This window comes from Callionymus lyra, chromosome 4, assembly GCF_982586985.1.
Source record: "Callionymus lyra chromosome 4, fCalLyr1.hap1.1, whole genome shotgun sequence".
NCBI classification, from domain to species: Eukaryota; Metazoa; Chordata; class Actinopteri; order Syngnathiformes; family Callionymidae; genus Callionymus; species Callionymus lyra.
In genome coordinates, this window is record NC_141821.1 from 38,530,750 (window position 1) to 38,673,032 (window position 142,283).

The 142,283-nt window shown below is 33.4% G+C and overlaps 6 protein-coding genes across 13 annotated transcripts; 4 read left to right on the forward strand and 2 right to left on the reverse strand.

The window, feature by feature from the left end:
* The first annotated feature begins 6,689 nt into the window (after positions 1–6,689).
* LOC148082935 (calcium-binding protein 2-like) lies at positions 6,690–10,516 on the forward strand. Of its 2 annotated transcripts, none has more exons than XM_087788323.1 (7): positions 6,690–6,757; positions 7,614–7,749; positions 9,002–9,032; positions 9,152–9,295; positions 9,390–9,499; positions 9,781–9,928; positions 10,488–10,516. In XM_087788323.1, exons 1-7 carry the CDS (start codon positions 6,690–6,692, stop codon positions 10,514–10,516), a joined length of 666 nt encoding a protein of 221 aa, XP_087644449.1. The 2 variants fall into 2 exon arrangements, with proteins under 2 accessions (XP_087644449.1, XP_087644448.1); XM_087788322.1 differs by having other exon boundaries at positions 6,690–6,751; positions 7,605–7,749.
* Positions 10,517–11,222: 706 nt separating this feature from the next.
* Positions 11,223–24,421, reverse strand: tdrd7b (tudor domain containing 7 b). 3 transcript variants are annotated; one of them, XM_087790169.1, is made up of 20 exons: positions 24,303–24,421; positions 22,811–23,017; positions 22,590–22,728; positions 21,044–21,224; positions 20,086–20,168; positions 19,702–19,910; positions 18,886–19,197; positions 18,539–18,822; positions 17,280–17,472; positions 17,107–17,218; positions 16,831–17,033; positions 16,575–16,709; positions 15,578–15,661; positions 15,138–15,272; positions 14,947–15,057; positions 14,328–14,476; positions 13,939–14,141; positions 13,609–13,792; positions 11,897–12,057; positions 11,223–11,838 (listed from the first exon to the last, which is right to left on the reverse strand). In XM_087790169.1, the coding sequence occupies exons 2-20, from the start codon at positions 23,015–23,017 to the stop codon at positions 11,630–11,632; spliced, it is 3,294 nt and encodes a 1,097-aa protein (XP_087646295.1). In that variant the 5' UTR covers positions 24,303–24,421; the 3' UTR covers positions 11,223–11,629. The 3 variants fall into 3 exon arrangements, with proteins under 3 accessions (XP_087646295.1, XP_087646296.1, XP_087646297.1); XM_087790170.1 differs by lacking the exon at positions 24,303–24,421 and adding an exon at positions 23,762–23,822; XM_087790171.1 differs by lacking the exons at positions 21,044–21,224; positions 22,590–22,728; positions 22,811–23,017; positions 24,303–24,421 and adding an exon at positions 20,282–20,302 and having other exon boundaries at positions 11,225–11,838.
* A 762-nt stretch (positions 24,422–25,183) lies between these two features.
* On the forward strand, positions 25,184–38,777 carry LOC148082937 (dynactin subunit 1-like). Of its 5 annotated transcripts, XM_087790178.1 has the most exons (32): positions 25,184–25,311; positions 26,989–27,054; positions 27,129–27,323; positions 27,641–27,725; positions 27,805–27,833; positions 27,920–27,940; positions 28,840–28,863; positions 29,353–29,439; positions 29,647–29,805; positions 29,877–29,900; positions 30,352–30,549; positions 30,766–30,970; positions 31,039–31,117; positions 31,373–31,532; positions 31,609–31,713; positions 31,788–31,979; positions 32,046–32,162; positions 32,251–32,403; positions 32,486–32,646; positions 33,334–33,502; positions 33,577–33,645; positions 33,717–33,929; positions 34,695–34,856; positions 35,335–35,466; positions 35,536–35,661; positions 36,330–36,472; positions 36,537–36,703; positions 36,785–36,903; positions 36,973–37,168; positions 37,625–37,698; positions 37,769–37,858; positions 38,439–38,777. In XM_087790178.1, exons 2-32 carry the CDS (start codon positions 27,013–27,015, stop codon positions 38,574–38,576), a joined length of 3,834 nt encoding a protein of 1,277 aa, XP_087646304.1. In that variant the 5' UTR covers positions 25,184–25,311; positions 26,989–27,012; the 3' UTR covers positions 38,577–38,777. The 5 variants fall into 5 exon arrangements, with proteins under 5 accessions (XP_087646304.1, XP_087646300.1, XP_087646301.1 ...); XM_087790174.1 differs by lacking the exon at positions 29,353–29,439 and having other exon boundaries at positions 36,782–36,903; XM_087790175.1 differs by lacking the exon at positions 29,353–29,439.
* A 1,887-nt stretch (positions 38,778–40,664) lies between these two features.
* On the forward strand, positions 40,665–50,471 carry fam113 (family with sequence similarity 113). Its single transcript, XM_087790172.1, has 9 exons — positions 40,665–40,797; positions 42,493–42,571; positions 42,633–42,712; positions 42,770–43,002; positions 43,061–43,211; positions 43,316–43,574; positions 44,906–45,037; positions 45,129–45,260; positions 50,189–50,471. Exons 1-9 carry the CDS (start codon positions 40,795–40,797, stop codon positions 50,305–50,307), a joined length of 1,188 nt encoding a protein of 395 aa, XP_087646298.1. The 5' UTR covers positions 40,665–40,794; the 3' UTR covers positions 50,308–50,471.
* A 402-nt stretch (positions 50,472–50,873) lies between these two features.
* On the reverse strand, positions 50,874–69,266 carry rpgrip1 (RPGR interacting protein 1). The gene is given in 30 exon segments (XM_087790252.1): positions 50,874–50,903; positions 50,954–51,210; positions 51,277–51,404; positions 51,459–51,543; positions 51,689–51,878; positions 51,941–52,035; positions 52,093–52,129; positions 52,190–52,274; positions 53,365–53,493; positions 53,577–53,614; positions 53,688–53,863; positions 53,955–54,070; positions 54,442–54,826; positions 55,190–55,529; positions 56,415–56,572; positions 56,951–57,068; positions 57,128–57,289; positions 57,353–57,403; positions 58,118–58,235; positions 59,966–60,166; positions 60,259–60,332; positions 62,528–62,674; positions 62,760–62,783; positions 62,878–62,983; positions 63,463–63,600; positions 63,666–63,771; positions 63,935–64,140; positions 64,195–64,312; positions 64,508–64,561; positions 69,179–69,266. Coding segments are annotated over 30 exon segments (3,960 nt in total).
* A 5,701-nt stretch (positions 69,267–74,967) lies between these two features.
* On the forward strand, positions 74,968–84,305 carry LOC148082940 (protein O-GlcNAcase). The gene is made up of 16 exons (XM_087790173.1): positions 74,968–75,136; positions 77,539–77,590; positions 77,877–77,974; positions 78,182–78,312; positions 78,381–78,552; positions 78,729–78,827; positions 79,045–79,314; positions 79,378–79,467; positions 79,541–79,980; positions 80,054–80,228; positions 80,822–80,878; positions 80,947–81,032; positions 81,109–81,213; positions 81,800–82,081; positions 82,372–82,531; positions 82,990–84,305. Exons 1-16 carry the CDS (start codon positions 75,046–75,048, stop codon positions 83,124–83,126), a joined length of 2,445 nt encoding a protein of 814 aa, XP_087646299.1. The 5' UTR covers positions 74,968–75,045; the 3' UTR covers positions 83,127–84,305.
* Positions 84,306–142,283: the final 57,978 nt, after the last annotated feature.

Sequence of the window (142,283 nt, forward strand, 5' to 3'; positions counted from 1 at the left end):
AGGATGACTGTCATCATCCATGATGGACAGTAGTTTGTTCAGTGATCTCCTCTCAGCAACTGTCACCAGTGAGTCCAGCTCCATGCCAACAACAGAGCCTGTTCAACCTGTCCAACCTGTTGACACTCCTCTTGGACACATTTCCACCCCAACACACCACAGCATAGAACATGACACTGGCCACCACAGACTGGTAGAACATGCAGAGGAGCTTCTTGCTTCTTGAAGATGTTAAATTATCGAGGCCTCCTCAGAAAGTACAGTCTACTCTGAACCTTCTTATATACATGGTCTGTGTTGCGAGACCAGTCCAGTTTACTGTCCATACACACCGAGGTACTTATAGTTGTCAAGTACCTCCACCTCGTCGCCTCTGATGGACACTGGACGTGGCTTTGTCCTGGACCTCCCGAAGTCCAAGACCAGCTCCTTGGTCTTTGAGGTGTTCAGCTGCAAGTGGTTCCTCTCACTCCAGTTCACAAAGTCACGTATCAGACTCCTGTACTCGTCTTCGCTGTTGTCCCTGATGCATCCAACAATGGCAGTGTCGTCAGCATACTTCTGGACGAGACTCAGCTCTGAGTTGTAGCAGAAGTCTGAAGTGTTGATGGTGAAGAGGAGAGGGGCCAGTACTGTCCCCTGAGGTGCTCCTGTACTGCACACCACAGTGTCAGACTTGATATCCTTCAGCCTGACATACTGTGGTCGATCAGTAAGATAGTCCATAATCCAGGAGACCAAACCAGGGTCCACATGCATCTTATTCAGTTTGTCCTGGAGCAGAGTGGGTTGGATAGTGTTGAAGGCACTAGAAAAGTCTAGGAACAGGATTCTCACTGAACCGCTTCCTTTATCCAAGTGGGAGTAGGTCCGATGCAGGAGGTGAAGGATGGCATCTTCCACACCAACTGCTGGCTGGTAGGCAAACTGCAGGGGGTCTTGCGCGTGCTGGACTTGTGGCCTGAGATATTTGAGGACCAGCCGCTCCAGTGTCTTCATCAGCTGCGAAGTCAGTGCCACCGGTCTGTAATCATTCAGCTCGCTCGGTCGGATCTTTTTAGGGACTGGAACGATACAGGAAGTCTTCCACAGAGTTGGTACTTTCCCCAGCCGTTTATTATTAGGGTAACAGCGGACAGTCTTAGTAGGGGCGACAACGTCCAAGCAGAAATTTAAATAATCTGTTAGACAGTGTGTCTGTCCCTCGATGTCCTCACCATGAGACTTCAGCAGCACATCCCAGTCTGTTGTTTCAAAGCAGTCTCTGATGGCGTCCTCCACAGCTGGTGTCCACTTTCTGATTGTCTTGGTAGTCGCAGTCTGTTTCTGCACCAGAGGAGTGTACTGTGACTGAAGGTGGACCAGGTTATGATTGGACCTTCCAAGTGGAGGGAGAGGTTTGGCTCTGTAGGCGTCCTTCAAGTTGGAATAAAGAAGGTCAATTGTCCTGTTATTCCTGGTGGGACAATCCACAGCCTGATGGAAAGTAGGCAGAGTAGAGTCCAGGTTGGCATGATTAAAGTCTCCAGAGATGATGATAAACGCTTCAGGATGTTGATTCTGAAGTCGAGCTGTCATTGTGTGGATCTTCTCACAGGCAGATGCAGCCGCAGCGCTCGGAGGAATGTAAATGCACAGCGCGATCACGTGACTGAACTCACGCGGTAGATAATATGGACGCATACTGACAGCCAACAGTTCTAAATCTTGACAACACACGACTTTCTTTACAGTAACGTGTCCCGGACTACACCAGCGTTTATTCACGTACATGATCAGACCTCCTCCTCTGCACTTCCCACACGCGCGCGTCTCTGTCCGCTCTGACGGTGCTGAAACCAGGCAGGTCCACGTGTGAGTCCGGAGTCAGCTGCGTGAGCCACGTCTCTGTGAAGATCAACAAGCTGCTCTCTCTGTTGATCCGCTGGTTGTTGAGGGCAGACAGCTCGTCGATCTTATTCGTCAGTGAATTGACGTTCCCCATCGTGATCGTTGGGATCGTTGGTCTGTGACGTCTCCGATTGTCCGTTAGCTTAGCCTTTAGCCGCTTCCCTGCGCGACAGCCGCGATACCGGTGTAGGTACAATTTTGGTCCCCCCTACAATATCGGTCCCCCCACGTCCTACGTGATGACGTCACACGCGTCATACGCGAACGTCTCTTTAAAATATTTTTTATGGGTTAAAGAAACGTCAACAGAACGTTTACATGATACTTTTAACCACACATAAAACATTTATATTGACAAAAAGACGATCTTCGTCAACATAATCACTTTCCGTTCTTTCATTTCCTGGTCTGACGACACACGTGACTTTGAGACCAACGGAAGGGTCCGCGCTACATGTGACGAAGCCGCTGATTGGCTGAAGCTGTTTTACTAATAATAAAGCACAACTGTATAATGAAATAAAAATCATTCGAGTTCCGAAATAATTCGCTTTTCAAAAAAAAAAAAAGTTAGAATATTCCCCTTTCAATAACTTGTCTGTAGTTCGGATCATAAACACCTCAGTAATTATTTAGGTTTCGATTTTTTTTAAATCAATTAAATCAATTATTAAATGTACATATGCCCACTTTATTTAACAAGTCATTTTTTTAATTGTCATATTTGTATAATGTATGCACTACAAAAAAAATCGTGTTTTTTTAACACTACTGGCAATAAACATTTTCTAATTTTCATACTATTGAGATTTGTTGTCATATTATTGAAAAACGGTTGTTTATTTTGCAGTTGCCAAAGGAGATCCTCTCAGAAGTCCTCCTTGAGGTTATCCTACTGGTGGGAGATGGTGCATACCTTACATTGAGCCTGGTGTGCACCACTTTCAGAGACACCGTTTCTGCAGATTTCTTCAGAATACGGGCACATTTTCAGTGGCTTGATAGTAAGTACAACATGCATGTATTCACACATCCTATCCAACTCCTTTTTCTTACGACTTTTCTTTTTTACATATTTCCTGAGGCATTAATACCTGGAGCACAAATGCTGCATCCTTTAGAAAAGAGTTCTACAGGATGTACACAATCGACTCCTGCAGAGGGTGTGGCCTGGAATTCAAAAACAGTTTACCAGGTAAACGTGTTCGTAAGGTCATTCTTTGAACATAAAAATGGATAACCTTTATATTCATTTCCATAGGTTACACTGGGACCGGAAAAAGGGGAGATCTGCAGGCCTTTTACTCAGAAGGTTCCGAATACTGCAGTCATTTTTGAAGTCTAATGCCATAGGCAAAAGTAAGTTGTTTGTAGATTTTCATAGTGTAGAGTAGTTGCACTCCCTACCATGTATCTCTGCTTTCACTGTTATTTTCCTATAGGCACACATCCAGTCTCCATTGTCCATTCTGGTAAGGTGGCTTTTTTCCAATTGTTCCCGAGTTGGAGGATTAAGGTGAGTATTGTGTCTGAACATTGGCTTCCTGTAGAATTTAGAATATAATTTAAAATTCTTCTCTTAACCTTTAAGAGCTCTGTATATCCTTCCTTTTCTCACTATATCCTCCCTCACTCTTCTCTTTATCCATCTGTCTACCCCTCCATCCTTCCTCCCAGCCGGTCAAAGCGGCAGGCCGTCAACAATGAGTCTGGTTCCGCTCGAGGTTTCTGCCTTCTAAAAGGAAGTTTTTCCTCGCCATAGTCCACTGCACGGTGTTTCGCTTCTTGCTCTTTGTTGAATTGCTGGGATCTATTTTTCCTTAATTAACTATAGTCTTACTTCAACTGTGAAGTGTCTTGAGATAATGTTGTAATGATAAGACACTTTAAATAAAATTGAATTGAATTGAAAGCTTGTATTTTCTTTGACTTGAAGAGGCGAATAAACGACCCGTTACAAACTCTTTGTGTTGGAGCGACGGAAGTGTCGTGTTTTGATCGTTTTATGAACCATTGGTGGTCAGACAGTTTATTACTGTTTGTTGAGTGTTGTGACTTAGAGGCCACAAGCTCATGAATATACTGAAAGGCCGTAATTATTAAATGTTGTTGTCATTTTATCATTGTTTCTGTCATTTATTTGTGTTGCAGTGTAAATAAACAGACTTAACTGTAGAATTGTACGTATTATGCAACTGGTATAATCAGCCTAAACATGTTTCCCCATTGTTCTACAAGCCCGTTTACAATTGAGAACAAAAAGCAATATAGGAGGGTTATTATATTATATATATATATATATATATATATATATATATATATATATATATATATATATATATATATATATTATATTCCAACAGTATTATGAAGAGAACAAATCTCAATAGTGTGAAAATTAGAAAATCTTTATTGCCAGTAGTGTTAAAAAAACACGATTTATTTTATAGTGCATACATTATATAAATATGACAATTAAAAAAAATGACTCGTTAAATAAAGTGGGCATATGTACATTTAATAATTGATTTAATTGATTTAAAAAAAATCGAAACCTAAATAATTACTGAGGTGTTTATGATCCGAACTACAGACAAGTTATTGAAAGGGGAATATTCTAACTTTTTTTTTTTTTGAAAAGCGAATTATTTCGGAACTCGAATGATTTTTATTTCATTATACAGTTGTGCTTTATTATTAGTTAAACAGCTTCAGCCAATCAGCGGCTTCGTCACATGTAGCGCGGACCCTTCCGTTGGTCTCAAAGTCACGTGTGTCGTCAGACCAGGAAATGAAAGAACGGAAAGTGATTATGTTGACGAAGATCGTCTTTTTGTTAATATAAATGTTTTATGTGTGGTTAAAAGTATCATGTAAACGTTCTGTTGACGTTTCTTTAACCCATAAAAAATATTTTAAAGAGACGTTCGCATATGACGCGTGTGACGTCATCACGTAGGAAGTGGGGGGACCGATATTGTAGGGGGGACCGAAATTGTACCTACACCGGCGCTGAAGTTCTATCGGGATCTCGTGGCGATCTCCAGCCCGTGCCATTGACTTCAGCAATAGTAGATCCTCTCTTGAGTAAACAAGACGATTCTCCCCATGTTCAAAAGTATCCATTTAAAAAGTTATAGTAAAAAAAATTAATAAAAACAGAAAAATTATAGAAATTGCTGCTGAGCTACTGGAGAGGCAGCCGTCCTCGTCGTCGCCTTTATGACGAGATATATTCATTTATAAAGTTTTAAGTTAAGTAAGAAAGGTTTCTGTTTGAGAGTTATTTATTTTTACAAGTTAATTTTGCTATTTTGTATAAAAAAAACAACTTGTTTTTCATGTGATTATCATTTAAAAATATGCATCTAATTTAACTAAAGTTTAAATAGTTAAAAATGGTTTCACCCACAAAAAAAGAGGTAAAAAACCCCCAGAAAGGTTGAAGGTCGGCCGGTTTTTCAGGGAGTTGGCAAACCTAGGCCAAGACCAAGAGGAGCATGACACCCGTCTCCATTCTGTTCTACAAAGAGTGGAAAAGGAAGACATCAATCTGAATGTGGAAAAGTGGGAACTCTCCAAGAACAAGGTGGTTTTCTTAGGTCACATAATTTCTGCATTAGGTATCAGACAGCTGCCATTACTGACAAGATTGAGCCCAAGAATGTGACTGAGCTAAGGAGCTTTCTTGGAATGGTAAACCAGATGGGAAAATGTATCCCTCATCTGTCAGAAAAGGACAAAGTACTGGGGGATCTCCTCTCCAAAAATAACTGTTGGATATGGGAGTGGACCAGGAATAAGCATTGATTGACTTTGTTTTGATGGTCCAGAGAATTTATGGGAGCTGTACCGCCTCTTAGTAGAATAAATAAGAACTGTTGCATGTATTCACTTATCAGAATCATAAACGTTAATTGCCAGTTTTATAAACATACATGTTAAAAAACGTGTTATTAGTTATTTGCGTATGCTTTAAAATATATCAGTGCGATCTGTTTATTTTCCTGACGACGCTGACAGACATTACATTGATTCTCTCTTCCATATATTTCTCGCTAATTAACTCACAAATCTCTAATGTTTTGACAGCTTTTCTAACTTTTTATCCTGGAGGTAAAACTCGTTCCTCGACGTGACGTCACCAAACGGTGGCATATAGGAAGTAGCAGTCACGTGATTCAAAAGTCATTCCGTTCAATATTAATGTGGCAAAATATATATTTCTGAGGCCTGGGAATGACTGGAAACTGAATATGGGGCAGTTTGTGTTAAAATGTTTTTAAAAAATACAACACAAAATGGGATCGATTCAATGCTACCAATCTTGATTATAAACATATACATTAATATATTTAAATATATATAATTATGCGGAAGTTTATAAATATTTGAAATACTGTTTATATCAATCAAAGAGTGGCATAGGGGGTATGCATATAAACAAATATTTATCTGCCTAATTAAGGTAAAACAGGTAGATAGGTAGATTCATACTGAATTAATATAACAAGATCTAAAACTAAAGACGTCAGAAACAATCCTTTAATTGGAAGGTTGGCCAGCGTAGTGGACCTGTTGTGCTGTGAGGTCAGAGGTCGCTGTCGCATGTTTGCTTCATGGTCATTGGTTCCATGTCCTCCAGGTGATTATCACCTGATAATCTCCCCCGACGTAGCCGCTCTGCAGGACAAGCCTCTTCTCTGAGGACGACCAGCAGGTGAGACCAGCGGGTCAACTTACACCAGATCTTCTTCTCATCATCCACCTGTGGTCTCTGCTTCTGTTCCTGGAGCAGCATGTCCAAACCCGTGGAGAGGAACCCTTCCACTGCATCTGCTGAGTCAGCAGCTGATGATGGGTACGTGTCGATCATTTCACGTTCCTTTTTTCAAGGTCAAAGATTTGTTTTATCCAATAAACAAAACTTAAAATGTAATATAACAAAATTTTGTTGAGACGCCTAGCCTTAAAAAATAGTATAAAGTGACAATATGACGTTTATTAAGCTGCAAATAAATGTCATGAAGTATCATATACACATCACATTTACTGTCCTCAATGGTGTGGTCCACCTTAAGAGGTGAAATTATTGCCAAACCTGTGGCATTACATTTGTTTGTCTTTCGTCAATAATAATGCTAATACAATTAATAGATCTTTTATATAGATAAAAAATTGTATCCTACAGTCAGAGATCAGACACAGTCTGGGAATTAAACTTATTAAATGTTCTGAAAACATTATCTTACGGTTAATGTTTCGCACCCACCTGTCACACATCGAATGTGGTAAATGACATTAAGTACTGATGCCATAAGAGATAATCTAAGATATTTGATTTGTCACAGTATACTAAAAATAATAGCAAATAATGAGGATAATACAATAATAATGAAATAAAAATAATAATTACTACAAGTGCACACACTACATAAGTAAAGAAGTGGGGGGAGTTAAACCATTATATTTATTTTATTAAATAGCTTGCTGTGCACCATAACAGTTGACACACACAATTTAATAAATAGTGGTCATCGCGTGGAATGGAGTTCTAAGTAACCTAAAAAAATCTAATCTAAATCTATTTTTTGATTAAAGTTTGTCTTGGTCCTGATCATACCTCATGTTACATTTAATATTAAACAATAAGTATTCAATTTAGGGAAGTTGATCTAAAGGTCACACGTCACAAGTCCTTCTGATTGTTTCAGAAACGAAAGCTCGTCGAGCTCAGCTCAACCTTCTCCGTCAGCCTCTGTGGAACAGCTGAAGAAACCCTCCAAGAAGAAGTCCAAAAAGACGTCAGACAACCGCACCAAAATTTACTTGTCTGTGCTCAACACTGTCTTTGGAGCGGTGAGACCTCACAGGATCTTGATTGACCTGATCAATAACATTTGGCTGTTAAATATAAATCTGAGGAGGTATTGAAATAATGGTAGAAAATTCCTGTTACATTTTTTCAAGCACTGTTAATAATGAGAGTTTTCCAAAATGATTTTAATTCTTATGGTATCTTATAGGTATCTCATACCTTATAGGTATCTCATTATTAAAATATATGTCTTTTTAGTCTTGTCATCTAATTGGTTGAAAGTCATTTAATGTGAGAGAGGAATGTCCAGACCAGTGAGAGGAGGGAGAAGAGAGGAAAATTGTGGCCCTCAAACTCCACGTCAGAGCTTCAATCCTGACCTGCCTGGCTGGTGTTAGAGAGGATTAATGTCACACTGAGTTACTGTTGACGACTCAGAGTCAAGAACCAATCAGCTCCTCGTCTCGCTGTTGTTTTTCCTCTTTAATAATCATACAATATCAATATCAGTCTAATTGAACACATGGAATTCGCCGATGTTTCTACTTCTCTTCACTCAGGGATATAATAAGACATTTTTTGGGTTTACTTAGCAGCTCTGTGTAGTTTGGGTACCTTAATATTTTTCTACTTAAATATTTTCATAAATTTGTGATGACACATCAACTTAAAACTAGTTAAATGACTCATTTACCGTGACTTGAGGTGTTTTGTGTGATTTTTATTTTCACTGTGAACATGCTACTTATCTACTGGTTGTGGTGGTATGTTATTTACAAAGCCGTCATAACGCATATCATAAGTTTAGCAAGTGCTCATGGGAAATGTGGTTAGGTAATTTCAAGCATTTAAAGTCTGTTTTTTAAAGCAATCAGAATTTCTATTTCTTTTTCAAACTGTTCTTCTAAATTCATATTTTCTACACCTTTTCTCCTTTCACATTAGTTTTAGTTTCCATACTTTTAAAACTATTTTCTCCTGGTCAAAATGTTGCTCTTATTCTTAATCGTTTTTTGGTAGAACCCTTTTTTCTATCATAGTGCTTATAACATGTTAGCTTATAGCATCACCAGTTTATCTTTGTTACAAAACTCTCTATTAGTTAGCATTACGTCACAAAAATTAGGTCGGAACGCACACATAATCAGCTCCTGGGGATGTGATATTCTTGTGTAACGATGAAGACTATAAAATATAAAATGACATTTTTACTGTGAAAATGTGAACGTAAGTATTTGAGGCAGGTAAAGAAAACTTCAGGTCTCCATATCAGGTTAACTTGTGTTTCAACAGGAGAGAGAACTTGCCCAGGGAGAGCTTGACGGTAAGTTCATAGAAACACACAAACTCTATAATGATACAAAATGTTTGTGAACTTTTCAAAACAAATTGCTGATATGTAAGTTTCCAGTTTTAGCTCAAAGTGTGTTTTTTTCCCTCTAGAGTTGCAGGAGGCGTTTAAAGAGTTTGACTACGACCAGGACGGATACCTGAACTACAAGGACGTGGCCGAGTGCATGAGGACGATGGGTTACATGCCCACAGAGATGGAGCTGCTGGAGATTGTGCAGCAGATCAAGATGAGAAGTGAGTTTTCTATTATGTTCAGTTTTAGTATTGTCAGTATCAACATGATCTGTGCAGGTTATTGTCCAGCTTATAACGCTTCCTATGTTGACAGTGGGCGGGCTGATGGACTTTGAGGACTTCACAGAACTGATGGGACCGAGGATGATGGGCGAGACAGCCAACATGCTGGGACTGAAAGAACTACAATCAGCCTTTTTACAGGTCAGTTTTTCATGTCTAGAAACTTCCATTGTTAAGATTAAATGTTCTTCTTACTTCTTTACTTATAGTGTGAGCATGTGGACTAATGTTTATCTTTGTTAATACATTTATCATCTTTTTATATATTCTTGTGTTCATTTTATTTAATTATTTGTATTCAATTATGTATGAGTATGTTTTTTTATGAACTGCTGTGACAACTTAAATGTCTATCATGTGTAAAGAATGATGGTATATCAATCAATTTATCAAAATATCTTATTCTCTTCTCTTTGGAAAAGTTTGACCTAGACGGAGACGGAATGATCAACCAGGACGAGATGAAGGAGGCGGTGAAGTCTCTGCTGGGAGAAAAGCTGAAAAAAGGAGAGCTGGAGGAGATCTTGAAGGAGTTGGACATCAATGCTGACGGAGCCATAGACTTTGAAGGTGACACAAATGATCATTGCTGAGGTCTGACGAGTACTGTCAAACTCAAGCCATCTTTTATCAGTATAAGTTGTGGGCCAAACTAAAAGTGCAGTTACCTAAAGGGACATTCATTAATTGTGGCTCTCAATTATTTGTATTATCTCCATGTTTGTTCTCCTTCAACAAACAAATTTTATACTGTGACATCCATCATCCCTTTCCCTTCTCTCAAACACAAACATCTTTATAAGTAAAACATATCAATATGAACATTAATCTAGCAACCATCTAGCGGGCCACATCAAATTAATTGCGGGCCAGATCTGTTAAGCTCTGTAGTCAGAGCTGTTAAATAACAGTGTAAAAGGAGGAAACTTGAAATTTTGATAATGCTCAACAAAATCTAAATAGTGAATAAAAACATGATATATAAGATAATTTAAACTTTTCTTTTTTTTAAATAATGAGTACTTTAAATAAATTTTATTTTTTACCAATAATTCCATATTTTCACGTGAAAAAGAGTTTAATAAGTAATAGTTCCTTAAACTAACTCAATATATTTTACTCCCACCAGAATTCGTCATGATGCTTTCCATACGCTGATCCTCCACTGTCCACCTTCACATTTATATAATGAGTCAGCTGCAAGTTGACTTGTTTAGACCCCACTGTGTCAGACGCAGACCTTAGACTTAAATCATGAAATGTCTTCACACCGACAGCGAATATTTTGCTATTTTAATAAATAAACTCTTAAAATTGTGTGTTTGTTTCTTTAAAAACCAAAAAATTAGATTTGTTGAATAATCTTTATTCAAAAGCTGCTGAGGACAAAAGTCGTCTGAGGTTAAGTAAAACTTAAATAAGCACTCATGTCACCCTAAGACTGTCAGTGTAGTTGAAACAGTGCCACGTATTAACGAGCTAAATACTTTGTTTCATATGGAATTCTATCAGTGCCATCAGAATATTGATTGAAGTTAACATTTCAAATGTTAACATTTAATTGTTGCTTTTTAAGGATTGAACTGTGTTTTATTTAAACATTTAAATCAATATGTTTTTAGGTTTTTAAAAATATTTGGATAAAAAAAATATCAAATGAATAGATTTTTTACATATAGAGTTTGATATTCTAATTTTAACAATTGAACATTTTCTTATTTAATATTAATTTATCGTAAATAAATAATTGAATTAAAAAAATAAGAATAAAACATATTGAATGTATTTATTGTTTGAATTAGAACATTCAACTCTATGTGAAGAATGAAAAATGAAGTAGTTTTGCTAATTTATTCATTCAAATATTTAAAAATCTAAAATTTCAATTAAAAAAAGATATGTTTCAAGAAACAAATTATTGACACTGATATACTTTCATGTTTTCTACTTTTTTAATACAACGAATGAAAATAATTAAATAATAATTTAATATCACACATTATGTTTCAGGGTTTCAGCAGCGAGTCACAGATACACAAATGGAAGCTGTTGTTGGTTGTTCATTTGCAAACAATAGTTTTTAAATTTTAACATTTATTGATATTTTCTAACCAAGTATAGCATCTCTATTCTGCTGTCTGAGCTCCACCATCATCCAAAATAAACAAATCTAAGATGAAGTGACTCACGTGATCCTGGACCTACTTCTGGAAGCTTCTTGTAAACTCACTCAACATCGTCATTGCACTCGCTATCATGGAAGCTCATTATCTACATCTCGTCGGAGAACTCGGCCATGAGGTCGTGCACCCAGATGTCCTGCTCCTCCTGCGACGTGTTCACCAGGTAGACAGTCAGCTTCTTGTCCCACGCGTTTTCCGCCTCCTGCACCGCCTCCAGCTGGGCCACAAGAGGCTTCTTCTCCACGTGGTTCCTGAAGACGATGGACGCCTCCTCAGACCACTGTTGCAGCTTCACGCCTGCAGGCACATGCTGGTCTTAGAGACATGTTTCACTCTTACGCTGGAGACTGCTCACCTGCCAGCTGGGCTGTGATCGCCTGGAACGGCAGCTGTCTGAACTCATTGATAAGAACTCGGAGGTGTGTGCAGTTCACCAGCTCGTGTTTGCCATAGTCCAGCTCGTACACCGACACCAGACCGTTGCTGAGGAACCCCTTCACTAGAACTCGGTACCAACTGAAGACACAGATTGACAGAAGGAAAATGGGACTAATAGCCAGACCCAATCTAATAATCAAATTTAATATATTCCATCATCATATTTACAAACCTTGTGTTGCCTCTGGTTCAAGATGAACGACCTCCAGCACTGCATAATTATTTCTGGAGGCCAGGGAGGTTATTCACTTTGACCCAGAGACAAGGGATACCACAAACAGATTTGTTTTCGGCCACCTTGACCCAAAAAAGTAAGTAAGTAATTGTAATTGTAATTTGTAAAGCACCTTTCACAGACCAGGGTTACTCAGTTAAAATACATACTTTAAAAAGCCAAGACAACATAGAGAAAAAGCCTGCAATAAAATAAAAAAAGTCTGAAATTACTGAGGTCAGTCGGGTCTGAGCCTGGCTTTTTGATTAAAAGGATAAAATAAGATAATCAAATCACTTTTGAAAATCATTCCTATTTTCATTTCATTATTTGCACGTCTTACTTTATTTAAGCTAGTACTGTGCTTTAAAAATAATCGTTTAACCTGGCATCGTTTGTATACGTTTATTATTTAACTCTTACAATTTCTGTATACATTTATAAATATATATATATATATTTTCACATTTTAAGTTTGAACCTCAAAAACAGACTATTAAATAGATAAAAAAGGTGACTTCCATTTTTTGCCTTCGTTATGAAATATTTTTTAATCAAATATAATATTTTTACTTTAATTTAATTGCCATCAAAATGTTGTTGCATTGTATGTGCTATTGTATTTAGCTTCACTTAAATCTTCATAAATTGTGATTTCTTTATTCTATAACAATATATTAATTTAATTTATCAATAATTGTATGACTCTACATTTTTCACCAAAATCCATATTGAATTCTTTTCACTGCCACTTTGTTTTTGTTTTTTTCTGAAGATCTTTAATATAAAGATGTTGCTAAGGAATTGAACTAGACCAATTAACTGCATAATCAAGACTTTTCTGATCTTAAGTTTAACTTTATTTAAAGAAATCTTTTTATTAAATGTTTTCCCGGTCATCATTGTGTTCTGCGTCTCATTTTCCAATTCATTTTGTTGTTTCTAGTTCATTCTGCTTCTTTACATACAACTGTATATTGTCATTTATCTTCAACTGTGAAAATAAACATTTCCCCACTGTGGTGAATGATGAATAAAGGATTCACTTTCTCAGTAATATAAAAATATTCTCAATTCTTTAAACATTTTTTGTAAAGAAATGTTTTTATCCAAATCAAACTCATCATATATTATTGTGTATTTTCGCTTGTTTTATCATTTAAAGATTATATTATTGCATCTCTTTTTCTATCTTTTACAAAACATGTTTAATAGAAAATATACCTTTCAGAGTGAATTAGTTCAATGACACAATTGAGTATATAATGTGGTAAATCGTTTCCCACTTCACCTCTATAATCCTCATATACGCATGAGGAAAAATGATTAGTTACTAGTCAGGTTTGATCAACATTAACTACTAACTTAACATAAAGTAAATATATTCGGTTCCACAAAGCAACAGGAGGTCTCACTTGTTCTCCACTTTAGCAGCATATATCTGGTTCTTCTCCGCACTGAGGGATGATTCTTCTGTTTTGTTGTAGTAGAGGATCATCTCTCCCATCAGCACCACCAGCTTGTACATGTCCCTCCAAGGCTGCAGCACAAAATGTCCCGGATGACAAACAACCGACACGTACGCGTCCATGTTGCTGCCTGAGGGGAGACGAGGAGTAAATTAATGTTAACAACAATCAGCCGTAACATTATGACCATCTAGAATAACAAAGATGTGGTAAAAGTCGTACGTTCTTACATTCGAAGTTACATGTTCACAATCATAAGTCAGTTCACTTCCTCACCTGCAGGGGGCAGCTCTAGTAGTGGAGGCACAATGAGTGGGGCTGAAGACTGAGGAGCAGGTCCCAGTACCCCCTCTGTATTGGTACCTCCTTCTACACCAACTTTGGGAGCAGACTTTCTGAGGTGGGGCTTCACTGGCAGCGACCCTGATGTCGGACTGCTGAGCGGAGAGGCGGGAGTCAAGGCTGAGATCTTGACTGGGCTGTGGAGGATAAGCGAACATGATTCCCTCTTTTATGGTGAAACATCATGCTACAATACACCAGAAGCTTTTAGATGCAGCAAGAAAGAAGAGACTCTCACCTCTCATGACTTCAGTTGATTTAAAAAAACATAGAAATTAGTCAGAAAAATAAATAAAAACTATCTCTCTCATGTCCTCTCTTACCTGTGGCTAGTCAGGAAAACATCTGGCCGCTGCTTAAAAAGGTCAGACTCTGCCAGTTGATAGTTCAGACTACTTGTCAAGTCGTGGAAGTTTTTGTCGGGGAACAAATGAACATAGAGGCAGTTTTTGTTTTCCTCCATTCTGGAAACCTGAGGATGAAGTTAAAACCATCACCTAAAATTAATGATAAATGCATTATTTGACAAAAGTTTTTGAATACTTAATACAAGATACTGAATATGGAGATACAACTGAGTCCGCTATAATTTAATCAAATGTAGCTTTTTTCAATCATCTCTAGAACTTGAAGTGTCTTTCTCTAAGTGCAATGGGATAATGGTGGCAGTGAACTCAAGAGAGTATTTAATCATTTGTTATTTTTCTCAATACACACTTCTTGCTCTGTCCAATTATTTTGTTTGGAGCATAAATCGGGTATCTGACATGCTTCTTTCTCTTCATTCTGATCATACAATTTTTTGAAATTGTACTTACTGCCTGTTTGACCTCTATAAAAAATATCTTGATTTAAAAGTAAAATAATGATAAATCATCCATTACTTCCCAAAGTGAAGTAAAAAATTATATAACTAGAATTCTCTCTGTTGCTATAAATGACCTTAATGCTGCAGTCGGAGGTGTTGAGGACTTTCTCTCTGAGCCACTGGACAGATTCTGGGGTCCAGGATCCGACACTGACTGCCATGTCCTCCAGACAACATTTGACTGCCTGGACACCAAATGACAGTTTCTTCAGTTTCTTGCATCATTTATAGTGTCCCTGTACATGTGTGGGTGGGGGGGTCGAACCTGTGACGGGATGGCCATGAGATCATGCAGGACGTGATGTGGGATCTCTCTGAGCTCAATCACCTCCACTGATGCCTGAACGCCCACGTCGATGTAGAGAATGTCCAACACCCGGCTGCCATGAAGGTTTGTAATCTGAGCATTTCAAAAACATGAACACACTGGAATAAAAATCAATATTCATGATGGGTTATAAATTAGATCATAAAGCCAAGAGAAACTTTTAGTGGCCTTTCAAAATAAAGACACTGTATCATAATATCTCATCAGTTAACATTTTAAGTAAGTATATATTTTAGTAGTATTGTTTTGATTGTTTAAGCGCTTTGTGACCCTGGTCTGGAAAAGCGCTCCATAAATATAATTTACTTACTTAATTACTTACAGTTGTTTGACTTTTCAACCCATCACTAAGGGTTAAACAAGGGTTTGGTTTTTACCTCAACACGAGACCATTTTCCTTTCAAGCGGGCCAGACAGATCTTCCCACAGAAAGGCCTTGACACCAGAAACTCGGATGTAACCTGAAATAAAAAGTATATGTCAGTGAAATAATGTTAGCGTAGTAATGAGTGGATGATGCTCCATAATTGTGTCCTGAATTGTAAAGGCCACTATATGGCGCTCTAAACAATGTCATATTTACTAATTCAATGAAAGGTTTTTTAACCTGATATTTTTCACTTTTAAAAATGTAATGTGTTTTAAGAATATGAAAACAAACACATTTTTCGGCACTGCATTGAACTTTTTCAACAGTTACACTCACACGAAAAGAATCTCCAGACAGAGAACGTATTTTCAGGCAATCATGGCTATTCTTCTGTATGTTGTGCAGCCATACGTTTGCTACCTCATATTTTCACATTTTAGATGACCATGAGATCTTAGCTTTTTCAGCAGCATAATCTTCCTCAGCAGGACTGTTAAGCTCCTACTTTAGTTCCCTGTCAGAAACCTTGTCCACGCTTCCTGCTAACTAGCTAGCTAGAAGATAATAAATCGAAAACTTGTGAATTCAAAGATTAAGGTAAGTTGTAAGTCGTATGTTCAGGGCAAATGGTTAAAAAATATCAAAGAAATTTGAGATCATATTATAATAAATTCCATTCCTCCCTTCTCTACAATTTTCTGAGGCACCTGAATGCTCCCAAGCGGCACAATACAATATTTTTTCTTGTGGTTAAATTATTTTTGTTTTTAGATGTTGTGACACCTCATTTTAACTCACCAAGAAACATCCAGTATCTCTTCCTGTTGTAAATAAGACCTGTGGACCTGTCAACATTTTACGTAGATCACTAACGACATTAATCCAGATTATCAAGATAATCTCAATCTGTTCCGTTGGAAAGTGCAAGCAGGAGATCAATGACAATTGTGAGAGGAGCGTCACTGATGTTTGGTGGTTTGTGAGTGACCTGTAAACATGCTCACCTGTGACAGGAAGTATGATTCTATTTTGTCCAAAATCTGGTTTAGTCTGGAGAGTCCTCTAGAGGGCAGCACACAGCAGACGGTCCCGTGAGAGCCCACGCTGCTGACCGTGACGTTGGTGTAGACACTGTTGCCCTGAAGAGAACTACTAGTGAGATTTGAACACACACAAACACACACACACACACACACACACACACACACACACACACACCCCCCCCCACACACACACACACACACACACACACACACACACCAGTATTGGACTGGCCAGAGCTTTGTCATGCAGGGCCTTCATACAAGCAGCGTTAATGTTGACATCATCATCCTGGGACGTGTCGTACAGCACCACCAAAGGTGTCGGTCCTCTCTTCAAGATCTCAGCCAGGAGGATCCGCCCACTCGCCATTGTTTCAAACTTCTTCAGGACGTTGACGTCTTGACAGAATGGTTCAAGACCTGCAAATGAGAGAGCCGACGTGAAGGACGAGCGACAGCTGGAGCAGATCCTGTAGTTGGCGCCAAGACTCGCCTGCCAGGGAGCACTTTGTTGCCTGGAATGGAAGCTTGAGGAATTCCTCATGCAGGGGGGACACTTTAGCTCTTTGGACCGTCTCTGAGAATCCATGATCGAGGTAATAGACCTGTGGAGTGCAAAGATTTAGTCCAGACCTGACCAGAGAAAAGTTCCTCTTGTTTCCTCACCATCAGCTTCTCTGCCATGACCTCACACACTTGTGCCCGCAGGACCTCCTCCTCCTCCACTCTAACAGCCACCAGCTGACCCACTGACAGAGACGAGGCAAGAACCTTCTGCTCTTTCTGGTCCAGATTGTAGAACTTCCTCATTTTGTCCTCCATGGATTCCTGAGCCAGAGAGTAACATTCCCCGATGTACCTGTTGAGGAGTCAAAATCATCACCAATTAGTGAATGCTTCAGGGGTGATTAAGCCAAAAGAAAGAAGAGAGTTCAAATGATGGAAACAATTTAAAAAATGAATAAAGAGGAAATTAAAATTAGGGGCTACAGCTGCTAGGAACAACCCTACAGCATTAAAGAGAGACCAGATGTGCCTAGCACAAGACTGGAAACTCCTGTCAGACATAGACAGGCAGCTGGTGTTCCCTCCAGATGTAGCCACCACCACCCTGAGACCTGACGTGGTGCTCTGGTCCCCTTCTCTGAAGAAGGGTTACATCCTTGAGCTCACCATACCCTGGGAAGAGGCAAATCCATGGACGAGGCATACGAGCGAAAACATCTCCGTTATGCTGCTAGGGGACTTGGGAATCAGGGGCCAGAGCCAACGTGCAGCCAGTAGCTTTGACTAAAGAGGAACTACCTCAGTTGGGCCCCCAGCTTGCAAGCCATACACCCCCCAAGATGTTGGCCACATGACAACAAAGCAGGTTAGCTGACTGATTGGGCATGGGATGCAAGCTTGGGCCTGATCAGCCAGTGGCTGGCCGCCTTTGGTGAGGGTGTATAGTCATAAAGGCCGAAACACCCAATGAGCCAGAGGAACACTACTGAGGATGCGTCCCATAATTTCCCTTACCAACTTACGATCCACCGTCAAGTCCACCAGTTCTTTTTTTTATGTGCCGGCACAGAAATCTACATCTCATCCTGTGTTTTTTGAACAAAATCGCTTAAGCTAAGCCAATTTTTATTATACTATTATATACTTTTAAATTTATGAATTCAAATTAAAGATAATTTAATTAATTAAAAAAAAATCATTAAATAACTTTTAAAGTTCAGTAATTTAATTAATTCATGAAATCATAAAATCAATTTTTAAAATCAATTTTAAAATCCCCAAAAATGACTGTCATCAAAAACAGTAGATAATCATACGTATAGTTTTACTCTATTTTTAGTTGACCTCATAGGACCGTCAGAGTGACGCATATAACCCCCAGGTTAAGAACTGATTTGGGAATATTTGGAATAATGTACCTGAGTACCACTGCATTAGTGTTGGTGGCCTCCACCACCAGCACAGACGGATACTCCTGCTTAGGAATCTGCAGAGATGGAACCTTCTGCTTTTCTTCCACCTTATGCTTCAGCTCTTCACCGACAGAGGAGTCCCTTCTGATCAGGGCGTCCTCCTTACCTCCTCCCTCACTGCTCCTCCTGTACAATATGGCCCTCTTGGGGTTCTCAGGCATCGGGTAGTCGATGGTGCAAAAGTCAGAGAACAGGTGTAGGTTTTCCAGGACATGAGGGGGCAGTTTAGTCTGGAAATATTGTAGATCATCAAGAAACAATTCGTAATGTGATATTGAACACATTTTGCTCACTTTATAGGTGTCCTGGAAGAGTTTGGGAAGGGCATGAGCCCAGAGACCATTGGAATATTTCATCATCAGTTCTTGCAGTTTCTGCCTCAGGTCTGGTTCCAGAGAGGGGGGGCTCGAAGGCATAGGAGTCTTGGGTGGGTGAGTGGCAGGAGGGGTCACAGTACTGACGGGAGTGCCCTGTAGGGTTTTGGCTGGGTTTGAAGTTTTAACTGGTGTAGCGTCTGAGTTGAGGTTATGGGAAGGGGGCACAGTCTGAGTGCCAGCAGGATAGAGAAGGAGTTCTGATTGGTTACTGCTGCACGTCTTCTCCACCTGCAGATGAAAATACAACCAAAGTCAAAGGTGGAATAAAAAAATAAAAAAGATTTACTTGTGTTACAGTCCAAGGTTTTTTTTGTACTTACACTCTCACTGTATATACCTTAAACATATATAAGTAAAAAAAACAAACTATTACTAATGTAATTTCTGATAAACAAGAAAAGAGAAAAGAACTTAACTGAAGTTACAGTAATTATGTTACTTACTTAGATACTTGTTAAGATTTACAATTTCATATATTTTATGTATTATTTTGTATTATTATTTAATGTGTTCTCTCATCTCGGTTTGTTCTTTAGTTATTGTGCTTGTATTTATGTATAAAGGAAGGGGCCCTTAAAGAACTTTACATTATTTTTCTTTAGTTAAAGTTATTTTATTCATGTATAAAAATAGGGCCCCATGAAGAAATAACTTTGCTTAAAATAATGATTAAAATAATAAACAAACAAAAAAACATGTTTATATGTATATTAATTTGTTATCAAAACGTACGGTACATATGTGCGTCCAGGTCTCCAGGTCCTTCAAGGCCTCAGAGGAAAGGTCCTGGTGGTACAGCTCTTTGTAAATCTGGGGCAGTTTGGACACCCAGAACCCAGTACTATACTTGGATAGAATCTCCTGGATGCAGGCCTGGACCTGCTGGGGGTCATAAGCTTTTGCTCTTCCTGCACTGGTGACCTCATTCTTGTTCGGAGGAGCTACAATGAGACGAGCAAATAATGTTTAATTTTGAATACTGTCTGTTGGTGCATTGGTACTCACAGCTCCCCACAGAAGAAAAGCTAATAAGACGCCCACATGACTGACGTTAAAAAGGAGAGGTTGATATTTACCAGCAGGATCCTGTTAATTTAATACAGTGAAGGAACTCACGGCTGGTGTGTTGGAGGTTCCTGGAAAGGTGGGCGTGAACTTCCTTCTGGAAACGTGCTGGAAGAGTCATCCTCTTGTCCGGCCTACAACAAATAGAAGATTAAAATAATAAGCGTTATTTGGCAGTGTAAACAGTACTTTACCATTATTTTTTTCTCCATTTCAATATCCATATGTGTGTATTATTTTAGTATACCTTCCTTCTTAGTATAGTGGAGAATAGCTCCACCTGTCGCGCGGAAGAACAGGGTTTGATTCCCCGATGGGGAATATGATTTATTTTATTTTTTCTCTCCATCCATCCATCCGTCCGTCCGTCCGTCCGTCCGTCCGTCCGTCCATCCATCCATCCATCCATCCATCCATCCATCCATCCATCCATCCATATCCATATGTGTGTTTTATTTTAGTATACCTTCCTTCTTGGTATAGTGGAGAATAGCGCCACCTGTCACGCGGAAGACCAGGGTTTGATTCTCCGACAAGAAATATGATTTTTTTTTTTTTTCTTTCTTACAAAATAAAATGTTATTTTTACAAATATGTTAAACATTGATTTAAATATGCAACATATTAACTGATGTTAACTGTTTAGTGGTTAATACTTCACAACACATTTGCATTTAGAATAGATTACATTGAAAAATACATGTGAAATTTAACATGTGAAATATATTTAAACGACACCAGACTACATTCTCAAAAGAAATTTCAGTGTCAAACGCATAAAACTGTGCACAGAGGCACACACACCACACACAAATGTACACAAAAATGCTGAGTCATGCTCCAGGGGTTTAGATGAGTTAATCTACAGGAGAATAGACGGCATTATCTCTCTTCTTCAACCTGTGACCAGTATTTGTGGTCCGATGTTGGCCCCGCTGTTGTGGGTGCATGCGCTGTTATGTGTTAACCATTTAATTTACATTGTATTTGTTTTATGAATGTGTCTCACCTTTCTGCAGGAGTTATGGACTTCCTGCCAGTATTCTTATTCTTGCTGTGATACGTCCCTGTCTGTCCATCACTTGAGTCTCTGAACTGTCTCAAATCTCCAGCCCCTCGACCTCCAACACCACATCGCCCTCCTGCCCGTCCGCGATGACTTGGCTGTCTCAGAGACGTTTGAGGTTTGGCTGCCACAGCAAGAAATAACAAACAATTGACGTGTATTTTTACCAGGAAATCCATGTCTAGATGACTTTAATTAAAAATGGTACCTTACTCTTATAAATTTTGTGTATGACTTGGGTCTGAACAGTAATGACTCTGATCTCAGTACTAATAACTACATAACAATAGGCAAATACTTTATTTAGAGTTTGTGCATTATCCTGAATGAACAGTTCTAGGATTTACCATCCTATGAAAGTATAGCAGTGCCTTCAGAATATTTGATAGTTGAATTTAAGATTGCAATGTTGAAATTAAAATATGATCATTGTTTTTTAAGCATTTTATTTTTTTTATTTTTTTTATAACTGAATCGAAAAATAACTTTATTGACAGCATGCATTTGTTAAGTTGTTTTTAATAATTTAATTTTAAAAAAAAAGTAAACCTCATTATTTCTTTTCTAGACAGAGTTTGATATAATTACAATCCGTAACCTTCTATCAATTAAATTCAATATAAACATATTGGTACCACCAGAGAAAACTCAATTATAAATGCGACAATAAAAAAAAAAAAGTTTTACATTTCAATTGATTAAAAAAGGGTGACGGTTGACTATTCAATATTCTCATGGTACTGATAATACTTTCATACCATCCGTACTCCCAAACTCTTCCAGGACACATATAAAGTGAGCAAAATGTGTTCAATATTACGTTACAAATAGTTTCTTGATGATCTACAACATTACCAGACTAAACTGCCCCCTCATGTCCTGAACAACCTACAGCTATCAACACTGAAACACTATATTTGAGTGTTGAAGAACTTCAACAGTTAAAGCAATATGCAGCAGAAGACAGCAATATAATAAGCCATGCATCCATACACTTGTACACAAAAGTCACGTGGACATGATCTTGCAGAACACAGAGACACTCACATGAAAGAAATCTGCTGTGTCACCTCACCAGCTTCAACACACACGTGTGTCTGTCTGGGCGTAAATATAAATAAACCCCGAGCAGTCTCCAGAAGAAAGGGGTTCTGCAGAAGCCGAGGGATCAGCTGATGGATCAAACATCTCTGCTGGCTCTCTGATAATAGCTTCTCTCTCTCTACGCTGCTACTTCCCATCTCTTCCTGCTGCGTCACATGATAAAGTATCTTATACATTTAAAAAAAAAAAAATTATAATCACAATCTTAGGGAGCATTCAGGGTGCCAATAGAAAAGAAAATGATGAGGGGATATTTGCGTGAATCTGGCGATTTCATATGTATCATAATACAGGAACAATGATAAAATATATTGTGATACTGTAGGAACAAGGATATATTTGTAGTATTGTCCGAGTCCTTGACAAAGTTTAACTTAACTCTTACCGTTTAGGACAAATGGGGCCGATGGTTTCACCCTCATCTGCGTGTTCACCAAGTAGGGCCGCCCCATTTTCTTGGAGTTGCGCTGTCTGGCGACCACCTTGGCTAGATTGGGATTCTCGTGAGAGGCGAAATAGGTAACCTACGGAACGAACAGAGTTTAAGTTCTCAAGTGCAAAAGTTCCCTGGGTTTTATGTTTTCTTCACACAGACATGTACTCTACCTCTCCGGACCTCTTGTGCTCTATGTGGACCACCGAAGGAAGATTAGCAAGAAGACACCCAAGATGGTTGTATCCCATTTTCTTATGTGGAATCTGCTCCCCGGTTAGCTCCTTGTACTCCGTCTGAAGCTGAGACAAGGACATCCCACCGATGTTGGCCAGCAGTATGCCTCTCAGCATCTTCTTCAGCAACTCGGACTCAGACATCTGTGGAGAAATATGATTGACGAAGATTATATCATTTCAAAGTTAAGGTTTGCTTGTTGAAAAACGTTTGCGAAATAACTGAAAAATAATAGCACAGATTCAAAAGATTTTCTCTTTCGAGAGGTTGTTAGTGGTAATAAAAAACTGACAATTATTTTCTGAGAATGTTTTAAATTACTGTCTGAAACCCTGACTCTGATTCTACTGTGTACAATGTGCGAGCGAGTACTGATATAAGTCATTGCTGTGAATTATCATTTAAGTGCTTCAAAAATGTAATTGAAATAAATATATGTTACTAATATCGGCTAAACAGGTCTGCATTAGTGAATATTTCTTTTTTTGACTAAGATCAAAACAAAACAAATGGAACAGAGGAACTACACTATTGTGTTGCAAATATCAGTCCTAAAGAATTCAAAAGGCCCTTGGTACCTTCAAGAATCTCAGAAAGACCAGTTGGTGGTAGAAGTAAAAATGCCAGGTTTGACCACAGTACTTGTAAAAGACTTCCGATATATATCTAATGTATTAAATGAAAACAAACATATAGAGTGACATTTATTATATATATTGAAACGCAGTTAATAAAGAATGGCGGAAAGGAAACTAAAAGTAAATGACGTCACACATCGACTCCACACCCAATAGTAAACTTCTTTATCGGACTTATCTCTACTTTATATGATACCGAGGTTGAAAAAGCGTTCTTTAAAACATTTGCATGAAGTGGCGAAGTAGTACCTGGTGACGGTAAGTAATGTCATTGCGTTAAATCCTTCTGACATCTCCGGGACACGCCGATAACATATAAAGCTATTTAAGACACATTACCGGAAGAAGCGATTTTTCCCTTCATAGTAAAATAAGTCGTTCATCCTCTAAGGACGGTCATAGTTTAGTTTTAGACTTTTGTATTCAGGCAATTTTGTTTTTAAGACTATAAGATCAAAATTGTTTCTTTAAAATATTTGACTGTTTATTATTTCACAACCGGGAAGGCAAATAACAAACATTATAATACTGTTTAAAGATACTATAGATATGTTCTCTATCTTGTGAAAGTTTTGAGATAGAGGGTAATATTAATTGCAAAAGGAGCAAAGTACAATTGACCCAGCAATTGATTTTGTTGTGACACCTCATCCCGGATATGGTAGTGAAGACGCCTGTCACTTCACGCGAGTCTTCACTTTCAGAGAGAAGATTAAATATTCGATACAAACTTTAAACAACCTTTTTGACTGCGGTTTCATTCAAGTTGAACACAAAAACGTGACTCTACCTTGTCCAACACGGGCTTCCGAGTGAAGTTTGTCAAGTCAATTGGGTGGTGCCTCCACGGACCAGAGCGGCCAAAGCTCCGTGCCTGATCTCAGTGCCGGCAGACCGGTCGACCTCTCCTCCGCCTGCTGATTGGTCCGCAGGCTAATTACATGACATGCAGAACGCGAATGCCGCGTAAGAAAAATAGTGCCTTGTTTTGTCGTTATGCTAATGCATGTGATGGAATGTTTCGTGCCTTTTATTTTATTTTATAAGTGATTACAATTTTTAAAGTGTGTTTTGTGATTTTTTTCCCCCATTTACATCGCTCATTCAGACAATACAGTGTACAATTAGAGAGTAAAAAAGTATAGGTAAACAGATATAATCTGTACCTTTTGACAGCCTACGATCATATACTTAATCAATCAACACGAATATGTTTGGAAGTATAAAACTACAACAAGATATAGCTTAATACTAACCCTTGCTATTCATTATACTATGGTCTACTGTGTAATTAAACAGTTTAAAATATCATGTCAAAATTAACGGCACAAAAGATGACGATTGTCAGCGAGACACCTCGAACACTTAAAACTAGATAAAGTTGGGGAATAATCGGGCAAGCTTTTAAAAAGCTTAGCTTTCCTAAATAGAATTCAATATAACCTTTGAACTCTGGGGCCATGAATGAACTGCCTCTTTGTAATTACGCATTTATCTATTACTTACTTACTTACAAGATGACAAAGCATATGATGTTTATTTTATCTATTGCACTCTTTTGAGAGGCGTGTAATTTTCATTTATAAGTAAGTTTAGTGAATCCTTGAACCAAGAGCCTCTTCTTCAATTTCAGGTGTTTTAATGTAATAATGAAAGGACACACCAGGGGCACTAACGCTCCCCAACCGGAAGTGACCTGCGAACAACGGATTTGACAACCTGCAGTGTATAGTTTGCTAGCTATTTATATTTAAGGGATTCACGCTAGAACATCTAGTGGTTTCTACTTCGTATGTCTGGTAAGAGAATATCAGTTCCCCGTGTCATCCTTTTAAAAAGTAATTCTTTAATAATGACAGGTAGCGACGGCCAAAAGGGGTTAGCCATATTAGCATTAGCCTCCCTTTTTACTACGACTCTATTCCACTTTTTAATCAATATTTTGTATTATAAGCAATTTAATATATGCCTTTAACACTCTGAAATACAACCTTAAAGAAAGGAGATCCTAAATGATCGACATTTAGCTTATCTCCAAACGTGTGTTTCTTTCTGTTGTTAAGCCTTAAACACTAACTAAGAGTTACTGCAGAACTATATTTTCCCTGAAAATGTTCTATTTTTTAAGTGATTTTACCTGCACAAACACAAACAATGCATGGATAAAACGTGGTTTCCTTAAGCGTTATTTTGTGAGGGAAGTTTAATTTTGTATTGTCCGCTTTTAATTTTGTTAACTTGTGGACATGTAAACATACAAATACACACATTATTGCGGCAATTCTATCCTCCAAATGTGGGAAAATCTTGAAAAACAGATTTCACTCACATGTCTTCTGATAAATTGGATCACTGGTGAAATGTTCATTGTCTCCTTTTTCCTGTCAGCACAAAGGGTCTGTTATGAAAAAGTAACATGATCTCAGAGTAATGTTTGAGCGAAATAACTATAATGATGCAAATACAAAGAAGCACACCAAGAGGGAAAACATGTAAAGTTTGTTAATAGTTATTGCTTAAAGAATGAGTTATTGAGAAGCAGGATACATTGAATTAGGTAGCAAACCAGTATATATGCAAATAGCTCACAAAATTGATCGATTTTATTTTTGCAATTTTTCATTTTAGGCTGCTTATTCATTTTCTTTTGTTTGTATAATTACTTTTTGTTTTGTATCTATCTTTCTATCTATCTCACCCCTTATATAAATTTGACTCCACCTACTGCATCATTCAGTTTTCTGTGAACAAATGGAATGTTGACAACATTTGGCTCCAGCTTCAATTCCGTTTAGTCGTCTTTCCTCTGCTTTTTATAATGGCTCTGAACAGGAGACATTCTTACACTCCACGGGTGAGTATTTAACTTAATTTAAAAAATAATATATGACCATCTTTATCTGGATAAATCAGGAAGATACAGCGCTACTTGAAGTGCATGGATAAAAGCGAGGAGTCTGACTTACCTGACTGCTTAATTTATCGGACTTCTCTGTCCCAGGTTACTTTCCAATGGTTCAGCTGCATTATCAGCGTGCATTCACATGCTTCCCAAATCTATTCATAACAAGGCGCTCTGCTTCAGGCCCAGTTTGGTCCTCAAAGAACATCTTTGTTACCAGTTATCATTTTCTATCATGCGCTCTGAATTTCTGGGACATATGACCGAGTGTGTCGGCATGTTTTTTTATTTTTTATTTTTTAAAGCCAGTTTAACATTCACTCATCATCCATTTTTAAACTCTAAATGACTGCTGAAGAGATTCCTGTCTCCTGTCATCTTCATTACTATTATAACATCCCCTTTACTAAAGGATGCTTTGTATTTGCAATGTCGCAAAAGATAACCAACCAAATCGGTTAACTTCCTATCTATGAAGAAAGTAAAATAAATAGTAATATTAAAAACACCCTAATGATGAGTTTAATTCTGTATTTTCCTTTTTTTCAAAATATCGTTTTCCTTTTATTTTCAGCTGACCAGCCCCTTGATAAGCAAAATGAGCAGCAGTGGATCCATAGAGAGCGGTAAACCTCCAAAGGTGTGAACCCAAAATGCATGTTATTGTGAGCTGCTTAACCTTTACTTTCTAAATTAATCGGCCTCTTCCCTCAGATCGGCAATGTCGTGGAGGTGACCGGTAAGGGCCAGCGTGGCACTGTGGCTTATATCGGTGCCACCCTCTTCGCCTCTGGTAAGTGGGTGGGCGTTATCCTGGATGAAGCAAAGGGGAAGAATGATGGTACAGTCCAGGGGAAGCGCTACTTCACTTGCGAGGAGAATCATGGAATATTCGTCCGCCAGTCTCAGGTACAATATGTTTTTTTATTTTTTTTATCGGAAAAACACATTTTTTCCGTTCTTCCTTATGTCGAATCTGGCTAGAGATCAACAGTTGTTTGGTTTGTTTACTTTTGTTTCTTTGTTTACATTCAATTTAAAGATGCAAAAAAGTTCAATTATATTTAATTTAAATTATATTGCAAACTTCAAAACCTTTACTATTTATTTTAAGCTATGTACTTTTGTGCAACCTCAAATTTTATCCACCTATTCATTTTATCCGCATTCGTAATATGCTCACATTTGAAACGAAGCCTGTTTAAACTTTTTCTTATTTTTATCAGATCCAGGTGGTTGAAGAAGGTTCCAGTGTGGGCACCCCTGAAACTCCAGAAACATCGTCCTTCATCAGGACACCCAGACCCAAAGGTGTGTAAAACATCACAACAAGATGAAAACATGCAACTTTATCGGCTATTTACCTTTTTTTTTTTTTTTTGTTTCACAGACATTCCTGAGACTCCAAAATCCAAACAGGTACAAACCTCTTGCTGGTTGAGCTGAGTATAGTGTTGGTGTGTTAGTGTTAATTAATGCTGTGTGTTCTGTCATTACTGTTCCAGACTCCACTGAACATTAAGAAGGTAGAAATGTTCAGTATTGTTCATTCTCACTCTCACAGGGAGATTAGTGGTTTACAGATTATTGATAGTTTTAATAAACAAGATTATAAGAAATGAGGTAATGCCTATTTAAAATAAATCATTTACATTAAGAATACAATTTCAGAAAAATATTAGATGCAAGAGGCAGCAATGTTCTGCACATTTTATATTTCTGCTCATTTTGTAAAAAATAAAGCTTTAAGTTGATTCACTCATACTTCCCACTAGTGATGGATGGATGAAGCATCATGAAACAGGTGATTATGTATCATGATACAGTGTCTTAATTATGAAAGGCCACTAGATGGCACTCTCTGATTAATAGTCTTTGGTTCTGAGCTACTATTTGAATGAAACCTGGCATCATTTTCAAACTTGTGACATCCAGTGGTCTTTCAAATTGAAGACACTGTATCATCCTCTGTTTTATGAAGCCTTATCAAACCCACTATATACCAAAACTGACTTAATCCCAGATCTACCTTCATCTTTTATTGGCACTAACAACTGTTTATGGAAACATAGGGATTACTAGTGTTTACCAGAAAAATAAAAATATTTTTATCACTGTAAAAAGTTTTATTATCTCAATCTGTCAACCACTAGGTCAGGTTAATTTTCTCTTTTTAATACATCTGCACGAGATATGGTTCCTCCACCATGAGTGTTTGTAGTGTCCCTCTTCTCATCAGCATGATTATATTTTCAAAGATGTAACTGCAGTCTAATGGAAGGTGTTTTTTTACTCACTACATTGTCCTGATGGTTTTGGTAACTCACAACTACCCTGCATGACCCGTCCTTGTCCCTGTCGCTCGCTTGCTTCCACATTAACTGTATTAATCTGCTGCTAACCTATCATCTCGCGACACTTACAGTCTTCAACGCGTCGATCCGGCAAGGTGAGCTTGTCCATGAAAACTGGTTTGGTCAATTGGCATAGGAACTTGTCTCCAGAACTTGTATTTGTTAAATGATTACTTTTTTAATAACATTCCTAACTGTCCAATAAACAGGTTATTGGGAGCATTGAAGGAAAAATTAAAACCACACACAAAGAATATTTCATTTTTCACTAATTTTAAACATTAGAAAGATGTATCTTAATTTAAACGTATCTAAATGATTTTTAAATACACAAGTCTTAAATTCAAAGTTTTTAAAAGTTAAAATTGCATATGAATATATTTAATTATAGTAAACATTAATTGTTAAACAATTGATTCAAACTATTGTAATGTAAGTGAGAAAAAAATTCAGAAACTTTTTTATGTGCCATGACAATTTATTTATTTATTTAATTTTAGCATATACAAGATGTAAATATAAATTTTGGCTTTACTTACGGATGAAGCCTAATTTTAATCAAGTCTCTGTGATGCTGCTATCAGTGGACCACGCCCTCTCGCCTGACCCCTGCCACCTCCCTACCAACGCTCTTTATCCGCTCTCCTGCTCATCCTAACATGTTGCTACGGGTATGATCCAGAACCTCAACTCTTCTTAAAGGGCTATATGGTCACTGGGAAAATAAATCTGATTTTACATTTGCAAAGGGACCTTCAGGTGTCAGTCACAAGGTGTTGTTAGTGATATTAGTTCAACAACAAATCTAACCAAGCCTCTTTTTATTTAAAACATCTTTGTAAGTGCAACACTTCTTATTTCCGTTTCGTGTCCTTCAGGCGTCTCGTGAGAATCTGACGTCTTCACTTTCTGGTGATGTCAGTGAGGCTGGTCTCTCCCCCCAACAGGGAGCCTTTGGAGCTCCTGTGGTCCCCCAGCCTAGTGGGACACCTGCGGCAGCATCACTAGCCCCAACTGTCCCTGCAACCGCGAGCAAGGTACTCTGATTTAAATATTGATATAATCTCCTAATTATTGTTAAAACAATTTTTTTTTAATACTTTGACAGGTTGGACCTTCCATTTCCAAGCAGGTAGTGTTTCTTCTATGGCTGCAATGCCTGGCCCCACATAGTGTTCTGATCTTGCATGAACTTAATTCATCTTGAAAAGTTAAATGTATGAGATATATCTGGGATATTTTGCTTCTTGTTTTTCATCCTAATTTACAAAATGGCAATTCTGCAATCTTGTCATTACAATCATTTCATTCTAAGCCATTCTCTTTTGTATAAATACATTTTTACCATACATATGGAAAAAAAGTGTTTATACTTTAAATTTCTATTTCTCTCTCGTATGAACAAAGAAACATAATATTTTGGAATGGAAAGATTTTTATAACCCCGTGGCTGGCTTATGTTCGAAGTCTATATGCTCACACTGACTGTTATAGGACCTAACTCTTCCACCGCAAATATTTGGTGATTTAGTAGCTATTTCTTGTCATTCAACAACTAAACTGTGCTTGTTTCTGACTACAAGGAGGAGGAATCACTGCGTGCTCAGGTCAAAGACCTGGAGGAGAAGCTTGAGACACTTAAGATGAAGCGTACTGAGGACAAGGCCAAACTGAAGGAGCTGGAGAAGCACAAGATCCAACTGGAGCAGCTGCAGGAGTGGAAAAATAAAATGCAGGAGCAGCAGAATGAACTGCAGAGGCAGCTGAAGGAAGCAAAGAAGGTTGTGACATTTATGCCTTCCACATATTTAGTGGACTTGAAGTAGGATTTGAAGTGTTTCATCTAAATCCAACAAAATGTAAAAAAGAAAAAGTCAATGCTTACATGGTTCAATAGTAGTTTTCCTGAGTTGTCAGCTACGTACAATGGGTCATTAAAAATAATATTTATAAATCAATGTTTCAGTTTCCGTTAACTATTTATTTTTTGTTGTCAGGAAGCACGTGAGGCTCACGAAGCTAAAGACCGTTACATGGAGGAGATGTCGGACACAGCTGATGCCATAGAGATGGCTACACTAGACAAGGAGATGGCAGAGGAGCGGGCAGAGTCCCTGCAAGTGGAAGTAGACACTCTAAAGGAGAAGGTTGAGGAGCTCTCGATGGATCTGGAAATCATCAGGCATGAGATCTCTGAGAAAGGTTTGGCATCCACTAGAATTTCTGCTTTGCATCTGCAGTGTGATGCTTAGGTAATTCATTTCCTTCAGGTTCTGATGGAGCCGCATCCAGTTACCAAGTAAAGCAGTTGGAGGAGCAGAACGCAAGACTGAAGGAGGCCCTGGTCAGGTCTGTAATCATCAATGTTGTGCCAAAACAAGCCATATTGGCTGAAAACAATGAGATGTGTGCTAGTCAAAACAACAATAAGCACTAAGTAGTAGTAAATGGAAGGATCTTTGAGTTTCTGTCCTCATTTTTAGGGGGAACATGAAAGTAAAAAAATGCAACAAATACTTATTTGTCTATAGTCAAGTCATAGTTTAAAAAGTACAAAAAATGGTTTGAGCACCATCAAGTTGTTGTCTTGTATGATATCCACAGAATGCGTGACCTGTCAGCCTCAGAGAAACATGAACACGTGAAGCTACAGAAGCAGATGGAGAAGAAGAGCTCTGAGCTGGATACCTTCAGAAGCCAGAAGGAGAAGCTGCAGGAGGAGTTGAAGCTGGCAGAGACGACAATGGCCGAGCTGAAAGAGCAGGTGAAGCCCATGGAGATAAAAACTATTAATGTTGACACTGTTGCAAGAGACTCATGGTCGTCTTGGTCGTGATTAGGTGGACGCAGCTCTGGGCTCTGAGGAGATGGTAGAGACGCTCACTGAGCGGAACCTTGACTTGGAAGAGAAGGTCAGAGAGCTGCGGGAAACTGTAACAGATCTGGTGAGCCTCATTTTTTGTCATTTGTCCTGCATGAATTAACAGTATAAATATACAGCTCTTGATGATTTTACCAGGAAGCAATAAACGAGATGAACGACGAGCTGCAGGAGAATTCTCGGGAGACTGAGATGGAGCTCCGGGAGCAGCTGGACCTGAGTGCAGGCAGGGTACGGGAGGCAGAAAAAAAAGTTGAGGCAGCACAGGAGATGGTCGCAGACTACCAGAACACCATCAACAAATATAGAGACCTCACTAACAGCCTTCAGGTGAGCAGAGTTTCTATTTTCTAGCAGTTGAGGAGTCATGTGACTGACTCTCTTTTCTTCCACCAGGATGCCAACAAAGAGCTGATGAGTCAGCAGATTGCCTCTAGTGAGACAGTTCAACAGCCCGCTGCAGAGCTGTTTGACTTCAAGATCAAGTTTGCAGAGACCAAAGCATATGCAAAGGTGGGCCAATGAGCACTATTATCTCTAAACTAAGGCAGCCAAGAGGAAGAGAAGGTCATAGTTGTTTTCTTTGTGTGTTTTTATCAAGGCCATAGAGATGGAGTTGAGGAAAATGGAAGTGGCACAGTCCAACAGGCAGGTGTCCCTGCTCACCTCCTTCATGCCTGATTCATTCCTGCGTCACGGAGGTGACCACGACTGCATCCTGGTCCTCCTTCTCATCCCGCGGATCATCTGCAAGGTAGCAGCAGTTCATTTTCCATCCTCTCCAGCCATCTGTCACTATTGCTTTGACTCCATCCAAATATGTTCGCTCACTTCAGGCAGAGCTGATCAGCAAACAAGCTCAGGAGAAGTTCGACCTGAACAGCATCATTGCACCAGGAACTGCTCTCCGAGGACCACCAGGAGAACAGCGCAGCTTCGCTTCTGGTCTGGTTTACTCCTTAAACCTGCTTCAGACTACTCTGCATAAATACGAACAGTGAGTGAAAATCGTAAATCTAACTCTTAAAATCAGTGTTTTAGAATTCATAGTAGGACAATCATAAATTGAGGTGAAAAGATGGCTTATAATTACTTTTGTTGACATTGCTAATCTATGTTCTTTCGTTTGTATTAAACATCTTAGTACGTTACATATCAACAAGACCACTGACCTATTTTGAGTTGGCCATCTTGGCGGGCCACATAAAATGACTGTCATGAGTGTCAGATTAGGCACCTGGGCCTTGAGTTTGACGTCCATGCCCTAAAACATTGTCAAGCACAGACCTGGGCAAAGTGTGAACCTTATGTGGTTCTCAAGAGGTCAGAGATCATTATTTATAGTTTTTAAATTTCAGGATGGGCTTTTTGTTTCAGGACTTTTGTCCTCTGCCTTTGTGAATTCTGTGAATATTTATTTCTCCTCCAAAAGATAGACAGTAAGTGAACATAAAAAAGTATTTTGGGAAAAAGAGTTTCAATTTATAATGCTATAATATACAAAGAGGAAAATTTTAGAATATTATGCTTGATTTATTTTTTCTGAATGCCCCCTCACAGCCACTGTATAAAACATGTTTGCCCACCACTGGTCAAGCACTTCAAAGACTTTTAGGTTGCATAAATGATGGCTGACATCCCCACCACTGTATGAATCTAACCAAAGGGTTTTGTAAATTTGCAGAGCACTGAACTCGTGCAGTGTGGATGTTTTCAAGCGTATGGGAACGCTGTACACTGAGATGAGCTTCCATGAGCGATCGCTGGATTACTTCATTGACCTGCTACACAAAGATCAGCTGGACGAGACTGTTCAGGTGGAGCCACTCACCAAGGCAATCAAATACTATCAGGTAACATAAAATCTGACAATACTCACTCAAGGGTGACAGCTTCTCTGTTAAATGAATATCATTGTGTCTTCCAGCAACTTTACCATGTCCACCTGTCAGATCTGAATGAAGACTGCACCATCCAGCTTGGTGACCACATCAAAGTAACCTAATGAATTTAATACCTCGTGTCCATTTTTTTGTATCCAAGACTAATTTCTTATTTGGCCTGCAGTTTACCCAGAGTGCCTTGGAATGCATGGGTGTGGAAGTTTTCCGTATGCGTGCATTTTTGTCAGATGGTCAGGAGAGTTCTGGTCTGGCAGTCCTACTTAAAGATTTGGACACTTCGTGCTCTGATATCCGTCAGTTCTGCAAGAAGATTCGCCGCAGAATGCCAGGAATGGATGTAGTTGGCGTTCCAGCTGCTCTTAGCTTCAGCTCTGAAGTAAGTTTGAATTCGATGGATGTATATCAGAGCCATAAGAATATTGAATGGTTGAATTTAACGTTATAAATTAAGTAATGTGTTGTTTCAATTAATTTAAAGGTTTTCTAAAACATTACGTTATTTATATTGAATTATTCAAATTTAAATAACTCATTTCTATATTAAAATTTCTGTTCAGTTTTATTTTTTAAATAAAACATTAAAATATTTATTAATATTCTTTTTTACACATATAGTTTGATATTCTAATTAAAAAATAAATGTTTTGAATGCAATATTGTTTCATTTGTAGAATTTTAAATTCAAACATATGTTTTCATAACCCCAGACAATAATGAATCAAAAATGCTATGAATACAAATATATATTGAATTGAGACAATGTTTTAATAATTATAATTTTCACTTCTTTTTGTCAAGGATTAACTTTCAACATTTAAATGTTAATTTCAACCAACCTACTGACCCAACTACATTCGCTAACAGTAAATAAGAAAAAACCCAAAGTTCTGTTTCGCACGATAAATTCTCTCGTGTGTCCTGCTGCTCCAGTCACCCCTGTCTTCTGTGATGGTGAGAACAATGCATTGTTGACACACTTAAATAATTGAATGATAAAAAACCCAACAACATTTCAATCTAAAAAATGTTTTACATTTTAAATGTTAAATTCGACCATTCAATGTTCTGATGGCACTGATATACTTTCATAGAAAAAATACTTGGATCAAAAGCGAGGTTCAAGGGTTTGTTTTTCTTGCAGGTGTCAGAGTCTCTGACTGAGTGCAGGAGGCAGCTGACCCGTGTGGTGGCTGTGCTACAAGAGGTGGCAGCAGCAGGAGCACAGATGATCGCAACTGTGGCTGAACAGGAAGGACTCAACACACTGAAACTTGAGGACATAGTCTGCAAAGTGGTGGAGCAGGTGACCCAATTTTTCTGAACTGTCATCTCAAAATCCAGATACCATGACAATAAGATTTGGAATGATCTTCCTCTCATCTTAAGATATTTTTATTTTTGCAGGCCTTTTCTTAATTTTCTTTGAAGTATGTATTTTAATGGTTTATGTTTTTTCTATTATTTAAGCGCTTGGGACCCTGGTCTGAGAAAAGATGCTTTAAAAATAATAATTACTTACTGTGGGATGCATACTAAACATTTTAACCACATTTTATTAAATGTACAAATCGTTATGGATGCAGATGTAGAAATATTTGTAGGTGAAATCCATCCATCGTCTTCCAAAAACTCTATTTTAGCTTTTAAAGGGGAAGGATAAAAACTGGTCTTCAGATATATATATATATATATATATATATATATAACAAATCAATGTTTAAGGAAATACTTATTGAGCATAACAATATGTCATTAAAAAGCTTAAATGTGTTCCTTTGAAGGTCTATGGTGCTCAGGGTCTGAACGCTATGGAGAGTCTTCGTCAGTCCTGCAGCTCCGTCATTTCAACGATGAACAAGATGGCCACTGCCATGCAGGAGGGAGAGTACGATGCTGACAAACCTCAGGGCCAGGTACCTGACTATTTATATGAAATGCAGTATAATCCGTAATGTACTCTTACGCTTTGCACATATTTCCAGAGTGCTCCGGTGGAGATCCGAGCTGCCAGTGTCCGGGCAGAGATGACTGATGCTGAGGGACTTGGAGCAAAACTGGAAGACAGGGAATCAGTTATCAAGGAGGTTAAGAAGTCACTGAAGATTAAGGTAGAGTAACTTTATTGTTTGGACAAAGCGTGGCTTGGGGGCCACATGCAGCGTTTTTTCTTACCTTAATGTTCAAAGCTTGCTTACTTAGTTGTTTTAGGTCTGTATTTTTTATTGTTTGTATTTCTTTTTATTATTCTTTTTTATCATAGATAAGCATATATGCATTTATATTTATGATATTTACATTGTATTTTCATGTTTTGTTTAAAGTTTTTATATGATTTATGTTTAAAATAATGCACAAAATTGGCCTGCGAAGTGAATTTATGTGACCTCAAGGATGGTTGTCTTAAAATCAATTAGATGAATGTCAATGTTGATATGGTGAGCGGTCAGTATCTAAGGTAAAGAACAGGGATTTTGGATGTCAACAATAGGATTAAAACCGACTAAAAGTAAGGGAATGTGTCTGGGGGAGAAAGGACAAACTGTGAGATAAATGGGATAATTTAGCCTCAAAGAATGAAAATGCAATCTCAAATTCTGTCTCTTACTTCCTGTTTGACATTCCTGCTACAGAGAATAAAATAAAGCACCCAAAATGTTTTTGTTAACTTTACCTCAAGTTGATCTAGGTTTCCCCTTCATATTGAGACTTTTTCTTATTAGAAAGTCATTATATATAATGTCGCCACGTTTAATTATTTGCCTGTTTTGCCCACTAGGGAGAGGAGCTGAGTGAGGCCAACGTGCGTCTGAGCTTACTGGAGAAAAAGCTAGACACATCCACAAAAGATGCAGATGAGCGGGTGGATAAGATCCAGAACAAATTGGACGATAACTTGATGGTTCTGAAGAAGAAAGAGAAGTAGGCGGACGAGACTAAACTTCTTCTCTCTCTTTTCTGAATCATTTCTGTTGTAATACTTCAGGGAGTTTGAGGAGACCATGGATGCCTTGCAGGCTGACATTGACCAGCTGGAGGCTGAGAAGGCCGAACTCAAACAACGTATCAACAACCAATCCAAGATTACCATTGAGGGTCTGCGGGGGCCTGCAGTGGCAGGAATTGCTTCTGTTGTTCATGGATCAGTGGGAGGTGAGATTTAAGATCCTTCAGCGTGATGCTGATACAGTACATGTAAGATTGTAATGATGCCCTGGATTGTCTGTTCAGCAGGTCCGCCATCCTCCATGACTGGTCCTTTACAGGTGGTGGACTCTCCTCTCCTTCGGCAGCAGGTGGAATCCCAGAGACTTGGTATTAAGTATCTGAAGAACGAGAACAACCGACTAAAGGTCATTTGGTTCTGCTGTCGGCACTCCTTTTTACCATAAACTCAAACTAACATTGTTCTGGTCCTCTAGGCCGAGAAGATCCGAGCACAGCTGGCCTCCCTTACTCCCCTCCGCCCTTCCAAACTGCCACAGGTTTCAAAGTCCGTCTCTACACCTCCTGAAGGACTCAACACAGGAATCTACCGTCGAACTGACCAGCTGTTGGCCACGCTGTTGAAGCTGAGTGCTGGAGTGAAGGTGGTGGATGTTACCAGGAAGACAACAGGTGTGTATGTAGAGAATCGGTTCTGGTAGATCACTGTGGAACTGGTCGTATGCTTACCGTATTTTTCCTATAAGATTAGAAGGTGCACTTTCTTCTACTGTGTGACTGATAGCTTTGTAATATTACACCGCAAGGCTCTGTCTGGTTTATACTACAGAGGATTAATACCACGAAGTAATGGAGCCCCGCAAAATAATACTACGGAGCCCTGTGAAATAAAACTGGTGCCCCGCGATGGAGTCCCATGAAATAATACTACTGAGCCCCGTGGTGTATTTATAGTTTATCAACATTTTTAGTAAGACTTTAATAGATCATAGAGTGCTGTGTACCACATGAAATTGGTTTGAGGCACATTGTCAAATTGTCAATTTAAAGAGTTTAGTGCTCCTTATAGTCTGTAAAATACGGTAATCTTGTATTTAACTGTGAACTTACTGATTCTTTGCACATCAGTGAGTCCTGGTGCTCAGCTACTGGAGCAGACGGCTCGACTACAGAACCTCAGCGACGCTTTAAACAAACTCAAGGTGATCCACCACCGTCAATTAATGCATCGTCTGACCATACAAGTGTTTTAACTTCCTCTTTGTCTGCCAGGGGGAGGTGGCAGAATATGTCATCAGCAACCAGCCCGGAGCCAAAGCTGCTACAGACTTCGCCACATTCCCAGTATCATCTTACGTGAAGGTATAGTGCAGGGGCGGGCAAAATTCCATTTATTCTACTGAGCCCCGACGGGACGTGGAAAAAAATGGAGAGTATTTCACACGAGGACTTGTATATTCTATTTTTGAACATTATACACTTCTGGATGAAGAAAATGACATGATCCAAAGAGGTGTATAACATACTTTAATATTAGTTCTAAATATCTTTCTTCATTTTAAATGTGTCACAGGATTAACCCAGAATAATGTGTTGACCCAAAACACGCACACATACATACATACATACATACATGCATGCATACTTATATACATACATACATACATACATGCGTACGTACATACATACATACATACATACATACAGAATTGGTTGAGTGGAGTTCGAGCAACACGGTGTTCTTCTCACCTGGCCAGGTAATGAATGTCCGTACAAGAGGGCAAAACCAAACGATATTCCCTATTGCTTTGTGACCCTGGTCTGGAAAAGTGCTATATAAATAAAAATTACTTGCTTACTAATAAAACAGTCCTCCTATCTTGTCCAGGTTAAAACAGAGTATTTGTGTTGGTGGGGTTCTCAAGTCGTTTTTGTTCTGCAGGCTGACGGAGAGAAGAAAGAGGGGACTGTGTTTGTTGGCCGTGTGGCGATTCCCTGCACTCGAGGACAAGAGCAAGTTCACCAACTGATCTTGTCCCAGCAGCAGCTGGCACAAGTGCACAAACTCCTGATGGACTAGACTCGCATTTAAACAACGTTTATACTTAATTTCCACTTTCTTCTACTGAAAAAAAAATGTACTCACTTCATTCTGTGTTTGCTTTAACCTCTGGCTGAGCATCTTAAATAGTGAAAAGAGCAACTTTTATTTTGGTGAACATCCAGAGAAGTTTTTTGTTCCTTAATAAAGTCTAAGTAAGTTTTGTTCTTGAAAACACAACATGGTGTAAAGCTATTACAAAAGTTCATGTGCGTGTGAGAAGCTCAGTGGTAGTAGCAGGCTAGGGAAAGTAGTGATGACTCACATGTCGACTGGTCATCACATACTCTGTTGCCTCCAGTGTGGAGCCAGAAACCCTGCCAGAGAAACAGAACCTTCACATCTAAACATTAGGGGGGTGCATCTCTCCCATATAAGACGATTTGATACGCATCTAGATACATGTGGTAAGAAATGATTCAGGAACGAAACAAACGCTGGCTGACCTGCTAGTGACTCACACAGCTTATGTCCTGGTGAGAACTTGATTTAAAATGTGTTCAAACATTTTTTACAAGATTGTTGATACAGAAGAGTAATAATAAGTTATGGCTATAAAAAACATGTATGCTCAATCTAAGAGGTTTATCGATATATTTACAACTGCACGATAAAAGTCGTACGATCGACTATCCAACTAGCTTTAAAACCACAGAAATAAGACATGTAATGTTAATATTTAATATGAAATAAAAAAAACATCAGCTATCATGCCGCGTTCCAGTTACCTCGGATCTCGGATGATCAATATTATATGACGTAGAGATGTTCCGACATAAACTTTACAAATAAATTCAAAACGTGCTCTCGGTCTGAGTTTAGGGAACAGAGAGTAAGAGAACACAGAACGATGATTAACTGTCAATGTTTTTATTTATTTAAGACGTATGTTTTTTATGGAAATACATTTCTCCGACGGTAATAAAACGCAACACTCAGTTGTGTGCACCTGGAGTTGCTCAATTTAAAATCGAAACATTCGAGAGACGTTTGTTTGTTTTTAGATGTTCCTTTAACTTCTCCGTTTCTTTTCCTTTGGTAATTTCCACTAGTGATGGCGAGATGAAGCCTCATGAAGCACTGAAGCCTCCCAGCCGAGTAGTTCATCTTTGGAGCAAAGCCTCGTGAGGCTTCATTTGCACGACCATGCCATCATGTGGACAATTGGGAGCATTGCATCTTTGTGCGCAAATGATTCTGATATTAAAAAATGTGCTTGACAACCTTGTTTTTTTTAAATAATTATTCATTTTTATTTAAATGGTCGTCTCCAAGCTCTCATGCAGGGCCCTATAATGCCTCAGCATTGATGAAGTGTTGTTGTTGTATCCAATTTCCTGGGAACACAACAGACACTTCACCTTTTCAAAATGAAAAAAAAAAAGATGGATATAAGTACAAGGCATGTCCAATGGAAACTATATATATATATATACACCCATTATTATCTTTTATATATATATATATATATATATATATATATACTTTATATGTGTAAAATATAATAATGGGTCTGTGTGTGTATATATATGTATATATATATATATATATATATATATATATATATATATATATACTGTATATAGTATATATAATAATGGGTGTGTGTATGTGTCTGTGAGAATATATTAATCACAGGCTGTGATTCACAGCCTATATTCCAACATCATTATACCTTACTAGGAGAGATCAGCTCAAAATGCTGCCACACGGGGGAAAAATGCCTTTTTCTCGCCGGTTCCATGATACTAGTAGTAAACCAAAGTTTGCTATAGTCAACAATCCGCCAATCCAAGAGATGTTTCGTTTCCATTGCGTTTCGAGGCCACTTTTATTCTGAGTTTCGCGGGAAGTTCACGAGCGATTACCGATCGGTCACGTGACGGGCTGGTTCACTCAGCGCTTCACGAGCCGGTCACGTGACTGGTTCACTCAGCTCTTCTCGAGCCGGTCACGTGACTCGTTCAAGCAGCGCTGCTCGAACCAGTCACGTGACGGTTCGGTTCGCGAGGCCTCGAACGTCATCACTACGTCACCACCTACGTAACCAACACACGCCTCGATACACGCTTCATGAAAAAAATCCTGGAATACTCGACACACGCTTCGAAGCCTCGACACAGTCGGTAACATCACTAATTTCCACTTACTCAATTCAAAAATTTAGCGTCGCAACATTGTACGTTTTCACATCAATATGGTGAGTTCACATTTTAACATATATTTCTGTGCATAATAATAGACTCTATATTTGGTTTATGGTTTTAAAGCATGTGAAGATAACTTTTTTTGGAGTCCTTAGCATACGTTTGGTAGTAAGCTAGCTTGAATTCCGTTAGCTACAACGGATACTCTATTAATGCAGCCTTAAGGGGTCACACATGTCTTTTTGAGCCGGTCCCGAGCCCTGATAAATACAGAAGGTTGGGTTAGGAAGGGCATCCGATGTAAATCCTGTGGCAAAACCAAATAAGCGAATCGAAAGTTGGAAAGTAAGGAGAAAGAGAATGATTTATACAGGTGGGAAAAATGGAGATGGGAAAGATGTCCAGCAGGTTCGGGTGATTAAGGATAGAGAGGGATATGTTTTGACAGGTGCCACAAAACTAATCTAAAGATGGGAAGAGTACTGGTCGGAGAGCTAATGAATAAGGGAAATGCGAGGGAGCAAATGGTAGATGAAGTGAACCATTAGAAAAGCAGAGATTAGTAAAGGTGAAGTGAGGGAAACATTGAAGAGGATGAAGAATGGAAAGAGAGATGGTCTTGATGATATACCTGTTATATACCAACAATTATGGTGGTGCCCATTTTTAAGAATAGGGGTAATGTTCAGAATTGCAGTAACAATAGAGAAATAAAGTTGGTGAGCCATACAATAAAGTATTGGGAAAGAGTAGTAGAAACTAGACTGAGAGCAGAAGTCAGGATTTGTGAGCAACAGTATGGTTTCATGCCTACAGAGTACTACAGATGCAGTACAGTGACTACATCAGGGTTCAGCTCTGAATCCCTTCTTGTTTGCGGTGGTGACAGACGGACTGACAGATGAGGTTAGACATGGACTATGATGTTGGCAGATGACATAGCCTGACAATCCCTTCTTGTTTGCTGTAGTGATAGACAGACTGTTAGATGGGGTTAGACATGGACTATGATGTTTGCAGAAGACATTGTGATCTGTGGAGAGATCATAGACCAGGTGGAGGAAAAGCTTGAGAGGTGGAGATATGCTCTAAAAAGGAGAGAAGGTTAGCCGCAGCAAGACAGAATATGTGTTTGAATGATAGGAACCCAAGTTGAACCATGAGTCTACAGGGAGTGGAGATAAATAAGGTGGGGGGTATTAGGTATTTAGGGGTCTAGAGCAGTGAAGATTGTAAAAAAGGTGAAGAAATGTGTTCAAGCTGGGTTGAATTGGTGGAGAAAAGTGTCAGGGGTAATGTGTGATAAAAGAGCATCAGCCAGAATGAAAGGAAAGGTATACAAGACAGTGGTGAAACTAGCGTTCACAGTGAGGAGAATCTCGGGTCTCGTGGTTAATTTAAATATTTTTTGACATATTATAATAGAGTTGTGAATTCTACATTGATTTGGATGAACAAAGGGAAACTGCATGGATTCATGTCACGCACAGAGACAAATATTTTCAGATGATTGAATAACATTTTCTGGGTTTGAGTCTATGACTGTTTTTGGTAGGAAATCAAGCAATTCTTATTACGTGAGGTGAAGTTACTCTCAGAGTAAAAGTAAACAAATATGAGGAGATATGCTAATTTGCCCTGCATATATTTCTTTAACACCATTACTTATTGTTACTCTTCAATCTCAACAACTGTGTAAATGTTTGATTAACTTTCATTAAGTTTTAATCCAAGTTTTGTCTAACCAGGATATGAAGAGCTGTGTGAGTCACCAGCAGGTCAGCCAGTTGCTGCACAACAAGTTTCTGGTGGTTTTAGGAGACTCAAGTGAGAAGATCACCTTAATTGAGACATGAATAAACTTTAAATTAAACGTATTAACTTTCAGATCTGCGGGCGCTCTATAAGGACATAGTCATTCTGCTGCAGAAGGACAAATATCTGACGCCTGCTCACCTGAAAACAAAGGTATGGACTGACCTTAGACTGAACAAGTGACCTTCAACTCACGCGGATGACTTGCAGGGCGAAGTGACCTTTCAAGGGGATTGCCTGATCGAAGGAGGCTGTTTGAACCAACTTAACAACGGCACCAGTTACCGCGAAGTCCGGCAGTACAGGTCCTCTCACCACTTGGTCCGCTTTTATTTTGTCACCCGGGTCTACTCCAGGTACATGCGTAGCATCCTGGAAGACTTCAGACGGGGGATAAAGCCAGATGTTGTCATCCTCAACTCCTGCCTCTGGGACATTTCCAGGTAAATGGATGAACAACAAAAACTCACAAGCATTTCACAGCAACACGCATGTCTGTAGGTACGGCTACAACTGGGTTCCAGAATACAAGAAGAACCTGTCGGAGGTCTTTGAAGAGATGGTCTCGGTTCTACCCGATGAAACTTTGGTGATATGGACCCAGACCATGCCATTAGCTGAGAAGATCAGAGGAGGCTTCATGATTCCAGAGGTTTTTTTTTCTCTCCCTCTATCATGGTTGAAGTCATTAATTGAAACATTCCTCCTTCTCTTATGTTGGAATGAAACTTACCAGTAGCTGTTCTTGCTCCTCAGATGGCAGACAAAGCACCCAAGATGGGTCACAACGTCATTGAAGCCAACTTCTATAGCGCGACTCTGGCAGAAGCTCATGACGTCGACGTGCTGGACCTCCACTACCTGTTCCGATTCTCCCTCCGGCACCGCACCAACGACGGCATCCACTGGAACGCCATAGCGCACCGACGCATCACCTCCCTATTGATGATGCATGTGTCCCAGGCCTGGGGAGTGACCATGACCCGACCGCCTCTGCTAAGTCTGCCTCATGGTGGTGAGAAAATATCACACAGTTGCTCAAATTCACCTGAAACATATATTAAAAGGTCATCTGTCCATCAGTCGGATGGTTGTCTTAAAATCAAAGTAATTATAATTGATGTTATTATTGTGTCCTGTTAAGATGTCATTGTGCAAGATAATAAAAGACAAAGGTTATGGATTTTCATAATAGTAAAGTAAAACTGGAATGTGTTGATTGAAAGATAACGAAGTAAATTGGCCTCAAAAAATTGAAAAGAAGATATCAAAATCAGACTTTTACTTCCTGTTGGGTAAATCTACATTTTTCATTGGCCGCGACTTGTGCAACTGGTAACCATTCAAACACACCCTGTTATAGAGCCGTCAATCAACCTTTAAACTATGAAAGCCTTGTTTATTTAAATGGTTATTTAATCACTAATCAAATATGGTAAAAAGAAGAAAAGGCAGTCCTTGAATTTGTTAATCAACATTATTCAAGTTAAATCTTGATATTTATTAGTGAATCGTTATTGACAAAAATACAAATGACAGAAATCTACGTATAAAGAATATGGATCAAAGAAAAATGACACAAAGAAAAGGATACAAAGAATAACAGAATAGAATCATCTTTTCACTCTGCTCCTGCACCCAAACTCGGATTTTTACAATCGAATAGCACAAGGAACGAATGAGTCCCTGTCATCATCCATGATGGACAGTAGTTTCTCCAGTGATCTCCTTTCTGCAAATGTCACCAGTGAGTCCAGCTTCATGCAAACCACAGTACGTGGCTTTATCCTGGACCTCCCAAAGTCCAAGACCAACTTCTTGGTCTTTGAGGTGTTCAGCTGCAAGTGGTTCCTCTCACTCCAGTCCGCAAAGTCACGAACTGGACTCCTTTACTCGTCCTCGCTGTTGTCCCTGATGCATCCGACAATGTCCACACGTGTCATCAGCGAACGTCTGGACGAGACTCGGATCGGACCTGTAGCAGAAAACTTAAGTGTAGATGGGGAAAGGAGAGGGGCCGGTACTGTCTCCTGAGGAACCTGTACTGCACACCATAGTGTCAGGCATGATGTCCTGATGTCGTGATGAGGTCTCATGAAACAGTTGATGAGGTAAGTAAGTAAAGGGTATCATACATTGTCTTCATTTTGAGAGACCACTAGATACAACTCTCTGCTTTATAATCGTTGGCTCTGATCTTTCATGGGTCCCCATCAATGATTCACTAATATCAAGTCATATCTCTGGTTAGTGGCGTCATATTCATGGTAAAATTGCTGATGTCAAATGAGAGGAGTTGCTGGTTTGTTCTGTGATTTTGAGATGTTTGTGTGTCTTTCCTTTCAGAGAACCACCAGAAGGGGAAGCAACATACTGTCAAGGATTTTACTCGAGGGACCATCAACGTTTCTTTCACAAATGTATCTACTTCTGTTTCGCAAAACCAACCTATCACGATGCCTCCAAAGCCACTGAGAAGTCAGCATTACCTGCAACTACTATATAGGAAGAAATATCATAGAACATTGTCGTGAACGGATCACAATAAAATCTCTCTTTTCTCCTCCAGGAATCTTCCATCATGTGCCAGCATATCACCCGTACAAGCAGAGAAGACATGAAGCTTTACACATGTTTGACCGGCCAATGTTGCCACCACTGCCTCCACATCTCCCGTTTCACCACGATCCTTACAGAAGTGGTGAGCGTTTGTTTCTGTTACGTTTGTAAAACCATCAGTGACATGCGGTGAACTTGATGGTTGTTGAGGCACTGACTCTTTTAGTGTCAGTTTTACAAGTGTATGTAAACCCAAAAAGGAAGCTTATTCAATTGGCTACTGGTTATTTCATACCTCAACAGCATTCTTCACACACAAGACTGACACACACGCATGGGCTTGGGTAACATTTTTAAAAGATTATTACTATGATTTTATTAGACTGATATCCTCGCCTTTCTTGCAAGTTATAGCATAAATCTGTCTTTTTTTTTTGTTGTCATCATATGACTAATATGGTTTAAAAAAATTCTATATTGAATTGTTGTGATGTTTTGTGGGATGTTAGTCTACATCTATTGCAGTAATCAATTGTGGATAAATACTGATTTATAGCTAAATAAACCTGTCATCTTTGACATTGACATAAGTCATAGCTGAAATAGTGTTTTAATTATTCTATATTCAAAACCTTTAATCTGCCATATTTAATGATCCGAGACTTTTCAATTGGCTAAAAATCTAAATTTGTTTTAAACAATCTATGGATAAAGAAAAAAAGTTAATAAAATATTTTAAAAAGGATTAGCAAACATGGATTTGATGGTATAGAGCAGGGGTGCTCACACTTTTTCGGTTCGCGAGCTACTTTTCTAATGATCAAGTTCAAAAGATCTACCTTGATCAAATTTGCTCAATGTAAGTAAGAACATACTGACTACATGAATTGCACTGAATGAAGTGAATGGACTGATAATCAGTCATGATGTGTGGATTTAATCATTTTCATAGAAATACTGACTTACATAAATAACTAGAGTCAGTCAGCGAGGAGTATATTTCCTCATAAGAAGATACTTTTCCTCTGAGAGTAACTTACAAAAATGTCCATAAGACCTGGTCTTAAGCTCAGTGTCAGCCTGTTTTAAATCTCATCCTCCACTGCAGACAAGGTCAGACTCATATGTACTAAGAATTGCATTGATTTCCTACTAAAAATGGTCATTCATTCGAACCCAAATGGTGCACAAAAATATTCATGTGTAAGAATCTGTGAACGAATTCAAGCCCTTTTCCTTTGTTCATCAAAATCAACAAAGAATTCAGACGGGGTCCCTTTCCATGCCTCCATTTCAATATGTCGATCATACAGTATTTAAATGAAGCACAAGACTTAAATTTCTCCATTTCTGTGTTCATGGAAAAACAAAAACAAATGAAAGCATGAATTCAAATTAACAGTTTATATTTGTTAATTTTAAACATGTTTGATATGAATCACACAAGTGGATTATAAAAATTTAAAACATCTTCAGATGAAGTTTAACGAGAATAAAACTGTTAACCAGTAACTTCACATCATCATCGCTTTGTCTGATCGTCTCTGACGTCATTAGAATGTGTGGCTCACCTGCACAACGTGTTTGGGTTTGAGCGTATTTTCATTATATTCGTGAGATAAAGGTAATTTACAAATGGTCATCATGTGATGGTGTATTAATACAAGTGTGTTTTAAGGACGCGATCACAAAATGAAAACCAGCATTTGTGCGCTTTCATTGGAACCTCCAGCTTAACTTTGATGGAACTGACGTCATGTTTCTGTGACTCTCGTAGAGAAGACCTGAAGCGATCAAACGCACATTATTTTGTCCGATATATATATATATATATATATATATATATTTTAAAACAAGCTTATAATTCTATATCGTTTTTCTGAATTGCGTAAAATGACTATAGCAGGTTTTGCTCTTTTTATTCTCGATTCATATGAACTTTGCCGTGTGTTCAGTGGAAGAGGCGGGAGCTCTGATTGGCTGCTGTGCATGTCAATCAAACTGTCAACCAATCGGCGCAATAACCATTTGATTGACATGCACAGCAGCCAATCAGAACTCTCTTTACTATTTTCTAATATCATATTTTATTAAATCACCGACGCATTGCCCACCCCTGGTATAGAGTATGACCGGGATAAATATTGAGTGTGTGTGTGTATGTATGTATGTGTATATATATATATATATATATATATATATGAGAAAAATGAAGATTATTTTATTTAAGGCCAAAATGTAGTTTTTAAATATTAATACCCCTGGGCCACAACGGATGGGCCAGAGCATCCACCCCCAGAGAAGGATGCTCTGTGACCTTCAGTGAAAACAAAAGAGGACACTTTGTGTTCTCCCTGGAGGCAAATCGGTCCGTGACTGGCCTCCCGAACCGGCGCCAGATCTGTGACGTTATATCTGGGGAGAACTTCCACTCCTCATGGAGAGCTCCCCCTCGAGACATTCGATACGCTCCCACATTCAACAAACCCGGAATGTGTTGAGCTCGCAGGGACAAAGAAGGGAGGCTGCCACACGGTGTAGACCCGGTGACCTCTCTCCTCCCTGCCCGTTCAGATACACCACTGTTGTGGAGTTGTCTGATCGCACCATCACATGTCTCCCTTCTAATTGAGGAGCAAAATGGTGGAGGACCTTTTGAACCGCTAGCAGTTCTAGGTAATTTGTGTTTCAGTGTCCTGTCCACAGGTCCCGCCCCAGCCGTTCAGGGACGCGTCTATGAACGCATGAGTGTACTGATGTACACAACCCAATCTGACTGGATGAAGTCGGAGACGCCCAAACCACTGTTGAAGACGCCTCATATTTAACAAGCCCAGTCTGGCCACATGGTAAGGTAAGGTAGAGGTGGGCCGCTGCCATAAGACCCAGTAGGGACATTATATCTCTGGCTGGTAGAAATTAGGTTTTTCGAAACCTTTATGATTTTCTGGAACTACCGTTGTATTATCAGTTTTATCTTGCCCTTTAAAGTATATACTTTATTGAGTATTGTTTTGATCTGTTTAAGCGCTTTGTGACCCTGGTCTGGAAAAGCGCTATACAAATAAAAATTACTTACTTACTTACTTATCCAACTGGTGTAGTCGAGCCGTCATAGTTCTGAAGTCTAGATGCAGACCGAGGTAAGACATTTGTTGACTTGGTTCTAACATGCTTTTCGTCATGTTGACCAGAAACCCCAATCCTGTGTGCAAGGATTAACCAATCATCCAAATATGTCAATATTCGGACCCCCTTGACCTTAATGGCTCCATTGCTGTTTCCACACACTTGGTGAACGTCTTCGGAGCCAGGGAGTACCCGAACGGCAGGCGAGTGTAATCGAAAACCTCGTCCCCTACCGCAAAACGTAGATATTTTCTGTGACGAGGGATGATGGTTGCATGAAAAAAGGCATCTGTCAGATCTATTGATGTCATCCAATCGTCTTGTTGGACACGCTCCAGCAGTTGTCTGACTGTCAACATTTAAGAATTAAGAATAAAAGGCACAGATCCAGAATTGGTCTCATCCTGCCTGATTTCTTTGGAACCAGGAAGTACTGGGAAAAGAAACCATTCTCAATCTCTGCGCCGTATATGCGCGTGATGGCTCCTTTCTGGAGGAGATCTTACAGTTCTCTCTGTAAACATGTCATTTCTTCCTGAGACCGACACGTTGTTTTTAATATCCCGTTGTAAGACGGTGGTTGACGGCAGAATTGCAACAGGAAACCTCTTAATGTTCTGTCGAGCCATGTGGACAGTGGGCCGCATAGTCTCACCCAGGACAGGTGGAAATCTGTCAGTGACGTGGATAACTGTGACGTCAGTGTTTGTGTGACGGGCCCTCCCGCCCTGTTCCTCGTTGTATGGAGTTACGCGCGGGGGGCCCCGGCGAAAAGGGCCGTTTCAATGCAAAAAATGGCAACGATTCAACAGCTATTTGCACATTAACTTCATCCATGGCGGCGTTTAGTGGTTTTAAAACCGCTCTCGAAGCCAAATGAAAATGTCCACCGTAAGAATGCGGCAGCCATCTTGTTTGTTTTGGTTACCGCGTCAACCGTTCGCAAAGCCCTCTGGGGAATGCCGGTGTAGGTACAAATCCCTTCATTTCCTGGTCTGAAGACACACGTGACTTTGACACCAACCAACTGATCGGCTGAAACTGTTTGTTTAATAATAACGCACAACTGTACAAAGCAATACAAACATTTCGACTTCCGAAAGGAAAAACTACAGTTAATATACATTCCAAAACAGTTTTATGATGAAGTCAAATACCAGCTGTTAAATGCAGAGAGAGTGGCAATAAGGACCGAAATTGTATTAGTTTGAGTAGGCTCAGATCTAAGAACAATGTAAGAAACAGAGACCTCTCTCCAAAAGGTTTATTTATTTCATCCTTGTTGAAATTTACTTGTTTCTTTTTCTCTAATTTGTGTGGCAGTGAAATTGAATATTACGTTTGTTTTCATTGTCAGAAAGGCTTTTCAAAGTTCTTAGAGTGTAACATGTTGGAGTAATAAACAAAGTGACATGGTTCTTTATTCATATGTCAAAAAAGAAAAAAAAAACTTCTTTGCTAGTCTTTTATTAAACGTATTACTATAAAGGTAAACTATATCACATTTTAGGATCATACATAATGTAAAATGTCTTAATTAAACGAGGAACTATATCGGATTACTCTAGGCAATTGAATCGGGTCAACTGGACTTGGTTTTTGTCTGCGTCAGCGGCTAGTCAGACTTGCCTGCTAGTCTTTCCAACTGATGAAGCCACTTGGATAAGAAACGTCTTCACAGACAAAAACCAAGTCCAGTTGTCCTGATTCAATTGCCTAGTTGCCTTTGACCTGGACAAAAAAGAATTTGCACAGACTCATTGGATTCCATTATATTGCCGTGAATCGGCTCGGATCAAATCCTTATCGAATCGTTTGTTTTTAAAATGTATCGTTCCTGAATCATTTCTTACCACATGTATCTAGATGCGTATCAAATCGTCTTATATCGGAGATGCACACCCCTAATGTTTAGATGTGAAGGTTCTGTTTCTCTGGCAGGGTTTCTGGCTCCACACTGGAGGCAACACCCGTATGTGATGAGGAGTCGACATGTGCGTCATCACTACTTTCCCTACCATGACCAGAGACGTCAGTGTGGCGGCAGCTACTACCGCTGAGCTTCTCATCTGTCACACCCACATGCCCCCTTTTTTTTTTTATTGCTCAAAATCAAGTTTTTAACTATGTAGGATTAAAATTATTTTGTAGAAATATTTTTTAGGGAATAACACTTTCTGATATCTTGTAAATAGCTGCTGTGATGTGATCTTTGTGCACGTCTGTGTGTACGTCTTTGTATGTTCACCAAAATAAACTGTTTTGTTTCCAATTCAAGATGCTCTGCTGGAGGTTAAAACAAACGCTGAATGTAGTGAGTACATTTATTTTAAATAACTTTTATGGCTTCACATATCTCAAATGGGGCATGCAATTAGAATGGCTAGTTTTAGTAACTTTGGTTAACGATACAAATACTGGACATTTAGTGATCCAACAATCCAGTCAGAAAATGCTAAGAGATGGTAAGAACGTTGTGTACACAATCAAGCATTGTCCGTCACCAAGACATTGCTTTCAAAATTAAATGAATCTTCAACGATAAATCTAAAAAAATTTGAATGGCGGTCAACTATTTGCAGAACATTTCCACATGTGTGCCCAACTGGTCTTCTTGAGAACTTTGTCATCTCTTGGAATTGCACAAGTATGGTTTCTGTTACAAAGAGAATCGTAGCCAGTCAAGAACCGTAGAAACGAGTGTACCATGATTAAAAAGGCACTAGCTATTTCTCCATTTAATATCAGAAATCCCTTTTCACCTTCATATTCTATAACTCGGTCATTCCCACCCTCTTCACTCTTGCTTTATGCTTCCTGTTCCTCTTTATCTTCATCAGTTGTGTCTTCTATCTCTGGTTTGGTTTGGTGAAACTCTCTGTAAATTCCACTCAGCGCTTTTGCTGCTTCTAAAGAAACCTTCAGATGACCGATCACCTTCTGTTCTTCGTCCACGCTGAGAACTGTCAGACACAAACATGGTCAGTCACAAAACCTTTGCGTTACTTTGAGAGAGCAGAATTACTTACTGTCAATTTGTCTTTCAATGACATCACTTCCTGTCACTAGCAGCTCCTGCAGCTCCAGAAAAGCAAAGCCTACATCGATGCACTCGTCCTCGTCATCCATAGGTTCACTGACCACCGTAAACTTTAACCTGCAGTTTTTCATGTAAAACATATTTTCATCGCACTATTATGTTAATAGTTACCTGCCCTTGTTGGGGTCGCTTCCCTCCAGCATTGTGTACAAATACTGTCTCAGTGGAGCTGACACAGAACCATCTACATAGATGACTGACAGAAACACATGTAAGTTGATGCAGTGCTGTTGAATATATGGTATTGTTTAAAGTTAACCCAGCCTTATTTATGTGTGTCGATATTTTCTTACACCCCTAATGTAAACTGATGCATAATTATCAAAAAGATGAGGCCTTACTTCGTCTGAAGTTGTAGTGAACCGTCTCCCCCTTTGTTGGTTTACGAAGAGACATGGGTGTCTCTGTGGTCTCCATGGGGACGCTTAACAGTCGGTACTCAACATAGACCTGCTGCACTGACTTGTCTTTAGCCACCAGTGACGATGGTTTAAATGACAGAGACAGTATCTCCACTCTCAGCTTGTCTCCCTGGAGATTACAACAAACCATCTTGACACTGAAGTCAAACTTCAGGCTTACAACAATTGCACCTGCTTCATCCGTGGCGCTGCTGGAATTATCACATTGTCACTTTGTGAAGAACTGCGTTCTGATGAATCTGAAGCTTCATTTTGTTCAGCAGCACCTGATGGAGGAAGTACATTTTAAGTGTCTTTGTTGTGTGCTGCAGCTTCAAACTCACTTTTTTCTTCTACGTCATCCAACTCCTGATCCACTGACTGAGAAGACACAATTTATTTAACAAAGTAAAAATGGTCAAATCTTTTTTTGTAGTCTACCTGGGTTCTGAAGTTACCACTGGAGCTTTGTCTTCTCACAGTGGTCACCACAGATGTCTCTTTGGAAGTCCTAAAAATATTGAAACTTCAAATTACCATTTGTTGTCATTGAGTGTGTAGCACCAAATGATCTGATGTAGCAGCAATATTATAAAATGTAATAATGAAGTAGCCAACAAATTTCAATACAGTTTAATTTTAAACCATAAATATAAATTCTTGACCTACTGATGGTTTGATAAGGCCTCATGAAACAGCTGATAAGGTATCATGATACAGTGTCTTCATTTTGAAAGACCACTAGATGGCACTTACTGCTTTATATTTGACTGTGATCTAATAATTCAATGAATTCTGGCATAATTTTCATCAGCTGTTTCATGAGACCTCATCAACCTACTCAGTACCTAAACTTCTGTTATTTTGGGATTGTATCTAAATATTATCTACAGTTTTATCTTAATGGTAAATCTACAGGTATATCTCAATCTTTTGTAAGGAGGTGGTTAGACCACCCCTTTTTTGTGGGTATGCAAATGGTTTTCATTTTTATTTACATTGCTCCTTTGCAGACACAGATGTGTGAAATATGTATTTGCTTATAACATGCTTGAACAAAGAGCCATGATAAAAAAAAAATTGTTATAAAATGAAAATCCGATAAATGTAAATTGCCTCCCCAACAACAACAATAACTCCATAGAACAAACTAAAGTAATATATTGTTACATTATTTATAAATTATAAACCCCATATGCGTAATTACCTTTTTCACTTTAAATCGATTTAAAATTCAAAAAGGTTTTGAATTCGAATCTAGTCAGCTTGACTCCTCAATCATTTGCTCTCAGACCAGGAAGAAGTATGAACAAGAAAAAATGGTAAAATGTATATTTTTGTTTGAAAAACATTAAGTGTTAGAATATGTTCCTCAAATCATTCAATGTTTCACATTTAATTTAATTGTCTATTATCTAAGACATATTTGTTATATAATCATGATGATATATATATGATATATAATCATGATTCTAACTCAGTAAAAATCTGGTGTCCTAATTTTATGTCTGGCGCTCCCCAATTGTGTGTATTTTTCAACTGTGCACTACAAAAAAATGTCATGATCATTGAGATATCTCCTGAATCATGAATAAAATAAAGTAAGTGTTACATACACAGCAGCAGCAGCAACATGACTGGTTGTGGCCAGAGGAGTTTTCTCGAAGTGAGACCTCTTGACTTTTCTTGCCTGGCGACTTCTCTGTGTTTTGACAGTCTGTTTGGATTTCAGCTCAGATTTAGATGGAGGTTTAAACACATTGTTCAGTTAACTTGACATTTTTATTGTTTAAGTGCCTATATTGGATTGAAAATGTACATCTTTACCAACGCATTTGTCTCTTTTGTCATGTCTGCCTCAGTCAGCTGATGAAGAACAATCAATAAGAAATTAATATTTTTAACATCATCATCACCATTTTCACAAAATCCTCACCACTTTGATTCTTGGTTTAGCGACTGGCCTCTCAGACTCGCCGCCACTCCTCTCCTCCGCCTCTACTCTTGCATCCTGTTGGATCTCCAGGAGGTTGGACTGGAGGGGGTACTTCCACTTGATCATCAATCTGATGGTACCACGAGGAGCACCTGCCGCATCACGCAAGACGTAGTCACCTGGGAAAGAAGGACAAGCCCAAAAATCAGACATGCTTAAAGCTGCACCAATAATGCTAATTGATAAAGGCGGTCATAATGTTTATCTGACCTCTGATCTCTCGGCCAGTGAATAGGCTTCCGAGTGGAATGGGGGTCTTGGCCAAATATGCTTTAGGGATCTGACCATCGCTGTCATCAAACACATAAACCCTAAGGCTACTTGTCCTAAGGGGAGATGCAGTGTCAGTATGTTAGTCATACATGTTACACATTTATTCTTTGGAAATAATGAAATGAGAATCTGTAAATATCTGTTTAAGTAACAAACCTATAATTTAGTTAGTTGAGGGCATTTTTATGACATTAACCATTTTTCTATGATTTATTTTCAGTCCGTGAATATAAAGCCAATACATATGATCCGTGGTGCAGAAAAGGTTGGGACATTTTAACATCAAAGATCTAGAAAAAGTAAGGGGCGGACAAGTGGTTTGATACCTGCATTAAAGCAAAAATGTCTTCTGTATAAATGTCTGGATACTTGAATGATAGACATGAAAAAAGTGACATTTTATCATTTGTATTCCACTTCTCACCGGAGGTACTGCAGCACATCAACAGTTACTGCCAGAGGGTAGCTGATGACATCATTGAAAATCGGGTCGTTGGACGATTTAACCGTGTGAGACACGTGAGGCGGAAGATCGTAGAACCTATAAGTCAGGTACGTGTCGGGAAGAAGTCCCGGCCAATGTGCACTGATGCCCATACAGCGTTCCATCACGAGTACGATTTCATTGGGGATCCCCCCGCCATAGTCGTGTACCTCCTCATGGAGGGTCTCCTGCCAGCCAAGCGGGGCCTGGACTGGAGTAATTTGGGTGCTGTCAGCCTTTCGCTCCATTGTGGCTTCTGGAGGCTCAGCTGGGGGAAACAGTTGCACCCAGAAGTCCAGGACACCGATGGATTCACCCTCCAAACCTGGAGAGACATGGAAGTGGTAGTGGTGTGCATACTAGTGAGCGGTTATTAATACATATTGTAATGGGTTGATAAGGCCTAATGAAACAGCTGATGAGGTATGATACAGTGTCTTCAAGGCCACTAGATTGCACTCTCTGCTCTCTTTATTTTTTCTCCGATTTACTGATTCAATAAACCTAACATTTCAAATTAGAGTGCCATCTAGTGGTCTGGAACTAGAGAAGAAAATTTATCATGATACCTCATCATCTGTTTGATGATGCATTATCGACCAATCACTCGGAAAAAATCAGTAGTCAGTTTTATCTAAAGCATTATGCTTTTAAGTGCTCTCTCTCTCTTTAGAGTGGATTTTTGTACCTGTGATAGCAACACTCCTACCAACAGGCTCCCCTCTAGTCTCCATTGCTGCCTCTAAGGAGATGGTCCCACTTCCTTGGGTGACGAACCGGACACCTCCGAGCCCCTGATGTAGCTCCACCCTGATCTTTGAAGCCTGGCCGTACAGCAGTGCCAGGTCACGCGCAGTGAGTGCATACGTGGAGGTGAACTCGTACTTGGGCTGGTTTCCGGGCACCAAGGGCGTGGCCAACATCTCGAAGTCCAGGAGTCCATATGTAAGGAACGTCACAATGTCATATCCAGTCATATTTCGGATGCCGGCCATGTTCCGAAGTGCTGCTGGTGTAAACGTGGCTCCCTAGCAGCGACCACAGCAAAAGTTCTCATCAGTGATTGGTCTATGAGGCTTCATTAAAGAGCTGATGAGGTATCATGATACAGCGACTTTTACTTTGAAAGACCACTAGATGGAACTCTCAGTTTGAAAAAAATATGCCAGGTTTCATTGACTTAGAAGATCAGAGTCTTGTGGTCTATTGAAATAAAGACACTGTATCATGATAAAGCATCACATTCATCACATCAAGTTTTATGAACTTTTAGAACAGTAATGGGCAATTAAAATTCCTTAAGGGCCACCTTATATCCTGTGACGGTTGCCAACAAGCCAACAGAAGAAAAGGACAAATAAAGAACTTAACATGATTGGAAAATTTAAAATTATATTTATAACAATACCTTATTTCAATCTTGTCGTGATTTGGTTGTATATTATTTAATTGTAAGAATGTATTCAAATAAAATAAAACCTTTTCATATTTATATAGTTTACAATTTAAAATAAAGTGCGAAATAAATTATATAATGTCATTGAATAAATTGAATAAAATATTTAATTTGAAATATACTTTAAATTATATTACATTTTAAATATTATAGCTACGTATATACAAAAAAAAGAACATGATATAAAAGGGTTAGGGTAAGGGTTAGCATCTAACACTAACATCTAAAACTAATCCCAATAAAAGGAAGAAAAGAGAGAAAAAAGTTTGAGTTATTTGAAGAATTGAAATGGTAATGAAACTGCAAGCCAATCAGAGACACATTTCTAAATGGACAGTTTAATCCTATTATTTTGACCTCATCGCCCAAAATATGGAGGCAGAGGTTGTGTCCCCTGGGCCCCACTTTGCCCAAATCTGATTTATGGAGTAAGTCTAAACCCAAAAACCTTAAACACCTTGATGTAAATTTCCAGGAGAGACTCTCCAACTCGCAGAGGAGGACTGTCCTTTTCAGGCATGGATTCCACTTTCAAACTTGCCGAAGGCCATGTGTACTCGACCGGAATGGTCCGTTTCCTGTTCCTAGGATTGTACACGAGCTCTTTCAGCTGCTCTAGAGGTCAACGGAAAAACAACCCAACTTTAACTTATAAGACGGGCATGAGGCAAAAAACAACACAGAGAATACCTAAATAATAGTATTTTTTTTTGATGAAGTCTCATAATACAGCTGATGAGGTGAGCTGATGATGATACAGTGTCTTCATTTTGAAAGACCACTAGATGGCACTCTATGTTTGAAAATGTTACCAGGTTTTATTGAATTAGTAGATCAGAGCTAAGCAGAGAGTGGGATCCAAAGACACTGTATCATGATACCCCATTAGCTTTGTCATGAGGCCTCATCAACACATCACAACTAAATACTAAAACATGGTGTAAAAGTGTTTTTAGAAGAAAGATCTGATTCAAGTTCTTTCCTGTTACAAACCTTGTAGAGTTTTTATCTGAAGAGCTCTCTTGGACAACAGTTTACTTTTCTCCTCCATCATCACTCGCACCTCTTCCCTTTCTCTCTCCATCTTCTTCTGTGTGGTATTCAGCTCCTCCTGCAGAGGAACCAGAAGGTTATTCCGGGGTCTGTTCAGATGGCGTCTAGGATTCCTACTCGCAGGTCTCCACTGATGCGGTTCTCCAGAAGCAGCAGATCTCTGGTCTTCTGGAGTTCGAGCACAATTTGCGCGAACTCGGCCGTTCCAGAAGGAAGAAGATCCACATTCCCTTCAAGAAAGCTCAGACTCTCCCTGTTCTCTTGCTGCATCCGAAAAGCCTGCGGTAAAAAAAAAACAGTTAATTGTGTGGGTCATCCCTCCTTTCTCCTGAACTACCAGACTTTGATCTGCAGGAGAGTTTCACTGAGGTCATCCACACTCATGTCGAACTCCTGCAAGACAGAAAATTGTTATTTTAAACCACAATAATTACTTTTTTTTACAAATAAAGCAAAAACACAATATTATACAAAAACACAGTACTATCTAATAATGTCAAAGATGGTAATATTATACTATTATTGAGAGCAGGACTGGTGGTTCAAAAGACAGTCTTTGACAGCCTGTGAGAAGCGATGAAAATCTGCTTTGTTCCTTATATTATCTGGGAGCCCGTTCCTTTCTTTGATGGTTTTGTATGAAAAGGCTGATCGAGAGAACGCAGACTTTCTTTTGGGAACATTGCAGTCGCCCCTGGACACTGACCTTAAAGCTCTGCTTTTTAGTTGAGAGCATGGCTGTACATAGGGCTTTAGGGGAAGAGGGGCAGCATCATGCATGATTTTATGTACCAGAGGGATATTGGAGAACCTTATCAAGTTTTCAAAGCTCAAGATTTGATCTTTTTCAAGAATGTTGCAATGGTGGTAACGCCAAGGTTTTTGATCAAGGATTTTTAAGGCCTGGCTGTGCAAAGATCTAAGCGAGTTTAAAACTGTGGGTTTGGCTTGGGACCATGATGACAATCAATACAAAAATTTTAAATGACCATTGCATGAAAATAACATTTTGCTGCTTCCAATGATTTTCCTGATTTGTTTAATGTTGGCAATGCTAAATTTCAGCACATTGCAGACCTTTTTCAGATCAGCATTTGTGTTTAGCACCTTTGTTATGGAGTTGAGTTTGTCCTGCAGGACAGAGACCTGGTGTTTGTAGTAGAGAAACTCCTGGTGGACTAGCTCGTCTACAAAGCATGAAAATGAACACGTTAAAAAATAGTATCTTTTTTCGAATGCTAAAGTGCATTGGTTGAAACTAAAGCAACATGTTCAAAACGCTTAACACAGTCTGAAAAGCAGAAAATCATGTGGGCTAAACTGTGCCTCTCTTTTTATTGCTTTCAGACAAAGTGACAACAGTCACAAAAATGTATGTCTTATCCACTAGTTCACATTTGAAAACACACTATGATTCAATTGCACATTTTTCAAATGACTAGACACTTCAAATAAGTTCATATTAGTTAAAAACACACTCAAAACAAAATAATGGGAAAAAAACACTGGGAATTTCCACATTGAAATCTATTAAAAATGATTAAATATCGATACTAAAAGTGAAATCAAATGAATAAGATTACCAACAGCTGAATGAAATTTTTAGCTGAAAACATATCCAGGTGATCTTCTTTTGGCTTCATTTGAAAGGTTCTAATAGGACGTAGAGCTGTGCTATCTGATGAAACCACAGTAAATGATAATAGAGCATGTGGTAAATCATGGCATCTGTAAAATAGAAGTTTTAATGGCTCAGCCAAACTTGCAGCCTTCAACAATCAGATCAATTTTGAGACTTTTCCTGCACTAACAGGTAAGAGATTTATCCAACTACTGTATTGAGCCAGATTTCATAAATTAAAATAATCTATGTTTTACATCAGCTTTATGTTGGGAAATATATTGATGACTGTATTTTGTGTTTCATATCGCTGTACTATATGTCCGATGCATAGGTTAGTACCTGCAGGAGGTAAATGTCGAACTGTTACATATGTCCTAGGAACTTGTCTTGTTGATGCGGTCATTTCAAACAATGCTATAATGATGTAAATGTCAAAGTGGAAATTCAGGACAGAGTTCAGGAAAACAATGTCAGTAAAACAACAATCGCCCAAGTGCTTGAGAGGAATAAAGTTTGAATGAGGCAACTGTACAAAGTACCTTTGGAAAGGAATGGAGAATGTGTTTAGCAACTTTGTTATCAAAGTTGTATGTGCTGGATAAATCCAAGTAAGATGATTGTGCAATGAGTAACCAAGTCAACATGTGTTTATTGTTCTTTAAAACCTTCAATTTCTTTTTTTTTCATACATTCTTGTGACATGCAAAAGTTGATTTACCAAGCTAGATGGGAACAAATGTAACCAAGAATCTGTAGTTTTTGCTTCTATCCTTTTCCTTCTTGAACCCCATTGAAAAAAAAACCAGAATGGAAATGGAAGGTATACAATCATTCCATCTCCTTGCTGGATTCAATGAATGGTTGTGAAGATATTCCTCCCGAAGGCTGTCAGGGATGATCATACACTCAAGAACATCCTACCATAGGTGTCTTGCCAGAGAAGATATAAGTTGTGATGTTGATTAAACCATGTGGCCAAAGTATTCATGATTGACTTTGTTTTTTTTGTTTCATCTCATAATGTAAATTTAATCTACCCCTGAAAAAAAAAAAGATATTATATATATATATATACATATATATTTGAAAATCTGTATATATATATATATATATGTGTGTGTGTGTGTGTGTGGTACCAAAGTGAGACAATGTTACAGTGTTTTGTTGATCAGACAAAGCTTTGTTCATGATATTACTGTTGGGCTGAGCTGCATGATGGAGAAGCAGACTGTGATAAGGGTTTTGAACATGTCGATTTAGTTTTGACCAATGCGTCTTAGCAACCGAAATTATTTTTATATTTTGTTCTTAAAGTGTTGATTTGATGATACTAACCTGCTGGTGTTATTCTATCTTTAGAGAGAAGCTCTTTCCTGAGCTGCTCATTCTCCAGCTTCAGTAGACTTCTCTCCTCCCTCTCAGTTTGCAGCATTTGCTCTAAAATCTTGATCTTCTGGCTGCTCTTGTATGGCTCCTGCAGGTCTTTGTTCTCCATTTTTTCCCTCTCACTGGTGCTCTGAGTCGACAAAGTCCTGGAGGGTAAATATTCCATACATCAGCATAAGGTCTGTAGCTTTAATTCTTCATCTTCTAATTTGGTTGGTTAATCCAGTTGACCTCTGACCTTTCCAGCAGTGAATCATAGTTTTCTCTGATCAGGTCTCTTTCTCCCTCCAGATCATTAACTCTCTCTTTTAACTGGAAGAGAAAGAAGAGAAGGAGAGATCTATACAATACTGGGACTTGAGCTACCGCCTGTGTGTATGTCTGTGTGTGTGTGCCTTTGAAGATGTGTGTCTGTGAAGTAAGTAAGTAAGTAAGTAAGTAATATTTATTTATATAGCGCTTTTCGAGACCAGGGTCACAAAGCGCTTAGACAATCAAAACAAAACTCAAAAAAGTATGTGTATGTACATGTGTGTGAATATGAATCTGTGCATGTGTATGTGTCTGTGTGTGTGTGCCTTTGAAGATGCGTGTATGTGAAGGTGTATGTGTATGTACATGTGTGTGAATATGAATCTGTGCATGTGTATGTGTCTGTGTGTTAGTGAATGAATGATAGTGAACATACAAGAGTCATGAGTGGAGAATCTCCAGCGACTTTTAGCTTGACAATCACACACAGTGTATTTGCTGGTGTCTGTGTGTATTTGTAGAAGTTTGTGCGCATGTTCCTGTGTGTGTATATGTGAATAACTGTGTGTCCAAGTAGGTCTGGTGTGTATGCGTGTGTTTGTATGCATGTATACCAGTTGCAGCAAGAGGCCGTCAACACTGAGTCTGGTTCTGACCGAGGTTTCCGCCTTTTTAAATGAAGTTTTTCCTCGCCACTGCCACGCTGTTATTCCCTCAGTATTGGTCGGACCTGTTTTTCCTTTTTCTAATGTAGTCTGTAAAGTGTCTTCAGATAACTTTGTTATACTAAGTAAGTAAGTAATTTGTATTTATATAGCGCTTTTCCAGACCAGGGTCACAAAGTGCTTAAACAATCAAAACAATACTCAATAAAATATATACTTTAAAGGTAAAGATAATACTGGGAACAACATAGGAGTTCCAGAAAATCAAGGAAGAGCCTGTACAAATAAAATATATTTCTTGAAGGAGTCCATCAAACGCAAAGAGAGAAGAAGATCGTTCCAAAGCTGCCTGGAAGGATTTCTCTCCTCTGGTCCTGAACCGTGTGCGGGGAACCATCAGTAGATTCTGATCCACAGACCTCAGAGCCAGAGCTGTGGTTGAGCAGGGGTGTAAGGCTGGATCAGATCAGTGATGTCAGGAAGAGCCTGACCATGAATAGCTCTGAAAGTAAGAACCAGAATTTTAAAGTTGATCCTGAAAGAAACTGGCAGCCAGTGAAGAGTTTTAAGGATCAGAGAAATTTGAGTTCTTCTACTTGAGTGGGTAAGAATTCTCGCTGCAGAGTTCTGAATCAACTGCAGGCGAGACAGATCCTTCTTGTTTAGACATGAAAACAAACTTTTGGAATAATCCAGGCGAGAAGACACAAACGCATGGATTACAAGCTCCAGATCATGTTGTGACAAAATTTTCTAAGTTTTCTCAGTTGAAGGAAACCGTTTCTGGTCAGTTTTATGCAGTGTTGAACAAGAGACATGTCTTTGTCAAATAAAACACCCAGGTTTCTCAGGCTCAGTTCGACAGACTGACCTAAGTCACCCAAATACTGACTCGAACCTGGAACCTTATCATCAGGAGCAATCACCAGAGTTTCAGTTTTGTCCACATTTAGCTGCAAAGTGTTTTCACTCAGCCACTGTTTGATTTCTAGCAAACAATTGACTAAGCTGTTCAGCCTCTGGGGCTCAGTTGGATCAAAAGAGCAGTAGAGCTGGATGTCATCAGCAAAATAGTGATAATAAACATCAGGAAATCTCTGAATGATTTTTTACAGGGGAATCAAGTACAGCAAAAACAATAAAGGATCCAGAAACAAACCCTGAGGGACTCCACACAACAGATTCGCTGATTCAGACCTTATTTGATTGGTAGATACACTAAAACTGCCCCCAGAAAGATATGAAGGGAACCACTGTAACAGAGACCCAGACAGTCCAGCTTCATCCCTCGGTCTTCTCAGCAGGATCTGGTGATCAACTGTGTCAAAGGCTGAGGACAGATCCAAGAGAACCATTACAGTGAATTGACCCGAGTCAGCCGACATCATGATGTCACTGCACACTTTCAGTAAGGCTGTCTCCATAGAGTGATGTTTACGGAAGCCAGACACTTTAAATAAAATTGAATTGTATGTCTATGTGTGAGTGAGACCATTTGTGTGTGTATCAGTGTGTATGTTTGTGTCTCGGTGTGTGTGTCTTTCTCTTTATGTGTGCATGTGTAGGTCTGCAAGTGTGTTTGTGTCTTACCTTCTCCAGACTCTGCAGGGTCAGTGTGGCAGTGTTGAGCTCAGTGTCCAGGGTTCGAGCTCTCTCTTTCTCTTGCTTCAGCTGCTTACTCAGATCCTCCACTTTTTCCAGCAGAGCTGCCTGAGCTTCTTTCACTGACCTTTGACCCTGTAGGATCATTTAAGAAATGCAAGAGAAAGCTGCAGAATATGTATATATTATATTAAATTATGTGTTTTAAAAAGTGTTTTACCTCCTCTAACTGCATTTCATATGTCTAAAAAAAAAAGCAAAACACATTAATCAAAGTATTTGGTTTTAAAAACTTTCAAAAGAAAAAAAAAAAAACATTTAAAAAAAAGAATTCTGACCTCCTTCAATTGTTTGAATCTCTCTTGGCTGACCCGCAGGGCGGCGCTCTTCTCTGACAGTTGCTTCTGTAGACGAATCAGATCCATGTTTTCTTTTATATTGATTCTGGAAAAGAGGATTTCAAATATATTTAATTGATTTTCATGCATAAAATATACACTACACACACTTTAAAAGTAAATTAAAATATATCAGATGTGTTAAATCCACATGTTAGAGGTTAGAGTATGTAAAGTAGACCATGTCATCAGAAAACTTTTAAAGGCCAGAACATGTGTTTAGCTCACATGGACAGTGATTTCACGACAGGGTTCAATTAAAAAAAAGTTTTTATTTGGAAATTAACAGTGTGTATGTTTGTAAACCAAATTAATGCAACATAATTTACAAGCATTTACAATCTACTTAAATGTATGAACTTAATGTAATGAAAATATTTATATTTAGTTAACAGGGGTTTTGATTTGTTTTTTTGTATTTAATTTCAAGAGTTTGTCAATTTTTTCAAGAGTTTGTAAAATTTTATTTAGGAATTTGTAATTTTTTTTTTATGTTCCTTCTTGTCTTTTGTTTGCCACGCTAACCTGTGTCTGTCGGCCTGCTCTTTCATCATCTCTTTGATGGCTCCCTCCATTTCCCTCTCCTTCTCTCTGAGAGAGTCCTGGAGAGCATTATTGGTCAAATGAATCTGCGTCATCATCAGCTGCTCCTTCATGCTGGGTCTGTGTGTAGACAAAAAGTCAGATTGGTTGAAAAACACCTTCTCTTTTCACATTTGACAACAAACCTCCACCCTGGCTCCTCTGTCTTGCTATCATCAAATGTTGGACCATAGCGAGGGGGGGCGGTTGATGCTGCTCTCCTGACTCCTACCTCTGCATCACTTCTCTTCCCTTATTGTGGAAAGAAAAAAAATGTCCTTTACCGCTCGGGCATTCCAATGATTTATAATGTTAAATATATATATATATTTTTTCCTAATTCATCTCTTATAAAAACATGTAGTGTTACTAAAACTAAAAACAAATTACATTTTCATACTAAATGAAGGCATACCTTTGCTAAACCTGTGCAGAGAGTTTACTCTGAGGTCCAGGATGTGCTGCCGGGCCAAGCTAAGTTTTTTCTGCAACAGACACTTCTGGCTTTCAAGCACAGCTACTCGAGCCTCCATCTCCTGCATGGTCTCCTCCATGTCCTGCTCCTTTATAGTGCTGGACTTAGGCTGCGCCTGGCGGAGACTCATGAGTCTGGTGGACAACCTGCAGAGGAAATAGAAGTCACAGTTTGGCCATACATTTTCATCACACCTCTACCTCCGTAAACGCTGCTCCTGTGTACAAGTGTGTTGTCTTAGAATGCTGTTGTCTTCCTGCAGCTTGAGACACAAGTCCTCCAGTTGTTCTCGTGGGACACGAAACAAACGCTGAGGATCTGCACAGAGACAGTAATATTTTTGTGTAGAAGTGCTGGAAAGATCATCATGTTTAAGAATTATTACTGCATTCTTTTTTGTTTATATTACATGCATTTGAACCCACGTAATGCTTGAGAAGTAATTATTTATAACTACGTGAATGCTAAAAAAGTCAGCATGACTCTGCATCATGACACTGTCTTCATTTTCACCTTTCATCTTCATCAGGTGGCTCTTCTTCCATGATCTCACTTCCCGTAAATTATCTGCAAGAACAATTTGTAATTTCACAGTTTATATATCATAATGTTCACATGATGATGTCATGTTCACATTAATTAAGAAATGTTTGATCACATTTAATTAATTTTCGATTGAAACTGATGTGATTGTAGTAGAAAAATAAAATGCTACAATTACATCAGATTTTGTTTTTGTAGAACCAACATTGGTATTTAGTGTATATATACACTTATTTATACATTTCAATTTAGATTTATTTGCACATTCATTTTTTTAATTTTGTTATTTACACCTTTTTTGAATCATCTATATATAAATTTCGCTTTTCATTAATTTCCATTTTTGTACTTGGTCTTTTTATTAATTTCAACCTTTTGTTGGCAGTATGCAGTAGGACAAATATCTACTATAAACATTTAACAAATTGTATTTTTAAAACAGCACTAACTAAAATAATGGACACCATTTCATAGATTAAAACATTCACAAAATATATTTCATTAAGACAATAAAACTATATTAGAAATAATCTGTTTTTAAAAAAAAAAATTTTTTAATTGAGCAAAACATAGATACATAGGTCCTGTATGTACTGAAATTCAAAATGTAAAACTCAACAAAGGACCACATAATGAGAGACAGTAACAAAACATATAATAAAACCATACACTAACATTGGCTTACAACTGAAACAGTTAAACAAAACCGATTGAAGATATACACAAAAAAAAATAAAATAAAGCAACACAAAAACTACACTTTTCTATATAAATCCCTGAATAATAAAAGCCTTTTTACCCCTAATTAGTTAGAATTTGGAGAACTTTTTTTAAATTTTGATTTATGAATGTGAAATTTGCTGATACAAATTAAATTATTTATTAATTAATTAATCTATATTTTTATCATTATGTTGATAATATAATAATATGTCTTTTAACTTAAGATTTAGAGTGTGCTTATATTTTATTTATCTAAATCCTCTGAGTATTTTCTTGTTTTAAGGCAATCAAAAAAAAAAGTGTTTGATATTTTCCTATTGATTTCTACAGAATTTATATTTTTTGTTCAATTTAAAAAAAAGTCATATGTAAACATTAATGGGATAAATGTTATGAATTACTTTAAATTGTATTTGAGATGACAAATCTATTAGTAATAGACCATGTCTTTTTCCTATTTGTATTTTCTATTTACACTTAAGAATAATTTTCCAATATGTTTGTTTGAGCTATTTTTATCTGTCAAATCTATCCATTAACATACTCATATATCCAATGTTATTTGGAGGATCATAACTACACTTGAGGAGTTGAGGAGAATTTCAGCTGGAATTGATTTAATATCTTATATTCTTTATTCTTTATCGGAAATTGTTTATTTATAAGAAACATGCTACAAACCCAAACAATTAAAAAGAAAAAACGATGAATGAAGACAACAAACGTTTATCTTAAATATTTATACTGTGAAAAGATCGGTGATACTGAATCACTGTGCTTTTATCGTGTCTTATATGTGACGTAGTTTGCAATGATTAATTCTCAGAGAGAGAACATGTTTATTGCCAGTTTTGCAAATACAACATAGGGTTTGTCATGGTGTTGAAAGAACAATAGATTCAGGACTGACTAGTTAGCATAACTAACTAACAAGTCAGGCCTGATGTATATAGTTCACTTCAGTACATCTTCAAGACATGGTTTTACTGTTAGGTGTGTTTAGTGAACTATTTTATTTTTATATTAAAATTATCTGATAAAACATAGAAGATGCATTTGTCCCATTTTGGTACTTTGTCTATTGCTTTTATAACTAGTTTGTATACATTTGTATTTCTTAGGCATTGCTTATGATTAATGTATGTTATTTCTCTACAGCTATCAAAAGAAGTCACTTCTACCACATTCTATCCATCATGTTTGGAACAAGCACACGTGGGCCATTGGATCTTGTGAGCATGAACCACTGGGTGAAAGTAACCAGGAGAAACCATGGATAAAACAAGGTAATTTACATCTATTTTTGGGTGTGTTTATTTTTGCTTTGCGTGTATCCATCTCACAATTACATGTTTGATTACAGGTTCAGCTGCTCACCAGGCTCTTGTTGCCATTGAAGAATGTAAGGAAGTTCATCAACTGTAGGTATGCACTCAATTTATCAACACTGATGTCTGTGTGTTTGACTCTAAACATATCAAATGCAATATCGCATCTGGTTTCTATAGACTGAATTGTATGTCTGTTAGCATACTCGACAGGACAACATCGGATCTGGGAAATTTCGCAGGGAAGCGGTTCTCCTACACTCCCCTCATGTATCGCACCCGGACTCTGCTTGAGGCTATTGACTACAATAGTCACAATAGCCGTGGCTCAGCACGAAACAAATATGGCCACAAGATGTAAGTATATATACCGGAATGGAATATGAATGGAAAAATAGTATTCTTATATATTTTTTTTCATTCAGTTACAGACAATACTTCAATAAGAAGTCAAAATCTTGGAGCATGTACACATTCAAGGAGTAAAAGGATTACGCCTCAGAAAGCGGCTGCAGTGGATGTGGCCTTCCTCAAAAACAAAGCCTTAGGCCAGATGATTAGGGCTTCCAAGTTCTGTACCACCACCACCTACAGAGGAGCTAGTGAGGACACGTCAGGCGGGGGATGTTTGATGTGTTTAATTAAAAAAATTACAATAATAAAGTTTTCTTGTTTTACACAAATGTTAATGTTAATATACTTAAAACACAAACACACATTATATACTGTAAACTCTTATACTTGTCTGCAGACCTGGAAACCAGTGTAATATCCCCTTGGTTCGGAAAAGTGTGCCTTATTTTCCAGACTCAACAACTAGGAATAACGGCCCTGTTTCCTACACCTGGACGTCCATGTCGCCACAGCACAAACTGTCTATAGGCTGCATGCCTGTTTTGTCTTTGCTCCACTCCCAGATCTTGTTCGTCATCTACAACAAATATATTATACCAGGGAGCGTTTGCCAGTAGCAAAACTTCTTTGTCGAGAATGTACAACTGCAGGTGGGCATTTGCCCACTGCAGAGTCTCTAGGTCTGTTTAAAAAAAACACAAATGTTACTTTACAAATGTAAAATAAATATTTGTAATGATCAGAATCATATTTAACGTTATGGGCAAGAACTTAATTTAAGAAGGTATCTTATTATTAATAATAATACATTTTATTTATATTGCAATTGTCATCAAAAAATGTATCAAAGTGCTCTTACTTTTTAGTAATTAAGAAATGACTGACAAACTTGTATAGAGTAATTATAGCAATAAGTTTAACCAAATTTTCCACATAGACTCGAAATAATACAATATGAATATAGTTTTTAAAAATAACCTTATTTTACAGAAAGACTGAAATCAACACTGCACAATTTGAACGAATATACTCGTTCAAATTGATATTCAGACAATACATCCCATTAATGTCGTGATTTGTTCATTAGTTCACTGTGAAACAGTCATCTTATAGAACTTCTTATTTAGTCTTGCGGCTCTGACTTAATCGTGGTTATGGTTGTGGTACAAAAACAAAGTTAAAGTTATGCTATTTACAAAGCCATCATAACACATTATATTTCATTATCCACAATCTGATTCATTACCTCATCGATATCCATCCTTCATTCAGCCAATGGAAATTTGTGCAACTGCTGCAAACCTGGACATGGCAACTTTTGCGACGTTCAGTGAGTGCTCATGGGAAATGTTGTCCCCCTTCGGGCAAAACACTACCACTTTATTCCACTGGCGTCGCTCGACTAAAAATCGCACATTGCTCAGTGTTGTTTCAAAATCTGAATTCCTGCTGCCTCATCTCGAGAAGAAGTGTCATGGCGCGTCGAGGTCCGGCCGGCTGCTTATCCCAGCTGTTGTCCAGAAGTATTAGCGCTTTGCTGCGGTTTAGGCATTTTGAGATTTAAAATGTAGCTTTAAGTGCGTAGGAGAAACTCCACCGCAGAAGATTTAAATAAGTGGTGCCCAAAAAAGGTTCGTTTTTCGAAAGGGTTGCAGGATCTTACGGGAGCGCGACTGGGAGTCCAGAATTTCTTTTTTAAGGTGATGATGTTTATTTTTTCAAACTAAGTTAACCAAAATCTTATTAATGTCTTTAATTGTAGACTGTTGAACATTCAGGGAAAGGGCAGGTAGAGAAATCAGATAAAGATATCGTGATATGCATGTTTTTAAATGATTGAGGTTTGATGATCATTCATGTCACACATAAATGATCACAAAACATATTAAAAGATCGTGAAACATTAATAATAAAAGGCAGAAATAATAAAATAACGTTCTCTATTCTCTATTAATAACGTAATAATGTTCTCTGATTTTTTTTTACATATCTAAAAACATATTGTTTGATTCACTTTGTGAAAAATGTTTATAATCTGAAAATTGTTTTAAATTTAGTTGACTATAGTTGAAAATTGTTTGATTGTAGTTCAAAATTCCACAATTATAAAAGTGTAATGTTTAAAGAAAAAAATGTGAATGAATAAAAGTATGTGATTGTTATAAACTTGTGTAAAACCGATGTATTGAATGAGATGAAATTGAAATAAATATCTTTTGTCTTTCTGGACACAAACCTGGGACATTAGTCATCTGCCCTCTTCTCATGAGTCCAATATCTCTGACCGGTAGATCGCCGGCTGTCTCATCCACTTCTAGTGACATCACACTTTGTTTTAGAGAGAATCCACCAATTAGAATGTTCAAAGGAAGTACCTGTTGGAATCACATACAGAGACACGTCAGAAGTCCGAAGTTCTCTTCATGACTTGATATAAATATTCTCGATATATCATATATATATACAGTATATATCATATATATTAGTCGAAGGCAGGCTGTCACTGTTTGCCTTTCAATGTGGCTAGAATAATTCTGTTTACTTCAATAGTAACCTACCGTGTCAGTTTTGGCAACAAGAATAGTCTCAGTACAAATAAGAAACACCAGTACAGTGGCTGGATTTGCACTTACCTCAGATTCCCATAGGAGACAATTAAGAAAAGAAAATTAAAACAGAAAGTAGTTGAGAATAGTTTCATAAATCTTCCAGGATGTGTCCTGCTTACAGCTTTGCTGGTCACAGGTCCACACATTGTCTGCTGTCCATGCTTGACAACAGCTCCATCTGTCTCTCCAAGATAAGCCTATCAACGCTTTTAATCAGATTAACAGATTTTTGTCCGTGTTGTTCTGTGGTCCAGCCCACATCTCAGGTTTACAGACTTCAAATCTCAGATCAGTGTCAGAACTTTTAGGCAGTTGCAGAAAAATAAATAACATTTATCTTTGAGTTAATTTAAACCATTCATAAAAGGGTCCCATCATTTTAAAATCTAGCTGTTTGTCTGAAGTGTTGGGTTGTCAAATTATAGATACATGTATAAATACATTGAAAAAATTATTTTCACAAAATATAAAAATGAGTGAATAAATATACGAATGTTAAGATTTAGATAATAATAAGAATAACAATTATTTTGTCAAAAACTTTTATTTATACATTTCAATTAGAGATTATTACTTAAATAATAGATATAATTTATAGATTTATAGACAATAAAACTAGATTCAAAATAATGCATGTCTTAAAATGATAGGTGTACATTTATTTTTTATGTATTAAGTTATTCCAACATGTCGAGAGAGAGATAAATTATTACTTAAATAATAGATGTAACCATAGATTTATAGACAATAAAACTAGATTCAAAATAATGCATAATAATGCATGTCTTAAAATGATTGGTGTTATTGCAAACACAATGTAAGCAAATGTTGAAAAAAGAAACACTAAACTTTTTTTCTTCTATTAAGAATTTACAAGTGTGTACATTGTTTTTCTTTTTCTAGTCTCTGTAAGGTGAACTTTCACAAAAAACATTTAAGGACTTTGCGTAGCATCTGACCCTGGTTCAGAGGACACAAGGGCTGAGCTGAATCGCTCTGGTAGGTCCTCCAGATCCTGCTCATTTTCTCCATCCCACACTTGTGTTCCGTCATCAGTCACCACTAGCCAGGTGTTTGCCGTCCTCCTGTCCATCTGGCCTTGACTAGTAAGACCGATTTTGTTTTAATTGTCAGACAACCATGTATCTGTCAGTAACTGTATACTGCAGGATCTTGTTGTAGTCTGTGAAGGCACAAGTGGTTCATGAGTCTAGACTTTCTTGCTAACAAATTTCAGGACATTTTAATACCTTGATGGTCGAGAGCCTTCACCAGAGACTGCAGCTGCTGCTCCATGTCCTCAATAGTTCTTCTCACGACTCCCAAATTAACGTCCGAGTGAACCACCAGGTGAGACTGGACCAGGCCAGTGAGTGGACTCACCTCTTGTAACTTCAGATGACAAGACATGGTTAACAGATTCCTCATGAGATGCTGTACATTTGTATAATGAAATATTTTTCAGAATCAAAACACGTTTATTGGCAATGTTGTAAACACTACACAGGAGTTTTTTTTGTTGGTGGCAGCTCAGAATATAAATAATATAATAAATATGAATAAATAAAATGGTATAAATATAATAAAATAAAACAATTGACACATAGTGTGCATTAAAGTGAACATATAAAAATATTGTAAAATGTGAAATGAAATAAAGTTTCAATTGAATTTAATAAAATAAATAATAAAATAAACAAGGGGGGGATGACAGTACAAAAACAAAGTTATTTACAAAGCCATCATAACGCATATAATATTTCATTATCCACAATCTGACTCATTACCTATCCATGCTTCATTCAGCCAACGGAAGTCTGGAAACAGAAAATTAGTCCAAAATTAGTCCACTGGCATCACTCGACATAAAATCGCATAAAGCTGCTTTCATTAAGATTAAATTAAATTGATTTAAAGTAATATTTTATTTTTAATGGAAGTGTTTCTGATTCACACAACAATTTTGATATTCTCTTTCCTCCTCAAATATTTTCAAGCATATTAATTCATCAACAAAGGTTCTTTCAGTGTTGTGATCTGACCTGTAGTAGACTGAAGTCATCACTGCAAGAAAGTTTTTCAAATTTACCTTTGCTTCTCTGCAGTTTACTAATGTCGGCCTGCAGGTCTGTCATCACTTCCATTGCAAGCATTTCAGCCTCCAGCTGTCTCCTCTTTATGGTCTCCTCTAGCTGCTCCTGACGTCTTCCCATCCAGGCCAACAGAGAAGAAAAGATCCTCCTGCTCTGCTCCAGGTCCAACTCTGATTTCTTCTGAAGATTACAGACTCAAACATGATACAATAGCATCGGTTAGAGAAACTCTCTCATCCCCTTCTAGCAACCTTTTTGAAGTCTGTATGTTTTATTTCTGGCCACTCCAGTTTCCAGTTTGACTGAGTATTCTAAATTGTCTTCAGTGCAACTCAAAGAAGGAATAAGCAATATAAATTAATGCAGGGATAACAAGCTTTAACACACTGTGGGGAATAAACATTTTTAGTATAATAAATCACACAGATCTTTTAAACTCATTGGCCAGGCTCCAAATATGGCCGTGAAAATCATTTTATGTGGCTCATGTGGTTCATGTTAATAAGTATGACCTACAGAGATACCAGTGTTTAAGACAAGATAAGGGAAAGAGGTTATGAATGAGTTAACCTGAAAAGTATTTGTTCCTATTTCCTTTACATGGATTAAGCAGACTTTTTTAATGAATCGTTTAATTAACATGTTGTGTTTTGACCCCCATAAGGGAATAACGATCAGAACATGAATCGATGAATGTTTCAAAATTAAAAAAAATTTACAGCATGTGCTTGGAACATGTACTTTGCATTATATGATAATCAAATATGATGTACAATTAAGTGACAAACTAACTTAATTTTGTTTAGGTAATTTAATTTTTTTATCTAAAGTCTGATTACTAAATATATTATTTGTCTACATATGTAATCATTTCAAATAACTTTACATATTAGTGAAACTTAGATTAAATGTAGTCAATACTAAATGAACATTTTAATTTTGAATAATATACACTCAGATTAATCATCCAACATCAAGTTTTTGACTCTAAAGTGATTTCCATAATCTCTCCAATAAACTCTGTCACTCACCCGACTGAGTTCTGCAGACACTCTGATCTCTTCCAGCTTCCTGAGATTAGTCAAGTTTGTTGTCGATCTCCAATTCCATCTTCCTGACGCAAACCTATTTAACAATTAAATAAACAGACAAATCAAAGATATCGATTTAAATGCAATTTAATTTAAATGCTAAAGAAATACATTCCCACCCTCTGCTGGAGGTCCTCAGGGTCAGAGAGCTGGTGACCACTTAGGCTAGAGAGACTTAGATGAGGACTCGGATGAGGCTCACAATACGACATCAGACACACGACTTGTGAGCCACAGATTGGATGCAAACGTCACAATACACAACATTTCTGGGCAATCTGGTCCTCCACTCGGCTCAGAACTGCTCAGACATCTCCCTGGCAAAAGCGTTTTCATAGAGTTCTGGATGTCTGCTGAAGGCTGTGTGACATTTTGGACAGCTGATGGATTGTTGGGACTCCCAGAGAGATGTGATGGAAGAGAAGCAGAAGCTGTGGCCACAGGGGATGGAGACTGGCCCGGAGAAGACTCTCTGACAGAGGAAGCAGTTGAACTGCTGCTCGGACAAGAAAGCAGTGGTGGAAAATCTTCTGGACAACAAACGTTACATACAAATGAATATTAAACATGATATATTTTATTTGTTGTGCATGTTACATACACTGTGATCAGCTATAATATTGATTAAAAACAATGAAACATATATAATTAAAGATAAAAACAAGCATTTATAGGCCAAGATATATAGAATAATCTAGGCGGTACTAGAGTTATACTAGAAATAAGTATCTCAAGACTCTTTTTAAAACAGGCATGAATTAAGACATTTTTTAAGGAACAATTTCAGCGCATCTGACTTGACAGTAATAGACTATTTAAATCTGAAAGGACTTCAATTGTGAATATTTCGTTAAGACATAACTTGAAATAAAATAAAATGAGTAATTGTATTCAGTGGTTTAAAACACACAAATCCTGCACGAAACAAAGACATTTATAAAATCTGCATTAGCTTCCATCTTACTGTAATACTTCAAGCAATCTTTCAAAAATACTCCCAATTGTGATGAGTGTGAACTGAAAGTGTAGAACTTCCTTTCTCCCAATAATCAACATGCACTGACCGAAGTCCTCAAACACTCAATTCAGCTTCAAGGAAATAATACTTGGTTGTTATTTGGAATTACCTTGTCGTAAAAACAACCTCCCTATCAAAAGCCTTAAAAAGGAAACATCGACATAAAGACTGGGTCCAAAGTCCGAGTCCGACTGGACCGACATCTTCCTGAGGCGTCTCAGGGACAGGACAATGTTGGAGGAACGTTGAAATAAAATCGAGCATTTTGTGTTATTTAAGCTTATCAGCAGTTTCTTTTTTCAGTCTTTGTTAACAGAGGGACTCAAACGACTTTGCAGATTTACTGAAGATATCATAGAAGTAGGAAGTAAGATGTAGTCACATTTTTTTTCGTAGAGAGTAAACCAATAAATTACAATTTATTGTGTAAACCCCTTTTCACTACACTCTACATTATTGAAGAACTCTTGGAATAGAATCAAAAAAGGTTGAAACTATTAAACAATCTAAATTAATGAAAATCAGAGCATAAAAAAACTTAAATTGTCTGTCATATACTAAATATTTAGTATAAATTCTGCTGATTAAACCATAAATAGCCACCAAATCAGTATATGTAGATGATGTAAAGAAAACAGAAATGTTACATCAAAGCAAAGCACACCACAACCACTGTGCCAAAAGGATATAACCATCATTAATATTAATTTATCTAGATGTTACAAATAATAGAAAAAATAATTCCGACCTTAACTTATATGGGGCCAGGAATGTCAATCAATCAATTAATATATAAGCTATATATTCTTTAAACTATAACTATTACCAAATAGGGTTCATACTTTCCGTTCTGTATTAGAAAAAAAATCGAAGGTGTATAAAATACCCCACTGGAATATTATTAAGTTTATCGTTATTGTTATTTATATATTATTATTATTATATAATTATGATCATCATCAGTATTGTTGTTGATATTGTTAGTATTTAATAAACATTTATCTGAATCATTTTCAATTAATTTATGCCTATTAAGGCCAATTATTTTGGTTGTTTACTTTATAAATGTATCACTATTCAGTGACTTTATCTTTTGATTTCATTATTAATTTGTTATGCACCCAGTTCGATGGTCACATTTACGAGTTTCCGCTGGGGCACTTTAAAGCAGCATCGCGTTCCAGCAGAGAAGAAGAGGAAGCGGATGGCGACTATGAGGAGGAGCAGACCGAGGATGTGCGCTCGTGCACAGGCACAGTAGTGCGCCTCACCCGGGTTTTGAACGAGGTGTGATGGAGGAGCAGCAAGAGGAGAGGACGGAGGAGGAGAAGAGTGGGGACAGGGTGGAGCAGAAGCAGCGCTTCCTGTGTGGTGTGGTGGAAGGTAAGACAACGACCTGTCTGATCACGTGACGCTGGCTGCTTGATCAGAAGAACAACGAGTGACCCACTTTTGTGTGGGCGACGTTGTGTACAGTAGCTCGGGTGATGCTGACGACTGAGGTGATGATGCACTGCTGGAGGAAGAGTGGTGATGGAGGAGAAAGAGACGTGAGAGCGAGAGGATGGGCGAGGGGGAAGAACGAGAGCAAACTGACGATGATATTATATTCAAAATATTAAGAAATAATGATGGACACGAGTCAGTCCATCAGGTATTTGTAAGACTCGTATTGTGATTTGATCTACTAACATTGACAAAACTGGCCATGTAGGTGTTTTTTAACAAAGGAATTCAACAAGAAACAATAGCATCAAAAGACTTGACTTTCGCTTTTCCTAATTTACATCAGATCACGCAAACACTGGTAAAAGATCATTGTGCACTCAAATAAAAGCATTTCCCCCTCTTTTTAAATAGATAGATAGATGGGTAGATAAACGTTATTGATCCCTCTGGAGGTCTCCTTCAGGAAATTGTTTTTCCAGCATACAGCAACACAGATGATAAATTCATGGAACAAGAACAAAAATAATTTTAAGAATAAAAAGAAAGTGCAAGATGACACAATCTAAATCTAAAGATAAAGAACATAGCTAAAAGAAAAAGGATACAAAGATTAACATGGACTATCTCCTTAGAGAAACATCTTAAGACATTTTTATTATATATTATATCTTATTTTTTAAGCATATCTTTTATTGGGTATTGTTTTGAAGTGCTTGGTGACCCTGGTCTGGAAAAGCGCTCTACAAATATAAATGACTTACTTACCTACGTACTTCTGGAAATTGTTTTTCAAGCATACAGCAACACAGACGATAAATGCATATAACAACAACAAGAACAATTTGCAATAAAAATAAAGTGCAAGATGACACAATCTAAATCTAAAGATAAAGAACATAGATCAAAGAAAAAGGATACAAAGATTAACATGGAATAGAATCTTCTGTTCGCTCCTCTCCTGCTCCCAAACTCAGTGTTGCATCTTGGAAGGAATATTCGTGCACTCCATCTGCTTCCGTGATGACAGTGTTCAGAGGATGACTGTCATCAGAACTTATAGTTGTGAAGTATCTCCACCTCGTCGCCTCTGATGGACACTGGACGTGGCGTACCCGCTCCTTGGTCTCTGAGGTGTTTACAAAGTCACGTATCAGACTCCTATACTCGTTTTCTCTGTTGTCCCTGATGCATCCAACAATGGCAGTGTTGTCAGCATACTACTGGACGAGACTCAACTCTGAGTTTTAGCAGAAGTCTGAAGTGTATATGGTGAAGAGGAGAGGGCCAGTACTATCCCTAGAGGTGCTCCTGTACTTCACACCACATATTCCATTATCAACGATTAACAAAATAAATGTAATCAAAAGAAGATGTATTGGCATTTTCATGGGGGTCTTCTGCTCCCTTTATCTTGGCCTGATCTGAGTTGACTAATGTTGAGCAATTTTCCGAGGCGTTCATAATGATACTAGTGTTTTTACGACCAATGTGACCCACTTTCACGCAGCGCACTTATTCAAACAGGCAGAGCGACCATTGAGCGCTCTAAAAATAGAAGCAGGAAGAAGAGTGTGGCGGGAGATGGAGAACGATGCTGCTGAATCACAGCAATGAACCAGTGAGGAGGTGGACCGGTTCTGACTATCCCCCCCAGGCCTATAACTCTGTGTTGCTCCTCATTTTCCTTTATAATCTTCGCACATTGCATCTATAACCGAGATAAAATGTTTCGCCAATAGGTGGCACTATTTGCCTGCAATCAAAAGGTTCATTACTTATTATGTCCTGTGTGTCTACCTGGCAGGGCGACGGCATTCACTGATGACGCTGTGTTGCGTTCAGTGATCGCTGTCCGTCCACAGGTATGCACATGTTCATTGTTGCCCTTTAACGTGTGATATATTATTTGAGAAAATAACTGTCACTGTCCTTTGAGTTAAATCTCTGTTGTCATTTAACATCGAGAAACTTATTGTAATTTGTATTGTGTAATTCATGTGTTTTATTTTATAAGGTGGGTTTGGCTAATTGGTAACTAATTGCGTTAGCTCTCTGGAACTTTCTAACGAAGTGATCGCTGTCCGTCCACAGTGGACTGTCAGAAATAAATGGTTTTGCCACCATCAAAAGATCCACTCCGGTATTCCTGTGGTTTTTTCGCTGGACTCACTCCCCTCTCAGACATCCTTAAACACAATGCAGGCTGAGTGAAGGCTGGACAGCGCGGGCTACAAATACAAAAAACATAATGATCAGTTGAATTTGATGTAGATGATGAGGGTATTTGTACTTTTTTTTTGTTATTGTACATTTTTACAACTGTATTTCTCATGAAGGTTTCTATGGACGCCCCTGGTCGATGGACCAGAGGACGGTTCTCTTTCAATGGTGAGTGTGTTGTTGTTTTTTCTTGTGTGTATTGCAGCGTGACTGTGACTTTTCTGCAATTTGAGGCTACCGTTGCCCCATTTGTGCAGGAAGTGAAGCAACACTAAAATAAAACCTTCCACTAGTCCTTTTAGGACCTGTTTCTATGTTGACGTCATTTCAACATGCCAAATATCCTTAAGTCATTCACTTAAGATTTACATTTATTAGCATTTATATAACTTTATGGTTTATGACCCATGACTTCCTTCTAGTTCAAGTTTTGCTTGTGATGCATGTGTTTTAGGATGCAGCACTGGGGATTAAACACGTACCTGTACGGACCGAAGGATGACCTGAAACACAGACTGTTGTGGAGAGAGGTCTACTCTCACGAGGAGGAAGGTATGCTTTAGTGCGGTTGAAGCTTCAACAGTTCTAGTGCATTGGTTTGACTACTGCGATTGTTTTTTATCAGTGGCCATTAAACATAAAAGACATTTGAAATCTGCTGCATTTAAGATATTTAAAATCAGCAAAAATCTGCACAAGAAATTTAAAAAATCAAAATCAGCCACAGAAATTAGACATTCTCTCTCTCTTACTCTGCAGTGCAATTGCGAACCCTGATCTCAGAGGCCGGGTCCCGAGGTCTTAGGTTTGTCTACGCTCTCTCACCTGGTCAGGACATCGTCTTCTCCTCGTCGTGTGACATAACTCTTCTGAAGCGCAAATTAAAACAAGTATTGCTTTAATTCTCTCTGACGCGTTCATGAGATGATTTTTCATAATGAAAGCCTTTCCTTGTCAGGTGGCGGATCTGGGCTGTCAAGCATTTGCTGTCCTGTTCGACGACATCGATCATTCCATGTGTCAGGCCGACACCGAGGCCTTCTCCTCGTTTGCTCACGCTCAGGTTACAGTCACAAATGCGATGTATAAATACCTGGGGGAACCACGTGTCTTCCTCTTCTGCCCAACAGGTGACATCAATGATGTTAAGAGCCTCCAATGAAATCTATTTTTTATCAGCATTAAACACAAATAAATGTATGAACGAAGTAGCTAAATGAAGAAATATCATATTAAAAAGCTCATGTATTGCTTCAAATTTCTCATGTACAGTATATTGTATCTATCTGTCTGTGTTTGTCTACAGAGTATTGTGGGTCTTTGTGCTCCCCCACCGTTTCCAAGTCTCATTATCTTCAGACTGTTGGTGAAGATCTGCATCCAAACATCATCGTGATCTGGACAGGTAGGGCTCACACACAGGTTATAGAATCAACACAAAAGTTAGACGCATTCACGCAGGTTTGAATTATTCATGCAGGTAAGACTGAAATACACATAATCTTAAACACATAAGACTCACACATAAGTTAGAATCACACACAGGATAGACTCCTCCACACACGTTCACAATCATGGACACACACTTTAACCCTTATCTAAGCCACTCCTTCATGTCAAAGGTGACAAGGTCATTTCTCGGAGACTGTCAATGGATAGCCTGGCTGAGGTAGAGGCTGTTCTACATCGCCCCCCGCTCATCTGGGACAACCTGCATGCCAATGACTACGACTCTCGGCGTCTCTTTCTGGGACCCTTTAAAGGCCGTGAGCCAGAGCTAAGGGGCCGCCTGAGAGGTCTGCTGCTCAACCCCAACTGCGAGTTCGAAGCCAACTACATCCCATTGCACACACTGGGGTCGTGGCTGCGGTCAGGAGGAGATGGCGGTTGTGGTGAGAGTAATCACTAAGTATTTATCATTTTGTGGAAAAGTTAGATGACATCTCCTCCTTTAGTAGATGAGAACGATGTCTTCTGTGATGAAGTAGCACTCTCTGCTGCTTTGAGAGATTGGATGGAAGAACTCAGCCAACCTTTACATGCAGGTAAACCATTTTTTTCACTAAAAATGAGACATTATGGAATATTTTTTAAGAATGATCTTTTATAATGTCAAAGGTCGACTGAGCTCTCGCTCAGATCAACGTTTCTCAGCCCCGACATATCGCAACAGAGCCCACAAAATATCTGAATACCCCTTCTCTGGAAGAGCAGCTCCTGTAGTGGATAAACTTCCTGTTTTCCCTCTCACCTCCTGCTCCCCTCCACCATCACCAATTAAAGTTAAAGAAGAGTCAGAGATGATGATGTCAGTCCAGGCCACTCTCCAAATTCCTGGACCAGGAGCCCTGACAGGGGGTTGGAGGGGAGAGAAGGTACGAGGCCTCTGTGGAGGGAAGGGTCAACTGAGTGAGTCTCAGGTGCAGCTGCTCGTAGGGTTTCATTACCTGCCTCACGAGCACGGATCGTCGGCTCAGAAGCTGCTGCAGGATCTGACCTGGCTCAAGAGAAACTGCCACCTCGTCTGTGCCAACGGGAAGAAGACCCAGGCTCAACAGGTGAGAGGAGATGAGGTTTGCCTCACTGCTCTCTATGGAAGATTTACAAATAATTGTATCTGTGCTTCATCAGGTGGAAGAGTGGCAAGGACGCGCCTCACAATTTCTGTCCCTGTGCGATGACATTGCGCAGCTACATTGCAGTGTGGTTGGCGGAGCCAACAGAGCAGTGCTCTATGACCTTTACCCTTATGTGTGGGATCTGAGGAACACGGCTCTTCTGGCCAAGGCTTTTATTTACTGGCTAGGTGAGGTTTAACGACTGATGCACAACAAGACATCAGGCCTGACATTAAGTCTTCTGTAAATTGTAAACACTCGTCATAGGTTGACAAGGTTACATGTTACAGCTTATGAGGTTTCATGACAAAGTGTGATACAAAATCCTCAGTGTAATATAAGCTGGTGCTCAAAGAACTCAAATCTTAGATTATTTTAAGCACTACCAACTGAGCTCTGAGATTAAATTAAATTAAACAGTGTGAAACCTTGTCAACTCGACATACACCTCCCATAACACTTACAAATAAGTTTTTTTGTTCTAAGATGATTTGATCAGACCTCATGAAACAGCTGATGAGGTATCATAATACAGTGTCTTCATTTTGAAAGACCTATAGATGTTGTCCTAAGTTTAAAAAATATCCCAGGTTTAATTAAATTAGTAGGTTAGAGCTTAATAATTAAAAGCAGTGAGTGACATCACAGTGCTCAAATGAAAACACTTTTTCTCAGGATACCTCATCAGCTGTTCCATGAGGCCTCATGGTTGTCAATTGTTGACAACGCTATACTCTACTGTGCTGGCCTAATGCTTTCTTTTTCTATGATCAACCATAAGATGGTCGAGTGCTAAGTGATAGCGCCACCATGGGCTCCTGGAGGAACTGTTTCCATTGTGAGCTGACACAACTGTTAGTTGTTTTCACTTAAAAACTAACATAATCTTCTTTTTTTTGGCTCAAGGGTGTGGGAAGATGACCGGAGCGGAGATGCTGGGAGGAGAATCTGAGCCCTGGGTCTTTAAAGGTGGTTTTTCTGGAGAGGTGCAGGTATGAGGTTCTCAATTTTTGTTTGTTTCTTAATTCTCAATTTACTAACATTCTATTTGTTTGGGCTTGTGTGTAGATGCTTCTTCCAATAGGTGGCAACACTGAGCTATTCACTCACCCTCCCCCTCTCTTTCCTACCTCTCGCCTCTACAACATCAGGCCTTACCACAGCAAAGACAAGGCATGTTGAGGCTCCTTTTGAGCTGATATTAATCTAATATTAATATTTATCTCATACAAGATTTCCGTTATATCACTGACTATATTAAGCTTACTGATGTGTTGATGAGGCTTCATGAAACAGCTGATGAGGTACCATGATAATTTGTTTTATTGAATTAGTAGATCAAAGCCAAATATTAAAGCGGAGATTGCCATCTATTGGGCTTTCAAAAATAACACACTGTATCATACAAGGTCACCAGCTGTCTCATCACTACTTGGTTCTAACTGAGATTTTGAGAGCTCAGATGAAAATAGTTAACAGATAAATATACCTGTTCTAGTAATGGGTTAATGGGGTTTCATGAAACAGCTGTCAAGGTAACATGATGCAATGTCTTCCTTTTGAAAGGCACTGATCAATGTAAGAGGGCATCAATGTAAATCTGAGTGCCATCTAGTGACCTTTCAAAAGTGAAGACACTGTTTCATTATACTTCATCATATGTTTCATGAGGCCTCATAATAGTTCCTCATAGTTGTGTATATAAAGTAAATGTTTTACATTTCAATTCAAAGTAATTTTAAATAACATGTATGTTCAGGTAGAGTTGTATCGTATGGTCCAAAACCTCCACCTGAGGACACAAGGTTGTCCTAAGTCCAGCACCCTGCACCCAGACATCATCGGAGACAGGTGTCTGGGTCCCAGTCTGGCTTTGTGCCCGGAGTACAGCTTCGTTTTGGAAGACGAGTTGGGGCTGTGTGGCTGTGTTTTGGGGATTTTGGATGTTCGCTCATTTGCCAAAAGGTGTCAGGCTACCTGGCTGCCTGCCATGAGGGACAAGTATCCAACAAAAGCCAACAACACACACTCCAATACACCGGTATGTATGTTTTATAACATCTAAGGAAATAAATAGAAAATGTACATAATTTATATTTTGGAATAAGACAACATGTAAACTGATTGTTACTGGTGGGTTGATGAGGCCTTATGAAACAGCTGATGAGGTTTCATGATATGTTGCCAGTATTCATTAAATTGTAGATTAGGGCCAGATATTATAAAGGAGAGAGTGACATCTAGTGAAGACACTGTATCATTACACTTCATCAATTGTTTCATGAAGCTCTCTTGACCCATTTGTACTTAATGATATTGATCCTCTTAAAGGACTTGATCCAGCTGATGGAGGAAGACCAGGGAGAGTACCCAGACTCCCTTCTTTATCACTTCCCCTCCCAGCTCAGGCTGGATGCCTTGCCGGAGCTTGTAGACACAAGTGTCAGCCGTACGCTGCTTACTGCACTCCTCAACGCTCTTAAGGCTAACGGTGAGTTCAAGACTGATGGTTAGCTGTAAAAACTAAAAGTCCGTAGAAATGATCCTTAAAACGGTCATATCAGTCCAAGACCATAAAATTCAAAATAGTATATCACCAATTAAAAATGATAACTTACTGTAGATAAAGAAACATTACAAAACATTAAATTACAGTCTCAATATACAGAAAAGATTATTTTTGTGAGAAGGAAAAAATGCTAAATTCATGGGAAAATACCCTGAAGTAACAAATTTGTAATTATAGTTTATAAATGAATAGCATTATCATGACTAAATTAATTTTGTTGATGTTTACATTTTACTTTAAGTGTAAAATTGTTCAAGATTCTGCAGTTTTTTTTACGGAAGAAAATGTAAAAAAAAAAGTTTTTTTAATATAATTCCTTCCCAAAGCTTTTAAGTTGAATTTTGTCTTTGTAGTTTAATATTTTGCTCTTATCTGCGTAGGTTCTCAGGGTGTGTTTTGCGAGGTCCAGCCGACAGACCAGCAGCGACTAGAGTTCTTAACTAAAGTGGGTTTCCTGGAGATCCTAAGAGGAGAAGCACGGAACAGAGAGGGCGTGGTATTGGGGAGGCTGCTGTGAAAACACACACACACACAGATGAATCCAGGAGCCAAGATCCCCCTTTCTTGTTTGTGACATGATCAAAACAGGAACATGCATAATACGAATTAAACAACTTATCTTGTTTAATTCAATGGCATTGAGGTGCAGTGGTTTGGGGCCACATTTTTTTTCTTGGATTTCCTGGATTTATTCTAAATTGCACTCATGGCAATAATCTAGAAGTTATTGTAGTTTGAAAAAGCAATATATAAATTCAATAATACATTAATGCACTTCTGACCTTTATGCTGATTTTTGATTTCACTTCCAAGAGTAATTTTTAATATTCAATCACAGTTCAGTCATAATTAAACTTTATCTGCATGAAGAGTTCTTTGAAAGAAAATAAATTAGAAGGAACCTGAGAAAAAAAGCCATGGCAGTAAAGTTAAAAAAGTAAAATCAAAAAAGCTAATTAGCATTTCATCAACATCAACAAAAAATAATGCAATCATCTACACACATGCACAATCATCTACAGTTCATTTGCTGGTCTTGATGGATCATCACTGTTAGGCATCATATGCATGTCTGTATCTGTTTGCATATGTATTGTGTGTATGCGTGTGTTATTGTGTGCATGAATCCTAAAAACTTTTTTTTTAAAAGCACAACTTCAACTAAAGTCTGTTAAACTGAGAATGTTAATTTTTTATATTTAAACAATGTACAATTGTTGTAACCTACTCTGTATTTATTAACCTTGCCAGGCTGGGTTTGGTAAGATGTCAATTTTGTAGTCTATTTCTTATCAACATTGTAATGTGGAAATGTTAATCACAAGTGCATCACAATATGTACTAAAATTAGAAAATAATATATATATATCATTTTTAATGATTTTAATTTTTTTAATTTACTATTCATATTTAATTCTGTTTTATCTTCCAAATAGTGTAGTCGTGGCACTTACATACTGTACTCTAACTGACTGGGAAAGAGAAGTGACTAGAAATACATTTTGACTTGTTTCAAATGAAGGTTTCGTTTATATCTTTCTTTCCTGTTTCACAATTCAACAATTAGACTCAGATGCTGTTTACAAATATTAGCGATCTTTAAAGTCTTCTAAGTCCAAATGCGTTTTTTTTCAGGTTCTCGTTTGTGTACAATTGTATAAATCATATATATCAATAAAATAAACATTTGACCAACTGTAGGGTGAGTACTGAGTCATCTTTCAGGGACTTTAGGATAAGTAATTCAAGGTGGAAGCTCATTATAAACAAAAAGTATAAAATGATATCAACCTTGGTCGAGACGACAAAGCTGTCGACGAAGCTTAAACAATCCCATTAAAGAGGATAACTTTTCCCATCCATCATCAAAGAAGCTCTTTCAAGCATTACTAATGTCACTGCAGGAAACTTTCCCACCCTTCCACTCATTTTGATGTTGAGGTTCTCTTCCGGAGCACGAACCTCATCCGTCGGAATTCGATATGTAGCCAAAGATCAATTTAACAGTACCATGAGAGACGATGTCAGTGTTGCTGCCCAACTCTAATCTAATGCAAGGAAAGATGGTTTACATTCATGGACAAAAGACGGTAAAGTCAATGGTTTAAGAACACCCATATGACATCAAAGATACTCTAGCTAGAAGAAATCACCACTGTTCTAAGGACTGGTGTGTGAATCAGTATTGACAAAACTCAATAACAGTAAAACACCTTTCTTTTCTCAATTTTGTGTAAGACTGGCTAAATATATGTATCTGTTTAAGTAAGTATGTAAGTAAGCAATTTATATTTATAGAGCGCTTTTCTACACCAGGGTCACAAAGCAATTAAACTATCAAAAAAAACAACCAAAAAATATATACTGAAAAGATCAAGATAACACAGAGAACAACACAGGAGTCCCAGAAATTCAGGGAAAAGCCTGCACGAATAAGAAATTCTTAAGATGTTTCTTGAAGAAGTCAGTAGACTCCATCAAGCGAAAAGAGAGAGGAAGATCATTCTTAAGCTTAGGAGCAACAGCCTGGAAGGAATTCTCTCCTCTGGTCCTGAACCGGGTGCGAGGAACCATAAGTAGATACTGATCCTGAGACCTCAGAGCCCGAGCTGGGCTGTAAGGCTGGGTTACATCAGTGATGTAAGGAGGAGCCAGACCATGAATAGCTCTGAAAGTAAGAACCAGAAGTTTAAAGTTGACCCTGAAAGAAACTGGAAGCCATTGAAGAGTTTTAAGGAGCAGAGAAATGTGAGTTATTCTACTTGAGCGAGTCAGAATTCTTGAGTTCTGTATCAACTGCAGGTGAGACTGTTCCTCCTTGTTTAGACATGAAAACAAATTGTTGCAATAATCCAGGTGAGAAGACACAAACGCATGGATTACAAACTCCAGATCATGTTGTGACAAAATTTTCCTAAATTTAGAGATTTTTTATCAGTTGAAGGAAACAGTTTCTTGTCAGTTTTCTGCAGTGTTGAACAATTCAATTCAATTTTATTTAAAGTGTCTTATCATAACAAAGTTATCTCAAGACACTATACAGTTGAAATAAGACTACAGTTGATTAAGGAAAAATAGATCCCAGCAATTCAACAAAGAGCAAGAAACAAAACACTGTACAGTGAGCTGTACAGTGAGCAATGGCGAGGAAAAACTTCCTTTTAGAAGGCAGAAACCTCGAGCGGAACCAGACTCATTGTTGACGGCCTGCCGCTTTGACCGGCTGGGAGGAAGGATGGGGGGGTAGACAGATGGATAAGGAGAGGAGTGAGGGAGGATATAGTGAGAGAAAAGAGGAGAGTGTAGGAGGGTCCATGGGGGTGCTGGAGAGAACTCGGGATCTGATGACGTGGTGAAGATCCTGGATCAGCAGCAGCTCTGGAGGTGGATCCCTGGATCAGCAGCAGCTCTGGAGGTGGATCCCTGGGGCTCCGGGAGAGAAATAAAAAGGTGTGGGTTTGGGACAAATGTATACAATACACAGGTATACAGACTCCGGTGACGGGTGAAGATATATAGAGGGGAGAGGGTGGGGGGGTTGAAATAGCCAGGCCAGAGGGCACATACCTAGCACAGCAGGATCCAGACACAGGGGCCCAAGCCGCGGCAGGAACCCGTGGGAGACCAGGACCCGGCAGGCGACATAACCACCAGAGCCGACCCCAAACACCAGCGAGAAGGCGGACCACCACCGGGGGCGTGAGAGCGCAAGCACAGGCGAGGACGACCGAGGAAGCAGAGAGGGGGAGGCACCAGGCGCAGGCACGGAGGCAGAGGGACAGCCAGAAGAACCAGTCAGGGGATAGAGCCCCGGGGCCAGGCCGGGCCACGGAAGACCCCCAGACCGTCAGGCTGCCACCAAGTCCATAGCAGGGGACCGAGTCAAGGAGATAGGGATCCACCACAGCAGCGGCGGCGGAGCCCCCCCCAATACCCTGCGGACACGGCCAGTAGCCGGGTCGAGTGCCACCGCATGAGCCCGGGGGAGCAATGGCCAGGCACCGGCTCAGGTCCCCCGGTGAGAGTCCCCCGGGTCACAGGGGGGCCACGGTTGTGCGGGCAGGGCAGGGGTAATGGGGCTGCAGCCGTCCGGGAACGGCCCCCAATCTTTGAACTGTAGACCGTCCCCAACAGCCACAGCCCACCTCCCCCATGTCATGAGGGAAGTTTGGGGGGCCAGCAGTATTTCATGGGCGGCCCACGGTCTCTAAGGTGCAGAGGCCCCGCCCATCACACGTACTGACCCCCAGCCCCCGCCCCCACCCACCATGCAGCACCCAGGGGGACAGCATCACTTGCATGGGCGGTACATGGTCTCTACGGTAACATGGGTCCGCCCAATGCCTCCGCCGTCTCCCCGCCCAGTGTGGCCCCCCCCACCCGGGAAGCCCCCGAAAGACCGACCAACCCGGCCACGAACCCCCAGGACCAAGGGCGACAAACTCCCCGACCACAGCACATGCCACACAGGGCGGGTAGAGGACCACAGCCACCGCTGCAGCAGACACCCACCCCAAGACAGGCCCCCCACCACAGACCAGGCGAAGCCATCGGGGCCGGAAGGCCATCCAGAACACCCGGCCAGCCCCAGCCCCACCCCTAACGGTTCACCCGCCAACCCCGTCAGCGGGACCAGCAACCCCCCAGCCCCAGCACCGCCCCCAGCGCAACCCCCCATCCACCACCCCAACCACCCCCGCCAGCACCAGCCCCCACACACCACCAAAGACCCCCCGGAAGCGGGCCACCCCCCCGCCGGCACACGGGGCCATCGCGGCACCAGCGGTCACCACCACCAGGCCCAAGGCACCCACAGGCCCCACCCGCCGGGCCCCTCACACCCGAATCGGCCAAGCCAGAACGGCCCCGGCGAGAAAAGAAGGATATACAGAGCTCGGTGTCTAAAACTAAAACTCCTCCAGCATTCTCAGCCTATAGCAGCTAAGATAAACAGTTTTGTTAGTTATGACAGCTAGAGATAAACAGTCAAGTTAATTATAGGCTTTATCGAAAAGTAAGGTTTTAAGATTATTTTTAAACATAGAGAGGGTGTCTGCCCTCCGGACTGAAGCCGGTAGTTTGTTCCACAGCAGAGGGGCTTGAAAACTGAAGGCCCTGGCTCCGAATCTACATTTAGAGATTTGTGGTATAACTAATAGATCAGAGTTTAAGGATCGTAAGGTCCTTGAGGGTTGGTAAGTTTGGATTAAATCTTTAATGTATGTTGGTGCTAGACCATGTAAGGCTTTATAGGTTAGGAGAAGGATTTTAAATTGTATTCTAAATTCTACAGGAAGCCAATGTAGGGAAGACAGTACAGGGGAAATGTGTTTGCGCCTCTTAGTCTTAGTCAGGACACGAGCTGCAGAGTTCTGAATGAGCTGAAGAGTTCTGAGAGACTTTTTAGAACAGCCTGACAGAAGAGAGTTACAATAGTCCAGCCTGGAGGTAACACAAGCATGGATGAGCTTCTCAGCAGCATCTAAAGGAAGGAAGTGCCTAATTTTTGAAATGTTACGAAGGTGGAAGTAAGCAGTCCGTGAGATTTGTTTTATGTGTGAGTTAAATGATAAGTCCTCGTCAAAGCATACACCCAGATTCTTTACAGTGGTGCTAGTAGCAGGAGCAAGTCCATGTTGTAAAGCTAGATCATTAGTTAATGATTGTCTGAGATGTTGCGGACCAACTAGTAAAACCTCAGTCTTTTCCGAGTTCAGTAGGAGGAAGTTTTTTGGTCATCCATGACTTGATATCTGTGATACAGGACTGTAATTGTGTTAGCTGATTTCTCTCATCTGGCTTCATGGACAAGTAAAGTTGGGTGTCATCAGCATAACAGTGAAAGTTTATAGAGTGTCTTCTAATCAAGTCCCCTAGTGGGAGCATATAGATTGTGAATAGTATTGGACCAAGAACAGAACCTTGTGGGACACCATAGCTGACCTTAGTGTGTGTCGATGAGAGGTGGTTGACATGTACATAGTGCGTTCTATCCGACAGGTAAGATTTAAACCAGTTAAGAGCAGTTCCACGAATGCCTAAATGGTTTTCTAGCCTCTGTAGAAGGATTTGGTGGTCGACAGTGTCAAATGCAGCACTGAGATCTAGAAGAACCAGAGACATGTCTTTGTCAAATACAACACCCAGGTTTCTCAGGCTCAGTTTGACAGACTGACCTAAGTCACTGAAGTACTGACTCAACCCTGGAACCTTATCATCAGGAGCAATAACCAGAGTTTCAGTTTTGTCCACATTTAGCTTCAAGTGTTTTCACTCAGCCATTGTTTGATTTCTAGCAAATATTTAACTAAGCTGTTCAGCCTCCGGGGCTAGAGTTGGATCAAAAGAGCAGTAGAGACTTAGACTTAGACTTAGACTGCACTTTATTGATCCCTTTGAGATGACACTCTCAGGGAAATTTCTGAGAAGCAGCGAACAGTCCTGACAGGTGAGACCACGTCAGTGCAGAAGTTCAGGTAATCCGTCAGGCAGTGTGTCATTCCCTCTATATACTCTCCATGCGGGTCCAGCAGCACATCCCAAACCGTGGTGTCAAAACAGTCTTTCAGGGCATTCTCCATCTCTGGGGACCACCTCCTGATGGATCGCGTTGTAGCAGGCAACTTTTGGACCAGGGGGGTGTATAAAGGCTGTAGGTGAACCAAGTTGTGATCAGATTTCCCTAGTGGGGGAGGGGAGTCGCTAGGGAAGCGTCTTTAACATTAACATACAGGAGATCTATTGTCCTGTTGTTCCGTGTGGGACAATCAACAACTTGATTAAACACAGCCAATGTACTGTGTAGAGCTGGATATCTTCGCCAAAAATCAGGAAAACATCAGGAAATCTCTGAATGAAGGACCCAGAACAGAACCATGAGGGACTTCACACAACAGATCAGACCTCATTTGATTGGCAGATACACTGAAACTGTGCCCAGAGAGGTATGACGAGAACCTCTAACACAGACCCAGACAGTCCCACATCATCCCTCAGTCTTCTCAGCAGGATCTGGTGATCAACTGTGTCAAAGGCTGAGGACAGATCCAAGAGAACCAGAACAGTGTGTTGACCTGAATCAAGTGTCACTGGACACTATCAGTAAGGCTGTCTCCGTAGAGTGATGTTTGCGGAAGCCAAACTGAAACTTCTCATGGATGTCGCTCTGATCCAGGAACAAAGAAAGCTGCTCAGACACCACCTTCTCCAAGATCTTAGACAAGAAAGAGAGCTTAGAAATAGGCCTGAAATTACCAAGGTCAGTCGGGTCTCAGGCTGGCTTTTTGAGCAAAGGCTCCACAATGGCATGTTTAAATGCATTGAATAAAACCCCTTTGGAAAGGGAGATGTTCACCATATTGGTAACCCAGGGGCCAATTACATCAAACACTTTGATGAAGAGCCTACAAGGAAGGATATCGTCTGAGCAAGAGGAGGGTTTCATCTTGTTCACCTGTGCTGGAATATCACACAGAGATACAGCACTGAAGGAAGACCACAAGGGAAAAAGCAACAGCAGGGGTTCCACACAAAAGGGGAGATATTTTGGCATTTATCAATTTAATTTTGTCAATGAAAAATCTCAACAATGCATTGCTGTCAGCTTCACAGAAGACAGGCGTGATTTTAAGGAGCATGAGACACCAGAGAATGAATCTTGTCAAACAACACTTTTGATTTTTCTTAATAACTGCTACCAGTTTCCTGATGTAATCAGATCTGGCAGTTTCCACCATCTCATTGTATGAAGACATCAGATCCCTGAGGTGAAGTACACCTCAAGTTAAGTGGACTTCTAGAGATGCTCAGTCTTTCGACAAAGTCTCTTCAGACTCAGGAGATCTTCATTTGTCCAGGGGCACACTTTTTTTTTAATGAATTTTCAAGTTGGATTCAAAAGGTGCCACTTGATCCAGTATTTCAACACAATGAGTAGTGAAACAGTGAATCAAACTGTCCACGTTGAGGCTGTCATTGAAGAAAAAATGGTCAAACATAGCAGAAAAACTGTCTGTAGTATCGGATGATATGACAAGTTCTCTTTGTAGAAAATTTAATTTTGGAGAGGTGGATTTCTTTCTTTCTCAGTATTTAATAGACATGGTTTGAATACACAATGTTTGTATTAGTTATGTTTTATGCAGTCCCTGGATGGAAGCGTAGTAACACACACAATGTAGATGTGGTAAGTGTTGCAAAGTAGGGGCTTGAGAGAGTGGGTGGAGGGTCTGACAGTGCAGGTGGAGGGACTGACAGTAGAGCTGGACAGTGTGACAGTTGAGCTGGAGGGTCTGAGAGTCCAGGTTGAGGGTCTGACAGTACAGGTGGAGGGTCTGACAGTGGAGCTGGAGGGTCTTGCAAATACTATAGACACCTTAAATTGTTTTTTATGTGATTAATTACAACTATATAATATTGCATCCATATTAAAACTCCCTTTATATCTTAAACTTTATGTTTATTAGTTTATGCAGTATATATATATTCATGTATTTCACTTTGTGCTTGAGTTGTCCAGTTCTAAGCAATGGTCAGTCACACCTTGAACCTCGGAGGTGTTACTGCCGACCCTCACTGTCTGTGGTCTCCCCGCCTGTGCAACTGGCTGTTGGACTTCCTGACGGGGAGACCACAGACAGTGAGGGTCGGCAGTAACACCTCCAGCACCATCACACTGAACACAGCCCCCCCCCCAAGGATTTGTGCTGAGCCCCCTCCTCTTCACTCTGCTGACCCATGACTGCAACCCATCATCCAGCTCAAACCGGTTCATCAAGTTTGAGGACGAAACAACTGTGGTGGGTCTCATCAACAACAGCGATGAGACAGTCTACAGGAGTGAGGTCAACAGGCTGACCACGTGGTGCAAAAACAATAATCTCCACCTGAACATGGAGAAGAGGTAATTGTGGACTTCAGGAGAGTGCACACCCAGCATCTACCACTAACCATCGAAGGAGCTGCAGAAGAAAGGGTGAGCAGCACCAAGTTCCTGGGTGTGCAGATCTCTGAAGATCGATCCTGTAGCCACAATACAACATAACTGGCCAAAAAAGCCCACCAGCGCCTGTACTTCCTCAGCAGACTGAGGAGAGCAAGAGCCCCACCACCCATGATGCCCACCTTCTACAGAGGCACCATCGAGAGCATCATGTCAAGCTGCATCACCGTGTGGTACAGCGCCTGCACAGTTTCCTGCTGTAAGAAGCTGCAGCGCATCGTGAGAGCAGATGAGAGGATCATTGGTGTCTCTCTCCCCCCTCCTGGTCATTTATAACATCTGCATCACCAGCAAGGCCTTCAAGATTACTGTTGACCCCATATACCCTTCCCACAGCCTCTTCAGCCTGCTGCTGTTAGGCAGAAGACTGCGCAGTCTTTTTTTTTTTATTTTTATTTTTATTTTTTTTAGAATCCCTTATTAGTCCCGCGAGGGGAAATTCAACCATTCACACATACTGATGGTAGTAGGCATGCACACTTGCGCCAAGTTCACCATCAGGAGGAATCAGGGTGAAGTGTCTGGCTCAGGGACACAACGACACAAGCTTGTCTGGAGCTGGGATTGAACCTGCAACCTTTTGGACTGCAGGCAACTACTTTTGGACTGCAGGCAACTACTTTTGGACTGCAGGCAACTACTCTACCATCTGAGCTATGTCGCCCCCTTCAGGCCCCCTTCAGGCCAGAACCAGCAGGTTAAAGGACAGCTTTTTCCACCAGGCTGTCAGGAGACTCGACTCCCTCCCTGTCCTACCATCAATCTCACCTCTGCTTTAACTTTTATCTGTGCATTAACTTTTTTCTTTGTTTTTTTTTGTTTATATTCTGTCTATTAGTTCATTATTTAAGTTTCTTGATTATTTATTTAATTTTGTTGGTTATTTATTTTTATTTATAAACTCTTTTATTTATAAATTAAAATGCTGCCTCATTGGTTGGAAACTAAAGGTTACACTTGTCTGGTATACAATAGAATTTGTTCAAAAAACGATTTTATTAGGATCAGTGGTGGGATATCAGGGCCAGCAAGGCCTTCTCTCTAAAATATATATATTTATTTTATTTTATTTTTCTATTGTTTATTTTAAAAAAATATGTATTCAATTATTCCTTATAATCTTTTCTCCTCATTTTATTTCTTTCCTCTTGCTTGCACAAGTTGCGCACTGCTTCCTGGATTGTATGTTCATGTGAGAGCTTTCATCCAATCATATTTGAGCTGTCACGTGTTGCCAAAAGAAATCCACCCAAGGCCTTCGGTCGTTTCAGAAGTGGCTCTTGTCCATTGAAATTAACGGCAGCCGAAGGATTCTGTTAACCAATCAGATTCGAGTTGGCGACACAACGTCAGCGCTTTGGAAGCTACCCTACTCACAGCTTCCATGCGATGAATGCATTGAGCGCATTTAACACGTGACACGTTCATGTCCTCTGATTAGATAGCAATGAGAAAAGTGACATGGAGCTGAAACAATGATTTGAGTTAATTTAACTGTTTGTTTTTCAACACACAATGGCTGAAGAGCTTAGTGTCTAAAAGGATGTTTTTTCTCGCCACAGCTAACTGCACAGTGTTTTGATTATTGCTCATTGTTGATTTGCTGGGATCTGTTTTTCCTTTATCCACTTCAGTTTTACTTCAACTGTAAAGTGTTTTGAGATAACTTTGTTATGATAAGACACTTTAAATAAAATTGAATTGAATTGAATTGAATTGAATTGAATTGTCAATCATATTGTTCTAGCGATCTGTATAACGCTCCCGCCTGCCTGCAGCACTTGCGGTTCCTCCTGAGTGCAATTTGGCAATGACTGCACATGAGAATTTATTTATTAAGTCTTTATCACTTGTTTATTTATTTATATAATCTCGTTGTACTTGCTACAGTGACAATAAAGGACTGAATCTGATTATTCTGAAGGATTGTTCCCAAATGAATGAGTGTTCATGTAACAAAGAGAGCAAAGACAGAGTGCGGTTGTCAATCATATCGTTCTATCGATCTGTATAATGCTCTAACCTGTCGCAGTGGCCCGCACTCAGCACCAGCCGCATGAGAATTGATTTATTAATTCTGTATCACCTGTTTTTAATTAATTTATATAATCTCGTTGTACTTGCTACAATGACAATAAAGGACTGAATCTGATTATTCTGAAGGAATGATCCCAAACGAATGAGTATTCATGTAAGTAAGTAAGTCATTTTTATTTGTATAGTGCTTTTCCAGACCAGGGTCACAGAGCGCTTAAACAATCAAAACAATATTCAATAAAGTATATACTTTAAAGGGCAAGATAAAACTGATAACACAACAGGAGTTCCAGAAAATCAAGGAAAAGCCAGAACAAATAAAAACGTCTCAAGATGTTTCTTAAAGGAGTCAGTAGACTCCATCAAGCGCAAAGAGAGAGGAAGATCGTTTCAAAGCTTAGGAGCAACGGAAGGATTTCTCTCCTCTGGTCCTGAAGTGTGTAGCAGTAGATTCTGATCCATAGACGTCAGAGCCCAAGCCGGGGTGTATGTCTGGATCAGATCACTGATGGAAGGTCTGACCATGAATAGCTCTGAAAGTAAGAACCAGAATTTTAAAATGGATCCTGAAAGAAACTGGCAGCAAGTGAAGAGTTTTCAGGATCGGAGAAATGTGAGTTCTTTTACTAGAGCCGCTTAGAATTCTCGCTGCAGAGTTCTGAATCAACTGCACGCGAGACATTTCCTTCTTGTTAAAATTTGAAAAAAAACAACTGTTGCAATAGCCCAGACGAGAAGACACAAATGCATGGATTACAAGCTTGCGATCATGTTGTGACAACATTTTCATAAATTTAGAGATTTTTCTCAGTTGAAGGAAACAGTTTGTGGTCAGTTTTCTGCAGTGTTGAACTAAATACATGTCTTTGTCAAATACAACATTCAGATTTCTTAGGCTCAGTTTGACAGAGTTTGACCGAAGTCACCCAAATACTGACTCAACCCTGGAACCTTATCATCAGGAGAAATAACCAGAGTCTCAGTTTTGTCCACATTAAGCAGTAAACAGTGTTTACTCAGCCATTGTTTACTAAGACGTATGTTGTACCACAATGTTTACCAGCTTGTGTTGACTTTCAGAAAAAAAAAGAACAGGGTTCGATATTGTCATGGCGACAGCAGGAAGAGAAAGATTCTTGTGAAAGAGATGAACCAACACTGGAAGTTAAATGTGGGAGTTTTGAAGAGAAAAAAAAATAAATAAAAAAAATGTTGGAGTTTTGAAGAGAGAAAAAAAATAGATATGGGAGTTTTGAAGAGAAAAAAAAGTTAAATGTTGGAGTTTTAAAGAAGTAAAAAAAAAGAGAATAATGTTGGAGTTTTGAAGAGGTAAAAAAAAAAAAAAATAATGTTGGAGTTTTGAAGAGGTACAATTTTAAAAAAAAATAATTTTTGAGTTTTGAAGAGGTAAAAAAATAAATAAAATTAATGTTGGAGTTTTGAAGAGGTAAAAAAAAAAGAAAAAAAATGTTGGAGTTTTGAAGAAGTAAAAAAAAAAGAATAATGTTGGAGTTTTGAAGAGGTAAAAAAAATATATATATTAATGTTGGAGTTTGAAAGAGGTAAAAAAAAATAAAATCTTTTAATGATGGAGTTTTGAAGAATTAAAAAAAAACAACAATCTTTTAATGTTGGAGTTTTGAAGAGGTAAAAAAAAATAAGAAAAAAAAAAAATGTTGGAGTTTTGAAGAGGAAACAAATATATACATATTAATGTTGGAGTTTGAAAGAGGTAAAAAAAATATATATTTTAATGATGGAGTTTTGAAGAAGTAAAAAAAAAAATGTTTTAATGTTGGAGTTTTGAAGAGGTAAAAAAAAAAAAAAAAAAAAAAAAAATGTTGGAGTTTTGAAGAGGAAAAATATATATATATTAATGTTGGAGTTTGAAAGAGGTAAAAAAATATATATATTTTAATGATGGAGTTTTGAAGAGGAAACAAATATATATATATTAATGTTGGAGTTTGAAAGAGGTAAAAAAAAAAAAACTTTTAATGTTGGAGTTTTGAAGAAGTAAAAAAAAAAAAAAAAAAATTAATGTTGGAGTTTTGAAGAGGTAAAAAAAAATAATAATAATGTTGGAGTTTTGAAGAGGTAAAAAAAAAGAAATATTTTAATTTTGGACTTTTGAAGAGGTAAAAAATATATATATATTAATGTTGGAGTTTGAAAGAGGAAAAAAAAAAGAAAATCTTTTAATGATGTAGTTTTGAAGAAGTAAAAAAAAACAACACATCTTTTAATGTTGGAGTTTTGAAGAGGTAAAAAAAAAAAAAAATAATAATTAATGTTGGAGTTTTGAAGAGGTAAAAAAAAAAAAAAAAAATGTTGGAGTTTTGAAGAGGTAAAAAAAATAAATAATAATAGTGTTGGAGTTTTGAAGAGGTAAAAAATAAAGAATTATTTCAATGTTGGAGTTTTAAAGAAGTAAAAAAAAAGTTGGAGATTTGAAGAGATAAAAAAAAAATGTATATATATGTTGGAGTATTAAAGAGGTAAAAAAATATATAAAAAATAATGTTGGAGTTTTGAAGAGGTAAAAAAGAAAGAAATCTTTAAATGTTGGAGTTTTGAAGTGGTCAAAGAAAAAAAAAAAAAAATGTTGGTCTTTTTTTTTTTTTAGAGGTAAAAAAAAAAAAAAATAGTAATAATGTTTGAGTTTGAAAGAGGTAAAATAAATAAGTAATAATAATGTTGGAGTTTTGAAGAGGTACAATTTTTTTTAAAATAATTTTGGAGTTTTGAAGAGGTAAAAAAAAAAAAAATTAATGTTGGAGTTTTAAAGAGGTAAAAAAAAAAAAAAAAAAAAGTTGGAGTTTTGAAGAAGTAAAAAAAAAAAGAATAATGTTTGAGTTTTGAAGAGGTAAAAAAAAATAAATATATAGTAATGTTGGAGTTTGAAAGAGGTAAAAAAAAAAAAAAAAAAATCTTTTAATGATGGAGTTTTGAAGAAGTAAAAAAACAAAACAATCTTTTAATGTTGGAGTTTTGAAGAGGTAAAAAAAAAAAGAAAAAAAAAAAATGTTGGAGTTTTGAAGAGGAAACAAATATATACATATTAATGTTGGAGTTTGAAAGAGGTAAAAAAAAATATATATTTTAATGAAGGAGTTTTGAAGAGGAAACAAATATATTTCTATTAATGTTGGAGTTTGAAAGAGGTAAAAAAAAAAAAATCTTTTAATGTTGGAGTTTTGAAGAAGTAAAAAAAAAAATAAAATAAATAATGTTGGAGTTTTGAAGAGGTAAAAAAAAAGAAAAGAAAAAAAAGGTTGGAGTTTTGAAGAAGTAAAAAAAAATAATAATAATGTTGGAGTTTTGAAGAGGTAAAAAAAAAAGAAATATTTTAATTTTGGAGTTTTGAAGAGGTAAAAAATATATATATATTAATGTTGGAGTTTGAAAGAGGAAAAAAAAAAGAAAATCTTTTAATGATGTAGTTTTGAAGAAGTAAAAAAAAAACAACACATCTTTTAATGTTGGAGTTTTGAAGAGGTAAAAAAAAAAAAATAATAATAATTAATGTTGGAGTTTTGAAGAGGTAAAAAAAAAAAAAAAAATGTTGGAGTTTTGAAGAGGTAAAAAAAATAAATAATAATAATGTTGGAGTTTTGAAGAGGTAAAAAATAAATAATTATTTCAATGTTGGAGTTTTAAAGAAGTAAAAAAAAAAGTTGGAGATTTGAAGAGATAAAAAAAATATATATATATGTTTGAGTTTTAAAGAGGTAAAAAAATATATAAAAAATAATGTTGGAGTTTTGAAGAGGTAAAAAAGAAAGAAATCTTTAAATGTTGGAGTTTTGAAGTGGTCAAAGAAAAAAAAAAAATGTTGGCGTTTTGAAGAGGTAAAAAAAAAAAAAAAATAGTAATAATGTCTGAGTTTGAAAGAGGTAAAATAAATAAGTAATAATAATGTTGGAGTTTTGAAGAGGTACAATTTTTTTTTAAATAATTTTGGAGTTTTGAAGAGGTAAAAAAAAAAAATTAATGTTGGAGTTTTGAAGAAGTAAAAAAAAAAAGAATAATGTTTGAGTTTTGAAGAGGTAAAAAAAAATATATATATAGTAATGTTGGAGTTTGAAAGAGGTAAAAAAAAAAAAATCTTTTAATGATGGAGTTTTGAAGAAGTAAAAAAAAAAAAACAATCTTTTAATGTTGGAGTTTTGAAGAGGTAAAAAAAAAAAGAAAAAAAAAAATGTTGGAGTTTTGAAGAGGAAACAAATATATACATATTAATGTTGGAGTTTGAAAGAGGTAAAAAAATATATATCTTTTAATGATGGAGTTTTGAAGAAGTAAGAAAAAAAGGAAAAGTTTAATGTTGGAGTTTTGAAGAGGTAAAAAAAAAAGAATAATGTTTGAGTTTTGAAGAGGTAAAAAAAAATAAATATATAGTAATGTTGGAGTTTGAAAGAGGTAAAAAAAAAAAAAAAAATCTTTTAATGATGGAGTTTTGAAGAAGTAAAAAAACAAAACAATCTTTTAATGTTGGAGTTTTGAAGAGGTAAAAAAAAAAAGAAAAAAAAAAAATGTTGGAGTTTTGAAGAGGAAACAAATATATACATATTAATGTTGGAGTTTGAAAGAGGTAAAAAAATATATATATTTTAATGAAGGAGTTTTGAAGAGGAAACAAATATATTTCTATTAATGTTGGAGTTTGAAAGAGGTAAAAAAAAAATAATCTTTTAATGTTGGAGTTTTGAAGAAGTAAAAAAAATAAATAAATAAATAATGTTGGAGTTTTGAAGAGGTAAAAAAAAAAAAAAGAAAAAAAAGGTTGGAGTTTTGAAGAAGTAAAAAAAAATAATAATAATGTTGGAGTTTTGAAGAGGTAAAAAAAAAAGAAATATTTTAATTTTGGAGTTTTGAAGAGGTAAAAAATATATATATATTAATGTTGGAGTTTGAAAGAGGAAAAAAAAAAGAAAATCTTTTAATGATGTAGTTTTGAAGAAGTAAAAAAAAAACAACACATCTTTTAATGTTGGAGTTTTGAAGAGGTAAAAAAAAAAAAATAATAATAATTAATGTTGGAGTTTTGAAGAGGTAAAAAAAAAAAAAAAAATGTTGGAGTTTTGAAGAGGTAAAAAAAATAAATAATAATAATGTTGGAGTTTTGAAGAGGTAAAAAATAAATAATTATTTCAATGTTGGAGTTTTAAAGAAGTAAAAAAAAAAGTTGGAGATTTGAAGAGATAAAAAAAATATATATATATGTTGGAGTTTTAAAGAGGTAAAAAAATATATAAAAAATAATGTTGGAGTTTTGAAGAGGTAAAAAAGAAAGAAATCTTTAAATGTTGGAGTTTTGAAGTGGTCAAAGAAAAAAAAAAAAATGTTGGCGTTTTGAAGAGGTAAAAAAAAAAAAAAATAGTAATAATGTCTGAGTTTGAAAGAGGTAAAATAAATAAGTAATAATAATGTTGGAGTTTTGAAGAGGTACAATTTTTTTTTAAATAATTTTGGAGTTTTGAAGAGGTAAAAAAAAAAAATTAATGTTGGAGTTTTGAAGAAGTAAAAAAAAAAAGAATAATGTTTGAGTTTTGAAGAGGTAAAAAAAAAAAAATATATAGTAATGTTGGAGTTTGAAAGAGGTAAAAAAAAAAAATCTTTTAATGATGGAGTTTTGAAGAAGTAAAAAAAACAAAACAATCTTTTAATGTTGGAGTTTTGAAGAGGTAAAAAAAAAATGAAAAAAAAAAATGTTGGAGTTTTGAAGAGGAAACAAATATATACATATTAATGTTGGAGTTTGAAAGAGGTAAAAAAATATATATCTTTTAATGATGGAGTTTTGAAGAAGTAAGAAAAAAAGGAAAAGTTTAATGTTGGAGTTTTGAAGAGGTAAAAAAAAATAAAAAAAAATAAAAAAATGTTGGAGTTTTGAAGAGGAAAAAAATATATATATTAACGTTAGAATTTGAAAGAGGTAAAAAAAAAAATCTTTTAATGATGGAGTTTTGAAGAGGAAACACATATATATATCTATGTTGGAGTTTGAAAGAGGTAAACAAATATATATCTTTTAATGATGGAGTTTTGAAGAAGTAAAAAAATCAAAACAATCTTTTAATGTTGGAGTTTTGAAGAGGTAAAAAAAAAAAAAAAAAAAAAAAAATGTTGGAGTTTTGAAGAGGAAACAAATATATACATATTAATGTTGGAGTTTGAAAGAGGTAAAAAAATATATATCTTTTAATGATGGAGTTTTGAAGAAGTAAAAAAAAAGAAAAAGTTTAATGTTGGAGTTTTGAAGAGGTAAAAAAAAAAAAAAATGTTGGAGTTTTGAAGAGGAAAAAAAATATATATATTAATGTTAGAGTTTGAAAGAGGTAAAAAAAAAAATCTTTTAATGATGGAGTTTTGAAGAGGAAACAAATATATATATCAATGTTGGAGTTTGAAAGAGGTAAAAAAATATATATCTTTTAATGATGGAGTTTTGAAGAGGTAAAAAAAAAGAAATCTTTAAATGTTGGAGTTTTGAAGAAGTAAATAAAAAAAATAAAAAAAATAATGTTGGAGTTTTCAAGAGGTTAAAAAATATATAAAAAATAATGTTGGAGTTTTGAAGAGGTAAAAAAGAAAGAAATCTTTTAATGTTGGAGTTTTGAAGTGGTCAAAGAAAAAAAAAAAATGTTGGCGTTTTGAAGAGGTAAAAAAAAAATAAAAAATGTTGGAGTTTTGAAGAGGTTAAAAAAAAAAAAAATAATAATGTTGGAGTTTTGAAGAGGTAAAAAAGAAAGAATTATTTCAATGTTGGAGTTTTAAAGAAGTAAAAAAAGAAATTAAAAAAAATGTTGGAGATTTCAAGAGATAAAAAAAAAAAATATGTTGGAGTTTTAAAGAGGTAAAAAAAAAATATAAAAAATAATGTTGGAGTTTTGAAGAGATAAAAAAGAAAGAAATCTTTTAATGTTGGAGTTTTGAAGAGGTACAATTTTTTTTTAAATATTTTGGAGTTTGGGTAAAAAAAAAATAAAAATAAAAATAATGTTGGAATTTGAAAGAGGTAAAATAAATAAATAATAATAATGTTGGAGTTTTGAAGAGGTACAATTTCTTTTTAAAATAATGTTGGAGTTTTGAAGAGGTAAAAAAGAAAGAAATCTTTTAATGTTTGAGTTTTGAAGTGGTCAAAAAAAATAAAATAATAATAATGTTGGAGTTTTGAAGAGGTAAAAAAATATATATCTTTTAATGATGGAGTTTTGAAGAAGTAAAAAAAAAATGTTTTAATGTTGGAGTTTTGAAGAGATAAAAAAAAAAAAAAAAAAAAAAAAATGTTGGAGTTTTGAATAGGAAAAAAAATATATATATTAATGTTGGAGTTTGATAGAGGTAAAAAAATATATATCTTTTAATGATGGAGTTTTGAAGAGGTACAAATCTTTTTAAAATAATTTTGGAGTTTTGAAGAGGTAAAAAAAAAAAAAAATTAATGTTGGAGTTTTGAAGAGGTAAAAAAAAAAAAAAAAAAGTTGGAGTTTTGAAGAAGTAAAATAAAAAAGAATAATGTTGGAGTTTTGAAGAGGTAAACAAATATATATAGTAATGTTGGAGTTTGAAAGAGGTAAAAAAAAAAAATCTTTTAATGATGGAGTTTTGAAGAAGTAAAAAAAACAAAACAATCTTTTAATGTTGGAGTTTTGAAGAGGTAAAAAAAAAAAGAAAAAAAAAAAAAAGTTGGAGTTTTGAAGAGGAAACAAATATATACATATTAATGTTGGAGTTTGAAAGAGGTAAAAAAATATATATCTTTTAATGATGGAGTTTTGAAGTAGTAAAAAAAAAAAAAGTTTAATGTTGGAGTTTTGAAGAGGTAAAAAAAAAAAATGTTGGAGTTTTGAAGAGGAAAAAAAAATGAAATCTTTTAATTTTGGAGTTTTGAAGAGGTAAAAAATAAATATATATTAATGTTGGAGTTTGAAAGAGGAAAAAAAAAAAGAAAATCTTTTAATGATGTAGTTTTGAAGAAGTAAAAAAAAAAACAACAAATCTTTTAATGTTGGAGTTTTGAAGAGGTAAAAAAAAAAAAAAATAGTAATAATGTTTGAGTTTGAAAGAGGTAAAATAAATAAGTAATAATAATGTTGGAGTTTTGAAGAGGTACAATTTTTTTTAAAATAATTTTGGAGTTTTGAAGAGGTAAAAAAAAAAAAATTAATGTTGGAGATTTGAAGAGGTAAAAAAAAAAAAAAAAAAAAGTTGGAGTTTTGAAGAAGTAAAAAAAAAAAGAATAATGTTTGAGTTTTGAAGAGGTAAAAAAAAAATATATATAGTAATGTTGGAGTTTGAAAGAGGTAAAAAAAAAAAAATCTTTTAATGATGGAGTTTTGAAGAAGTAAAAAAAACAAAACAATCTTTTAATGTTGGAGTTTTGAAGAGGTAAAAAAAAAGAAGAAAAAAAAAAATGTTGGAGTTTTGAAGAGGAAAAAAATATATATATTAACGTTAGAGTTTGAAAGAGGTAAAAAAAAAAAATCTTTTAATGATGGAGTTTTGAAGAGGAAACACATATATATATCAATGTTGGAGTTTGAAAGAGGTAAACAAATATATATCTTTTAATGATGGAGTTTTGAAGAAGTAAAAAAAACAAAACAATCTTTTAATGTTAGAGTTTTGAAGAGGTAAAAAAAAAAAAATGTTGGAGTTTTGAAGAGGAAACAAATATATACATATTAATGTTGGAGTTTGAAAGAGGTAAAAAAATATATATCTTTTAATGATGGAGTTTTGAAGAAGTAAAAAAAAAAGAAAAAGTTTAATGTTGGAGTTTTGAAGAGGTAAAAAATTTTTTAAAAAAATGTTGGAGTTTTGAAGAGGAAAAAAATATATATATTAATGTTAGAGTTTGAAAGAGGTAAAAAAAATATATATCTTTTAATGATGGAGTTTTGAAGAGGTAAAAAAAAAAGAAATCTTTAAATGTTGGAGTTTTGAAGAAGTAAATAAAAAAAATAAAAAAAATAATGTTGGAGTTTTAAAGAGGTAAAAAAATATATAAAAAATAATGTTGGAGTTTTGAAGAGGTAAAAAAGAAAGAAATCTTTTAATGTTGGAGTTTTGAAGTGGTCAAAGAAAAAAAAAAAAATGTTGGCGTTTTGAAGAGGTAAAAAAAAAAAAAAATGTTGGAGTTTTGAAAAGGTTAAAAAAAATAAATAATAATAATGTTGGAGTTTTGAAGAGGTAAAAAAGAAAGAATTATTTCAATGTTGGAGTTTTAAAGAAGTAAATAAAAAAATTATGGAGATTTCAAGAGATAAAAAAATATATATATGTTGGAGATTTAAAGAGTTAAAAAATATATATAAAAAATAATGTTGGAGTTTTGAAGAGGTAAAAAAGAAAGAAATCTTTTAATGTTGGAGTTTTGAACAGGTATAATTTAAAAAATATATATTTTGGAGTTTGAAAGAGGTAAAAAAAATAAAATAATAATGTTGGAGTTATGAAGAGGTAAAAAAAAAAAAGAAAAAAATAATGTTGGAGTTTGAAAGAGGTAAAATAAATAAATAATAATAATGTTGGAGTTTTGAAGAGGTACAATTTTTTTTTAAAATAATTTTGGAGTTTTGAAGAGCAAAAAGATAATAATAATAATAATGTTGGAGTTTTGAAGAGGAAAAAAATATATATATTAACGTTAGAGTTTGAAAGAGGTAAAAAAAAATAATCTTATAATGATGGAGTTTTGAAGAGGAAACACATATATAAATCAATGTTGGAGTTTTAAAGAGGTAAACAAATATATATCTTTTAATGATGGAGTTTTGAAGAAGTAAAAAAAACAAAACAATCGTTTAATGTTGGAGTTTTGAAGAGGTAAAAAAAAAAAAAAAAAAAAAAATGTTGGAGTTTTGAAGAGGAAACAAATATATACATATTAATGTTGGAGTTTGAAAGAGGTAAAAAAATATATATCTTTTAATGATGGAGTTTTGAAGAAGTAAAAAAAAAAGGAAAAAGTTTAATGTTGGAGTTTTGAAAAGGTAAAAAAATAAATAAATAAATAAAAAAATGTTGGAGTTTTGAAGAGGAAAAAATATATATATATTAATGTTAGAGTTTGAAAGAGGTAAAAAAAAAAATCTTTTAATGATGGAGTTTTGAAGAGGAAACAAATATATATATCAATGTTGGAGTTTGAAAGAGGTAAAAAAATATATATCTTTTAATGATGGAGTTTTGAAGAGGTAAAAAAAAGAAATCTTTAAATGTTGGAGTTTTGAAGAAGTAAATAAAAAAAATAAAAGAAATAATGTTGGAGTTTTAAAGAGGTAAAAAAAAAAAAAAAAATTACGTTGGAGTTTTGAAGAGGTAAAAAAGAAAGAAATCTTTTAATGTTGGAGTTTTGAAGTGGTCAAAGAAAAAAAAAAAATGTTGGCGTTTTGAAGAGGTAAAAAAAAAAAAAAGAATGTTGGAGTTTTGAAGAGGTTAAAAAAAAAAAAAAATAATAATTTTGGAGTTTTGAAGAGGTAAAAAAGAAAGAATTATTTCAATGTTGGAGTTTTAAAGAAGTAAAAAAAAAAATTAAAAAAAATGTTGGAGATTTCAGGAGATAAAAAAAAAAATATGTTGGAGTTTTAAAGAGGTAGAAAAAATATATAAAAAATAATGTTGGAGTTTTGAAGAGGTAAAAAAGAAAGAAATCTTTTAATTTTGGAGTTTTGAAGAGGTACAATTTTTTTAAAAAATATTTTGGAGTTTGGGTAAAAAAAAAATAAAAATAAAAATAATGTTGGAGTTTGAAAGAGGTAAAATAAATAAATAATAATAATGTTGGAGTTTTGAAGAGGTACAATTTCTTTTTAAAATAATTTTGGAGTTTTGAAGAGGTAAAAAAAAAATAATAATAATAATGTTGGAGTTTTGAAGAGGTAAAAAAGAAAGAAATATTTCAATGTTGGAGTTTTGAAGAGGTAAAAAATGATAATAAAAAAAAATGTTGGAGATTTGAAGAGATAAAAAAATATATAATAAATAATGTTGGAGTTTTGAAGAGGTAAAAAAGAAAGAAATATTTTAATGTTGGAGTTTTGAAGTGGTGAAAAAAAAAATATTAATGTTGGAGTTTTGAAGAGGTAAAAAAATATATATCTTTTAATGATGGAGTTTTGAAGAGGTAAAAAAAAGAAATCTTTAAATGTTGGAGTTTTGAAGAAGTAAATAAAAAAAATAAAAAAAATAATGTTGTAGTTTTAAAGAGGTAAAAAAAAATATAAAAAATAATGTTGGAGTTTTGAAGAGGTAAAAAAGAAAGAAATCTTTTAATGTTGGAGTTTTGAAGTGGTCAAAGAAAAAAAAAAATGTTGGCGTTTTGAAGAGGTAAAAAAAAAATAAAAAATGTTGGAGTTTTGAAGAGGTTAAAAAAAATAAATAATAATAATGTTGGAGTTTTGAAGAGGTAAAAAAGAAAGAATTATTTCAATGTTGGAGTTTTAAAGAAGTAAAAAAAAAAATAAAAAAAAATGTTGGAGATTTCAAGAGATAAAAAAAAAAATATGTTGGAGTTTTAAAGAGGTAAAAAAAAAATATAAAAAATAATGTTGGAGTTTTGAAGAGGTAAAAAAGAAAGAAATCTTTTAATGTTGGAGTTTTGAAGAGGTACAATTTTTTTTTTAAAATAGTTTGGAGTTTGGGAAAAAAATAATAAAAATAAAAATAATGTTGGAGTTTGAAAGAGGTAAAAAAAATAAATAATAATGATGTTGGAGTTTTGAAGAGGTAAAAAAGAAAGAAATATTTCAATGTTGGAGTTTTGAAGAGGTAAAAAATGATAATAAAAAAAAATGTTGGAGATTTGAAGAGATAAAAAAAAAAAATAATAATAATGTTGGAGTTTTGAAGAGGTAAAAAAGAAAGAAATATTTTAATGTTGGAGTTTTGAAGTGGTAAAAAAAAAATATTAATGTTGGAGTTTTGAAGAGGTAAAAAAAAAAAAAAAAATTTTGGAGTTTTGAAGAGGTAAAAAAAAAAAAATAAATAATGTTGGAGTTTTGAAGAGGTAAAAAAAAAAAATAATAATAATGTTTGAGTTTTGAAGAGGTAAAAAAGAAAGAAATCTTTTAATGTTGGAGTTTTGAAGTAGTCAAAAAAAAAAAAATAATAATAATGTTGGAGTTTTGAAGAGGTAAAAAAATATATATCTTTTAATGATGGAGTTTTGAAGAAGTAAAAAAAAAATGTTTTAATGTTGGAGTTTTGAAGAGATAAAAAAAAATAAAAAAAATAAAAAAATGTTGGAGTTTTGAATAGGAAAAAAAATATATATATTAATGTTGGAGTTTGATAGAGGTAAAAAAATATATATATTTTAATGATGGAGTTTTGAAGAGGTACAAATCTTTTTAAAATAATTTTGGAGTTTTGAAGAGGTAAAAAAAAAAAGAAATTAATGTTGGAGTTTTGAAGAGGTGAAAAAAAAAGAAAAAAAGTTGGAGTTTTGAAGAAGTAAAATAAAAAAGAATAATGTTGGAGTTTTGAAGAGGTAAAAAAAATGTATATAGTAATGTTGGAGTTTGAAAGAGGTAAAAAAAAAAAAACTTTTAATGATGGAGTTTTGAAGAAGTAAAAAAAACAAAACAACCTTTTAATGTTGGAGTTTTGAAGAGGTAAAAAAAAAAAGAAAAAAAAAAAAGTTGGAGTTTTGAAGAGGAAACAAATATATACATATTAATGTTGGAGTTTGAAAGAGGTAAAAAAATATATATCTTTTAACGATGGAGTTTTGAAGTAGTAAAAAAAAAAAAGTTTAATGTTGGAGTTTTGAAGAGGTAAAAAAAAATAAATAAATAAATAAAAAATGTTGGAGTTTTGAAGAGGAAAAAAAAAAGAAATCTTTTAATTTTGGAGTTTTGAAGAGGTAAAAAATAAATATATATTAATGTTGGAGTTTGAAAGAGGAAAAAAAAAAGAAAATCTTTTAATGATGTAGTTTTGAAGAAGTAAAAAAAAAACAACAAATCTTTTAATGTTGGAGTTTTGAAGAGGTAAAAAAAAAAAATAAAAAAAAATAATGTTGGAGTTTTGAAGAGTAAAAAAAATAAATAAAAAGAAGTTGGAGGTTTGAAGAGGTAAAAAAAATAAATAAAATAACGTTGGAGTTTTGAAGAGGTAAACAAGTAAGAAATCTTTTAATGTTGGAGTTTTGAAGTGGTCAAAAAAAAATGAATGTTGGAGTTTTGAAGAGGTAAAAAAAAAAATGTTGGAGTTTTGAAGAGGTAAAAAAATAAAAAATAAAATAATGTTGGAGTTTTGAAGAGGTAAAAAAAAAAAAATGGTGGAGTTTTGAAGAGGTAAAGAAAAAAGAAAAATGATGTAGATTTGAAGAGATAAAAAAAAAAATAATAATATGTTGGAGTTTTAAAGAGGTAAAAAAAATATATAAAAAATAATGTTGGAGTTTTGAAGAGGTAAAAAAAATATATAATAATAATTAATGTTGGAGTTTTGAAGAGGTAAAAAAAAATAAAAAATGTTGGAGTTTTGAAGTGGTAAGAAAAAAAAATAAATGTTGGAGTTTTGAAGAGGTAAAAAAAATAAATAATAATAATGTTGGAGTTTTGAAGAGGTAAAAAAGAAACAATTATTTCAATGTTGGAGTTTTGAAGAGGTAAAAAAAAATATATAATAAATAAAGTTGGAGTTTTGAAGTGGTCAAAAAAAAAAAAAAAAATATTGGAGTTTTGAAGAGGTAAAAAAGAAAGAAATATTTTAATGTTGGAGTTTTGAAGTGGTAAAAAAAAATTATTAATGTTGGAGTTTTGAAGAGGTAAAAAAAAAAAATAATAATAATGTTGGAGTTTTGAAGAGGTAAAAAAGAAAGAATTATTTCAATGTTGGAGTTTTGAAGAGGTAAAAAAGAAAAAAAATATATGTTGGAGTTTTAAAGAGGTAAACAAAAAAAATTAATGTTGGAGTTTGAATGAGGTAAAAAAAACAAAAAACTTTTAATAATGTAGTTTTGAAGAAGTAAAAAAAAAACAACAAATCTTTTAATGTTCGAGTTTTGAAGAGGTAAAAAAAAATAAAAAAATAAAAAAAAATGTTGGAGTTTTGAAGAGGAAAAAAAAAAGAAATCTTTTAATTTTGGAGTTGTGAAGAGGTAAAAAAAATATATATATTAATGTTGGAGTTTGAAAGAGGAAAAAAAAAAGAAAATCTTAATGATGTAGTTTTGAAGAAGAAAAAAAAAAACAACAAATCTTTTAATGTTGGAGTTTTGAAGAGGTAAAAAAAAAAAATAAAAAAAAATAATGTTGGAGTTTTGAAGAGGAAAAAAAATAAATAAAAAGAAGTTGGAGGTTTGAAGAGGTAAAAAATAAATAAAATAACGTTGGAGTTTTGAAGAGGTAAATAAGTAAGAAATCTTTTAATGTTGGAGTTTTGAAGTGGTCAAAAAAAAATGAATGTTGGAGTTTTGAAGAGGTAAAAAAAAAATGTTGGAGTTTTGAAGAGGTAAAAAAAAAAAAAAAAAATTAATGTTGGAGTTTTGAAGAGGTAAAAAAAAAAAATGGTGGAGTTTTGAAGAGGTAAAAAAAAAAAGAAAAATGTTGTAGATTTGAAGAGATAAAAAAATAAATAATAATATGTTGGAGTTTTAAAGAGGTAAAAAAAATATATAAAAAATAATGTTGGAGTTTTGAAGAGGTAAAAAAAATATATAATAATAATTAATGTTGGAGTTTTGAAGAGGAAAAAAAAAAATATAATAATAATTAATGTTGGAGTTTTGAAGAGGTAAAAAAAATAAAAAATGTTGGAGTTTTGAAGTGGTAAGAAAAATTTTTTTTTTGGAGTTTTGAAGAGGTAAAAAAAATAAATAATAATAATGTTGGAGTTTTGAAGAGGTAAAAAAGAAACAATTATTTCAATGTTGGAGTTTTGAAGAGGTAAAAAAAAAAAAAAAAAAAATGTTGGAGATTTGAAGAGATAAAAAAAAAATATAATAAATAATGTTGGATTTTTGAAGAGGTAAAAAAGAAAGAAATATTTTAATGTTGGAGTTTTGAAGTGGTAAAAAAAAAATATTAATGTTGGAGTTTTGAAGAGGTAAAAAAGAAAGAAATCTTTTAATGTTGGAGTTTTGAAGAGGTACAAATTTTTTTTTAAATATTTTGGAGTTTGGGAAAAAAAAAATAAAAATAAAAATAATGTTGGAGTTTGAAAGAGGTAAAATAAATAAATAATAATGATGTTGGAGTTTTGAAGAGGTAAAAAAGAAAGAAATATTTCAATGTTGGAGTTTTGAAGAGGTAAAAAATGATAATAAAAAAAAATGTTGGAGATTTGAAGAGATAAAAAAAAAGTAAAAAATAATGTTGGAGTTTTGAAGAGGTAAAAAAGAAAGAAATATTTTAATGTTGGAGTTTTGAAGTGGTAAAAAAAAAAATATTAATGTTGGAGTTTTGAAGAGGTAAAAAAAAAAAAAAAAATGTTGGAGTTTTGAAGAGGTAAAAAAAAAAAATAATAATAATGTTGGAGTTTTGAAGAGGTAAAAAAAAATAATAATAATAATGTTTGAGTTTTGAAGAGGTAAAAAAGAAAGAAATCTTTTAATGTTGGAGTTTTGAAGTAGTCAAAAAAATATATATCTTTTAATGATGGAGTTTTGAAGAAGTAAAAAAAAATGTTTTAATGTTGGAGTTTTGAAGAGATAAAAAAAAATAAAAAAAATAAAAAAATGTTGGAGTTTTGAATAGGAAAAAAAATATATATATTAATGTTGGAGTTTGATAGAGGTAAAAAAATATATATCTTTTAATGATGGAGTTTTGAAGAGGTACAAATCTTTTTAAAATAATTTTGGAGTTTTGAAGAGGTAAAAAAAAAAAGAAATTAATGTTGGAGTTTTGAAGAGGTGAAAAAAAAAGAAAAAAAGTTGGAGTTTTGAAGAAGTAAAATAAAAAAGAATAATGTTGGAGTTTTGAAGAGGTAAAAAAAATGTATATAGTAATGTTGGAGTTTTGAAGAGGTAAAAAAAAATATATAATAAATAATGTTGGAGTTTTGAAGTGGTCAAAAAAAAATATTGGAGTTTTGAAGAGGTAAAAAAGAAAGAAATATTTTAATGTTGGAGTTTTGAAGTGGTAAAAAAAAATTATTAATGTTGGAGTTTTGAAGAGGTAAAAAAAAAAAATAATAATAATGTTGGAGTTTTGAAGAGGTAAAAAAGAAAGAATTATTTCAATGTTGGAGTTTTGAAGAGGTAAAAAAGAAAAAAAATATATGTTGGAGTTTTAAAGAGGTAAACAAAAAAAATTAATGTTGGAGTTTGAATGAGGTAAAAAAAACAAAAAACTTTTAATAATGTAGTTTTGAAGAAGTAAAAAAAAAACAACAAATCTTTTAATGTTCGAGTTTTGAAGAGGTAAAAAAAAATAAAAAAATAAAAAAAAATGTTGGAGTTTTGAAGAGGAAAAAAAAAAGAAATCTTTTAATTTTGGAGTTGTGAAGAGGTAAAAAAAATATATATATTAATGTTGGAGTTTGAAAGAGGAAAAAAAAAAGAAAATCTTAATGATGTAGTTTTGAAGAAGAAAAAAAAAAACAACAAATCTTTTAATGTTGGAGTTTTGAAGAGGTAAAAAAAAAAAATAAAAAAAAATAATGTTGGAGTTTTGAAGAGGAAAAAAAATAAATAAAAAGAAGTTGGAGGTTTGAAGAGGTAAAAAATAAATAAAATAACGTTGGAGTTTTGAAGAGGTAAATAAGTAAGAAATCTTTTAATGTTGGAGTTTTGAAGTGGTCAAAAAAAAATGAATGTTGGAGTTTTGAAGAGGTAAAAAAAAAATGTTGGAGTTTTGAAGAGGTAAAAAAAAAAAAAAAAAATTAATGTTGGAGTTTTGAAGAGGTAAAAAAAAAAAAATGGTGGAGTTTTGAAGAGGTAAAAAAAAAAAGAAAAATGTTGTAGATTTGAAGAGATAAAAAAATAAATAATAATATGTTGGAGTTTTAAAGAGGTAAAAAAAATATATAAAAAATAATGTTGGAGTTTTGAAGAGGTAAAAAAAATATATAATAATAATTAATGTTGGAGTTTTGAAGAGGAAAAAAAAAAATATAATAATAATTAATGTTGGAGTTTTGAAGAGGTAAAAAAAATAAAAAATGTTGGAGTTTTGAAGTGGTAAGAAAAAATTTTTTTTTGGAGTTTTGAAGAGGTAAAAAAAATAAATAATAATAATGTTGGAGTTTTGAAGAGGTAAAAAAGAAACAATTATTTCAATGTTGGAGTTTTGAAGAGGTAAAAAAAAAAAAAAAAAAAATGTTGGAGATTTGAAGAGATAAAAAAAAAATATAATAAATAATGTTGGATTTTTGAAGAGGTAAAAAAGAAAGAAATATTTTAATGTTGGAGTTTTGAAGTGGTAAAAAAAAAATATTAATGTTGGAGTTTTGAAGAGGTAAAAAAGAAAGAAATCTTTTAATGTTGGAGTTTTGAAGAGGTACAAATTTTTTTTTAAATATTTTGGAGTTTGGGAAAAAAAAAAAAAAAAAAAAAATAATGTTGGAGTTTGAAAGAGGTAAAATAAATAAATAATAATGATGTTGGAGTTTTGAAGAGGTAAAAAAGAAAGAAATATTTCAATGTTGGAGTTTTGAAGAGGTAAAAAATGATAATAAAAAAAAATGTTGGAGATTTGAAGAGATAAAAAAAAAATAAAAAATAATGTTGGAGTTTTGAAGAGGTAAAAAAGAAAGAAATATTTTAATGTTGGAGTTTTGAAGTGGTAAAAAAAAAAATATTAATGTTGGAGTTTTGAAGAGGTAAAAAAAAAAAAAAAAATGTTGGAGTTTTGAAGAGGTAAAAAAAAATAATAATAATAATGTTGGAGTTTTGAAGAGGTAAAAAAGAAAGAAATCTTTTAATGTTGGAGTTTTGAAGTAGTCAAAAAAAAAATAATAATAATAATGTTGGAGTTTTGAAGAGGTAAAAAAATATATATCTTTTAATGATGGAGTTTTGAAGAAGTAAAAAAAAAATGTTTTAATGTTGGAGTTTTGAAGAGATAAAAAAAAATAAAAAAAATAAAAAAATGTTGGAGTTTTGAATAGGAAAAAAAATATATATATTAATGTTGGAGTTTGATAGAGGTAAAAAAATATATATCTTTTAATGATGGAGTTTTGAAGAGGTACAAATCTTTTTAAAATAATTTTGGAGTTTTGAAGAGGTAAAAAAAAAAAGAAATTAATGTTGGAGTTTTGAAGAGGTGAAAAAAAAAGAAAAAAAGTTGGAGTTTTGAAGAAGTAAAATAAAAAAGAATAATGTTGGAGTTTTGAAGAGGTAAAAAAAATGTATATAGTAATGTTGGAGTTTTGAAGAGGTAAAAAAAAATATATAATAAATAATGTTGGAGTTTTGAAGTGGTCAAAAAAAAAAAAAAAAAATATTGGAGTTTTGAAGAGGTAAAAAAGAAAGAAATATTTTAATGTTGGAGTTTTGAAGTGGTAAAAAAAAATTATTAATGTTGGAGTTTTGAAGAGGTAAAAAAAAAAAATAATAATAATGTTGGAGTTTTGAAGAGGTAAAAAAGAAAGAATTATTTCAATGTTGGAGTTTTGAAGAGGTAAAAAAGAAAAAAAATATATGTTGGAGTTTTAAAGAGGTAAACAAAAAAAATTAATGTTGGAGTTTGAATGAGGTAAAAAAAACAAAAAACTTTTAATAATGTAGTTTTGAAGAAGTAAAAAAAAAACAACAAATCTTTTAATGTTCGAGTTTTGAAGAGGTAAAAAAAAATAAAAAAATAAAAAAAAATGTTGGAGTTTTGAAGAGGAAAAAAAAAAGAAATCTTTTAATTTTGGAGTTGTGAAGAGGTAAAAAAAATATATATATTAATGTTGGAGTTTGAAAGAGGAAAAAAAAAAGAAAATCTTAATGATGTAGTTTTGAAGAAGAAAAAAAAAAACAACAAATCTTTTAATGTTGGAGTTTTGAAGAGGTAAAAAAAAAAAATAAAAAAAAATAATGTTGGAGTTTTGAAGAGGAAAAAAAATAAATAAAAAGAAGTTGGAGGTTTGAAGAGGTAAAAAATAAATAAAATAACGTTGGAGTTTTGAAGAGGTAAATAAGTAAGAAATCTTTTAATGTTGGAGTTTTGAAGTGGTCAAAAAAAAATGAATGTTGGAGTTTTGAAGAGGTAAAAAAAAAATGTTGGAGTTTTGAAGAGGTAAAAAAAAAAAAAAAAAATTAATGTTGGAGTTTTGAAGAGGTAAAAAAAAAAAAATGGTGGAGTTTTGAAGAGGTAAAAAAAAAAAGAAAAATGTTGTAGATTTGAAGAGATAAAAAAATAAATAATAATATGTTGGAGTTTTAAAGAGGTAAAAAAAATATATAAAAAATAATGTTGGAGTTTTGAAGAGGTAAAAAAAATATATAATAATAATTAATGTTGGAGTTTTGAAGAGGAAAAAAAAAAATATAATAATAATTAATGTTGGAGTTTTGAAGAGGTAAAAAAAATAAAAAATGTTGGAGTTTTGAAGTGGTAAGAAAAAATTTTTTTTTGGAGTTTTGAAGAGGTAAAAAAAATAAATAATAATAATGTTGGAGTTTTGAAGAGGTAAAAAAGAAACAATTATTTCAATGTTGGAGTTTTGAAGAGGTAAAAAAAAAAAAAAAAAAAATGTTGGAGATTTGAAGAGATAAAAAAAAAATATAATAAATAATGTTGGATTTTTGAAGAGGTAAAAAAGAAAGAAATATTTTAATGTTGGAGTTTTGAAGTGGTAAAAAAAAAATATTAATGTTGGAGTTTTGAAGAGGTAAAAAAGAAAGAAATCTTTTAATGTTGGAGTTTTGAAGAGGTACAAATTTTTTTTTAAATATTTTGGAGTTTGGGAAAAAAAAAAAAAAAAAAAAAATAATGTTGGAGTTTGAAAGAGGTAAAATAAATAAATAATAATGATGTTGGAGTTTTGAAGAGGTAAAAAAGAAAGAAATATTTCAATGTTGGAGTTTTGAAGAGGTAAAAAATGATAATAAAAAAAAATGTTGGAGATTTGAAGAGATAAAAAAAAAATAAAAAATAACGTTGGAGTTTTGAAGAGGTAAAAAAGAAAGAAATATTTTAATGTTGGAGTTTTGAAGTGGTAAAAAAAAAAATATTAATGTTGGAGTTTTGAAGAGGTAAAAAAAAAAAAAAAAATGTTGGAGTTTTGAAGAGGTAAAAAAAAATAATAATAATAATGTTGGAGTTTTGAAGAGGTAAAAAAGAAAGAAATCTTTTAATGTTGGAGTTTTGAAGTAGTCAAAAAAAAAATAATAATAATAATGTTGGAGTTTTGAAGAGGTAAAAAAATATATATCTTTTAATGATGGAGTTTTGAAGAAGTAAAAAAAAAATGTTTTAATGTTGGAGTTTTGAAGAGATAAAAAAAAATAAAAAAAATAAAAAAATGTTGGAGTTTTGAATAGGAAAAAAAATATATATATTAATGTTGGAGTTTGATAGAGGTAAAAAAATATATATCTTTTAATGATGGAGTTTTGAAGAGGTACAAATCTTTTTAAAATAATTTTGGAGTTTTGAAGAGGTAAAAAAAAAAAGAAATTAATGTTGGAGTTTTGAAGAGGTGAAAAAAAAAGAAAAAAAGTTGGAGTTTTGAAGAAGTAAAATAAAAAAGAATAATGTTGGAGTTTTGAAGAGGTAAAAAAAATGTATATAGTAATGTTGGAGTTTGAAAGAGGTAAAAAAAAAAAAACTTTTAATGATGGAGTTTTGAAGAAGTAAAAAAAACAAAACAACCTTTTAATGTTGGAGTTTTGAAGAGGTAAAAAAAAAAAGAAAAAAAAAAAAAGTTGGAGTTTTGAAGAGGAAACAAATATATACATATTAATGTTGGAGTTTGAAAGAGGTAAAAAAATATATATCTTTTAACGATGGAGTTTTGAAGTAGTAAAAAAAAAAAAAGTTTAATGTTGGAGTTTTGAAGAGGTAAAAAAAAATAAAAAAATAAATAAAAAATGTTGGAGTTTTGAAGAGGAAAAAAAAAAGAAATCTTTTAATTTTGGAGTTTTGAAGAGGTAAAAAATAAATATATATTAATGTTGGAGTTTGAAAGAGGAAAAAAAAAAGAAAATCTTTTAATGATGTAGTTTTGAAGAAGTAAAAAAAAAAAAACAAATCTTTTAATGTTGGAGTTTTGAAGAGGTAAAAAAAAAAAATAAAAAAAAATAATGTTGGAGTTTTGAAGAGTAAAAAAAATAAATAAAAAGAAGTTGGAGGTTTGAAGAGGTAAAAAAAATAAATAAAATAACGTTGGAGTTTTGAAGAGGTAAACAAGTAAGAAATCTTTTAATGTTGGAGTTTTGAAGTGGTCAAAAAAAAATGAATGTTGCAGTTTTGAAGAGGTAAAAAAAAAAATGTTGGAGTTTTGAAGAGGTAAAAAAATAAAAAATAAAATAATGTTGGAGTTTTGAAGAGGTAAAAAAAAAAAATGGTGGAGTTTTGAAGAGGTAAAGAAAAAAGAAAAATGTTGTAGATTTGAAGAGATAAAAAAAAAAAAAATAATATGTTGGAGTTTTAAAGAGGTAAAAAAAATATATAAAAAATAATGTTGGAGTTTTGAAGAGGTAAAAAAAATATATAATAATAATTAATGTTGGAGTTTTGAAGAGGTAAAAAAAAATAAAAAATGTTGGAGTTTTGAAGTGGTAAGAAAAAAAAATAAATGTTGGAGTTTTGAAGAGGTAAAAAAAATAAATAATAATAATGTTGGAGTTTTGAAGAGGTAAAAAAGAAACAATTATTTCAATGTTGGAGTTTTGAAGAGGTAAAAAAAAATATATAATAAATAATGTTGGAGTTTTGAAGTGGTCAAAAAAAAATAAAAAAAATATTGGAGTTTTGAAGAGGTAAAAAAGAAAGAAATATTTTAATGTTGGAGTTTTGAAGTGGTAAAAAAAAATTATTAATGTTGGAGTTTTGAAGAGGTAAAAAAAATAAATAATAATAATGTTGGAGTTTTGAAGAGGTAAAAAAGAAACAATTATTTCAATGTTGGAGTTTTGAAGAGGTAAAAAAAAATATATAATAAATAATGTTGGAGTTTTGAAGTGGTCAAAAAAAAATAAAAAAAATATTGGAGTTTTGAAGAGGTAAAAAAGAAAGAATTATTTCAATGTTGGAGTTTTGAAGAGGTAAAAAAGAAAAAATATATATGTTGGAGTTTTAAAGAGGTAAACAAAAAAAATTAATGTTGGAGTTTGAATGAGGTAAAAAAAACAAAAAACTTTTAATAATGTAGTTTTGAAGAAGTAAAAAAAAAACAACAAATCTTTTAATGTTCGAGTTTTGAAGAGGTAAAAAAAAATAAAAAAATAAAAAAAAATGTTGGAGTTTTGAAGAGGAAAAAAAAAAGAAATCTTTTAATTTTGGAGTTGTGAAGAGGTAAAAAAAATATATATATTAATGTTGGAGTTTGAAAGAGGAAAAAAAAAAAGAAAATCTTAATGATGTAGTTTTGAAGAAGAAAAAAAAAAACAACAAATCTTTTAATGTTGGAGTTTTGAAGAGGTAAAAAAAAAAAATAAAAAAAAATAATGTTGGAGTTTTGAAGAGGAAAAAAAATAAATAAAAAGAAGTTGGAGGTTTGAAGAGGTAAAAAAAAAAAGAAAAATGTTGTAGATTTGAAGAGATAAAAAAATAAATAATAATATGTTGGAGTTTTAAAGAGGTAAAAAAAATATATAAAAAATAATGTTGGAGTTTTGAAGAGGTAAAAAATATATATAATAATAATTAATGTTGGAGTTTTGAAGAGGAAAAAAAAATATATAATAATAATTAATGTTGGAGTTTTGAAGAGGTAAAAAAAATAAAAAATGTAGGAGTTTTGAAGTGGTAAGAAAAAAATTTTTTTTGGAGTTTTGAAGAGGTAAAAAAAATAAATAATAATAATGTTGGAGTTTTGAAGAGGTAAAAAAGAAACAATTATTTCAATGTTGGAGTTTTGAAGAGGTAAAAAAAAAAAAAAAAAAAATGTTGGAGATTTGAAGAGATAAAAAAAATATATAATAAATAATGTTGGAGTTTGAAAGAGGAAAAAAAAAAAGAAAATCTTAATGATGTAGTTTTGAAGAAGAAAAAAAAAAACAACAAATCTTTTAATGTTGGAGTTTTGAAGAGGTAAAAAAAAAAAATAAAAAAAAATAATGTTGGAGTTTTGAAGAGGAAAAAAAATAAATAAAAAGAAGTTGGAGGTTTGAAGAGGTAAAAAAAAAAAGAAAAATGTTGTAGATTTGAAGAGATAAAAAAATAAATAATAATATGTTGGAGTTTTAAAGAGGTAAAAAAAATATATAAAAAATAATGTTGGAGTTTTGAAGAGGTAAAAAATATATATAATAATAATTAATGTTGGAGTTTTGAAGAGGAAAAAAAAAAATATAATAATAATTAATGTTGGAGTTTTGAAGAGGTAAAAAAAATAAAAAATGTAGGAGTTTTGAAGTGGTAAGAAAAAAATTTTTTTTGGAGTTTTGAAGAGGTAAAAAAAATAAATAATAATAATGTTGGAGTTTTGAAGAGGTAAAAAAGAAACAATTATTTCAATGTTGGAGTTTTGAAGAGGTAAAAAAAAAAAAAAAAAAAATGTTGGAGATTTGAAGAGATAAAAAAAAAATATAATAAATAATGTTGGAGTTTTGAAGAGGTAAAAAAGAAAGAAATATTTTAATGTTGGAGTTTTGAAGTGGTAAAAAAAAAATATTAATGTTGGAGTTTTGAAGAGGTAAAAAAGAAAGAAATATTTTAATGTTGGAGTTTTGAAGTGGTAAAAAAAAAATATTAATGTTGGAGTTTTGAAGAGGTAAAAAAAATAAATAATAATAATGTTGGAGTTTTGAAGAGGTAAAAAAGAAAGAATTATTTCAATGTTGGAGTTTTGAAGAGGTAAAAAAGAAAAAAAATATATGTTGGAGTTTTAAAGAGGTAAACAAAAAAAAAATAATGTTGGAGTTTGAAAGAGGTAAAAAAAACAAAAAAAATTTAATAATGTAGTTTTGAAGAAGTAAAAAAAAAACAACAAATCTTTTAATGTTGGAGTTTTTAAGAGGTAAAAAAAAATAATAATAATAATTAATGTTGGAGTTTTGAAGAGGTAATTTTTTTTTTCTTAATAATAATTAATGTTGGAGTCTTGAAGAGGTAAAAAAAAAAAAAAAAAAAAATTAATGTTGGAGTTTTGAAGATGTAAACAAAAAAAAAAAATGTTGGAGCTTTGAAGTGGTAAGAAAAAAAAAAATGTTGGAGTTTTGAAGAGGTAAAAAAAATAAATAATAATAATGTTGGAGTTTTGAAGAGGTAAAAAAGAAACAATTATTTCAATGTTGGAGTTTTGAAGAGGTAAAAAAAAAAAAAAAAAAAATGTTGGAGTTTTGAAGTGGTAAGAAAAAAAAAATGTTGGAGTTTTGAAGAGGTAAAAAAAAAAAAAATAATAATGTTGGAGTTTTGAAGAGGTAAAAAAGAAACAATTATTTCAATGTTGGAGATTTGAAGAGATAACAAAAAAAAAAAAAAAAAATGTTGGAGTTTTAAAGTGGTCAAAAAAAAATAAATAATAATGTTGGAGTTTTGAAGAGGTAAAAAAGAAAGAAATATTTTAATGTTGGAGTTTTGAAGTGGTACAAAAATATATATTAATGTTGGAGTTTTGAAGAGGTAAAAAAAAAAAAAAAATGTTGGAGTTTTGAAGAGGTAAAAAAATAATAATAATAATAATGTTGGAGTTTTGAAGAAATAAGAAAGAAAGAAATCTTTTAATGTTGGAGTTTTTAAGTGGTCAAAAAAAAAATATTAATGTTGGAGTTTTGAAGAGGTAAAAAAAATAAATAATAATAATGTTGGTGTTTTGAAGAGGTAAAAAAGAAAGAATTATTTCAATGTTGGAGTTTTGAAGAGGTAAAAAAGAAAAAAAAATATATGTTGGAGTTTTAAAGAGGTAAACAAAAAAAAAATAATGTTGGAGTTTGAAAGAGGTAAAAAAAACATTTTTTTTTTAATAATGTAGTTTTGAAGAAGTAAAAAAAAAAAACAAATCTTTTAATGTTGGAGTTTTTAAGAGGTAAAAAAATATATATAATAATAATTAATGTTGGAGTTTTGAAGAGGTAAATTTTTTTTTCTTAATAATAATTAATGTTGGAGTCTTGAAGAGGTAAAAAAAAATAAAATAATAATAATTAATGTTGGAGTTTTGAAGATGTAAACAAAAAAAAAATTGTTGGAGCTTTGAAGTGGTAAGAAAAAAAAAAATGTTGGAGTTTTGAAGAGGTAAAAAAAATAAATAATAATAATGTTGGAGTTTTGAAGAGGTAAAAAAGAAACAATTATTTCAATGTTGGAGTTTTGAAGAGGTAAAAAAAAAAAAAAAAAAATGTTGGAGTTTTGAAGTGGTAAGAAAAAAAAAATGTTGGAGTTTTGAAGAGGTAAAAAAAATAATAATAATAATGTTGGAGTTTTGAAGAGGTAAAAAAAAAAAATAATAATAATGTTGGAGTTTTGAAGAGGTAAAAAAGAAACAATTATTTCAATGTTGGAGATTTGAAGAGACAACAAAAAAAAATATAATAAATAATGTTGGAGTTTTAAAGTGGTCAAAAAAAAAAAAAAAATAATGTTGGAGTTTTGAAGAGGTAAAAAAGAAAGAAATATTTTAATGTTGGAGTTTTGAAGTGGTAAAAAAAAAAATATTAATGTTGGAGTTTTGAAGTGGTAAAAAGAAAAAAATAATGTTGGAGTTTTGAAGAGGTAAAAAAGAAAGAAACCTTTTAATGTTGGAGTTTTTAAGTGGTCAAAAAAAAATGAATGTTGGAGTTTTGAAGAGGTAAAAAAAATAAAAATAATAATTAATGTTGGAGTTTTGAAGAGGTAAAAAAAAAAAAAAAAATGTTGGAGTTTTGAAGAGGTAAAAAAAAAGAAAAAAAAAAGGTTGGAGTTTTGAAGAAGTAAAAAAAAAAAAAATAATGTTGGAGTTTTGAAGAGGTAAAAAATATATATATATTAATGGTGGAGTTTGAAAGAGGTAAAAAAAAAAAATCTTTTAAAGATGTAGTTTTGAAGAGGTAAAAAAATAATAATAATAATAATTAATGTTGGAGTTTTGAAGAGGTAAAAAAATATATATCTTTTAATGATGGAGTTTTGAAGAAGTAAAAAAAAAAAGTTTTAATGTTGGAGTTTTGAAGAGATAAAAAAAAATAAAAAAAATAAAAAAATGTTGGAGTTTTGAATAGGAAAAAAAATATATATATTAATGTTGGAGTTTGATAGAGGTAAAAAAATATATATCTTTTAATGATGGAGTTTTGAAGAGGTACAAATCTTTTTTAAATAATTTTGGAGTTTTGAAGATGTAAAAAAAAAAAGAAATTAATGTTGGAGTTTTGAAGAGGTGAAAAAAAAAGAAAAAAAGTTGGAGTTTTGAAGAAGTAAAATAAAAAAAAATAATGTTGGAGTTTTGAAGAGGTAAAAAAAAAATATATATAGTAATGTTGGAGTTTGAAAGAGGTAAAAAAAAAAAAACTTTTAATGATGGAGTTTTGAAGAAGTAAAAAAAACAAAACAATCTTTTAATGTTGGAGTTTTGAAGAGGTAAAAAAAAAAAGAAAAAAAAAAAAAGTTGGAGTTTTGAAGAGGAAACAAATATATACATATTAATGTTGGAGTTTGAAAGAGGTAAAAAAATATATATCTTTTAACGATGGAGTTTTGAAGTAGTAAAAAAAAAAAAGTTTAATGTTGGAGTTTTGAAGAGGTAAAAAAAAATAAATGAATAAAAAAAAATGTTGGAGTTTTGAAGAGGAAAAAAAAAAGAAATCTTTTAATTTTGGAGTTTTGAAGAGGTAAAAAATAAATATATATTAATGTTGGAGTTTGAAAGAGGAAAAAAAAAAGAAAATCTTTTAATGATGTAGTTTTGAAGAAGTAAAAAAAAAACAACAAATCTTTTAATGTTGGAGTTTTGAAGAGGTAAAAAAAAAAAAAAAAAAAAATAATGTTGGAGTTTTGAAGAGGAAAAAAAATAAATAAAAAGAAGTTGGAGGTTTGAAGAGGTAAAAAAAATGAATAAAATAACGTTGGAGTTTTGAAGAGGTAAACAAGTAAGAAATCTTTTAATGTTGGAGTTTTGAAGTGGTCAAAAAAAAATGAATGTTGGAGTTTTGAAGAGGTAAAAAAAAAATGTTGGAGTTTTGAAGAGGTAAACAAATAAATAAATAAATAATGTTGGAGTTTTGAAGAGGTAAAAAAAAAAAAAATGGTGGAGTTTTGAAGAGGTAAAGAAAAAAGAAAAATGTTGTAGATTTGAAGAGATAAAAAAAAAAAAAAAATATGTTGGAGTTTTAAAGAGGTAAAAAAAATATATAAAAAATAATGTTGGAGTTTTGAAGAGGTAAAAAAAATATATAATAATAATTAATGTTGGAGTTTTGAAGAGGTAAAAAAAAATAAAAAATGTTGGAGTTTTGAAGTGGTAAGAAAAAAAAATAAATGTTGGAGTTTTGAAGAGGTAAAAAAAATAAATAATAATAATGTTGGAGTTTTGAAGAGGTAAAAAAGAAACAATTATTTCAATGTTGGAGTTTTGAAGAGGTAAAAAAAATATATAAAAAATAATGTTGGAGTTTTGAAGAGGTAAAAAAAATATATAATAATAATTAATGTTGGAGTTTTGAAGAGGTAAAAAAAAATAAAAAATGTTGGAGTTTTGAAGTGGTAAGAAAAAAAAATAAATGTTGGAGTTTTGAAGAGGTAAAAAAAATAAATAATAATAATGTTGGAGTTTTGAAGAGGTAAAAAAGAAACAATTATTTCAATGTTGGAGTTTTGAAGAGGTAAAGAAATATATATAATAAATAATGTTGGAGTTTTGAAGTGGTCAAAAAAAAAAATATATATATTGGAGTTTTGAAGAGGTAAAAAAGAAAGAAATATTTTAATGTTGGAGTTTTGAAGTGGTAAAAAAAAATTATTAATGTTGGAGTTTTGAAGAGGTAAAAAAAATAAATAATAATAATGTTGGAGTTTTGAAGAGGTAAAAAAGAAAGAATTATTTCAATGTTGGAGTTTTGAAGAGGTAAAAAAGAAAAAAAATATATGTTGGAGTTTTAAAGAGGTAAACAAAAAAAAATTAATGTTGGAGTTTGAATGAGGAAAAAAAAACAAAAAACTTTTAATAATGTAGTTTTGAAGAAGTAAAAAAAAAACAACAAATCTTTTAATGTTGGAGTTTTGAAGAGGTAAAAAAAAAAATAAAATAAAAAAAAATGTTGGAGTTTTGAAGAGGAAAAAAAAAAGAAATCTTTTAATTTTGGAGTTTTGAAGAGGTAAAAAAAAATATATATATTAATGTTGGAGTTTGAAAGAGGAAAAAAAAAAAGAAAATCTTTTAATGATGTAGTTTTGAAGAAGAAAAAAAAAAACAACAAATCTTTTAATGTTGGAGTTTTGAAGAGGTAAAAAAAAAAAAAAATAATAATAATGTTGGATTTTTGAAGAGGAAAAAAAATAAATAAAAAGAAGTTGGAGGTTTGAAGAGGTAAAAAATAAATAAAATAACGTTGGAGTTTTGAAGAGGTAAACAAGTAAGAAATCTTTTAATGTTGGAGTTTTGAAGAGGTAAAAAAAAAATGTTGGAGTTTTGAAGAGGTAAAAAAAAAAAAAAAAAAATTAATGTTGGAGTTTTGAAGAGGTAAAAAAAAAAAAATGGTGGAGTTTTGAAGAGGTAAAGAAAAAAGAAAAATGTTGTAGATTTGAAGAGATAAAAAAAAAAATAATAATATGTTGGAGTTTTAAAGAGGTAAAAAAAATATATAAAAAATAATGTTGGAGTTTTGAAGAGGTAAAAAAAATATATAATAATAATTAATGTTGGAGTTTTGAAGAGGTAAAAAAAAATAAAAAATGTTGGAGTTTTGAAGTGGTAAGAAAAAAAAAAAAATGTTGGAGTTTTGAAGAGGTAAAAAAAAAAAATAATAATAATGTTGGAGTTTTGAAGAGGTAAAAAAGAAACAATTATTTCAATGTTGGAGTTTTGAAGAGGTAAAAAAAAAAAAAAAAAAATGTTGGAGATTTGAAGAGATAAAAAAAAAAATATAATAAATAATGTTGGAGTTTTGAAGTGGTCAAAAAAAAAATAAAAAAATATTGGAGTTTTGAAGAGGTAAAAAAGAAAGAAATATTTTAATGTTGGAGTTTTGAAGTGGTAAAAAAAAATTATTAATGTTGGAGTTTTGAAGAGGTAAAAAAAATAAATAATAATAATGTTGGAGTTTTGAAGAGGTAAAAAAGAAAGAATTATTTCAATGTTGGAGTTTTGAAGAGGTAAAAAATAAAAAAAAATATATGTTGGAGTTTTAAAGAGGTAAACAAAAAAAATTAATGTTGGAGTTTGAATGAGGTAAAAAAAACAAAAAACTTTTAATAATGTAGTTTTGAAGAAGTAAAAAAAAACAACAAATCTTTTAATGTTGGAGTTTTTAAGAGGTAAAAAAAAATAAAAAAATAAAAAAAAATGTTGGAGTTTTGAAGAGGAAAAAAAAAAGAAATCTTTTAATTTTGGAGTTTTGAAGAGGTAAAAAAAATATATATATTAATGTTGGAGTTTGAAAGAGGAAAAAAAAAAGAAAATCTTTTAATGATGTAGTTTTGAAGAAGAAAAAAAAAAACAACAAATCTTTTAATGTTGGAGTTTTGAAGAGGTAAAAAAAATAAATAAAAAAAAATAATGTTGGAGTTTTGAAGAGGAAAAAAAATAAATAAAAAGAAGTTGGAGGTTTGAAGAGGTAAAAAATAAATAAAATAACGTTGGAGTTTTGAAGAGGTAAACAAGTAAGAAATCTTTTAATGTTGGAGTTTTGAAGTGGTCAAAAAAAAAATGAATGTTGGAGTTTTGAAGAGGTAAAAAAAAAATGTTGGAGTTTTGAAGAGGTAAAAAAAAAAAGAAAAAATTAATGTTGGAGTTTTGAAGAGGTAAAAAAAAAAAATGGTGGAGTTTTGAAGAGGTAAAAAAAAAAAGAAAAATGTTGTAGATTTGAAGAGATAAAAAAATAAATAATAATATGTTGGAGTTTTAAAGAGGTAAAAAAAATATATAAAAAATAATGTTGGAGTTTTGAATAGGTAAAAAAAAAAAAAAAAGAATTTTGGAGTTTCAGAGAGGTAAAAAAAAATAATCTTTTAATGTTGGAGTTTTGAAGAGGTAAAAAAATAAATAAATATTTTAATGTTGGAGTTTTGAAGAGGTAAAAAAATAAATAAATCTTTTAATGTTGGAGTTTTGAAGAGGTAGAAAAGAAAGAATTCTTTTAATGTTTTAGTTTTGAAGAGGTAAAAAAGAAAGAATTATTTAAATGTTGGACTTTTGAAGAGGCAGAAAAGAAAGAATTTTTTAATGTTGGAGTTTTGAAGAGGTAAAAAAAATAATAAAAATGTTGGATTTTTGAAGAGGTAAAAAATAAATAATTATTTTAATGTTGGAGTTTTGAAGAGGTAAAAAAAATAAAATAAATAATGTTGGAGTTTAAGGGAGGTAAAAAAAAAAAAAAATTAATGTTGGAGTTTTGAAGAGGTAAAAAAAAAATTAAAATTAATGTTGGAGTTTTGAAGAGGTAAAAAAGAAAGAATTCTTTTAACGTTGGAGTTTTGAAGAGGTAAAAAAAAAAAAAAAATAATAATGTTGGATTTTTGAAGAGGTAAAAAATAAATAATTATTTTAATGTTGGAGTTTTGAAGAGGTAAAAAAAATAAAATAAATAATGTTGGAGTTTTAGGGAGGTAAAAAAAAAAAAAAATTAATGTTGGAGTTTTGAAGAGGTAAAAAAAAAATTAATGTTGGAGTTTTGAAGAGGTAAAAAAGAAAGAATTTTTTTAATGTTTTAGTTTTGAAGAGGTAAAAAAGAAAGAATTATTTTAATGTTGGAGTTTTAAAGAGGTAAACAAAAAAAAAAAAGTTGGACTTTTAAAGAGGTAGAAAAGAAAGAATTATTTTAATGTTGGAGTTTTGAAGAGGTTAAAAAAAAAAAAAAAAAAAATTATGTTGGAGTTTTAGAGAGGTAAAAAAAAAAGAAAAATAATGTTGGAGGTTTTGAAGAGGTAAAAAAATAATAATAATGTTGGAGTTCTGAAGAGGTAAAAAAAAAATTAATGTTGGAGTTTTGAAGAGGTAAAAAAGAAAGAATTTTTTTAATGTTTTAGTTTTGAAGAGGTAAAAAAGAAAGAATTATTTTAATGTTGGAGTTTTAAAGAGGTAAAAAAAAAAAAAAAATGTTGGACTTTTAAAGAGGTAGAAAAGAAAGAATTATTTTAATGTTGGAGTTTTGAAGAGGTAAAAAAAAAAAAAAAAAAATTATGTTGGAGTTTTAGAGAGGTAAAAAAAAAAGAAAAATAATGTTGGAGGTTTTGAAGAGGTAAAAAAATAATAATAATGTTGGAGTTTTGAAGAGTTAAAAAAAAATAATAATTAATGTTGGAGTTTTAGAGAGGTCAAAAAATAAAATGTTGGACTTTTGAAGAGGTAAAAAAAATAAAATAATGTTTGAGTTTTGAAGAGGTAAAAAAAATAAATAATTGTTGGACTTTTGAAGAGGTAGAAAAGAAAGAATTATTTTAATGTTGGAGTTTTGAAGAGGTAAAAAATAAATAATAATTTTAATGTTGGAGTTTTGAAGAGCTAAAAAAAAATAAAATAATAATGTTGGAGTTTTAGAGAGGTAAAAAAAATAAAATGTTGGACTTTTGAAGAGGTAAAAAAAATATAATAATGTTGGAGTTTTGTTGGACTTTTGAAGAGGTAGAAAAGAAAGAATTCTTTTAATGTTTTAGTTTTGAAGATGTAAAAAAGAAATAATTATTTTAATGTTGGAGTTTTGAAGAGGTAAAAAAACAATAATAATAATAATGTTGGAGTTTTGAAGAGGTAAAAAAAATAAAATAATAAATAATGTTGGAGTTTTGAAGAGGTGAAAAAACAACAATAATAATGTTGGAGTTTTGAAGAGGTAAAAAAGAAAGAATTATTTTAATGTTGGAGTTTTGAAGAGGTAAAAAAAAATAAAAAAAAAATTATGTTGGAGTTTTAGAGAGGTAAAAAAAAAAAGAAAAATAATGTTGGAGGTTTTGAAGAGGTAAAAAAATAATAATAATGTTGGAGTTTTGAAGAGTTAAAAAAAAAATAATAATAATGTTGGAGTTTTAGAGAGGTAAAAAAAATAAAATGTTGGACTTTTGAAGAGGTAAAAAAAAAAGAATAATGTTTGAGTTTTGAAGAGGTAAAAAAAAATAAAATTGTTGGACTTTTGAAGAGGTAGAAAAGAAAGAATTATTTTAATGTTGGAGTTTTGAAGAGGTAAAAAATAAATAATTATTTTAATGTTGGAGTTTTGAAGAGGTAAAAAAAATATAATAATGTTGGAGTTTTGAAGAGGTAAAAAAAAAGAAAAATGTTGGACTTTTGAAGAAGTAGAAAAGAAAGAATTCTTTTAATGTTTTAGTTTTGAAGATGTAAAAAAGAAAGAATTATTTTAATGTTGGAGTTTTGAAGAGGTAAAAAAAAAAATAATAATACATTAATGTTGGAGTTTTGAAGAGGTAAAAAAAAATGTTCGACTTTTGGAGAGGTAAAAAAATAAATAATAATGTTGGAGTTTTGAAGAGGTAAAAAATAAATAATTATTTTAATGTTGGAGTTTTGAAGAGGTAAAAAAAAAGAAAAATAATGTTGGAGTTTTAGAGAGGTAAAAAATAAATAATTATTTTAATGTTGGACTTTTGAAGAGGTAGAAAAGAAAGAATTATTTTAATGTTGGAGTTTTAAAGAGGTAAAAAAATATATAATAATGTTGGAGTTTTGAAGAGGTAAAAAATAAATAATTATTTTAATGTTGGACTTTTGAAGAGGTAAAAAAAAAAATTAATGTTGGAGTTTTAGAGAGGTAAAAAAAAAAATGTTGGACTTTTGAAGAGGTAAAAAAAATAATAATAATGGAGTTTTGAAGAGGTAAAAAAAAAAAAAAATGTTGGACTTTTGAAGAGGTAGAAAAGAAAGAATTATTTTAATGTTGGAGTTTTGAAGAGGTAAAAAAAAAATAATAATGTTGGAGTTTTGAAGAGGTAAAAAATAAATAATTATTTTAATGTTGGAGTTTGGAAGAGGTAAAAAAAATAATAATAATAATGTTGGAGTTTTGAAGAGTTAAAAAAAAAAGAAAAAAATAATGTTGGAGTTTTAGAGAGGTAAAAAAAATAAAATGTTGGACTTTTGAAGAGGTAAAAAAATAATAATAACGTTGGAGTTTTGAAGAGGTAAAAAATAAATAATTATTTTAATGTTGGAGTTTTGAAGAGGTAAAAAATAAATAATTATTTTAATGTTGGAGTTTTGAAGAGGTAAAAAAAATAATAATAATGTTGGAGTTTTGAAGAGTTAAAAAAAAAAGAAAAAATTAATGTTGGAGTTTTAGAGAAGTAAAAAAAATTAAATGTTGGACTTTTGAAGAGGTAAAAAAAAATAATAATGTTGGAGTTTTGAAGAGGTAAAAAAAAAAAAATAATAATGTTGGACTTTTGAAGAGGTAGAAAAGAAAGAATTCTTTTAATGTTGGAGTTTTGAAGAGGTAAAAAAAAAAAAAATAATGTTGGAGTTTTGAAGAGGTAAAAAATAAATAATTATTTTAATGTTGGAGTTATGAAGAGGTAAAAAAAAAAAATAATGTTGGAGTTTTGAAGAGTTAAAAAAAAAAGAAAAAATTAATGTTGGAGTTTTAGAGAGGTAAAAAAAATAAAATGTTGGACTTTTGAAGAGGTAAAAAAAAAAATAATAATGTTGGAGTTTTGAAGAGGTAAAAAAAAAATAAAAATAATGTTGGACTTTTGAAGAGGTAGAAAAGAAAGAATTCTTTTAATGTTGGAGTTTTGAAGAGGTAAAAAAAAGAAAAAATAATGTTGGAGTTTTGAAGAGGTAAAAAATAAATAATTATTTTAATGTTGGAGTTTTGAAGAGGTAAAAAAAATAATAATAATGTTGGAGTTTTGAAGAGTTAAAAAAAAAAGAAAAAATTAATGTTGGAGTTTTAGAGAGGTAAAAAAAAAAATGTTGGACTTTTGAAGAGGAAAAAAAAAATAATAATGTTGGAGTTTTGGAGAGGTAAAAAAAAAGAAAAAAAGTTGGACTTTTGAAGAGGTAGAAAAGAAAGAATTCTTTTAATGTTGGAGTTTTGAAGAGGTAAAAAAAATAATAATAATAAATTAATGTTGGAGTTTTGAAGAGGTAATAAAAAAAAAATGTTGGACTTTTGGAGAGGTAAAAAAATAAATAATAATGTTGGAGTTTTGAGGAGGTAAAACAAAATAAAATAATAATAATGTTGGAGTTTTGAAGAGGTAAAAAAAACAATAATAATAATGTTGGAGTTTTGAAGAGGTAAAAAAAAAATAATAATGTTGGAGTTTTGAAGAGGTAAAAACAATAAAATAATAAATAATGTTGGAGTTTTGAAGAGGTGAAAAAACAATAATAATAATGTTGGAGTTTTGAAGAGGTAAAAAAGAAAGAATTCTTTTAATGTTGGAGTTTTGGAGAGGTAAAAAAAATAAAATTTTGGACTTTTGAAGAGGTAAAAAAAATAATAATAATGTCGGAGTTTTGAAGAGGTAAAAAAAATAAAATAAATAATGTTGGAGGTTTAGAGAGGTAAAAAAAAAAATGTTGGAGTTTTGAAGAGGTAAAAAAAAAAAGAATTTTGGAGTTTTGAAGAGGTAAAAAAAAAATAATAATAATGTTGGAGTTTTGAAGAGGTAAAAAAACAATAATGATAATGTTAGAGTTTTGAAGAGGTAAAAAAGAAAGAATTCTTTTAATGTTGGACTTTTGAAGAGGTAAAAAAGAAAGAATTATTTTAATGTTGGAGTTTCAGAGAGGTAAAAAAGAAAGAATTATTTTAATGATAATGTTTTGAAGATGTAAAAAAAAAGAAAGAATGTTGGACTTTTGAAGAGGTAAAAAAATAAAGAAATCTTTTCATGTTGGAGTTTTGAAGAGGTAAAAAAAAAAAAAAAAAAAAATTATGTTGGAGTTTTAGAGAGGTAAAAAAAAAAAAAAATTGGGGTTTTGAAGAGGTAAAAAAAAAAGAAATTAATGTTGGAGTTTTGAAGAGGTAAAAAAAGAAATAAATCTTTTAATATTGGAGATTTAGAGAGGTAAAAAAAATAAAAGATTGGACTTTTGAAGAGGTTAAAAAAAAATGAATGTTGGAGTTTTGAAGAGGTGAAAAAAGAAAAAAAAAGAATGTTGGAGTTTTAGAGAGGTAAAAAAAAAAAAAGTTGGACTTTTGAAGAGGTAAAAAAATATATATATATATATTAATGTTAGAGTTATAGAGAGGTAAAAAAAAAAAAAATCTTTTAATGTTGGAGTTTTGAAGAGGTAAAAAAAATAATAATAATGTTGGAGTTTTGAAGAGTTAAAAAAAAAAGAAAAAATTAATGTTGGAGTTTTAGAGAGGTAAAAAAAATAAAATGTTGGACTTTTGAAGAGGTAAAAAAAAAATAATAATGTTGGAGTTTTGATGAGGTAAAAAAAAAAAAAAATAATGTTGGAGTTTTGAAGAGGTAGAAAAGAAAGAATTCTTTTAATGTTGGAGTTATGAAGAGGTAAAAAAAAATAAATAATGTTGGAGTTTTGAAGAGTTAAAAAAAAAAGAAAAAAATAATGTTGGAGTTTTAGAGAGGTAAAAAAAATAAAATGTTGGACTTTTGAAGAGGAAAAAAAATAAAATAAATAATGTTGGAGGTTTAGAGAGGTAAAAAAAAAATGTTGGAGTTTTGAAGAGGTAAAAAAAAAAAGAATTTTGGAGTTTTGAAGAGAAAAAAAAAATAATAATAATAATGTTGGAGTTTTGAAGAGGTAAAAAAACAATAATGATATTGTTAGAGTTTTGAAGAGGTAAAAAAGAAAGAATTATTTTAATGTTGGACTTTTGAAGAGGTAAAAAAGAAAGAATTATTTTAATGTTGGAGTTTCAGAGAGGTAAAAAAGAAAGAATTATTTTAATGTTGGAGTTTTGAAGATGTAAAAAAAAAGAAAGAATGTTGGACTTTTGAAGAGGTAAAAAAATAAAGAAATCTTTTCATGTTGGAGTTTTGAAGAGGTAAAAAAAAAAAAAAAAAAAAATTATGTTGGAGTTTTAGAGAGGTAAAAATAAAAAAAAATTGGGGTTTTGAAGAGGTAAAAAAAAAAGAAATTAATGTTGGAGTGTTGAAGAGGTAAAAAAAGAAATAAATCTTTCAATATTGGAGATTTAGAGAGGTAAAAAAAATAAAAGATTGGACTTTTGAAGAGGTTAAAAAAAATGAATGTTGGAGTTTTGAAGAGGTAAAAAAAGAAAAAAAAAGAATGTTGGAGTTTTAGAGAGGTAAAAAAAAAAAAAGTTGGACTTTTGAAGAGGTAAAAAAAAAAAAATATATATATTAATGTTAGAGTTTCAGAGAGGTAAAAAAAAAAAAAAATTTTAATGTTGGAGTTTTGAAGAGGTAAAAAAAGAAATAAATATTCTAATGTTGGAGTTTTGAAGAGGTTAAAAAAAAAAAAATGTTGGAGTTTTGAAGAGGTAAAAAAAGAAATAAATATTTTAATGTTGGAGTTTTGAAGAGGTAAAAAAAAAAAAATGTTGGAGTTTTGAAGAGGTAAAAAAAATAATAATAATAATGTTGGAGTTTTGAAGAGGTAAAAAAACAATAATGATAATGTTAGAGTTTTGAAGAGGTAAAAAAGAAAGAATTATTTTAATGTTGGACTTTTGAAGAGGTAAAAAAGAAAGAATTATTTTAATGTTGGAGTTTCAGAGAGGTAAAAAAGAAAGAATTATTTTAATGTTGGAGTTTTGAAGATGTAAAAAAAAAGAAAGAATGTTGGACTTTTGAAGAGGTAAAAAAATAAAGAAATCTTTTCATGTTGGAGTTTTGAAGAGGTAAAAAAAAAAAAAAAAAAAAATTATGTTGGAGTTTTAGAGAGGTAAAAATAAAAAAAAATTGGGGTTTTGAAGAGGTAAAAAAAAAAGAAATTAATGTTGGAGTGTTGAAGAGGTAAAAAAAGAAATAAATCTTTTAATATTGGAGATTTAGAGAGGTAAAAAAAATAAAAGATTGGACTTTTGAAGAGGTTAAAAAAAAATGAATGTTGGAGTTTTGAAGAGGTAAAAAAAAGAAAAAAAAAGAATGTTGGAGTTTTAGAGAGGTAAAAAAAAAAAAAAGTTGGACTTTTGAAGAGGTAAAAAAATATATATATATATATTAATGTTAGAGTTTCAGAGAGGTAAAAAAAAAAAAAAATATTTTAATGTTGGAGTTTTGAAGAGGTAAAAAAAGAAATAAATATTCTAATGTTGGAGTTTTGAAGAGGTTAAAAAAAAAAAAATGTTGGAGTTTTGAAGAGGTAAAAAAAGAAATAAATATTTTAATGTTGGAGTTTTGAAGAGGTAAAAAAAAAAAAATGTTGGACTTTTGAAGAGGTAGAAAAGAAAGAATTCTTTTAATGTTTTAGTTTTGAAGAGGTTAAAAAGAAATAATTATTTTAACGTTGGAGTTTTGAAGAGGTAGAAAAGAAAGAATTCTTTTAATTTTTTAGTTTTGAAGAGGTAAAAAAGAAAGAATTATTTTAATGTTGGAGTTTTGAAGAGGTAAAAAAAGAAATAATTATTTTAATGTTGGAGTTTTGAATAGGTAAAAAAAAAAAAAAAAGTTAATGTTTGAGTTTTGAAGAGGTTAAAAAGAAATAATTATTTTAACGTTGGAGTTTTGAAGAGGTAGAAAAGAAAGAATTCTTTTAATTTTTTAGTTTTGAAGAGGTAAAAAAGAAAGAATTATTTTAATGTTGGAGTTTTGAAGAGGTAAAAAAAGAAATAATTATTTTAATGTTGGAGTTTTGAATAGGTAAAAAAAAAAAAAAAAAAATTAATGTTTGAGTTTTGAAGAGGTAAAAAATGAAGAATTCTTTTAATGTTGGAGTTTTGAAGAGGTAAAAAAGAAAGAATTATTTTAATGTTGGAGTTTTGAAGAGGTAAAAAAAAAAATAATAATAATAAATTTACGTTGGAGTTTTGAAGAGGTAACAAAAAAAAGTTGGACTTTTGAAGAGGTAGAAAAGAAAGAATTATTTTAATGTTTTAGTTTTGAAGAGGTAAAAAAAGAAAGAATTCTTTTAATGTTTTAGTTTTGAAGAGGTTAAAAAGAAATAATTAATTTAATGTTGTAGTTTTGAAGAGGTAAAAAAAGAAAGAATTCTTTAAATGTTTTAGTTTTGAAAGGTAAAAAAGAAAGAATTATTTTAATGTTTTAGTTTTGAAGAGGTAAAAAAGAAATAATTATTTTAATGTTGTAGTTTTGAAGAGGTAAAAAAAAAAGAAATTAACGTTGGAGTTTTGAAGAGGTAAAAAAATAAATAAATCTTTTAATGTTGGAGTTTTGAAGAGGTAAAAAAAAAAAAAATTGGAGTTTTTAAGAGGTAAAAAAATTATAATAATAAATGAATGTTGGAGTTTTAGAGAGGTAAAAAAAAATGTTGGACTTTCAAAGAGGTAAAAAAATATATATATATATATAAATGTTAGAGTTTCAGAGAGGTAAAAAAAAAAAAATCTTTTAATGTTGGAGTTTTGAAGAGGTAAAAAAAGAAATAAATATTCTAATGTTGGAGTTTTGAAGAGGTTAAAAAAAAAAAAATGTTGGAGTTTTGAAGAGGTAAAAAAAGAAATAAATATTTTAATGTTGGAGTTTTGAAGAGGTAAAAAAAAAAAAAAAAAAAATTATGTTGGAGTTTTAGAGAGGTAAAAATAAAAAAAAATGTTGGGCTTTTGAAGAGGTAAAAAAAAAAATAATAACGTTGGAGTTTTGAAGAGGTAAAAAAAAAAAAAAAATGTTGGAGTTTTGAAGAGGTAGAAAAGAAAGAATTCTTTTAATGTTTTAGTTTTGAAGAGGTAAAAAATAAATAATTATTTTAAAGTTGGAGATTTGAAGAGGTGAAACAAATAAAATATAAAATAATGTTGGAGTTTTGAAGAGGTAGAAAAAAAAAAAAACGTTGGAGTTTTGAAGAGGTAAAAAAAAAAAAGTTGGACTTTTGAACAGATAAGAAAAAAATTAAAGTTGGAGTTTTGAAGAGGTAAAAAAAAAATGTTAGACTTTTGAAGAGGTAAAAAAAGAAAATAAATTAATGTTGGAGTTTTGAAGAGGTAAACAAAATAAAATGTTGGAGTTTTGAAGAGGTAAACAAGAAATAAATCTTTTAATGTTGGAGTTTTGAAGAGATAAAAAAGAAAGAATTCTTTAAATGTTGGAGTTTTGAAGAGGAAAAAAAAAAAAAAGAAAAAGAAATTATGTTGGAGTTTTGAAGAGGTAAAACAAATAAAAAATAAAATAATGTTGGAGCTTTAAAGAGGTAAAAAAAAAAGAAAGAATTATTTTAATGTTGGAGTTTTGAAGAGGTAAAAAAAAAAAATGTTGGACTTTTGAAGAGGTAAAAAAAAAAAGAAATTAATGTTGGAGTTTTGAAGAGGTAAAAAAAAAAAAAAAATGTTGAAGTTTTGAAGATGTAGAAAAGAATTCTTTTAATGTTTTAGTTTGGAAGAGGTAAAAAAGAAAGAATTATTTTAAAGTTGGAGTTTTGAAGAGGTAAAACAAATAAAAAATAAAATAATGTTGGAGTTTTGAAGAGGTAATAAAAAAAAAAAGAACTTATGTTGGAGTTTTTAGAGAGGTAAAAAAGAAAGAATTCTTTTAATGTTGGAGTTTTGAAGAGGTAAAAAAGAAATAAATCTTTTATTGTTGGAGTTTTGAAGAGGTAAAAAAAAAAAAAAATGTTGGGCTTTTGAAGAGGTAAAAAAAAAAAAAAAACGTTGGCCTTTTGAAGAGGTTAAAAAAAAAAATGTTGGACTTTTGAAAAGATAAAAAAAAAAGAAATTTATGTTGGAGTTTTGAAGAGGTAAAAAAAGAAATAAATCTTTTAATGTTGGAGTTTTGAAGAGGTAAAAAAGAAAGAATTCTTTTAATTTTGGAGTTTTGAAGAGGCAAAAAAAAATAATAATAAATAACGTTGGAGTTTTGAAGAGGTAAAAAAAAAAAAATAAGGTTGGAGTTTTGAAGAGGTAAAAAAAAAAAAAATAAGGTTGGAGTTTTGAAGAGGTAAAAAAAAAAAAAAATGTTGGGCTTTTGAAGAGGTAAAAAAAAAAATAATAACGTTGGAGTTTTGAAGAGGTAAAAAAAAAAAAAATGTTGGAGTTTTGAAGAGGTAGAAAAGAAAGTATTCTTTTAATGTTTTAGTTTTGAAGAGGTAAAAAAGAAAGAATTATTTTAAAGTTGGAGATTTGAAGAGGTGAAACAAATAAAATATAAAATAATGTTGGAGTTTTGAAGAGGTAAAAAAGAAAAAAAAAGTTGGAGTTTTGAAGAGGTAAAAAAGAAAGAATTATTTTAATGTTGGAGTTTTAAAGAGGTAGAAAAAAAAAAAAGTTGGAGTTTTGAAGAGGTAAAAAAGAAAGAATTATTTTAATGTTGGAGTTTTCAAGAGGTAGAAAAAAAAAAAAACGTTGGAGTTTTGAAGAGGTAAAAAAAAAAAAGTTGGACTTTTGAACAGATAAGAAAAAGAAATTAACGTTGGAGTTTTGAAGAGGTAAAAAAAAAATGTTGGACTTTTGAAGAGGTAAAAAAAGAAAATAAATTAATGTTGGAGTTTTGAAGAGGTAAAAAAAAAAATGTTGGACTTTTGAAGAGATAAAAAAAATAATAATAATGTTGGAGTTTTGAAGAGGTAAAAAAGAAACAAATATTTTAATGTTGGAGTTTTGAAGAGGTAAAAAAAAATTAAAAAAAATGTTGGAGCTTTGAAGAGGTAGAAAAGAAAGAATTATTTTAATGTTTTAGTTTTGAAGAGGTAAAAAAGAAAGAATAATTTTAAAGTTGGAGTTTTGAAGAGGTAAAAAAGAAAGAATTATTTTAATGTTGGAGTTTTGAAGAGATAAAAAAGAAAGAATTCTTTAAATGTTGGAGTTTTGAAGAGGAAAAAAAAAAAAAAAAAAAGAAATTATGTTGGAGTTTTGAAGAGGTAAAACAAATAAAAAATAAAATAATGTTGGAGCTTTAAAGAGGTAAAAAAAAAAGAAAGAATTCTTTTAATGTTGGAGTTTTGAAGAGGTAAAAAAAAAAAATGTTGGACTTTTGAAGAGGTAAAAAAAAAAAGAAATTAATGTTGGAGTTTTGAAGAGGTAAAAAAAAAAAAAAAATGTTGAAGTTTTGAAGATGTAGAAAAGAATTCTTTTAATGTTTTAGTTTGGAAGAGGTAAAAAAGAAAGAATTATTTTAAAGTTGGAGTTTTGAAGAGGTAAAACAAATAAAAAATAAAATAATGTTGGAGTTTTGAAGAGGTAATAAAAAAAAAAAGAACTTATGTTGGAGTTTTTAGAGAGGTAAAAAAGAAAGAATTCTTTTAATGTTGGAGTTTTGAAGAGGTAAAAAAGAAATAAATCTTTTATTGTTGGAGTTTTGAAGAGGTAAAAAAAAAAAAAAATGTTGGGCTTTTGAAGAGGTAAAAAAAAAAAAAAAACGTTGGCCTTTTGAAGAGGTTAAAATAAAAAATGTTGGACTTTTGAAAAGATAAAAAAAAAGAAATTTATGTTGGAGTTTTGAAGAGGTAAAAAAAGAAATAAATCTTTTAATGTTGGAGTTTTGAAGAGGTAAAAAAGAAAGAATTCTTTTAATTTTGGAGTTTTGAAGAGGCAAAAAAAAAAAATAATAAATAACGTTGGAGTTTTGAAGAGGTAAAAAAAAAAAAATAAGGTTGGAGTTTTGAAGAGGTAAAAAAAAAAAAAATAAGGTTGGAGTTTTGAAGAGGTAAAAAAAAAAAAAAATGTTGGGCTTTTGAAGAGGTAAAAAAAAAAATAATAACGTTGGAGTTTTGAAGAGGTAAAAAAAAAAAAAATGTTGGAGTTTTGAAGAGGTAGAAAAGAAAGAATTATTTTAATGTTTTAGTTTTGAAGAGGTAAAAAAGAAAGAATTATTTTAAAGTTGGAGATTTGAAGAGGTGAAACAAATAAAATATAAAATAATGTTGGAGTTTTGAAGAGGTAAAAAAGAAAAAAAAAGTTGGAGTTTTGAAGAGGTAAAAAAGAAAGAATTATTTTAATGTTGGAGTTTTAAAGAGGTAGAAAAAAAAAAAAGTTGGAGTTTTGAAGAGGTAAAAAAGAAAGAATTATTTTAATGTTGGAGTTTTCAAGAGGTAGAAAAAAAAAAAAACGTTGGAGTTTTGAAGAGGTAAAAAAAAAAAAGTTGGACTTTTGAACAGATAAGAAAAAGAAATTAACGTTGGAGTTTTGAAGAGGTAAAAAAAAAATGTTGGACTTTTGAAGAGGTAAAAAAAGAAAATAAATTAATGTTGGAGTTTTGAAGAGGTAAAAAAAAAAATGTTGGACTTTTGAAGAGATAAAAAAAATAATAATAATGTTGGAGTTTTGAAGAGGTAAAAAAGAAACAAATATTTTAATGTTGGAGTTTTGAAGAGGTAAAAAAAAATTAAAAAAAATGTTGGAGCTTTGAAGAGGTAGAAAAGAAAGAATTATTTTAATGTTTTAGTTTTGAAGAGGTAAAAAAGAAAGAATAATTTTAAAGTTGGAGTTTTGAAGAGGTAAAAAAGAAAGAATTATTTTAATGTTGGAGTTTTGAAGAGGTAGAAAAAAAAAAAAGAATTTATTTTGGAGTTTTTAGAGAGGTAAAAAAGAAAGAATTGTTTTAATGTTGGAGTTTTGAAGAGGTAAAAAAAAAAAAAAATCTTGGAGTTTTGAAGAGGTAAAAAAAGAAATAAATCTTTTAATGTTGGAGTTTTGAAGAGGTAAAAAAGAAAGAATTCTTTTAATGTTGGAGTTTTGAAGAGGTAAAAAAAATAAAATAATAATAACGTTGGAGTTTTGAAGAGGTAAAAAAAGAAATAAATCTTTTAATGTTGGAGTTTTGAAGAGGTAAAAAAAAAAAAGTTGGACTTTTGAAGAGATTAAAAAAAAGAAATTAATGTTTTAGTTTTGAAGAGGTAAAAAAAAAAAAAAATTAATGTTGGAGTTTTGAAGAGGTAAAACAAATAAAAAATGAAATAATGTTGGAGTTTTGAAGAGGAAAAAAAAAGGAAGAATTCTTTTAACGTTGGAGTTTTGAAGAGGTAAAAAAAAAAAAATGTTGGACTTTTGAAGGGGTAAAAAAAAAAGAAATTAATGTTGGAGTTTTGAAGAGGTAAAAAAGAAAGAATTCTTTTAATGTTGGAGTTTTGAAGAGGTAAAAAAGAAAGAATTCTTTTAATGTTGGAGTTTTGAAGAGGTGAAAAAGAAATAAATCTTTTAATGTTGGAGTTTTGAAGAGGTAAAAAAAAAAAAAAAAAATGTTGGAGTTTTGAAGAGGTAGAAAAGAAAGAATTCTTTTAATATTTTAGTTTTGAAGAGGTAAAAAAGAAAGAATTATTTTAAAGTTGGAGTTTTGAAGAGGTAAAACAAATAAAAAATAAAATAATGTTGGAGTTTTGAAGAGGAAAAAAAAAAAAAATTATGTTGGAGTTTTGAAGAGGTAAAAAAGAAAGAATTATTTTAATGTTGGAGTTTTGAAGAGGTAAAAAAGAAAGAATTCTTTTAATCTTGGAGTTTTGAAGAGGTAAAAAAAGAAATAAATCTTTTAATGTTGGAGTTTTGAAGAGGTAAAAAAGAAAGAATTATTTTAATGTTGGAGTTTTGAAGAGGTAAAAAAAAATAAATAATAATAACGTTGGAGTTTTGAAGAGGTAAAAAAAGAAATAAATATTTTAATGTTGGAGTTTTGAAGAGGTAAAAAAAAAAAAAGTTGGCCTTTGAAGAGATAAAAAAAAAGAAATTAATGTTTTAGTTTTGAAGAGGTAAAAAAAAAAAAAAATTAATGTTGGAATTTTGAAGAGGTAAAACAAATAAAAAATAAAATAATGTTGGAGTTTTGAAGAGGAAAAAAAAAGGAAGAATTCTTTTAATGTTGGAGTTTTGAAGAGGTAAAAAAAAAAAATGTTGGACTTTTGAAGGGGTAAAAAAAAAAAGAAATTAATGTTGGAGTTTTGAAGAGGTAAAAAAGAAAGAATTCTTTTAATGTTGGAGTTTTGAAGAGGTAAAAAAGAAATAAATATTTTAATGTTGGAGTTTTGAAGAGGTAAAACAAAAAAAAAAAAAATGTTGGAGTTTTGAAGAGGTAGAAAAGAAAGAATTCTTTTAATATTTTAGTTTTGAAGAGGTAAAAAAGAAAGAATTATTTTAAATTGGAGTTTTGAAGAGGTAAAACAAATAAAAAATAAAATAATGTTGGAGTTTTGAAGAGGAAAAAAAAAAAAAAATTATGTTGGAGTTTTGAAGAGGTAAAAAAGAAAGAATATTTTAATGTTGGAGTTTTGAAGAGGTAAAAAAGAAAGAATTCTTTTAATGTTGGAGTTTTGAAGAGGTAAAAAAGAAAGAATTATTTTAATGTTGGAGTTTTGAAGAGGTAAAAAAAAAAAATATATATATTGTTGGAGTTTTGAAGAGGTAAAACAAATAAAAAATAAAATAATGTTGGAGTTTTGAAGAGGAAAAAAAAGAAAGTATTCTTTTAATGTTGGAGTTTTGAAGAGGTAAAAAAAGAAATAAATCTTTTAATGTTAGAGTTTTGAAGAGGTAAAAAAAAAAATGTTGGAGTTTTGAAGAGGTAAAAGAAAAAAAAAATTATGTTGGAGTTTTAGAGAGGTAAAAAAAAAGAAATAAAGGTTGGAGTTTTGAAGAGGTAAAAAAAGAAATAAATCTTTTAATGTTGGGATTTTGAAGAGGTAAAAAAAATAATAATAACGTTGGAGTTTTGAAGAGGTAAAAAAAGAAATAAATCTTTTAATGTTAGAGTTTTGAAGAGGTAAAAAAAAAAATGTTGGAGTTTTGAAGAGGTAAAAGAAAAAAAAAATTATGTTGGAGTTTTAGAGAGGTAAAAAAAAAGAAATAAAGGTTGGAGTTTTGAAGAGGTAAAAAAAGAAATAAATCTTTTAATGTTGGAGTTTTGAAGAGTTAAAAAAATAAATAATAATGTTGAAGTTTTGAAGAGGTAAAAAAATAGATATTCTAATGTTGGAGTTTTGAAGAGGTAAAAAAATAAGAAATATTTTAATGTTGGAATTTTGAAGTGGTAAAAAATAAGAAATCTTTTAAAGTTGGTGTTTTGAAGAGTTAAAAAAATAAATAATAATGTTGGAGTTTTGAAGAGGTAAAAAAATAGATATTTTAATGTTGGAGTTTTGAAGAGGTAAAAACAAGAAATCTTTTAACGTTGGAGTTTTGAAGAGGTAAAAACAAGAACTCTTTTAACGTTGGAGTTTTAAGAAGTAAAAAAAAAAAGACATCTTTTAATGTTGGAGTTTTGAAGAGGTATAAAAAAAAAAATAATGTTGGAGTTTTGAATAGGAAAAAAAAAAAGAAATCTTTTAATGTTGGAGTTTTGAAGAGGAAAAAAAAATAGATATTTTAATGTTGGAGTTTTGAAGAGGTAAAAAAAATTATATTTTAATGTTGGAGTTTTGAAGAGGAAAAAAAAAAGAAATCTTTTAATGTTGGAGTTTTGAAGAGGAAAAAAAAATAATAATATTGGAGTTTTGAAGAGGTATGAAAAAAATAATGTTGGAGTTTTGAAGAGGAAAAAAAAAAGAAATCTTTTAATGTTGGAGTTTTGAAGAGGAAAAAAAAATAGATATTTTAATGTTGGAGTTTTGAAGAGGTAAAAAAATAGATATTTTAATGTTGGAGTTTTGAAGAGGTAAAAAACAAAGAAATCGTTTAATGTTGGAGTTTTGAAGAGGAAAAAAAAAAGAAATCTTTTAATGTTGGAGTTTTGAAGAGGAAAAAAAAAATAATATTGGAGTTTTGAAGAGGTATGAAAAAAATAATATTGGAGTTTTGAAGAGGAAAAAAAAAAGAAATCTTTTAATGTTGGAGTTTTGAAGACGAAAAAAAAAAAAGAAATCTTTTAATGTTGGAGTTTTGAAGAGGAAAAAAAAAAAATAATATTGGAGTTTTGAAGAGGTATAAAAAAATAATATTGGAGTTTTGAAGAGGACAAAAAAAAGAAATCTTTTAATGTTGGAGTTTTGAAGAGGAAAAAAAAAAAAAAATTTTAATGTTGGAGTTTTGAAGAGGTAAAAAAAAAGACATCTTTTAATGTTGGAGTTTTGAAGAGGTAAAAAAATAGTAATATTGGAGTTTTGAAGAGGAAAAAAAATATATATATTTTAATGTTGGAGTTTTGATGAGGTAAAAAAAATTATTTTGGAGTTTTGAAGAGGTAAACAAAAAAAAAGAAATCTTTTAATGTTGGAACTTTGAAGAGGTAAAAAAAAATAAAAATAATGTTGGAGTTTTGAAGAGAAAAAAAGAAGAAATCTTTTAATATTGGAGTTTTGAATAGGTAAAAAAAAAGAAATCATTTAAAGTTGGAATTTTGAAGAGGTTAAAAAAAAAGAAATCTTTTAATGTTGGAATTTTGAAGAGGTTAAAAAAAAAGAAATCTTTTAATGTTGGAATTTTGAAGAGGTTAAAAAAAGAAATCTTTCAATGTTGGAGTTTTGAAGAGGTAAAAAATAAAGAAAATAAAAAAACAAAAAATGTTGGAGTTTTGATGATGTAAAAAAAAAGAAATCTTTTAATGTTGGAGTTTTGAAGAGGTAAAAAAAAAAAATCTTTTAATATACGAGTTTTGAATAGGTAAAAAAAATAAAAATGAATGTGGAGTTTTGAAGAGTTAAAAAAAAAAAACATCTTTTAATGTTGGAGTTTTGAAGAGCTAAAAAAAAAATAATGTTGGAGTTTTGAAGAGGAAAAAAAATAATAATAATGTTGGAGTTTTGAAGAATTAAAACAAAAAAAGAATAACGTTGGAGTTTTGAAGAGGTATAAAAAAATAAATATTTTAATGTTGGAGTTTTGAAGAGGTAAACAAATAAGAAATCTTTTAATGTTGGAGTTTTGAAGTGGTAAAAAATAAGAAATCTTTTAAAGTTGGTGTTTTGAAGAGTTAAAAAAATAAATAATAATGTTGGAGTTTTGAAGAGGTAAAAAAATAGATATTTTAACGTTGGAGTTTTGAAGAGGTAAAAACAAGAAATCTTTTAACGTTGGAGTTTTAAGAAGTAAAAAAAAAAAGACATCTTTTAATGTTGGAGTTTTGAAGAGAAAAAAAATATATTTTAATGTTGGAGTTTTAAAGAGGTAAACAAATAATAATATTGGAGTTTTGAAGAGGTATAAAAAAAATAATGTTGGAGTTTTGAAGAGGAAAAAATAAATAAATATTTTAATGTTGGAGTTTTGAAGAGGAAAAAACAAAGAAATCTTTTAATGTTGGAGTTTTGAAGAGGAAAAAAAAATAATAATAATATTGGAGTTTTGAAGAGGTATGAAAAAAATAATATTGGAGTTTTGAAGAGGAAAAAACAAAGAACTCTTTTAATGTTGGAGTTTTGAAGAGGAAAAAAAATAATAATAATATTGGAGTTTTGAAGAGGTATGAAAAAAATAATATTGGAATTTTGAAGAGGAAAAAAAAAAAGAAATCTTTTAATGTTGGAGTTTTGAAGAGGAAAAAAAAAATAATAATAATATTGGAGTTTTGAAGAGGTATACAAAAAATAATATTGGAGTTTTGAAGAGGAAAAAAAAAGAAATCTTTTAATGTTGGAATTTTGAAGAGGTTAAAAAAAAAAAAATCTTTTAATGTTGGAATTTTGAAGAGGTTAAAAAAAAGAAATCTTTCAATGTTGGAGTTTTGAAGATGTAAAAAAAAAGAAATCTTTTAATGTTGGAGTTTTGAAGAGGTAAAAAAAAAAACTTTTAATATTGGAGTTTTGAATAGGTAAAAAAAAATAAAAAATTAATGTGGAGTTTTGAAGAGGAAAAAAAAAAGAAATATTTTAATGTTGGAGTTTTGAAGAGGTAAAAAAATAATAATATTGGAGTTTTGAAGAGGTATAAAAAAAATAATATTGGAGTTTTGAAGAGGACAAAAAAAAGAAATCTTTTAATGTTGGAGTTTTGAAGAGGAAAAAAAATATATATTTTAATGTTGGAGTTTTGAAGAGGTAAGAAAAATAATAATAATGTGGAGTTTTGAAGAGGTAAAAAAAAAATAATAATGTGGAGTTTTGAAGTGGTAAAAAATAAGAAATCTTTTAAAGTTGGTGTTTTGAAGAGTTAAAAAAATTAATAATAATGTTGGAGTTTTGAAGAGGTAAAAAAAAGATATTTTAATGTTGGAGTTTTGAAGAGGTTAAAACAAGAAATCTTTTAACGTTGGAGTTTTAAGAGGTAAAAAAAAAAAGAAATCTTTTAATGTTGGAGTTTTGAAGAGAAAAAAATATATATTTTAATGTTAGAGTTTTGAAGAGGTAAAAAAATAATAATATTGGAGTTTTGAAGAGGTATAAAAAAAATAATATTGGAGTTTTGAAGAGGAAAAACAAAAGAAATCTTTTAATGTTGGAATTTTGAAGAGGTTAAAAAAAAAGAAATCTTTTAATGTTGGAATTTTGAAGAGGTTAAAGAAAAGAAATCATTCAATGTTGGAGTTT

Excerpts from the sequence above, each read along its gene's own strand:
- LOC148082935 (XM_087788322.1), top strand. The coding sequence starts at position 6,690 with ATGTCCAAACCCGTGGAGAGGAACCCTTCCACTGCATCTGCTGAGTCA. Across the intron at positions 7,750-9,001 it reads TCAACACTGTCTTTGGAGCG|GAGAGAGAACTTGCCCAGGG; the intron begins GTGAGACCTCAC and ends GTGTTTCAACAG. Across the intron at positions 9,929-10,487 it reads CGGAGCCATAGACTTTGAAG|AATTCGTCATGATGCTTTCC; the intron begins GTGACACAAATG and ends TACTCCCACCAG.
- tdrd7b (XM_087790169.1), bottom strand. The coding sequence starts at position 23,017 with ATGTCTGAGTCCGAGTTGCTGAAGAAGATGCTGAGAGGCATACTGCTG. Across the intron at positions 21,225-22,589 it reads GGCCCCATTTGTCCTAAACG|CCAAACCTCAAACGTCTCTG; the intron begins GTAAGAGTTAAG and ends TTGCTGTGGCAG. Across the intron at positions 15,662-16,574 it reads AATCATACTTCCTGTCACAG|GTTACATCCGAGTTTCTGGT; the intron begins GTGAGCATGTTT and ends TTTTTATTTCAG.
- LOC148082937 (XM_087790178.1), top strand. The coding sequence starts at position 27,013 with ATGAGCAGCAGTGGATCCATAGAGAGCGGTAAACCTCCAAAG. Across the intron at positions 28,864-29,352 it reads CAACGCGTCGATCCGGCAAG|TGGACCACGCCCTCTCGCCT; the intron begins GTGAGCTTGTCC and ends TGCTGCTATCAG. Across the intron at positions 31,533-31,608 it reads TGGCCGAGCTGAAAGAGCAG|GTGGACGCAGCTCTGGGCTC; the intron begins GTGAAGCCCATG and ends GGTCGTGATTAG.
- fam113 (XM_087790172.1), top strand. Across the intron at positions 43,575-44,905 it reads GCTAAGTCTGCCTCATGGTG|AGAACCACCAGAAGGGGAAG; the intron begins GTGAGAAAATAT and ends CTTTCCTTTCAG. Across the intron at positions 45,261-50,188 it reads CCACGATCCTTACAGAAGTG|GGTTTCTGGCTCCACACTGG; the intron begins GTGAGCGTTTGT and ends TTTCTCTGGCAG.
- LOC148082940 (XM_087790173.1), top strand. The coding sequence starts at position 75,046 with ATGGAGGAGCAGCAAGAGGAGAGGACGGAGGAGGAGAAGAGTGGGGAC. Across the intron at positions 75,137-77,538 it reads CCTGTGTGGTGTGGTGGAAG|GTTTCTATGGACGCCCCTGG; the intron begins GTAAGACAACGA and ends TTTCTCATGAAG. Across the intron at positions 77,591-77,876 it reads AGGACGGTTCTCTTTCAATG|GATGCAGCACTGGGGATTAA; the intron begins GTGAGTGTGTTG and ends CATGTGTTTTAG.